This window comes from Rattus norvegicus, chromosome 14 (assembly GCF_021556685.1).
Source record: "Rattus norvegicus strain SHRSP/BbbUtx chromosome 14, alternate assembly SHRSP_T2T, whole genome shotgun sequence".
Taxonomy (NCBI): domain Eukaryota; kingdom Metazoa; phylum Chordata; class Mammalia; order Rodentia; family Muridae; genus Rattus; species Rattus norvegicus.
This window is the reverse complement of record NC_141547.1, coordinates 91773263-91909717: the sequence shown is the minus strand read 5'-3', so window position 1 is coordinate 91909717 and position 136455 is coordinate 91773263. Positions and strand designations below refer to the sequence as shown.

Here is a 136455-nt window from a genome sequence, read left to right as displayed (position 1 = left end):
TTTGCTTCACCACTGACTTAATGGCTATGAAGAGATATCATGGCCAAGGCAACTCTTAGAAAGGTAAACATGTAATTGGGGCTGGCTTACAGTTTCAGAGGTTTAGCCCATTATCATCGATGGAAGCATGGTTGTATGCAGGCAAACACGGTGCTGAAGAAGGAGCTGAGAATTCTGCATCTTGATCTGAAAGCAACCAGGAGAGACTGGCATCCTCATGGAGTTAGAAGGAAGATCTCTTCTACAATGGCTGGATTGTGAGCATATCAGAAGACCTCCAAAGCCCATCCCCATAATGATACACTTCCTTCAACAAGGCCATACCTCATAATAGTATGACTCATTATAAGGCAAGCATATTCAAACCACCACAACCACAGACTCCTGTCACTTTCTCCTCTTGTATGTTGATGGTCAATCATGAAGTAGATTGCTATGTCTTCAAAGAGGATTAAATCTTTTCTCAGTGTGCAATGTATGTATCCCTAATTATTTCCCCTGTTATCTATGCTGGCTAAAACCAATATTTCCATGTTCTTTATTTCATTAGTTCTAACTCTCCCTACCCTTCTACATTCAGTTTAATCAAGCCATTATAGTGGGTTTCTTCTAGATAAGAAATATAGATTACTCTTTCGTTTATTTGTTTCCTTGTTTAATAAATTCTTAAGCAGGTATATTTGAATTATTGACATTTAGTCTGCTTATTGATACAGTTAAACTGAAGCACCTGAAGTTTTCTGTAGAGGGAGGTGTCGATTCCCTAACAGGTTCTTGATTATGTTGATAAAGGAGGCAGAAGCCAATTTTTGGGAAAAGGGAAAAAGATAGAACTTCCAGGTCCCAGGAGGAAGATAAGGGACACAAAAAAAGAAAAATTTGAATGAGGTTTTGAGGTGAGGAGGAAGCTACAAATGTGTAGGTCTTGGGGCCCCTAGAGTTTGTAGCCTGTGCCTCGAGCAAGCAAGGGTTGAGGAGAATGGAGGGAGCTAGTTAATATATTAGGGCAGGAAATTCTTCGACCAGCCATTGAGTTATCTGGCTAGTTTTAAAATAATGAAACTGTCTGGTGTTTTTCATCTGTAGGCAGAAGGAGAAAGACGGCAGCTGGGGTGGTTACTGGCGGCTTGGTGAAGCTAGCCCTGAATTGCTGGGGGAGTGACAGCAACAGCTCCCAGGGGAAAATGGTCAACTGGCCATTTGCAGAGCTGAGTAAGACTAGTCTCAACTGATCTCAGAGCTTACCAGAATGCAGGCTGAGTACCTAAGAAGGCAGAAGCATGTTTTCTAAAATCACAGGAAACAGTTTTAGATAATTTTAGTTTTAGATATAACCTTCCTGCTGTTTTTGTCTTCTTTCTTTTCATCTTTTAAAAATATACTTGTATTTATTCTTTGAAAATTTCACCTAAGTGTGAAATGTACCTTGATCATTATCCTCCTTTCAATTCCCTTAAGAGGACCAACCAGGTTCAACTAGTGTTGCCCGTATTTGCACAAGTATGGGACCATCCACTGAGGTAACTCCTCAAACCAAAGTGACTCTGTTTCCACTGGTAGACATCAACTGTCAATAGTTTCTCAGCTAGCAACTGGGACCACATGACTCACTATACCCTCCATGCTAAAATTGTTATCTGGCTTGATCCTGGACAGAGACTGGGTAGGTAACCACAGCTGTTATGGAGTCCTGTATGTGTTAGTCATGTCATATTCAGAAGACATGCTTTGACAGCTCTCCTCGACATCCTACAACTATTACATTATGTCTAACCTGTCTTGCACTGTAGTCTCTGAGCCTTGGATGTCTGTGGCAGGAACTAGTTAATACACATAACATGTCTGTGGCTATACTCTCACAGTTGCATATTCTCAGTACATTGAGCAGTTATGAAGCTCTGCATGAATTATTGACCATTGAGATAAGAAGGCTCACCAACCAACCAAAGCAGAGAACAACACAAATGTACCAACCAAAAACATTGAAATTTGGGCAGCAGTTTGCTAACTTGATTCTTTAGAAAGCGCTATGAATAGGCTCTCCCGGATGGCCTATGATATTCCTAACTATGGTGTTGACTATGTTTAGTGTCAGGTATGAATCCCCACCATGGAAGATTTGTCAAATGTCTCAAATCATGAAAACAGTTAGTGACCTCATACAGAATTTCACCAATAAGCCTGATTAAAGTACTCCTAAATCTCTGTGAACCAAATTAATCTGTTTTTATCAGATAAGAATCACATGAATATTGGCTGGTAACAGAGGCTTGGAATTCAAGAAATTCTAAGCAACTGTTGGCATCTGTGTTTCTACAGAAAATTCATTAGGGAAAGGGAAATTAGGAGTAAATCGATGGAGCCATAAATTGCCATTATAGCAGTCACTGGACGTCCAAGAAACCCCAAGCAGATTTTTCAGTAGAGTAGAAAAGGTGCTGGTTGATATTTCTAGTGTACAGAGTTGGGGAAGAATGAAATGAATGACTCCCAGGGCTAACATACATCTGCTGGTCAGTATGAACTGGAGCAAATAAACACAGTAGCTACAGTCCATTCTGAGAGTCCTTACTCACCTCCAACCACAGGATCCGTGGTGCTGTTTATGGATGATCTTCAGAGTAATCTTGATTCCCCAGATTGTTTTTGTAGATGAAGCTATGTAAGAAGTATCACGGTTTTCATTAACTGCTAAGATGGTTATATAATATGAAAAAGATGAAAGGAATGGGTAAATGACCCAAGAATTTGTCTCCATTTGCAGAAATTCCTACTCTTTTCAGTAAACAGATAACAGATATACTGTCTGAGAGATCCAACCCAAACATTAGTACAAGAGTGTTACTTAAATTATTTAAGGCTTCACTTTTCTCTTTATTTAACAAAACCATGATTGATCTTTGAATTTTTCTTTTTCTTTTATTGGATATTTTCTTTACTTACATTTCAAATGCCCCCTCCCCCTACTTCTATGAGAGTGCTCCCCTACCCACTCGCCTACTCCATCCCACCTCCCCACCCTGGCATTCCCCTAAACTGAGGCATCAAGCCTTCACAAAACCAAGGACCTTTCCTCCCATTGATTCCCTACAAGGCCATCCTCTGCTACATATGTGGCTGGAGCCATGGGTCACTCCCTGTGCACTCTTGGGATGGTGGTTTAGTCCCTGGGAGCTGAGGAGGAGGGGGGTCTGGTTGGTTGATATTGTTGTTCTTCTTATGGGGTTGCAAACCCCTTCAGCTCCTTCAGCCCTTTCTCTAACTCCTCAATTGGGGACCCAGTTCTCAATCCAATGGATGGCTGTCTCTATATTTGTCAGGCTCTGGCAGAGACTCTCAGGAGATAGCTATATCAGGCTCCTGTCAACATGAACTTCTTGGCATCCACAATAGTGTCTGGGCTTGGTATCTGTATATGGGATGGATCCCCAGGTGGGGCAGTCTATAAGGTATTTATCTGTTTCATTTAATCAACCAATATGCCAATTGCCAAGGTCTGGCCTTGCTCCTCAATTCAGAGGATACTCGCAGGACCCCAAGAGTATCCTGCCTCCCCCTGGAAATCTTCAGGGATCCCAAAACTAACCACCTTGAAACCCTGCCTGACCACCCATCCTAGTTATATCTGCCTGATAGCCCAGCCAGTCTGCCTGGGACTGGCTACAAAGGGCAGTGGAATTGTAGGAGGTCTCCTGAATTCTATTCTCTAGATATGGCCTTGCTCTTCAGTTTAGTAACTTGAAGGATCACCCACCAAGAGCATCCTGCCCTGCTGTGGAAACCTTCAGGAGCCCCTAAACTAACCAGCATGTTACCCTGCCTAGTCAGATCTGCCTACTACCCAGCTGAGTCTGAGTTGGACACAGCCTGAGTTGCAGAGTGGGGTCTGCCTGAGGAACAGCCAACAGAATGGGATACCCTGGCCACCATTATCTGGCCCATGGCTCACAATATCCTCTCAAGAAGTCCTGCTGCATCAAGATCATCCAGAATACACCAAGGAAAGCCAGATGCCTAAAGGACAGTGTATGTATAAAATCAACAACATCGAGGCCAATATGACACTACCAGAGCCCAGCCCTCCTGCTACACAACAAATCCTGGGTATCATAATGAACCTGAAACACAAGAAGAAGATCTTAAATCCAATCTTATAAAGATGATAGAGACTGTAAAGAGAATATGAATAAATCCCTTAAGGAAATACTGGAACATACATTCAAACAGGTAGAGGCATTAAAAGAGGAAGCAAATAAATGTGAAGAAATATAAGAAAACACAAAAAGATGAAGAATATGAATAAAGCGGTCCAAGATCTGAAAAGAGAAATGGAAGAAAACACAAACTGAGGAAACCCTGGAGATGGAAACCTAGGAAAGGGAACAGGACCAACAGAACACAGGGGATGGACAAGAGCATATCAGGTTCAGAAGATAATGTGGATCTTTAAGGGCTGCCAGAGACTGAGTCACCACCCAAAGATTGAGTACCGGCTTGGCCTAAGGCTCCTGCCCATATGTAAGAGATGAGCGGCTAGCTCTTCATGAGGGTCTTATGAATAATGGAGCAGGGGCTGGCTCTGAGCCTGTTGTCTACCCGACTGTCTGTGGATCACATACTCCTAAATGAACAGTCTTGTATGGTCTCAGTGGGAGAGGGTGCTCCCAGTCATGGAGCAACTTGACATCTATGGTGGAGGGATGGGTGTTTGAGGGTGGGGTGGGATGGAGGACTAGGGGGATTGACACCAAGAGCTTGGCTTCCCCTTCTATGTGGAATAGAGGGAGGACTTATGTAAGGGCATACTAGGAGTACAGGGAAGACTGATATTGGGTTATAAAGTGAATTAATAAATGTAATAAAAATAAAAGATACTATTTGAACTGGAAAGTGCTCATTAACAAAGGCTTACATTAAACATGAATTCAATTCTGTGAGATAGATTTGAGTGTTTGTACCTGTACTGGTTAGTTTTGCTGTTGTTGTTTTATTTTGTTTTTGTTTTGCTCTCTGGAACATTTTTTTCAATTAATGATAACTGTTAGAGGACCCAGTCTACTTTAGGCAGTACCACTCCTGGCAGGTGATCCTGGGCATATAAGAAAGCAAGCAGGCTGAACAAATTATGGTCATCTTCTGAGGGTCAGTGTTTGTCTTGACTCTAAATCCTTTTCTTCATAAAAAAAAAATCAACCAATGCATAGCCTTCATTGTTAAATAGAATGCATTCTGAATCTCACATATTTATATTGGCTCACAGTAGAGTTGGGAGCTCCTCCACAGTCTGATGTATTGGCATTTTAAGTAACATTTTCTAGAGCCCAATATCTCCTGCTCTCCAATTTTTGACAGTAAACTCCCTCTTTTACCATCTTTAACTAATGGGGGAAAAAGTAAAAGGTCAAAAATCACTTGACCTCTTTCACCTAGCACATGATAAAACCATAAAGACTTAGACACAACAAACTACCTGTACAGTACATGGAACCTGGTGAGAGTGAGTTATTGTGAAATAATAAGGAAGTGGGAAATCATCAAGAAGGAAAGGTTAGAGGCATCCCTCGCTGGCAGCCAAAGCTTACTTGCTAATTAGACCATTTACTCTCCAGAACAAAGGCGTTTCTGTGACAAGGGGCTGCTCATCACAGTTCTCAGACCTTTAAACATTTCATCTGATCTGATAAGGTGGGTTAAAAAATGAAAGTCTACTAATTACCACTAATTGATTCCACCTGACATGACTTTGAGCAGTCTCAAGGGTACCTTATGGGGTAGTTGGGGAAGGTTGCTTATGTAGCAGATAAGGAAAAAAATTACACAATTTTACGAGATAAAAGTGGTGGCCCTATACTACTGGGTGAGGCTCTGACCCCTTAAATTGTAGGTGGTGGAAGAGTTTCCTTCATCAAGATCCTGAGTTCCTGAGAGAATGCAATGTGAAGCCAGGTCTTCTTTCTAAAAGGATCTACTAAGCTCCTGAGAAACTTGTGATTGCATGGTCCTTAATTATTAAACAATGCTGCTTCATGTGAAAACAAGAGGCACATGCTATCTTTATATCACGGGATATTTTATATTACATACCTAGAATTCAATACTTTTAAATTAATAATAGCGTTTGCATGAAACTCAAACTAAGTATGATTTTTGATTTCTCCTTCACATACAATTGAAGCACAAATTCCACATCTTGATACCCTTATTCTCAATCACACATTCTTAAGCAGTAGTTCTGCCCCAGCATGATATCACATGACAGGATGAATTTTCCATAGGTATATATTTCTCCCTCTACTCCCTTTTCTTGTGGCTACATGAAAAACCAGGAGCGAAGAACACCTTCACAATCATCCTAGAGAAAACCAATCTGGAGACAGTTTCTGTACTTATATTTAAAGACTTAAAGCTCATCAAGGAACCTACAAACTTATTGTTTGCCTATTATCAAATCCATGCAGACTTAATTTCATTCCTAGAATCCTATGTCCCGTAGTAATGCTCTGATTAAACATCCCTCAAAGGTCCATGTCTTAAAGGTTTAGTCTCCAGCTCAAGGCACTTTTTCCTCCTCCACACTTCCTCCTATCATTGCGAGTCACACTAGTTAGAAGCCCAAAAGCATGCCATCTTAGAGAAAGACTTAGAGTTATTATAAAGGTTACTATCAGCTTCGACTCTTCATTGTAATGTGGCACTCCCATCTCTTGGGTCCCACAGACTGGAAGAAGCCTGGTCTGCAACTACTTGCACACTCACTTGCCAGGATGCAATGTGACTAAAAGTGCTACTCTCTGACTCCAAGACCTCATTTGTGCATCTAGGTCGAGTGACGCAGAGTTAACCTTGGGCCAGATCTACTGCCTAATATTAATTTCCAAACTTCCAGAACTGTGAGCCTAGACAAAGATTTTCTCCTTAAAATGAATGCCTTGAGTATTTTTACAGGGATGAAAAGTTAAATAACAGACGTGTCAAATGAAATAGAATAAGCTTAGGTGTAGAAAGAAATTTATTAATTAAGTTATATTATGATTGTCAGTAATTGATGGCACTGTCTATCAATAAAATGAATTAAGAAAATAAATAGATGACAGAAAATCCAATTAAATGAATGTTTTATCTGTCAGAGATTTTGACCAAAGATCAGCCTCACCTTGGAGAGGGGTTTTGAGGAAGAGGTGTTCAGGAGTGGTGGCAAAAAGGATGACTTGAAGTCAAATCATGGGTACAAGCTGACTGCCTGGGTTCTTCCCAAGACAGTTTTCTGAAGTTCACCCGATAGCTCAGCTCTCACAGACCAAATCCCAGACTTTTATTTATATATCATTTCAATCATCTGCTCCAGATTCCCTTTTGACTTATCCACCAATCAGCGTTTTTGTTTTGTACTTTCACACCTTTGCTCTTAGGAAAAGACAGCAAAAAAACATTTTTCTCTAACATTGCAAATGAATTCAGAAATCCACCTGCCTTTTTAAGCACAGAAAACAAGCTAATTGGGTTTGATCTGGCTCTAAGAATACCCCTCCCACCATGTGTGGGCCTAAATTTGCTCTTTCCCAGGTTGATCTTGAACTCAGGAATCTGCCTGTGTCTGTATCTTTCTGAAAAGCTGGCTCATTAATGCAGCTGCCTCTGTTCTTTTAGGTCTGTGAAGCCCCTCATGCAATTCATATTTTGCATAGTTGAGAAATTATATTTTTTTCAACTCACGTTATCAGAGTTCTTTCCCACAGTATTAAGGGATGTCCTGAAGGTATTGTACCATTTTGCTGAAACATTAGACACACCCTTACCTCCTGGACTCATGTTGTCTCTGATTATCATGGAGTCATGAACCTTGACAGGAAGAACCTTCCCAATAACCTAGACAAAGAGACAAAGAGAATATTTCCTGAAGGAGGAATATATATATATATATATATATATATATATATATATATATATATATATATATATATCAGATCCAGCAACCTTCAACACTCATTTCAACACTCATGGAGGCCTACACCATAATGGCTGTGTTCCAGGGGTAGGAATCATGTCATGCTGCCCCTTCCATGAACACACAGGACTTGGCAATACTTGTTTCTCACAGGAAGAAAATCATTATCTATAGTAATATATGTGGTATATATATCAACAGAGCATAAGAATCTGAAAGGGACATTATGCATAAGCCACCGGATACAGATTTGCTTCTAAAGTTCCACATACTTAACTCCTACTTCTAAATTTAAGTACGTTTCCAAATCTATTCCTGTTCTTCAGAAGCACAAGCAACATGCAAAAAGGAGGCACCACTCGAAACGGTCTAATTGTCGCGCCCAACCTCGACCAGCAAGGAAGACACCACCAGTGAAGATCTTCTTCAAGCAGTTTTACTCAGGAACCTTGATACAATCTTCTGACACCGGGAAACCCCCGCACCACACTTAAATAGCTAGCGCTGGGCAATCCTAGCAAGCCACGTGGGGAGAGCGAATAGGTTGTACTATGCGGAAGCAACCAGGCCAAGCAGGAACAGCCAAATAAGGACTTGTTTTTGACAAGGAGCAGAAGGCAGAAACCAGACTTGTTTTTCTCAAGGAGCGGAAGTCAGAAACAGGCGCCATCCCTGGGGTACGGGACCTCGCAGCTCCCTACAGTATAATAAAGGGGGACATGACTCCCCCAAAGACTGGAAAGGCTATCTCGGTCATACAAAATAGTAGCAAGGCCAGCAGTATCTAACATTCCTTCCTGTCTTGGTCATTTCAACTATGTCTAATAACTCTCATTCACCCACATGGGTTCTCTATTACTATTCTTAGAAATTTATAAACCCAAATAAATACATGGGCCATGATAAAAAAATATATTCCCAGATTAGACAGCCATAATTCTATTTCCTACTCTCTAGTATAGCTGTCATGTTATATATGTATATGTATATATATATATATATATATATCTCACATAGTCCTCCTTAAACAACAGAAAGACATTGTGTGAGTAAACCTAGTGATACCTGCTGCAAATGGCATGAAGCAATAGCTGACAGAGGCAAATAAAAATAATAAAAATAAAAATAAAATGCTTTCCTAGAGAAGGGAATAGAACAGACTCAGTAGATGACAACTAGTAGAGCTACAGGTAAGGATTACGCAACATCTTTGATGCATAGGGATTCTGATGGTAGTCTTTTGGGACTCAGAGGTGTAGGCCTGGAGCTGGCAGCCACACTTCAGATCGCAATTTATTCTGACAACTTAGGTGGAAACGGTTAGGCAGCATGCTTCTCCCACTCCTTGGGACTGTACTCAAGACACAGAAGACAGCCACTAAAATGAAGAGTTAAGACAGGAAATAACATTTACATTAAATCTAAGCCTTCCCCTATCAAAAACCAATCTGGAGTAGAATCCTTTGGGTTTAATTTTCGAAAATATAGACTTTCTTTTCCAGAAATATGCATTTAAAATGGCTAGGAGTGAAATAAAAGAACATGTAGGAAAAATCAGTAGAGAATTCTATATAGATTTTCCTTAAAGGAAAAAAAGGAAACATGACAAATTCCCAACCGCAGGCTCTGCACCTTCCTGTAGAGTATCATACGCTTGAGCATCAAATAATCATGAAGAGGAAGCGATTTGAGGGAGAGATAGATCAAACAGATAGAAGAAGGTACAGTTGGCAAAATTTAAAGCTGCACTACGGACAAGGAATATGACATCAGATTCTCAGGAGCTGAATTAAGAAAGCAGAGCACACATGAAAGAAATTACCCTAAAGCATCTAGGAGGGGATAAAAATGTTTGGCTTCTGAAGGAGAGCATACAGAACTTCACCACAGAAAAAGAAGGAGCAAGCCACAGAAGCCATCCATCCATACAACTAAGACAGAGAGAAAGGGACAGAAGATGATAATTGCAGAACAACAGTCTGGATTTCATAATCCAAGGCCATTCAGTAGATCTTCTTGCAAGGAAAGGACTTCCCCCTCATGAGCCCAGCTTCAAGGACATCAAGTTCCCAGGGCACTGTGGAGAATTTTCTTTGACTAGCACTGGGCCATCCTGTGATGACACTTTTACTGGCATAGCCACCAACACTCTGGCTTCTCATTTTGTGCCATGTCGGCCTCCAGACTCAAGAATGCTTACTTCTGCACCCAAGAATCCCTATTCCTCCATTCTTATCTATCTCCTTAGGGAGCATCAGAGATCAAACCCTGTTTTATTGGCTCCTTAATTCATGTTTCCAATGTATGGACAAAGCAACTTGTTTTGTTCTGTAATACTACCTCTGCAGTGAGCATAATGTTGTCTTCAAAGCAGCATTAGAGTATGTCTGGAAAGTAGCAGAATTCAACAGAGAAGAGAGAAGAGTAAACTACTGTTCAGGGTACAGGGGAAAAAATTTCTGAACCTTTATCACAATGAGAAGCATTCTGGTCATATCACTGAGTGGAATCACAAGCAACCAAGTTGCCAGTGTGTGTGTGTGTGTGTGTGTGTGTGTGTGTGTGTGTGTGCCCCTTAGATCAGGGAACAGTATTTGAGAAGGCCTAGAGGGAAGAAATAGAAAAGAAAATGTTTTAACTATAATCTCAAAAAGAAAAAAAGTAAATTAGAAAAATCCAAGCATTCAGAAGAAAGCTGCATAAAGAAAAAGATTGAACATATAAATTTGCAAGTGGCCAATAAATATTCTTAGAGTGTTCAATACCTACCAGTAATAATTCTGCTAGTCCCCTATGCTATTTTCCCACACCTGTAAAAGCTTTTCTAACAATTGGAATAACAATTATTCTCAGTTTTATAGACTACAAGGAACAAGAAAATGGGCACTCTCAAATTCTTTCAATGAGAGTATAACTTAGTGCAAACTGCCTGGAGGGCAATTAGGCAGCACAGGAGAACACTTCGAAAATAGCACATACTTTGATGAAGGAGTTTTATTTCTAGCAATTTGTCCTAAGGAATCAATCACAGATGATTAAAAAGATGCATGTGCAATGCTTTTCTTTGCAGCATAATTTATAATAGTGAAAAATTGGAAACAATCTAAATAGCTGCCAATAAGAAATTGGTTTTTTAAAATATGAAACACATAAGCTATGATGAAATTCAAGAGAGTGATTAGCAGACTTGCAAGAACACAAAATGGAATTGGGAAATGGATCAGGGAGAAAAAAAGACTCTAGGTAATATGGAGAATTACCTAAATCTGTTTGAAACATGAAAATATAACTCTAATTTTACAGAGAGGAAATAAATACAGAGAAAATGTCTAAAATTAAAATAAAATTGTATTAATGCAGAAATACTAAAGCAATACTGAAAATCAATGCCAACATAAAAAGACAGTCCCTACCAGGTGTTAAGCATTACAGTCTCAGTAAAATAATGGGTTAATTGGCCCTCAAGAGTAATCTTAAAGCCCAATGAAACTGGATGTAGTTATACTTGAATGTATATAGCATCTTCACACTGGGTACATATGCTTCCATATTTTAATAAAGAAATGATGGGTGATTTCAAGTACAAACCAACCACACAAGGCTTTTACATGTGCTTCAGGGAATCAAATTCAGTCCCTCTTGCTAATGCAGGAAGTTCATTACAGACTAAGCCCTTTCCCCAACCATAAGAAAATACATTTCTTCAGCATAGAAAAATAAAATGATCTTACCTAATATTACCTTTAAAAGTGAACTCTAGCTAAATTAAAGACTTGATTTTTAAACTGTATTTCAAGAAAAATAGAGACTATTTTTTTAGAGGAAAGCCATCATTTTATTTTTACTATTTTGGACTCACCAGATTTGCCTTTCAAGGTTGGGCTGAGGAACCTTCACTTAATTAAACAATGCTGCAGATATGAATCATCAACAAAATGTTCAGCACCTGTTTCCAGTTTTCCCCAGGGAGCCAGAGGGTGCTAGAGGGCAGATTGAGATTTTCAATTGGGCAGTTGAACTCAGAAAGGAGAGGTAACCTGATGCTAGACTTTCCTTAGTCTTTAAATAAGTCTGCTAGAACATGCAGAATATGTGACTTACGTTTCCTTTGTCAAAAAACCCACTTAAAATTTTATATACTTCAGTTATGTCTATTAATAATGATAAAACTGTGAAAAACAATGAAGTCTAGCCTCAAAAGTATCTAATTGCCCAAATATTGTCTAAGAGACAGTCAGGACTGATTAACATTTATTTTTAGACCATTAAGCCCAACCTCTGACACTGCTTCTCTTTTGATTCCTTGCAGTTAATTGCACAGAGGGTAAGGCCACACCCTGTCTTTGCCCTGGCCATTTCCAGCCTACAAACTGACTCTTCTCTCACTTGTTAGAACTAAAAAAAAAAAAAATAGCTAAAGAATAACTAAAGTTTCACAGGGGTATTTCAATTGTTGTATGTAGAATCTTAACCTGATCTCAATTTCAAGAGTAAGACAAAGAGAGAGAAGAAGAGAAAGAAGGAGTCAGAGACAGACAGACAGAGCATGAGAGACCCAGCTACAGATAGACAGAGACAGAGCAAGCGAGAGAGACAGAGACAGAGAGAGACAGACAGAACAAGTGGGAGATACACACAGAGATATTTAACTGCAGTAATATGCTTTTTCTTAAAAATGGAAAGTAAGAAACACTCTTTCCTAAGAGCTCAGTGATCTATATGGTCAGACGATCTAGATGGTTCAACATAGTTATGGCAAGGAAATCAACAGCTGATATTTGAGGGCCCAGTACAGAATTAGCAGTTTAAAGGCTCTTTGCCTCTACTACTCATAGTTTATATTTTCTACATTTTCTTAAGAGTTTAATTACCCCAAAATAACTGTTCTCCCTTGTAAGTTTTGAAAAGAAATTTTATTAATTCTTTCAGCATTTCATAGAACATATTTTGCATATATTCATACCCAACTCCTTCCAGATCCAATCCCACCAATAAAGACTATTTTTACCGAAAGCTTTTCTGAATAGACCAGAAAATATAAATGTTCAGAAGTGTGTCACGTGATCACAGCTATGATAGAATTAACTATGTAAAATTTCACATTTACTATTCACTCTTTAACAACTTTATAGGAAAATATGTGCGATATATATATATATAATTTAGTCTTATACGTAGAACACATGAGATTTGTTGTTATACAAAAATTCTAAAAACCAGGGCTTCAGAACATTCACATAACATTATTAAATTTTCTCACCATTCAACAAGCTTTATACAAAAAAAATTCAGTTTGGTATGGGGATATTTATATTATCCCAAATACAAGGGATTGATATCTAGAATAGACAATAAAATATGTAAATAATGAAACAAAAATTACTTAATTTAAAAATAGATAAAGAATGTGAACATCACTCATAGACAACAAAATGGGTCCAAATTCTCCAGTTGAACACATCAGACAGCAAATTTAACCACTCCAGAGATCAAAATAATTTTTAACAGCAGTTTTCACCCATGTTGACTAAATAAAGACGCTGGGTTGATATTATCCATCCCTTATAAACATAGTATAGCCATTGTTTATACAGCAAGCACGTAGTATTATAAAGGATTGTAGAAAAGCCTTACAGCAAACAGGATGAAGAACAATGTGCATAATAAATGCCACGACAATTTATCCAGATGCTTTTGTCTACAGGTGGGAGGAGAGAGACCTGTTCAGGAGCAAGGCCCCTAAGGCTGCCAAGACAGTAATCAGAAAAACAGAAGTACAGCAATCTGTATGTAACAACATTATAATTATAACTATAATTACAAAGTATAGACAGGGGGTTGGGGATTTAGCTCAGTGGTATAGCGCTTGCCTAGCAAGCACAAGGCCCTGGGTTCGGTCCCCAGCTCCGGAAAAAAAAAAAGTATAGACAGCTGGACATTGTTCATGGTATATGGCATGAAGACACGGAGAAGCAAATGTATTTGCACTGCTGTGACAACATCAGTAGGCACAAACACCTCATGGATCACTTTGGAAGTATTGACTATAAAATAGTTGTGATGAAACTTTCAAAACTTTTCATCATTGTGTAAATTTCCTGAAGAAAGTCGCATAGATAGATAAAGAAATATTCAAACAAAACCAAACAAAGGAGTTATCAAACTGCCAGATACAGCTGCAAAAGGGGTACCCCCAAAAATATATATTCTAAGGTAAAATGATGGAGTATTTAAATGAAGACAATCAAAAGAATGCACCTGCAATAACAGTCATACAAAACAAAAGGTAATTTAAGACAAAGTACACTTCAAGACGTAAGTGTCAATATGTAATGAAAAAGGATTTGCAGAGCGCTTAGAGAAATGTCTGTGCACATTTGTTCACAGGGTAATATGTCATCAAAATATACAACAAAAATGACAGAGCTACAAGAAGAAATTGACAAACTGACCTATGAGGAAAGATTTCAAAACACTTTCTTTTTTAGTATTTCATAAATCAAGCAAGCAAACTAACGGAAAAGAAACGGTGCTATGAAAGATTAGAAAACATTAACAATTCTCTCTAACACATATATTTATGACAGTGTACCCAGAAGTTAAAGAAAACATCATCTTCAAACACTCATGCAACAGTTATTTAAATATGGACATCATCAGAATGTAAATCAAAAAGCCTTAGAGTATTAAGTATAAGGAAAAATTAGACTCAAATGGGAAGAAAAATTTAAATATAAAAATATTATATATTAGAATAGGATCTCTCTAAGACTTAACATAAAACATGAACAACATACAAATCTGATAATAATGTAAAATACATAAATTATGCTACATAAATTCACATCTTATAGCATGGTTTTGATGGCATGGAATAAGTTTGTTAATATTATAGAATATACGTAAGAATATAATCTTATTTTTGTGAAAGCAAATATTTTTGTGGTTTCAGTACTATAATTATTAAGCAGAATTTGACAGCACAAACAGAATTAGGAATGCAACAAACAACTAAGGCTACAGTTCTGAAGGTATGAAAAAGCGGGAAGCAACATGTCTGCTTTTCTGAATTTTTGCTTATCTCTACAGACACCTGGAATCCCGACACAAGCTTGGTGAAATTTTGAGAACTTAAATCTTGCCATGTGGAGAATGTCAGCAGCTAAGACGCTATTGGGAATCCCAAATCCAGTGGGTCAGGTTGCATTTGGCTGCTCATAGCATTAAAAAAAAACAAAAAGACAAAAAAAAAAAAACACTCACAAATATCCATGATTAACTGTCTAGGGTCAACATCATAACTAGTCATGTGGGTGCTCCAGACTGCTTAGTGACCAAGCTGACAGATTCCACAGGGTTCCAGTGAAGATGTCTCATACTATGTCTGTAATTTGTGGTTGGAGGCGCCTTACAAGTCTGATGGGGAAGGCATGCCTAGAAGCCCGCACCTGACCTTCCTCTCTCGGTCTCTTTGTGTATTCTGATATTCGGCCTATATTTTGTGTTTTGCTGGACTAGAAGTTATGCTTGTGAACAGGACTATAAGGGAAGGTTTGGGACAGAGCTGCGGCACCCACGTTGTTCTGGGCAGTAAGTAGCTTGCCAGCCCATCCTGGAACCGGTTTCCTTTGCGAAACTTGTCTCGTTGCCACATCACCGAATATATCCTGCATGCATTTCACAGTGTCACTATAAGAAATATGATTCCCAGAGAAAAATAAATCCTTAAAGGTGTACAGATCTCCCATAGGGGAGGGCCCAGGAGCTGCAGGACCCCTGCGCCTGAGACACCGCCGGAACCTGAAGGAAACAGACCGGATAAACAGTTCTCTGCACCCAAATCCCGTGGGAGGGAGAGCTAAACCTTCAGAGAGGCAGACACTCCGGGGAAACCAGAAGAGACTGCACTCTGCACACATCCAGACGCCAGAGGAAAACACCAAACGCCATCTGGAACCCTGGTGCACGGAGGCTCCCAGAAAGAGCGATGCAGATCTTCCTGGTTGCTGCCGCCGCGGAGAGGACTTAGGCAGTACCCCACGAGCAAACTTGAGCCTCGGAACCACAGGTAGGACCAACTTTTCCACTGCAAGAAACCTGTCTGTTGAACTCAGGACACACAGACGCAAAATTCCTCTAGGACCGGGCACTTCCTGTGTTTACCAGAAGTCCCACACCCACGGATCCCGGCCCACAGCAGCTCTCTGCTCCCAAACCCTGTGGGAGAGAAACCTCACCGCCTGGTCAGGTGGGCTCTCCCGAGGCTGCAGAGCGGAGGAGACCACCAACACTGCCCACCCCTGCCCACATCCCTGGCCCAAGAGGAAACTGTATAAGGCCTCTGGGTTCCCGTAGAGGAGGGCCCAGGAGCGGCAGGACCCCTGCACCTGAGACACCGCCAGAACCTGAAGGAAACAAACTGGATAAACAGTTCTCTGCACCCAAATCCAGTGGGAGGGAGAGCTAAACCTTCAGAGAGGCAGACACGCCTGGGAAACCAGAAGAGACTGCACTCTGCACACACATCTCGGACGCCAGAGGAAAACACAAAACGCCATCTGGAACCCTAGTGCACGGAAGCTCCCGGAAAGGGCAGCGCAGATCTTCCTGGTTGCTGCCACCACAGAGAGCTCGTGGGAAGCACCCCGGGAGCAAACTTGAGCCTCGGGACCACAGGTAAGACCAAATTTTCTGCTGCAAGTGACCTGCCTGGTGAACTCAAGACACAGGCCCACAGGAAGAGCTGAAGACCTGTAGAGAGGAAAAACTACACGCCCGAAGGCAGAACACTCTGTCCCCATAACTGGCTGAAAGAAAACAGGAAAACAGGTCTACAGCACTCCTGACACACAGGCTTATAGGACAGTCTAGCCACTGTCAGAAATAGCAGAACAAAGTAACACTAGAGATAATCTGATGGCGAGAGGCAAGCGCAGGAACCCAAGCAACAGAAACCAAGACTACATGGCATCATCGGAGCCCAATTCTCCCACCAAAATGAACATGGAATATCCAAACACACCAGAAAAGCAAGATCTAGTTTCAAAATCATATTTGATCATGATGCTAGAGGACTTCGAGAAAGACATGAAGAACTCCCTTAGAGAAACTCAGGAAAACATTAATAAACAAGTAGAAGCCTACAGAGAGGAATCGCAAAAATGCCTGAAAGAGTTCCAGGAAAACACAATCAAACAGTTGAAGGAATTAAAAATGGAAATAGAAGCAATCAAGAAAGAACACATGGAAACAACCCTGGATATAGAAAACAAAAAGAAGAGACAAGGAGCTGTAGATACAAGCTTCACCAACAGAATACAAGAGATGGAAGAGAGAATCTCGGGAGCAGAATATTCCATAGAAATCATTGACTCAACTGTCAAAGATTATGTAAAGCAGAAAAAGCTACTGGTCCAAAACATACAGGAAATCCAGGACTCAATGAGAAGATCAAACCTAAGGATAATAGGTATAGAAGAGAGTGAAGACTCCCAGCTCAAAGGACCAGTAAATATCTTCAACAAAATCATAGAAGAAAACTTTCCTAACCTAAAAAAGGAGATACCCATAGGCATACAAGAAGCCTACAGAACTCCAAATAGATTGGACCACAAAAGAAACACCTCCCGTCACAAGAGTCAAAACACCAAACACACAAAATAAAGAAAGAATATTAAAAGCAGTAAGGGAAAAAGGTTAAGTAACATATAAAGGCAGACCTATCAGAATTACACCAGACTTTTCGCCAGAAACTATGAAGGCCAGGAGATCCTGGACAGATGTCATACAGAGCCTAAAAGAACACAAATGCCAGCCCAGGTTACTGTATCCTGCAAAACTCTCAATTAACATAGATGGAGAAACCAAGATATTCCATGACAAAAACAAATTTACACAATATCTTTCTACAAATCCAACACTACAAAGGATAATAAATGATAAAGCCCAACATAAGGAGGCAAGCTATACCCTAGAAGAAGCAAGAAACTAATCATCTTGGCAACAAAGCAAAGAGAAGAAAAGTACACAAACATAACCTCACATCCAAATATGAATATAACAGGAAGCAATAATCACTATTCCTTAATATCTCTCAACATCAATGGCCTCAACTCCCCAATAAAAAGACATAGATTAACAAACTGGATACACAACGAGGACCCTGCATTCTGCTGCCTACAGGAAACACATCTCGAGACAAAGACAGACACTTTCACTCAAAGTGAAAGGCTGGAAAACAACTTTCCAAGCAAATGGTCAAGAAGCAAGCTGGAGTAGCCATTCTAATATCAAATAAAATCAATTTTCAACTAAAAGTCATCAAAAAAGATAAGGAAGGACACTTCATATTCATCAAAGGAAAAATCCACCAAGATGAACTCTCAATCCTAAATATCTATGCCCCAAATACAAGGGCACCTACATACGTAAAAGAAACCTTACTAAACCACAAAACACACATTGCATCTCACACAATAATAGTGGGAGATTTCAACACCCCACTCTCATCAATGGACAGATCATGGAAAAAGAAATTAAACAGAGACGTAGACAGACTAAGAGAAGTCATGAGCCAAATGGACTTAACGGATATTTATAGAACATTCTATCCTAAAGCAAAAGGATATACCTTCTTCTCAGCTCCTCATGGTACTTTCTCCAAAATTGACCATATTGTTGGTCAAAAAACGGGCCTCAACAGGTACAGAAAGATAGAAATAATCCCATGTGTGCTATCGGACCACCACGGCCTAAAACTGGTCTTCAATAACAATAAGGGAAGAATGCCCACATATACGTGGAAATTGAACAATCCTCTACTCAATGATAACCTAGTCAAGGAAGAAACAAAGAAAGAAATTAAAAACTTTTTAGAATTTAATGAAAATGAAGGTACAACATACCCAAACTTATGGGACACAATGAAAGCTGTGCTAAGAGGAAAACTCATAGAGCTGAGTGCCTGCAGAAAGAAACAGGAAAGAGCATATGTCAGCAGCTTGACAGCACACATAAAAGCTCTAGAACAAAAAGAAGCAAATACACCCAGGAGGAGTAGAAGGCAGGAAATAATCAAACTCAGAGCTGAAATCAACCAAGTAGAAACAAAAAGGACCATAGAAAGAATCAACAGAACCAAAAGTTGGTTCTTTGAGAAAATCAACAAGATAGATAAACCCTTAGCCAGACTAACAGGAGGAACCAGAGAGTGTGTCCATATTAACAAAATCAGAAATGAAAAGGGAGACATAACTACAGATTCAGAGGAAATTCAAAAAATCATCAGATCTTACTATAAAAGCCTATATTCAACAAAACTTGAAAATCTTCAGGAAATGGACAATTTCCTAGACAGATACCAGGTACTGAAGTTAAATCAGGAACAGATAAACCAGTTAAACAACCCCATATCTCCTAAGGAAATAGAAGCAGTCAATAAAGGTCTCCAAACCAAAAAGAGCCCAGGTCCAGACAAGTTAATGCAGAATTCTATCAGACCTTCATAGAAGGCCTCATACCAATATTATGCAAACTATTCCACAAAATTGAAACAGATGGATCACTCCCGAATTCCTTCTATGAAGCCACAATTACTCTTATACCTAAACCACACAAAGACCCAACAAAGAAAGAGAACTTCAGACCAATTTCCCTTATGAATATCTATGCAAATATACTCAATAAAATTCTGGCAAACCGAATCCAAGAGCACATCAAAACAATCATCCACCATGATCAAGTAGGCTTCATCCCAGGCATACAGGGATGGTTTAATATATGGAAAACCATCAATGTGATCCATTATATAAATAAACTGAAAGAACAAAACCACATGATAATTTCATTAGATGCTGAGAGAGCATTTGACAAAATTCAACACCCCTTCATGATAAAAGTCCTGGAAAGAATAGGAATTCAAGGCCCATACCTAAACCTAGTAAAAGCCATATACAGCAAACCAGTTGCTAACATTAAACTAAATGGAGAGAAACTTGAAGCAATCCCACTAAAATCAGGGACTAGACAAGGCTGCCCACTCACTCCCTGCTTATTCAATATAGTTCTTGAAATTCTAGCCAGAGCAATCAGACAACAAAAGGAGGTCAAGGGGATACAGATTGGAAAAGAAGAAGTCAAAATATCACTATTTGCAGATGATATGATAGTTTATTTAAGTGATCCCAAAAGTTCCACCAGAGAACTACTAAAGCTGATAAACAACTTCAGCAAAGTGGCTGGGTATAAAATTAACTCAAATAAATCAGTAGCCTTCCTCTACACAAAAGAGAAACCAGCCGAGAAAGAAATTAGGGAAACGACACCCTTCATAATAGACCCAAATAATATAAAGTACCTCGCTGTGACTTTAACCAAGCAAGTAAAAGATCTGTACAATAAGAACTTCAAGACACTGAAGAAAGAAATTGAAGACGACCTCAGAAGATGGAAAGATCTCCCATGCTCATGGATTGGCAGGATTAATATAGTAAAAATGGCCATTTTACCAAAAGCGATCTACAGATTCAATGCAATCCCCATCAAAATACCAGTTCAAATCTTCATAGAGTTAGACAGAACAATTTGCAAATTCATCTGGAATAACAAAAAACCCAGGATAGCTAACTATCCTCAACAATAAAAGGACTTCAGGGGGAATCACTATCCCTGAACTCAAGCAGTATTATAGAGCAATCGTGATAAAAACTGCATGGTATTGGTACAGAGACAGACAGATAGACCAATGGAATAGAATTGAAGACCCAGAAATGAACCAACACACCTATGGTCACTTGATTTTTGACAAAGGAGCCAAAACCATCCAATGGAAAAAAGATAGCATTTTCAGCAAATGGTGCTGGTTCAACTGGAGGTCAACATGTAGAAGAATGCAGATTGAACCATGCTTATCACCCTGTACAAAGCTTAAGTCCAAGTGGATCAAGGACCTCCACATCAAACCTGATACACTCAAACTAATAGAAGAAAAACTAGAGAAGCATCTGGAACACATGGGCACTGGAAAAAATTTCCTGAACAAAACACCAATGGCTTATGCTCTAAGATCAAGAATCGACAAATGGGATCTCATAAAACTGCAAAGCTTCTGTAAGGCAAAGGACACTGTGGTTAGGACAAAACAGCAACCAACAGATTGGGAAAAGATCTTTACCAATCCTACAACAGATAGAGGCCTTATATCCAAAATATACAAACAACTCAAGAAGTTAGACCGCAGGGAGACAAATAACACTATTAAAAAATGGGGTTCAGAGCTAAACAAAGAATTCACAGCTGAGGAATGCCAAATGGCTGAGAAACACCTAAAGAAATGTTCAACATCTTTAGTCATAAGGGAAATGCAAATCAAAACAACCCTGAGATTTCACCTCACACCAGTGAGAATGGCTAAGATCAAAAACTCAGGTGATAGCAGATGCTGGCGAGGATGCGGAGAAAGAGGAACACTCCTCCATTGTTGGTGGGATTGCAGACTTGTACAACCATTCTGGAAATCAGTCTGGAGGTTCCTCAGAAAATTGGACATTGAACTGCCTGAGGATCCAGCTATACCTCTCTTGGGCATATACCCAAAAGATGCCCCAACATATAAAAAAGACACGTGCTCCACTATGTTCATCTCAGCCTTATTTATAATAGCCAGAAGCTGGAAAGAACCCAGATGCCCTTCAACAGAGAAATGGATACAGAAAAAGTGGTACATCTACACAATGGAATATTACACAGCTATCAAAAACAATGACTTTATGAAATTCGTAGGCAAATGGTTGGAACTGGAAAACATCATCCTGAGTGAGGTAACCCAATCACAGAAAAACACACATGGTATGCACTCATTGATAAGTGGCTATTAGCCCAAATGCTTGAATTACCCTAGGTGCCTAGAACAAATGAAACTCAAGACAGATGATCAAAATGTGAATGCTTCACTCCTTCTTTAAAACGGGAACAAGAATACCCTTGGCAGGGAAGAGAGAGGCAAAGATTAAAACAGAGACTGAAGGAACACCCATTCAGAGCCTGCCCCACATGTGGCCCATACATATATAGCCATCCAATTAGACAAGATGGATGAAGCAAAGAAGTGCAGACCGACAGGAGCCGGATGTAGATCGCTCCTGAGAGACACAGCCAGAATACAGCAAACACTGAGGCGAATGCCAGCAGCAAACCACTGAACTGAGAATAGGACCCCCGTTGAAGGAATCAGAGAAAGAACTGGAAGAGCTTGAAGGGGCTCAAGACCCCATATGTACAACAATGCCAAGCAACCAGAGCTTCCAGGGACTAAACTACTACCTAAAGACTATACATGGACTGACCCTGGACTCTGACCTCATAGGTAGCAATGAATATCCTAGTAAGAGCACCAGTGGAAGGGGAAGCCCTGGGTCCTGCTAAGACTGAACCCCCAGTGAACTAGAGTGTTGGGGGGAGGGCGGCAATGGGGGGAGGGTTGGCAGGGGAACACCCATAAGGAAGGGGAGGGGGGAGGGGGATGTTTGTCCGGAAACCAAAGAATTATTATTAAGTATTAAATAAATTTAAAAAAGGGAAGGTTTGCTATTCTCACTTTCAGTGACCCACTGCTCAAAAGCGGCAATCTTGGCACCTGTGGGTTGATTATAAACCATTTCCTGACAAGAAATGAGAAACCTCAGATGAAGCAAATTCTTAGACTTCATAATGTAGAAAAACTAAGTTATAAAGAACAAAACAGATAACCTGAATAATTATACAACTACATGAAATGTTAAAAGTTTACATATCCTACTAACTAAAATATTAAGGCAAATAGTTTTGTGAGTGAATTTGCCAAAACTTCCAATGAAGGATGAATTCAGAACCTAGTAAAAGAAGAATGCTCCACATTATTGTATTTCACCTGGATATATACATTATGTGAGAGATCCAGGCTGTGTTTCCAAATCCACTAATAAGTTGAGTTTCCAGAGTAATCTGCCTAACTTGCATAGTTTCTTCATCATCTATGCAACCAATTATTTATTTGATCCTTCTCTATAATGTTCCTCCATTTCGGTCAGAGGGGTGTAGGAACAATGTAGATAATCCCCTGTATCTTAGATATGGAGAATGGGAGTTATGACTGGAATTTAGGCAGTGGTTACCTGTGGACTAGCTATAGAGAGCTCAAAAAAAAAAAAAAAACTGCTCCAGATGCAGGAGAATTATGAAACAGGAGGCATGGGACCAACAAAAAAACATTAGGAGAGGAGAAATCTAAGATGTGGTCTTCCATTTGTTTTCTAAATAAAATAAATATTTATTAGAGGTGTTCAAGCTTGTGGATATCATGACCCAGCCTGCCTCACAGCATAATTCTACAGGAAGGTGATTGTTTTGGAACTTTGTTGGGGGAATAATGATAGAGATAAAGAAACCAGGAATCCAGACAGATGACAGCAGTTATGTGGAGCAGGTGGGAGCAGAATAGCCTGTAGACAGGTGTCAGTTCTGAATGTATTTTCACAGTGAGGCTGACTCAATTTGCTGAGGACTCATGTTTAGAGGAGTTATAGTAAAAAAAAATGTTTGCTGACTCCAGGGTCCTTAAGATGAGAGCACATGTAGTTGGTTTGAAGAAACATGGCACTGAGTGGAGCAGTTTAGGGAAAGTGGTATGAAATTGGTTGGAACTGTTTGAGATGCTTACGAAATACCCAAGTGGAAATCTGAGTTAGATGTTAGGTGCAGAATGCTTAGAAGTTAAGACATAAACAGAAACTGGCTAATTTAATCCTGATTTAAAAAAGACAGAAAAAGAAAGTGATTTCAAGTGTACATGTAAACAGTATGCTAATGAACTTTAAAACTTTGTCTTCCTCCTTTTGTGCCTCCTCATACAGATAGAGATCTACAGAAAAATGAAATAAACACAGAACGAGTTACACATAATGAGATGGAAGATAGATACTGTTTTAAATTGATTAAAATTGCTATGATTCACTGTCAGCTTATATCTAGAAAACAAAATTATTCATACCTTTGAATAATTCATTTCACCTCTCAGAAGAGCCTTGTATTATGTAGAACAATTACACAGACAATATCCTCATTTAAGTATTGTATATATTAGTCAAAATCTACAAATGTCAAAAAATAAAAGAGTGGTTAAGCAAATCAATGATATTTGCTCGGTAGAACTAAAAAAGATTATTCTAAATACTGTGCCATATAAAGGAAAATATGTTTAATATAATATTATCAAAAGTTTGATACACTAGAAATTTATTGACCTGATTATTACCACTACAAAAAAAATATACAGGTAAGGGGTCTAAGTAAGAAGCTGTTATTTAGTGAAATGGCAGGACACCATTGATGTGAAGTGCAAAGCCAGCTCAAGCTCAGGGTTCCTTTTCCAAATTACACAACTGAGACAATCTATGATTTTCAAAAATTAAAATATATTTTGTTTAGAAATTGTCATACTCAATAAATATGAGGAGTAGCAAAGTGAGACGTGGTCATAGCTCATGGCACAGCAGTGCAGTGGTCAATGAGCCCAAGAAGAATCACACCTCTGTACGTCTAAAGCAGTAGCTCTCAACCTGTGGCTCAAGCCTCCTTTGGGAATCACCTCAAAGCATCCTGTATATCCTACAGTTTCCTTACAATTCATAACAAGAGTAAAATTGTACTTATGAAATAGCAATGGAAATAATTCTACAGTTGGGAGGTGACGTGGCACCACACGAAGAACTATATTAAAAGGTTGCAGTGTTAGGGAGGATGAAAACCACTGGTCTAAAGGCTTGACTCCAGCTTTGTAATTGCATAAAGAATGTCCCAACAGTGCTGAAGCCTGAACACAATAGTGTGCACTGTGTATACCTGTCTCTGAGCCAGGCTGCTGCGATTGCTCAGAGACATACGCAGAGAAAACGAATGAACTTAGTACCTAATGTCCTCAAAGCTTTTACAATCTCCAAAATGAATCTTTATTGACAGCATGCCTACCTCTCTTACAACTGAAAATCCTAGCACTAAGTGTATGAGACACATTTACGCAAAAATACAAGAGCTCGTGTACGGCCTGAAATCTGTCAGTGGGGAAATTATTAGTTCTTATAAAACCCACATTGTCAACTGTTGCTGAGTGAAGAGTCACTTATGCAGTTAAGAGTTTGAGTAAGAAACAAGAAAAAAAGAGATAATAATGAATCCCTTTCCTACAAGCAAGTTTGCCAGAATCAATTTTTCTAGATTGGCAAGTGATCACCACAGTGAATTCCCCTAGAATGCTTGCTTAGCAAAACTATCTATCCCTGACACTCCTTCTCTTTCAATGACAAGTCAAAACACGAAGGGATTTAGCCAAGAAGACATGTTGGATATTTAAATATATGAGAGGTAAACAGTTCATTGTCCTGGAAAAAACACTGGTATTAAGCATGATGTCCAACTCTAAGATAGAAAAGTATGATATAATTAAAAGTTATTACCAAAACTAAAGTAGCTAGTGGCACTACAAAGCCATCACACCCTACAGTGACTTGTTTCCTCTCAGTGGAGATCAGCTCCAGTCAACCCTTGTATTTTAGGTGAAAAGTATCAAGAAACACTGGAGACCAAACCAAAGGATTTTTCTCCCCCAAGAGAACTGGATTCTTACTGTCTTTCTCAACCGTCTCCTTATATCACATGCATTTTGTCTGCTAAGCAAAAGGCACTGTGCCTGACAGACATCTGCCTTCTGTTTCAGAAAAGCTCCAGGCAGAACAGATGCTAGCTCCTGCTCATAGCAGAGAATAGCATTGGTAAAAAGAACTGCCTAGGAGGACAAAGCCCATTGAAGAACACAGCCAGAATTCCAGGTGACGTCCATTTTCCAGCCCTTAACTGGATTCTTCTGTGAAATCAAGAATTGGGTGCCTCAAACTACAGGAAGTCTTGGGTAATCGACTTCCAGACGGTCTGAAGTTCCATATCTGAATATTGTCTTGATCGTATCTAAAGTGGGAGGAACTGGAAAAACTGTCACATAGGATCACTGCAGTGACTAACTTAAATTGGCCCTAAAAGAACCAGTGTAACTGGTGAGCGAACAAGTCAGATCCATCTCTGTCAAAGGCACACACAACTGTACAAATTCCAACCTGCCAGATCTCCTCCCTGTGCCAAACATTTGCTTTATAGCTGTGCTTACCTTCATTCGGAGACTTGTGGCTTACATTTTAAATTCATTCCTCTGTTCTATAGGTGCCATTGCTTTTAGATTGCTCAGAGTTGACTTACACTCAAGTTCAAGACCAAAAAAATCCAAACGAAAAAGGAAAAAAATACATATGCGAAAGTTTCTTTTTTTTTTATTAACTTGAGTATTTCTTATTTACATTTCGAGTGTTATTCCCTTTCCCAGTTTCCCAGCAAATATTCCCCTAATCCCTCCCCCTCCCCTTCTTTATGGGTATTCCCCTCCCCATCCTCCCCCCCTTGCCGCCCTCCCCCCAACAATCTAGTTCACTGGGGGTTCAGTCTTAGCAGGACCCAGGGCTTCCCCTTCCACTGGTGCTCTTACTAGGATATTCACTGCTACCTATGAGGTCAGAGTCCAGGGTCAGTCCAGTCCAGGTATAGTCTTTAGGTAGTGGCTTAGTCCCTGGAAGCTCTGGTTGCTTGGCATTGTTGTACATATGGGGTCTTGAGCCCCTTCAAGCTCTTCCAGTTCTTTCTCTGATTCCTTCAACGGGGGTCCTATTCTCAGTTCAGTGGTTTGCTGCTGGCATTCGCCTCAGTGTTTGCTGTATTCTGGCTGTGTCTCTCAGGAGCGATCTACATCCGGCTCCTGTCGGTCTGCACTTCTTTGCTTCATCCATCTTGTCTAATTGGATGGCTATATATGTATGGGCCACATGTGGGGCAGGCTCTGAATGGGTGTTCCTTCAGTCTCTGTTTTAATCTTTGCCTCTCTCTTCCCTGCCAAGGGTATTCTTGTTCCCGTTTTAAAGAAGGAGTGAAGCATTCACATTTTGATCATCTGTCTTGAGTTTCATTTGTTCTAGGCACCTAGGGTAATTCAAGCATTTGGGCTAATAGCCACTTATCAATGAGTGCATACCATGTGTGTTTTTCTGTGATTGGGTTACCTCACTCAGGATGATGTTTTCCAGTTCCAACCATTTGCCTACGAATTTCATAAAGTCATTGTTTTTGATAGCTGTGTAATATTCCATTGTGTAGATGTACCACTTTTTCTGTATCCATTTCTCTGTTGAAGGGCATCTGGGTTCTTTCCAGCTTCTGGCTATTATAAATAAGGCTGAGATGAACATAGTGGAGCACGTGTCTTTTTTATATGTTGGGGCATCTTTTGGGTATATGCCCAAGAGAGGTATAGCTGGATCCTCAGGCAGTTCAATGTCCAATTTTCTGAGGAACCTCCAGACTGATTTCCAGAATGGTTGTACAAGTCTGCAATCCCACCAACAATGGAGGAGTGTTCCTCTTTCTCCGCATCCTCGCCAGCATCTGCTGTCACCTGAGTTTTGATCTTAGCCATTCTCACTGGTGTGAGGTGAAATCTCAGGGTTGTTTTGATTTGCATTTCCCTTATGACTAAAGATGTTGAACATTTCTTTAGGTGTTTCTCAGCCATTCGGCATTCCTCAGCTGTGAATTCTTTGTTTAGCTCTGAACCCCATTTTTTAATAGGGTTATTTGTCTCCCTGCGGTCTAACTTCTTGAGTTCTTTGTATATTTTGGATATAAGGCTCCTATCTGTTGTAGGATTGGTAAAGATCTTTTCCCAATCTGTTGGTTACCATTTTGTCCTAACCACAGTGTCCTTTGCCTTACAGAAGCTTTGCAGTTTTATGAGATCCCATTTGTCGATTCTTGATCTTAGAGCATAAGCCATTGGTGTTTTGTTCAGGACATTTTTTCCAGTGCCCATGTGTTCCAGATGCTTCCCAAGTTTTTCTTCTATTAGTTTGAGTGTATCTGGTTTGATGTGGAGGTCCTTGATCCACTTGGACTTAAGCTTTGTACAGGGTGATAAGCATGGTTCAATCTGCATTCTTCTACATGTTGACCTCCAGTTGAACCAGCACCATTTGCTGAAAATGCTATCTTTTTTCCATTGGATGGTTTTGGCTCCTTTGTCAAAAATCAAGTGACCATAGGTGTGTGGGTTCATTTCTGGGTCTTCAATTCTGTTCCATTGGTCTATCTGTCTGTCTCTGTACCAATATCATGCAGTTTTTATCACTATTGCTCTGTAATACTGCTTGAGGTCAGGGATAGTTATTCCCCCTGAAGTCCTTTTATTGTTGAGGATAGTTTTAGCTATCCTGGGTTTTTTGTTATTCCAGATGAATTTGCAAATTGTTCTGTCTAACTCTTTGAAGAATTGGATTGGTATTTTGATGGGGATTGCATGGAATCTGTAGATTGCTTTGGTAAAATGGCCATTTTTACTATATTAATTTTGCCAATCCATGAGCATGGGAGATCTTTCCATCTTCTGAGGTCTTCTTCAATTTCTTTCTTCAGAGTCTTGAAGTTCTTATTGTACAAATCTTTTACTTGCTTGGTTAAAGTCACACCGAGGTACTTTATATTATTTGGGTCTATTATGAAGGGTGTCGTTTCCCTAATTTCTTTCTCGGCTTGTTTCTCTTTTGTGTAGAGGAAGGCTACTGATTTATTTGAGTTAATTTTATACCCAGCCACTTTGCTGAAGTTGTTTATCAGCTTTAGTAGTTCTCTGGTGGAACTTTTGGGATCACTTAAATATACTATCATATCATCTGCAAATAGTGATATTTTGACTTCTTCTTTTCCAATCTGTATTCCCTTGACCTCCTTTTGTTGTCTGATTGCTCTGGCTAGAACTTCAAGAACTATATTGAATAAGTAGGGAGAGAGTGGGCAGCCTTGCCTAGTCCCTGATTTTAGTGGGATTGCTTCAAGTTTCTCTCCATTTAGTTTAATGTTAGCAACTGGTTTGCTGTATATGGCTTTTACTAGGTTTAGGTATGGGCCTTGAATTCCTGTTCTTTCCAGGACTTTTATCATGAAGGGGTGTTGAATTTTGTCAAATGCTTTCTTAGCGTCTAATGCAATGATCATGTGGTTTTGTTCTTTCAGTTTGTTTATATAATGGATCATGTTGATGGTTTTCTGTATATTAAACCATCCCTGCATGCCTGGGATGAAGCCTACTTGATCATGGTGGATGATTGTTTTGATGTGCTCTTGGATTCGGTTTGCCAGAATTTTATTGAGTATTTTTGCGTCGATAGTCATAAGGGAAATTGGTCTGAAGTTCTCTTTCTTTTCGAAAGTTTCTATACAAAGATTCCAGGGAGATGTGCAGTGAAGGATCACACCTTCTCAAGGCACAATCAGCTAAGAGCAAAGCAGAGAAGTGGGCAGGGACAGATCGCAGAGGAAGACACTAAATGGATCTGTATATGCTTAAGCAATAAAAGCAAACATTTCCACGTATCTACATCTGAGAGGCTATGAGGACTCAAAGCTGGAGGTGGAAACAGAGGGGCCATAAAAAGCATTCAGCCACAGGGGTGAACATTCAAACTGAGCTTATAACGCAAACTGCATTAGGTGCAAAGTGCATTCCTCCCTCTCTTCTGGCTCCCTCTGGCCTTTCTCTTGGGTCTTTAAATTTTAACTCTAATTAGATATCTTCACTACATTTTTTATAATCTAATTTTTTCTACCGTTCTTTGGAGCTCCTATGCTTCTAACAACAGAGAATGATTTCCTGTGTTGTGTTAAACAGACAAGCACAACGCAGCCTCACCCCACATATGGATGCAAAGTTCAAAGAGGGGAAGAACGTGCTGATACAGTATGATTCTCAGTTACGTTGGGGAAATGAGAATTTCCATAGGAAAGTTCCCTAGAATTGCAGTATATTGGCCATGACTGTCCATGTGCTGTGAGTGGTGGCATCCCAGGTATGGCTTTTCTATGCATCTTAATGTATTCTCATCAATGTCAAATGTTCCCATGCTTTGGCCACGTATGGTGGCTTATATTAGTAATCAAAGTTTTTGGTAACTGAAGCAGAAGAATTTCCATGACTTCAAAGTCCAGCTGGGCTATACAGTCCACCGTATCCTACCCATTAAGGTTTGAGGAACCTTGCCCATTCCCAAGGTGAACCTGACCTAGCCAACAGAGGACTCTCCAGAAATAGATATTTACACCCCAGGGCAAACTTCACACTCAGCTAACTCCAACTTTTTTGAGAGAAAGCAAAGTGCCATTCATGTACAACAGTGCCTACTCCAACCATGTCAGTAAAATTACAGTTGTTTCTTCTTGCCTGTGGAGGATGTCTCCAAGACTACAAGGAGAGCAGGGTACCAAGCCATTTAAGTCTGCCCATGCCTTTCGTGGATTGAAGTACAATAGCAAGACTGTAGTCTCTCACCTAGAGATGGATTTGTAGGAAAGTCGTTGATTTATTTCTCACTGCTAGGTGAGATAGCTTCAATGAATAGCTCCAAACCAAGGATTACACAGAATGACCTTGGTTAAAATGAAACTGAAAACAAGATAAAAAGCCATGAACTTGGAAAAGTGATTTCTGATGACAATGAGGAGGTTGACAGAGGGAGCCGTCTCTGTTAGCTGCTTATGAAAAACAAACAAATCACATGATCACCTTTATAAGAAATGAAGGCTAAGAGAGTAGAAAGTAAGAGAATTGAGAATGAATTATATATGTGTATGAAAATAGAAAGCAAGAGTAATCAGTGTCCATTACATACATATATGAAATTCTTCAAAGGACAAACTTTCAAAAAAATAGCTATTTACTAGTAAATAGCTATTTTTTCTTTCTTTACAAGATTTTTTTTCTCAAATTCAGGATTAGTTCCAACCCTAGTTCCTGTTGCTTCTCTCTGGTACATCATGTTTACTAGCATTTCTATTCCCAGTTTAGGATGATGGAATTTATTAAAACTAGGGTTGTTTAGGAACCATACTACCATGGCATGGGTAACCACGTAGGTCAATAGTTGACTAACAGGTAGGTAGTGTGTACTATTCATATTCACTGAGCAGAGCGACAAGTGACCTCCTACATCATGAAGTGGAATGGTGAAATATTCCCTCACATTACTAAAAATTTTGTGCAATATTATTATTAGAAGTTTTGATTTAATATTTCCAAATTATGATTAGTCTGGGGACTTGAAACCACGGATAACAGGAAACTACCATATTTGTTAACTACCTCCTCCCGAGTCTCTTCTTTATCACCACCTTCACTTTCCTGTTGACTAAAAAATGTTGTCCTCTCAGGAGCCAAATATAGATGTCTCTTGAGAGGCAAAGCCAAAGCATGTCAAATATAGAAGCGAATGCTAGCAGCAAACCGTTGAACTAAGAACAGGATCCCCATTGGAGGAATTAGAGAAAGGATTGAAAGAGCTGAAGGGGCTTGTAGCACCATAAGAACAACAATACCAACCAACCAGAGCTCCCAGGGACTAAACCAGTACCCAAAGACTGTACATGGACTGACACATGGCTCCAGCTGCATGTGTAGCAGAAGATGGCCTTGTTGGACACCAGTGGAAGGAGAAAGAAGCCCTTGGTCCTGCCAAGGTTGGACTCCCCAGTGTAGTGGAATGTCAGGGAGGTGGGAAAGGGGGGTAATGGATGGGGTGGGGAACACCCTTATAGAAGAAGAGGAGGGACCGGGGATAGGGGGAATATGTCTGGGAAACCGAGAAAGGGAATAAATATAAATTAAAAAAATCTAATAAAAGAAAAAATTTTTTAAAAATTTAAATAAGAATGTTGTACTCATCCAAATTGATTAGCCAGGTCTGCTTGGGTTTATTTCTAGCTGACTATTCTGTTCTGTTGTTCTTGTCTGTCTTGGTGCCAAGGCTATGTCATTAAAACTGTGATAGTTTTGTACTATAATCTTAGACAGAGTGTTTAAGTTGTCTCTGTACAGGGTCCTAGCATCTGCAAGCAGATAGTTCACTGTGCTTCATTTCCAGTTTGGATGATTTTTTTTAATCAGTTGCTCTTGCTGGTACTTTTAATATTAGATTAAGTAGAATTAGAAGGAGAATGAAATCCTTCCCTTATGCAAGACCTTAGAAAGAAAGCTTTATCACCCCTCCCCATTGGTTATATTAGCTGTGGACTTTCCACAAATGACTTTCATTTTATTGAAGAAATACTTCTATAATTTCTGAAATATAAAAATCTGTATTTCAACATCTATGAATGAGTGTTGACCTTTACTAAATTTTCTTTTTTCATCTGTCAAGGTGATCATGTGATTTGCTTATTTTTCCACATATAAAAATCAGCAAGTAAATTCCTTGGATAAACCAACTAATCCATGGTGTGCATGGTGTACTACTTGGTCCAGGGTGTTTCCCTGAAGACTTCTGATATGCCTGTATAAGCAGAGATTGAAGCCAACGGTGCTAGTCTTATAATATTTATATTATATTAAAGAATTTTAAAAGCCCACGTTAAATTTCTGTGAGCATTTGTTAGAATTTAACCATGAAGCCATCTGGTCTCAGCCTTGTTGAAAGGTTTCTAGTTAGTACTCTAGTCTCCTTGATCCTTATCAGTCTCTTCATGTTTTCTGTTTCTTGTTGATTTCTTCTCAGCAGGCTTTAAATTCCATAGAATTGATCCATTTCACATTTATTTGCATGTAATTGTACATATTGGTCCTTTTTGGTCCTTCATGTTTCTGAGGCATCTCACATTTTAATACATGAGGTATATTTATAAGTTTAAGGAAACTTTCTCATTTTAACGATTATATAGAATGCTAACAACCAGAGGAACTTTTCTCCAACCTTTGGTGTACGTTCCACACCACTTACCAATGTGGTTTTCCTTGTATTTTCAAGAAAGTCCCTACTAAGAATCTAGATCACAGTTGGTATCTGATGAATAATTCTGGTATGAATTGTCAATCTAACAAATAAGAAATTAAATATGTTTAATCAAAATCTTTTGTATTTCCTGCAAAACACTAAACAACAAGGAGTTTTGTACAAATTTACCTGGGAATTTTTCTTTTAATATTACCTTAAGAGAATTTGCATTGACAAATCTGACAGAGTATGTGATTCTGTGTCTCTAAGATTCCAACTAGTAATCTACCAGGACTACAAGCTAAGAACACTGTAGTGTCTTAATTAGCTGATGTAATTTGTGGACGAGATAGTAAGTAGTTGCAACTGGTATATTCAGAGGGAAATCTGCTATTAGGACATGTAGATAAATCATGGTCTGTGCCTTCCCCAAAGCAGTTAGAAAATTTAAGCAACCTCCAAGTGGGCTTCAAAGCTTCTGTTATTTAACCAATCTCTGTAGTGAGGCTCTAGGCAAGAAAGAACTGCTCTGCCCCTAAGATTTCCCCAGTTCTATGGCTAACTCAGTGCATAGATAGCTAAAGGGAGAATAACATTTGTGTTTGGACAGTCATTGTCTGAAAGCTTTCATTTGCTATCTGATTTACAGAAATAAAATCTATATGCAGAGTGAAAATATCATATAGTGTGTATGATAAGATATATGATGCATGTATGTATACATAAACATGCATATGTGTATGTATACTATACACACATTTATATCTATACATATACATATCATAAACAAGATCAACAGATTTGCCAAAATATCATTCCCTGTCTGTTCCTGTTTATAAGTTAGCCAATCCTTTTGACTAGCAGATGTCATAACATAATTTTTAAAGTGGCTGAAAATAGTTAATCTTTCCCATAGAAAGAAGTTGTATTGATTTCTGTCTATGTAGGGAACTACACAATTCTAATACTCAGTAAATAGTTAAAGTAGAGAAGTATACGACAAACGTGTAAGAAGTTGGACCAATTCAAGACAAAAGCTATTTGAAGCTGCTACAAATATTTAGGTTATAACTTTCTTTTCCTTGGTGAGATAGGTCATGCAAGGGAAGTATCTATGTTTTCTTTTAGGAATTCAGTCTATAATATAACATATAAGTATTGTTCTTCGCTATACTTGATGATGATCCAAAACAACAATATGATTGACATCAGTTTTGAGGGAGCTAGAGGAAGCAATCTAAGAAGAAACATAGAGACAGGCTGAGACAGAGAAGGAGATAGAAGGAAGGATGGGAGTAGCACGAAGAATTCACATTTTTCAGTCTCAAAAAAAAAAACCACTGGGAAATAAAAGAATGATGATACCATCAAGACAAGAGATTTTAAACAAAGTCATGTGTCTTTGTATTAGAATGCAGCTCAATATGATACTGGTTCACGTGAAAATGGGGGAACAACATTGATGCATTTTTATCTTTAATATGTACTTTAATTCTTTCAATTAATTGGCATGAATGATAGCTGAGGATAGCTAATGAGCTGCAAATGTCCTGCTCCAGAATGGCAGGCAGGCAAACATGGCTTATCGTACTACCCAGAGAAGATAGAAGTTTATCTTCCTGGCTTTTCTCATAAACTCTGCTGTCTTTTTGAAATATCTCTGGCTCCATCTTCAGAGAAATAATGTATGTGCAGCCTTGAGAGAGAGGCAATCTGAGAAGGGAAAAGCCTGTTTATCAAAGCACTTTGCTCCCAGCCTTCCTCTTCAGTGCAGGCCAGAGCCCACACTGTCTGATTCCCAGGGAAACTTTATTTTGTAACCATGGCTTTAAAGGCCATAATAATTATTGTAAGCTAAGAATAAATTTTTATCTTAGATAAATGTATAATTTCTTTAGGAAAAAAACTTCTGGGGTTGGGGATTTAGCTCAGTGGTAGAGCGCTTGCCTAGGAAGCGCAAGGCCCTGGGTTCGGTCCCCAGCTCCGAAAAAAAGAACCAAAAAAAAAAAAAAAAACCAAAAAACAAAAAACTTCTACAGTGAGGGATATTGTTGAACACTGTACATTCTATCGGAGATTATCAAAATGCTTTAGAAGTGGTGGAAAACAAGCAAAGAGAGGTAGAATGGCTATATAGAAAGTTGAGGTATCTTATGGTAGCCATTAATCATCTTTGAAAGCCAAATCTGAAAGTATAGGAGTCTACTCCAATTTAGAACTACAAAACATTCTTCCCGGATCCTACACAAGACATTGGGTCCTGAAGATAGATTAGCCTGCTGGACAGCTGCAGCAATTCAGATAGAGAGCAGCAGCAAGGATGATGGCCAGGCTGGCTCGTACAGAAGTTTTGGCTGTCAGTCAGTATTTTGTACAGGTGTCACCTCTGTGAGAGTCTGGCTGACATCATGACAGGTTGCTGCATCCAACCAGTCCTGCAAATTGTATAGACTTCTGTCTCGAAGATTCTTGGGTTTTGAAACAAGGAGTAGGGCATTGTTCAAGGTCAAAGAATCAAGGAGAACACAAGTCTTGATTTTCTCTTCCCTTCATGAGGCCCACATTGAAAGAGATTTAAACTGTTTTACTCACAATTACAGGATAGCATGGCTTTTAGTGCTACCTCGTATAACAGTGCTGGAAATTTTTTATAGGATATCTTTAAAAAGCCATCTCATGATGATTCAGCAGCCACTCAGAAGCAAAATTGAAAGTGCCTGGATGTCTTACTATTTCCAATAACCAAAATTTAAATCTAAGTGAGTCAATACTTATATTATTCAGGTTTTCCTATAAAAAATAATTGAAACTCCTTAAGTGTTTAGCAATGGTCCAGGAAATGTAATGGAGCAAGTTCAGATTTAGAAAGCTATTAATTGAGCTCTTGATAAGGATTCAAATAAAAAAATGAATCAATTGCTTCTGGATATCAGCTCTCACATATATCTCCCTACTTACCAGCAGGCAGCAAGGAAAACCTAAAGGTCTCTCTCTGTCATCTTATCTCTCAGTTTATGGGGGAAATCTTTTAAGGGATAGTCATGAGTTCTTAGAGATAGCATGAGAGGATAGCTTTGCTTTTAATTCTTCCTCTGGATCATTAACTCCTGAGAATGTCACCACCGCAAAATGCCAATCACTGAACATAAAAAGAAAGAATTATTCACAAGATGTTTAGGTCACTTTTAGCTCTGATTTTTTTTCCCTGTAAAGCTGCCTTGAAAACATTCTCGTTCTATTTTAAAAATGTCTTTGCAGCCACAAAAGACTGTAGCACATGCCTACTGCTGGCTGCTGTGAAGGGAAATTCAAATTCTGGCAAACTGCTGCTTTCATCTGGTCCTTGAACAATGAGGCTACTTGGAAATTCTCATAACATCTTCGGGAAAAATAAGACATGTCCCCAAGTTTAGAAAATAAATTTAGCTTATTGCCTAAGCAAGTCTTGATATAGCCACTTACATCCCCAGAGAAAAGACAGATCCAGTGTCAACCCAACCTTCCTGAATTAAGATGACAGATCAAATGCCATGCCTCTCTGATGAAGCCAAGCCACAGTTCACATCTGCTTTCTCTGCATTTCCCTGTGATAAACAATAATGGAGCCTGACAATTTAAGACCACAACTAGGGTCAGAAGGAAAAATCAATTAAATTTCACAGTAGCATACTTCAGATTTATTTCATGGGATTCAGTTTTCCTGAAGTAACTTACTTTCTTTTGCAGTTGGATTCTCACTGAAATTATTGCCAGTTGACATAGCAAATCAAATGAGGAAAATTTCACAAAGCCCTGTCTCCATATGAATAGCTACAGGCAATCAACAGCTGCTAAGAAAGGAATCTACCTTCTCCAGGGATGAGATCCTTGATAGGTTTTCCAATTCCCAACTGTCAGCCCTAAAAGCATGCATGTAACTACAATAGCACATGTACTCAGCGGGATACATATGTGTATATATGTAAATATGTGTATCAAAAATAATTGGACAGTGAGTAGGGAAACATGAAAAGATGGAATTGGGGGCAAAATATGATGTAAATATAGTACTTGTGTATAAAATTCTTTAAAATGAAATTTAAAAATTATTCTCCTCCACTCAGTTTTACTCACTGTACACAAACATGTCCCACTGTAACCATATATTACTTTGATAATAGCCTAGCCTTCCTTGGATGGTAATAATAGCCGTGCTCCTCTCAGTCCACTCAGTCTGCATCTTTCATGTGGGAGAACCAAGTAATAGTTTAGGATACCCCTCTTCCACGCTCTCACAGAGAGCCTCCCACTGAGCTCATCTCACACTTGCAATTGCAGTCGCCACATCAGGATGCCCTGCTGGGATGGAAACTGGACAGGAAGGAGCAGGAAACAATGAAGGCTGAATGTGAGGTGAGCTCATTCCAGGAAAAAAAACAATACATTTAGTTCACCAAGTACTCAGTCTCCTTGTTGGGCCCTTTAAAGATTTGTTTTATATTTAATTTATACACATGAGGATATAGGCAGAGCTGAGTCAGAAGTCAGAAGTCAGAAGCATTCGATCACCGTAGAGTATTGTTATAAGTGGTTATGAACTGCCTAACCTGGGTACTGGGATTTGAACTCATGTCTTCTGCATGAGTATGTACACCTAAATGCTGAGTCATCTACCAATTGCCTTGTTTTAGTTTTGTTTATATCCTTGAAATTGATCATTGTATAAAATAGCCTATATGGTTTTAAAGATCCATACAAACCAGTATGTAATGGCTGGCTTTTTAATCCAATTGATTTCTCCTAAGAGATTTTGCAGTTTTTCAAATTCTCTTCAAGGGTTGTTCTAACACAACAGTTTCTTGTGTGATACACACACACACACACACACACACACACACACACATATATATATATATATATATATATATATATATATATATATATATATATATATATATATATATATTGAAGGCACCAACCAACACTGTCACCAGCTACTCTCTGGGCCTAGCAGTCTTGGTCTCCCACCTCCTTGACTAGCCCCATGCAGTGGTCACCCATCTTGTGGTTCTCTTGCTGCAGATTCCGCTCACATTCGCAGGCATCCCCCCACTGCGCTTAGCTGTCTCAAATCTCCATAACTGGTAAAATCAAAACTCTAGATGTTTGTAATTTATCAGTCAGATTTATAACAGTAAATTCTCACCCCACAAAATGTCCAAACAATAAACTCAAAGCCAATTGATACTGATATAAATTGCCCACCTAGATAAGACACATTATACTGAAATTATCCATCCCTTACAAGATATTCATAGCTACCTGTGACTACCTAAAGCCTTGTGGAATCTGGATCATCTTTCTCGTCCTCTATCTTCCTTCCTTCGTCTCTCTGTAACTCTCAATACTCATCTCTAAAATTCTCAGCCTGCCTTCCTTTTCCACGGCCCAACACAAGCTCTTGCCTTATCTTGTGCCTTCCTCCATCACCTTATAAACAGAAATTCACAGTTTCTAGTGTTAAAAATTCTGTCTTCTTGGAAATCACTCCATGTATCTATGATATTTTACAAGGTACTAATTTGATCCCAGTATCTGGGAGAAGCTACCAACACAATGCCCAGGTCCTAGAAGGGCCATATTTCCTACTTTATGCAAGTTCTCATGCAACTATCTCAACAAATGCAGAGTATAAAGGAAGCAGTGTCTTAGGTTGTTTTGAAGGTCTGATCAGTTCTTCATGCATAACTAGAAGCAAATTCTTCTCATTCTAATTCTAAATGGTTTAAAATTTGCCACTTCTTTGGGAAAGCAGGGCACTGGGAAGAACTGCCTTGATTGGAGTTCTAAAATACAGGGCATTAGCCCACTGCACACACATAAGATGGTATCTTGTGTTCCAAAAGGGGTTAGGCTCTCTGCTCTAGGGATGATGGTCCTTAAAGATTTAGACTGCCCAAAATTCCTCAATCAAACACTCACTCGGATAACACTGATGGGTATTGAAGCACCTCCAATGAAGTGGGTGAGGTCGGTTGGTTTTCTGATGTGGGAAATAATACCTTAATTTAAAAACAGCAACAAAAACAAGAACCCCTCTCAAGACAGGTCTTTGTAACCATCATTGTTGCTGGGGATGTCAAAAAAAAAAAAAAAGCCTACAAAGCTACTGTTATCAGCCTTAGATTTAGAAATTCCCAACATACAAAATCTGCTTTTTCCTCACAGGTATCAGAGTGACAAGACATGACATTAGGCACTTACCTAGAATCCTAAACTTGGCTCTATAGTTAAGGTAGCCAGGATGCTTACAAACTATAATACTTTATAATATGTTGAAGACTATTGACCTGGGTCTAATAATCCTAGACAGTGTACAAAAACCACCCTGTGATCTTCTTAAGCCCCTAAGTCAGCCTTCCAGACATACCTTATAGTATATATATATATATATATATATATATATATATATATATATATATCATTTGCTTTTACCTCTTTTACAAGTCCATACCTGCTTTCTTAGGAGGTTCTTCTCTCCTGAATGTTCCTTTCTATTTATCCCTGTGTTTAAGATCTACATGTTAGATATCTATTAGTAAGTGTCACTCTGTTAAAAATGAATTTAATCTATCCATTATTTTGTATGCAGCTGATAAAAGTCCTTTGTTATATAATATATATTTGATTATTTTACTCATGGTATAGTAACAGGGTTACATGTAGACTAAAAAGTTCCAGATCCTTGGAAACTGTAAATGAAAAGAAATCTTGCCTCTCTAAATTTACTTTTTGGCACGTATTGGATCATACAAAAAGAAAGTAATTATCTGAGCTATGCATTTATGTGCATTTAGCTTTCATAGTCACCTACTGGATGGCAGCAGCACCACTCCATTTGTGCCGTACTATCAGCAGCTGTTTTCAGAGATTGCCACATGTGGTCTAAGGAGAGATGCTGGGCTACCTTGCCTGATAATCATTACCTTAGTGCTAGTGTGGAAAAAAGCTACATGAACAGAGGTGCTAAAAACCTAGACCCTATAGGCTCTGCCACGATCCTATCCTGGATTCCTCTTTTAACAGTCATCAGAGAACTCTAAACATCATCAACTTCTGCTATATTATGGGGGTCATGACGGTACTTTACCGTCATGGATTTCCAATAGGGACCCTGTAGTTGATAGCAACAAGAACACTACAGAGAAATGGAGCTGAGGTCCTGCTCATAGTTCCTCAAGCCAGCAGTCAGAATCACCACTGAGTTTGCGACCCCAGAGCCAAGGCTGTACCTTTCGGTCTTACTGAGTTCTTTAGTTTTCATAGACTAAAATTCAGTCTCCATTTTCAGTGACACTGAAGCAGGCATTTTTCCTCTGCTCCCTGATGAAGAAGACACGATCATCATAGCGTGGGGCCAATTCTGATTGTTACATCCTGGAACACAGCAGGAAGAGAGGGCTTGCTTCTGTTGACTTGTAGCCCTTGATAGCCTGAACTGTCCGCAACTCATCAAGATGAACTAACCACACTAATTAGAAACAGCAGCCCAGTCTGCTACCATCTGTGTGGCTCATGATGTCATGGGACAAAGAACTCAGGCCATGAGTGGGCTTATTAGTGATCATTAGCATATGTGCCTGCAGCTGTGTACCTGCTTTGGCTGGACATGCCATTGGCCAGTATTTCTCTCTATATAGCTAGGATATCAAAGGCCTCACAGAATCTTCTCTGCCCTAAACCTGAGCAGGCACATGAGCTATCACAGATTTTTTTCCCTGCCATTATACTTCAAATAACTCTCACAAATCTTTCCCCCATTTCATACATGTTATTTGTGGGGCAGTGGACCATGCCACCTGACAGAAAACTGGTAAAGTCAAGCAGATTCAGGAACCCCAGAAATTCTCATAATTAAGAATGTCAGGTGTTTAAATCTACTCTAGAGCAGGTTCCTGTCCTGGAACAGATGACCACTATACCCCATTGAGAGGACTGTGACAATCAGTATGTAGGGACAGCACCTCAAGTCCTTCCACATGCAGATGAAGCATCCCTAACATCTCTGACTGAGCCAATAGAAAGTATCTGCCTCTAGATCCCACCCCATCCCTAAATGTTTATAATGTGCTATCCACAAGCAAAAAAGTACAGTTATTTCATCAAAGATTGTCTGAGAGTGCCTGTCTTCTTGAGCTGTAACCTTTCAGGGAAGAGTTTTCTCTCCTGAAGCTGTCATCTTTGGACCTTAACCTGGCTGAACCAGCCGGGTACATGTCCTTAACTGTAGTCACTTTCTACTCAGTAGCTCTGACTTTGGCACACAGCTGGCTGCTGTGTCTGGCCTCTGTTCACCAACTCCGAGGCAGCAGTGGCAGCAGAAGAGGCCTGGCAGCCTGCCTTGCTCCTGAGTTCCTTTAGAGTGCTGTAACACTTTGGTAGTGCTGGCCATCCCCGAGCCCCTCAAAACTATTCGCTCCAGCTGGGAAAAGGATTCTCCTCCAGCTGCCTGCCACCCAGTACACAGAGCTATGTAGACCAGCAGTTATTCAGAGACTATAAACCTTTCTTGCTCAGAGTGCTTCCTAGACCAACCATCTTGGTCTTTCCCTGGAGCTTATTAGCAGTAGACACCCAGGGTCCAGTCAGAGTATTGGGGCAGAATCTACATTGTAAGGAAAACACCAGTTGATTCATGCTTATGCCAGAAACATGCCAATTTCTCTAAGACACAAACATTGTATCATTTTTTCTTTATATCTAATGGTCTTAATATAATTCCCAGTGTAAGTAACTGTTACAGGTTAAATGGCTATCCTCCCACCTAAAAAGTCATAAAACAAATTTTTAATACCTCATATCTCAGCCATTACCTCATTTGAAAGCATGGTCAATGTAGACGTAATTCATTAAGGTACAATCCCACTGTACCAGGGTGTATCCCTAATGCATGATGCTCAAGAAATGTGCTCATAGAATGGGACACAGTGGAGGGACATCATGTGAACATGTAGGTAGGGTTTTGGAGGATTAGGGAGCTGCTGCTGTAGGGCAGGGAGCACTATTAATTCCCAGCAAGTCCCTCAAGACTTGGAGAGCCAGGAAACAAGCTCTTGAAAGCCTCCGGAGGAACATATCCTGGCCATGCCTTGACTTTAGATTCTCAGACTTCAGAACTGTGATAGACAAATGGATGGATGGGTCAATGATTGATAGATAGATAGATAGATAGATAGATAGATAGATAGATAGATAGATAGATAGATAGATAGATGTCTCTGTTCTACCAGCCTATGTTATTTTGTTAAAGCAGTCAGCCTGTGGGTATTGACTCCACGGGTCTGAAAAAGTCATCACTTACATTTATCTTCTTAGAAGTACTGTTGCTTTATAAATTTATAGAAGAGAATATGAAAATCTACTTACCAACTAAAAGCATAGAAGAGGGGAAGGAGGATTCAGGAGATTTCTTTCTGTTGTGTGTTCTCACAGATGTTTTCTTCAACGTGGAGTGTCAGGTGGCTTCTTTTTGGGACACTTTGTGGCTGTAATCTAACCTTTTGAGAACTGTTTTTGTGTTCTGTCTACATTTTCCAGATTCTCATAATGGTACATTTTCTCTAATAGAGTCATACCTATAAGAAGAATGAAACAGAAAGTTGTCATTTCAGTGATGGGTAAAGTGGAGAACCAAGTTATTCTGACATGGAAGAACATGTAAACACTTACATACCCCGCTTAGAGCAGGCGTCCTTGATTGCTCTTTCATGGTGGCTCTAGACCTAATCTGTTATTTATGTCCTTTTAAAAATGAGTGTAGTTTTCCATTTAAAATGTGTCTGTGACACTTTGGCATTGGACTGGAAACTTTGAAATCATAAAAATGAATTCATACAGCAAATCTCAAACAGGTAACTTACACCCACTGTGGCATGAAGTATTAAAGTTTGGCAAAGATAAGCCAATTGACTAGGGTCTCTGAGCAAATATCAACACTTCTTTGCTCAGTTTTTATTTCTGTCCCCTATGCCTAACAACTATCTTAACATTTGTCCACTCAAGTTCTAACACCAATTTTGTACAGAGAAAATATCCAATAAAAAAGAGATTGGTGAAAATCGGAGGTAATAGAAGAGAAAGGCACCCAGGGGGTAAGATGATAGCCACCAGCAGTTGTAGCTTTCAGAGTATTGTTTCGAGCACTTTAGCCAGGGGCAGTGGAACTTCAACAGGATGGTCAGAGAAGGTGTTGCAGAATCTGTGGCTGCCAGGCATCAAAGAGGAAGCTGCCCTCTACTAGCCAGAGGTACAAGAGTACTATAGGTAAAAGGGAAAAAAGAAAACAATGCTTGAAAGTGCCCAAGCCTGCCAGTATTTTAACTCTTCTGCACCTGTTTCCTCCAGCATGAAAGCTGGACCCTGTGATTTTTAAGAGGCTCCAATGATATGCAGGCTCTTAAATTAGTAGATAAGGCAGGCCCATGATGTCTTTCTCAGAGGCGTTCAGAGGCCCTCCAGAACAGCTAGCTGTTCCTGTTTCTTTAGAGTTCTACCAGGGAAGCCTGCCTAAAGGACCAGACTCTAGGAAAATAGTAGGTCCTGCAAAATCACTACTCAACAGCTGGCCTTACAGGGCCACACCAGCACATGTCAACAGCCCCTACTCTAGCTATCCCCTCTATGAAAAGGACCTTAATCAAGCCTTGTCTATATAACCTAACCTTAGACTGACTCATGTATATTATAATCTTGTACTCAAAGATCTCAAGGATACAACTCCCTAAACACTCAGTTCATTGAATTGTGTTGCCTGGCTTCATTAAGCTTAGCCACAGGCTATATTTACATGGTTCCATTATCTGCCTGTTGTTTCAAATGACCTAACAGTTGCCTTAAGATTTGATATGTTCCATAACCTAAATGAGCAAAAGAAAGCAGGACTTATTACCATGAATATAAATTATCGTCTGTTCAATTTCCTGCCAACAGACTCGACTGTAATAGTAAAAGGTCTAAAACACCATTATGCTTTCTTTCCTCATTCATAGTCTAAAATATGTTCTGGGAGGGGACATGTGCTGGCTTAGGGATCCTTAGGTATGATGCTTAATAGGTATAAACTGACCCCAAAGCCTTAATAATGAAGAAACAGTAGACATTTCACTCTAAAGGAAAAAATGCAATTGGTGATAAATTTAAATCAAACCAACTTGAGAACAGAGTTAAATCCAATAAAAACAATGGACCTCTGTGAACAGTAGAATATGAAGTATTTTATGTACCTAGATCTATGAGGAGCTGGACACATTGACCCTAAAAGCATTGTCCTTGGGCTCCCACCTTTTACAGCAGAACTCAACATTTTAAAATTTTCTCCCCTTTAAAACGCATTTCGTTCTCTGTGTAAGATTGTCCTATTTATATATTCAGTTACATTTTTTACGAAACTTGTTTTCCTGGCACAAAGACATAAACTATTGAGGCAGAAAGATACTTTCAAGCAAAACGGCAAAAAGTAGCATGAATCAAAATCGTGTTGAATGTTTGAGGTCTTTTGTCTATGGCACTTCAAACAGTATTTTTCTTCATGGGCTATATTTAAGTTTGTCAGCAGGGAAACTCTCATAATACTAGGTATCATTGGGTTTGCTGGGTAATCAACAACTTCGGCAGTGCCAAAATTGATGTCCTCAGGCACTTCCTCATGTGACCAGATGCTCCAAGCAACCTTTCTCCAAGTCAGTGGAGTCTGTTTGGCTTGTCATATTTAGACTCCCTCTCCAGGGAATATGCTGCTTGTCTGGTATATTGGATCTCCCCTTCTGAGCCACAGTGTCCTAAACTGACACAGGGAGGTGTCTCTGTGAACAAATGCCTGGTTCCCCTTCATGCTTTCCTTGGGTACACATTGCTACTCCTTTCACATATCAGGTGAGAATTCACTGCCTTCTGTATATGCTTGCTCGATCATAAACAGGTGTAAGGCCTTTCTTCACCTACATTTCCCTTCCTTACAGATTTTCTTCCATTTCCCTCATCTTCATTCTCAGAATGCGGAATGCTTTCTGGTACTTTCTATAGTTGCCATCTTTTACTGTTTTTCTCTTCATTGTAAAACTCAAATTGTTATTAAAAACTACAAGTACGGTAAAGCCTATAAGATAGTTCCTCATTTTCTAACTTGCCAGATAAACCTAAACAATGCTACTAAATAGCTACAATATGGAGGCCTGAGACTGTCTGCAGAGTAGGAGCTCTAGATGGGACACCCCAATTTGATCTCAACTCTGAAGTTCTCTAGACCAAGGCATTTGCATAGAGACTTGAGCCAACATTCATCTCAGTGATCTCTGGAACCCATGAAATGATACAAAGCAAACTTCGGTCTTGTAGATCATACAAATTGCTATTATATTCTACACACTACACAAATGGATACCCTCAAAATTACATACACCAAAGGAATAGCTATACTATAAAGTTCTGTGTATCAGCTTCAACATTCTATGGCTTAAATGGTATAAGAGTGAATTACTTCTACAGGGAGTGAAGTAGGGCACATGGAAGGTGTTAAAATATGGAATAAGAAGAGTGTAGATAATGTAATTATGCTGTGCCCACATATAAAATGTTCATAAAAGTTAAAAAGTTAAGTGTAAAAAGCACTTAAGAAATTCTATATTAACCTAGTTTCTAAATATTCATGTGAAAATCACTTGTAGTCATAAAACTAGAGTTTTATGATGAGTTTGAATCTTACAATTTTATACAATTCCATTCCCCTCCAAGAAAACACCTTATAAACACAGTACACATTCTGTTACCTGAGCTCCCAACCAAGACATGTAATTAAGACTTAAACTTATATTTCTACACTGTTGTTTACAAGTCTAGAGACTGAGACCAGTGATTAATGTTTTGAGTTAATAGCTTGGAGGACAGAGACAGCTGTCAACTTTTAACAATTGCTTTCTAGAATAAAATGCCTTACCTGGGGACAATAACTAATGAATGTCACATTCATTCCTGTGCCTTTCTCCACCTGAACTGTGTAGCTGCCTATGGGTATATGACATTTTAAGTCAGCTTTGCCTCTCTAAACTAGAAAGAAAGGAAGAAAGAGAGAGAGAAAGGAAGATGGAAAACCTCCAGGAAATAGATATAAATCTGATCATAAATTTGATACTTAACTATTGTTTTGTTTATTTCCAAAATAATTAATTCATATAGAATTCAATATATCAATATCAAGTAACCCATTAATAAATTCACCAAGTGCCTAAAAATGTATACACATAACCTCAACCTGCTGTAAGATAGCACACAACCCTGAAAATGTGGTGGTCAGATGTCTGATCTCTAAGGGATACAATCCAATCCTGCATAAAATGCACCCTCAACCTACCCCATGCTCCCCCCATTAGACCCTTACAGTAGTTTTGAGAAAATATCACAGTTGCTTTTTAGACAGAAAGTCCTGACGGTAAAAAGTAATGGCATGTGTATCAGGGCCTGGGGTGTGACCAAACGGTTGTAATTTAGGTATCTTCAATGAGGCATATCCAAGTCCAAAATGCTTCACAGCCAGCTGGGATGTCCTGAATGAATGACATTCTGGATACATTTTTAGTTGCATTTGCCTCATCAGTGAAATGGGGGTGGGGAGGCAATATAAAATACGAGACTTTTGGAAGAACTAAATCAAGAAGCGCCGAATGTAAAACTTTTCAGAAGAGTGTGTGTGTGTGTGTGTGTGTGTGTGTGTGTGTGTGTGTGTGTGTGTGTGTGTGTGTGTGTGTGAGAGAGAGAGAGAGAGAGAGAGAGAGAGAGCCTGTCTGTCTGTCTACCTGTGTCTGCATCTGTGTCTGCATCTGCCTGTGTCTGTGTCTGTCTCTGTCTCTGTCTCTCTGTATGTGCATTGGTACATGTGCCCATGTCCATATACGCATACAGTGCATGGTGATCATTATCTGTGATGCTTGGGTCCTCTGGGAAGACATATAACAAGTCATAGGCCATATGCTCTAGTGGTCTCTGTCCAGACTCCTCTCTAAATGCCTTTTCTCGCCTCTGTGGAATTTTTCATACTCACACTCACTGTCATCTCGTTCCTTCCCTAGGGCCTCTAATCACCAGCTATTCTTCATTTGACACCAGTCTTGTATTTGGGCTTCCCAACGGAATAGGAGCACACTGCTGAGGAAAAGTTCCATTTTACATATACACAATAAAGTCACAGGTTCTCAAAATCCAGACCAAGGGGGCATGCATCTCAGATGTGTCCATCACCTGTGGGAAACAACCATGGTCTAGCCCATCATCTTCTCCCAGAGACATTATGCAATTTGAATTTTGGAGAGTGAATAGCAACATAGCATGACTTGGGTGTATCTCAAGGAAGAACGCTTGCCTATATAACGCAGGTCCTATGTAGATCTGGTCATCAGCACTGAAATAGAAATGCAAATATATTAAACTATCCCCACCTTACTGTATAACTATAATTGACATAGTAGGAGTTGAATTACAATTGACCAGAAGACCAGCTGTTATACTTCGTGGGTAGTTTAATGATTAATTTTGATTCTGAAATTTATTTGCACCTTTCTGAACAATTTCTGAAGACTTTGAAATAGTCCTGGACTATTTACCCATTGTCCAGAGCTAAATAGAGGGCCAATTCTCGTGATAAATAACTTACACCAAATGAAAGTCGGCATCCTATTCTCTCATAGTAAAGTTTTGATAATATTTTTTAAGTTAAGTTCAATGAAGCAATGATTTAATTGAAGAAACCAGATTATATTCTGGCCTAAGTTCCTTGTGGCCTTGTACACAGGTATATTCAGTCGCCAGAGCTCACACTACATGTCAGTACCTTACAGATGATGTCTTCCTCACCAATTATCCCAGAAATACTCCATGATGACCCATAACACTGGTGCTGTCATGACCTTTGTTTTCTTCTTGCCCTATATTTCCATATAAATATGTACACTGAAACCTCAATAAACATTTCCAACAATCTATAGCCCCATGGAGCATTCAGGAATTTACTGAGCAAAGGACTCTAAGACCTCAGCCACTTATATTCAGTAAGGTTGTATTGGGGTCCAGCAATTTGTATCTTTAACAAGGACATCAAATAATCTTCAAGCTAGTAATCTTGATAAACACTGCCTATCAGGTTATGCTACAAGAGCAAAGGGACCACTTATGATTTGTCTAAAGAGGTGTTTTCTCTGTTACATACAGAACAGCAGAAAGAATTCTTACTGAGAAATAAAGAGGCCAGTCCTCAGGTCAAGGACAAGGTAAATATTATCAGCTTCTGCAGAATTCTAGAAAGAAAAATAGAGTATATATTATATTATTTTCCTTTTATTGTTCAACACAATTCTCACTTAGGTAAGTCGTTACAACTCATTTTCTTCATGAGATTCTGTAATGTTGAGTCATCCTGATTAATTTTTCTATGACTAATGATTTCACTTTTAGTTTTACAAAATATTGTTTTTGTATCATTCTGTCTATACTTTTCTGTTCTATGCATAGCAAAATTTCCTAGCCAGTAATATGGGATTTATTTATTTTTTTTGAGTCTATAATTATATCACCTCATCCTTTTCTTTCCTTCCTTCTAGCTCTCCCATTTCCCATACACCTCTCCTTTCTTTCAAATTCATAGCCTATTTTTCATTAATTGATGTTACAGTCATATTTTTTCAATGTAACCTACTCAGTCTGTATAATGTCATTTGTATGTATGTTTTTCATGCTGACCACTTGATACTACATAATCAACTGCTATGTTCTTCCTGGAGAACACGATTTCTCCTACTCTCAGCATTCTTTAGTTTCTGTGATTCTTTGTGTATAACTGAGTCCTCACTGACTTCCTTCCATCTACTCTGGTGACTCTATTGCTATTATCTTTGTTCCTGTCCTGTTTAGGCAGCCATATCAGTGAGACTTGATGAGTATGACTTCTGACATTACTAGGAGACACAGTCCCACAGCAAACTCCCTGATGCTCTGACTCTAAAGATACGGCTACTCCCTCTTCCTCAATATTCCCTGAGCCCTCAGTTCAGGAGAACTGCAGATATATACCTTGGAACTACACTCTGCATTTTGGTTAAAGCTATGGTTTTCTGTGATCGTCTCCACCTGTTTCAAAAAGAAAGTTCCTTGATAAAGGATGAGGACTACACTTATCTGTGGGTATGGTGACAAATGTTTGGAATATAGTCACAGATTGTGCTGGTGATTGTGGCCTTGGTGATTCTTAAAGAATTTTTGCATTTCCATTAACACTGTGATTGCTGAGTTTTGTCATGTTAACACTGGGTTGGTGATCTAGTTCAAAACACTTACCTCTGTTTATTCTGTGTGACCTTATTTTGGGACTGGAAAACCATTTTTGGAAAGTTGGAATACCTTCAATTCCTTCTGCTATTATAAGGCACCTGCATATTCAGGATCTGTGGATGTGGCATATGCCCTTCCTCATGGTCTTTACCTCCCAATCCCTACTCATCTTACACATTTTAGTATGACAATATCCTACTCTCAAATTAGATACCCTGTTTTGTCATTTCCAGAGGATACTGAAACCAAAGTGCCTACTTGACATACTGGTACAGTTTTCTTCTTATCCACTAACCTATGTGGAGGGAACGTGCATTATATGGATGTGTTGACAGACCTGGCACAGAATAGTCAGTCACCACTGAATGGTTGTCAATAAAACAGAAAAAAAAATTAATGATGGATTCAGGTTTCACAACTCTGGCTATGACTCTGACAATGACAATTTTCTGTCATCCTCTGGATTTCTTCTACCCTTCAGAGGTTACATCACTGAGGCTTCAACATACATTTCAGCAGAAATAAGTTTCTGAGAAAATATCCGCTGATCTGTGTAGAGATGCTGGGGAATAAGATCCATGGAAGAAATCACCTTTAACACAAGAGAACTCTCGACTTTTACAGGCATCAGATCAGTGTTTGGAAGATTCAGAAATACTGGAATAACGTCAATGGAAGCAATCTTCACTATTAATGGAACATAGAAAAATGTCAATGAAAAAGCATCAATAAAACCTTATTTTTGCTGTTTTAAGCACATGTAGAAAACATCCTTTTTGATGTTTAAATTGTTAATTTGTGTTCACATGACATTCTCACATTGATCTTTTGCTACAAATATTCATAAGAGAATAAAAATGAAAAGATATGGGGAAGATACACATGCCAGAGGAAGACCAGAAAGCAATATAGACTACCAGAGCGGAACAATGGCAGGGGTTGAGTTACATGAGTTTCTAGAGAATCTTTATTCCTCAGTCCACTGTCTCAAGTATTCTCCATTGCAAGCAAAAATGCACATGCTAAGTGAGGATGGGCAGAGGTGGAGGATTTTAAAAGATCTCTAAGACTCTTTCCTAGTCTCATATCTCAGCCCTTTTGAGTGAAAAAACTGAAACAATTCATATTCATCTTATGCACTAGATTCGGGGAAGGGTAGCCTGAAATGTGGCAAAGGGAAGAATAATTGTGGACATTATAAATAATCTTCAAGATTTACAATTGTAAATACCTTGAGTTTTGTCCATGTCAATTCCCTTGGAAAGACACAGTCTTGTGAATACATATCAATGACTCTGGGAAACGTCTTTAATTTTGAGGGTGACATCCTAAGACAAAACTAAAACTACTTCGAGCATAATATTTAAAACATCACAGCTATCAATGAGCAACGGAATAAAAAAGTAAATATCTCATGTCATTATACTATAAACATTCCTCACACTATAATTTATATTTGAAGTTGAAAATATTTGAAGACTTTCTTATCATGATTAAAGAAGTCAAGCAATAAAAAAGCACTGTATGAAAACTTGCCTTGTTTCATAAGGAAGATATTTTCTTATAATGACTTCTGACAAAATTAACTAATGTCTCGGCTAGTGCATTAAGGAATAATGTGGTTCTCACCATGATCCTTTCTAACCAGGATAAAACTCTTCATGTGACTTTCCCTGCAGGGAGATAATTTACTGGCTAAAAGATGTGTGCAGCTCTATTTTTCTTCTTTTCCTAATAATTAATTTTTCTATTCCCTCACCAAAAAAAAAATCAATGGTATCTTACTACATTTAATCTTAAATAGGAAAAAAAGAACAAATTTCTTTACTGCTAGGCCCCAGTACAACAGGTCTCAGGACTTCCTCCAGTCTTATAGCACCCCATGGCCAACTGTGAAGAGTAATAAATGTCACAATATCCACCTGGTACTTCTGGATCCTAAGTAGGATGATAGAAGCAGAAGCTACAAAACAAGACCCAAGACTATGTTCCCTATAACACTCAGTGAGCAATCTATCAAACATATATCAAAATAGAAAATATTGAGAGTTCAAGAAATGGAATTAGAAAATATCATCCTGAGTGAAGGAACCTAGAAAGACATGTATAGTATATACCCACTTACTTATGGATATTGACCATAATATTTAGGATAAACTTGCTGTAATCCACAGCCCCAAAGAAGCTATGTAACAAGGAGGAAGGGTGGGAGGGCTAATCTCACTGAGAGAAGGGAATAAATTAGATATGAGGGTGGATGGAGGGAAGGGATTAGGTTGGGAAGGGTTGGAAATGAGAATAGAAGTGGGAGAGAGGATGTTGTCCTGCCTACAAGATGTGCAGGGATAAAGAGGGAGCAGAAATTGAGAGAATGGCCAACCAATGACTGCCCCAACTTGAGACCATCCCATGAGAGAAAGCTAACCCCTGCCACCTTTAATGATATTCTTCTATACTTTCTGTGGTGGTTTGAATATGCTTGGTTCATAGGAAGTGGTACTATTAGAAAGTATGGCCTTGTTGAAGGAAGTATGTCATTGTGGGAATGGGCTTTTTCCATACCCTGTACGGAAGAGAAAGTCTTCCAGAGGCCTTCAGATCTTGATTTAGAACTCTCAGTTCCTCCAGCATCATGCCTGCCCTGGATGCTGCCATGCCCCTGCCTTGATGATAATGGAGTGAACCTCTGAATCTGTAAAACAGCCCCAATTAAATTTTGTCCTTTATAAGAGTTGCCTTGGTCCTGGTTTCTCTTCACAGTAATGGAAACCCTAAGATACTAAGACACTTGTCAAAAGAAACCTAGCATAGCTATCCTCTTTGAAGCTTCATCCAGCAACTGATGAAAAGACATGCAGAGACCCACAAACAAACATTAGACAGAGTTTGGGAAAAGAAGGAAGGATGGAAGGACCCAGAGAGGTCAAGGACACCACAGAAAAACCTAAAGAATCAACAAAGTTGGACACATAGAGACTCACAAAAACTGAACCACCAAAGAGCATTCATGTGCTAGACCTAGGCACCTGACACACATTTTACAGATGTTCTTCATGTAGGACCCCTAATTCATGGGGGTCCTCCAACAACTAGAACACAGGCTGTGTCTGAGTCTGCTCCCTGCCTTTGGCTATTTTTTCCTTACTGAACTTCCTTGTCTAGCCTCAATAGAAGATGTGCCTAGTCCTACTACAACTTGATATGCCATATTGGGTTGATACCCATAGAAGGGCTCCCCTTCTCAGAGGAAAAAGGGATGGGGATGGGGGAGTGAAATGAGAGGGAGGGGAAGCTGGAATTAGGGTGTAAAGTGGATAAGTTAATTAATTAATGAAGAAAATTCATTCAGGGAAACTGATTTAATAACAAGAAACCCTACCTGCTTCATTTTAATGTAACTAACGTGCTGTTGCTTTTCATAATAACTAAGAAATTATTTTAAAGATGGGCATCTTAAGGATGTGGAAGGTTGGTTTTTCACCTGTTAATTAGTAATTATGCCTAAGTTTAATTCTGGGTTCTTCTCTTCTGAACTTTTCCAAGTTTGCTGGTGTTCCCTCTGCAATCCTAAAATGAAGCAATTAAACTAAGCCTCCTTGGTAGAAAAGGAGCAGGAGCAGTCTACGGAAAGAGCAGAGAGAGCCACACAATGGGTGTTTACTGGACACAAGATTGCACAGCCAACTTCCAACAAGGGCTGATTGGCTGCTACAAAGGGGTCTCAGAGACCTCCTCCAAGTCAGTCAGGAGGTTGGTACAAGTGCAGGGATAGCTTGGAATAGGTTGAAGTCCAGAAAGGGTGGCTTTATCATGCAATATGTATATCAGATCGTAAAAAGAGAAATAGTCAGGCACTACTGTAATCTAGTGAGCATAGAATCAGGGATCATGAACCCTCACAGGAGATAGTTAGTTTAAAAGGAAGATAGAAAGATCCCACAGGTCTAAACACTAATCAGTTATTGAAACGGGTTTTACAATTGTCAAGCCCTTCATCTCTCTGAGTGGGGAAGTCTCTCCTTTCCTGAAGTCAGGAGCAATTACTAACTATACAGTCATGATTCTGTTCCAGGACTGTGTCAAGTTTCACATATGAAAAGTCCATTTTAAAATCTTTTATCAGGCCTCCTGCCAGATTACTCTCCTCGAACATTAAAAGAAAGAAGGTTCGATGTGGAATGCTTTGAAGCAGGAAAAAGCAGCAGTGAACAGCCTGGTAAGAGACAATCCCTGGCTTAGGTTCCCTCGAAACAAGAACTCTTTTACATGAGTCCTTTTTAAACTAAAGATCATACTTCCCTTTTCTTTCCTCCTTGCAATAAAGGCAATACATATTCATAAAGAATGAGAAAGGCTGAGGTATATGAAACCAACAGCAGTTCACATATGTACCATTTTGATCTGTAAGAGATATTCTGTATTACTGATTCTCTGGAACTCTTGTCTTTTAAAAAGGCATGTGTACATATGCATCTATGTGGTGTTCACAGGAGTGGAGACAAAGAAGGTTCTTTTATAGGAAAGAAACGAAGACAGGGTTTGAAAGAGAAAACACAGCTAGGAAGAATTGTCAGAAGCAAGGAGCTGGCAGGCCTCTGACAGTAGCCTGTCTCTAGCATTGTGTTTTGTCAGTTTATGATAATAGAACTCCTGCACCACTTCCAGTACAGGAAGTCTCTTCAGCAGGAGATGGTAGACACACCTTACTCCATGATAATCTTTTAGCTGAGTTCAAGAAGAGAGAACTGACCCATCATGGGAGCCAAGTTCCAGAAAGGGGGTGAGAAAGTCAGTAAAAAGGAATCAAGGGAAAACCAGAAGTCCATTTTGAGAAACAAGCTCTGGAATCTATTGATTTGGGGAAGAATGGACACTCCTGTCTCTCTGCAAGAAGATGTTCAGCCTAGTTTTCTAAAATAGGAGGATGTCATTGAAACGCTGTCGAATCTAGGAACAAAAATAGTTCCGAGATGACCCAAACATTTTAAATTTCTCAGTGTCTTCTCCTGCAACCTACTTCAAAAAGCCCAGCAATCAAACATAACTTTGTGGAGCCTTTCCAAGCTGCAAAGGTTTGTACCATCTTCATAAGTTTTCCAATACTAAGTTTCATTCCTCACACCCCCAAAGAAATTGTTTCATAACAACATAGTATGAATGTCAACTCTAATGTTAGGAAAATCCATTCTCTCCTCTAAACTTCTCTTTTTCCTGGCAAAATGAGATATCCAGAGCCCACTAATACTGTGGGTTAAGTAAGTCTGTAAACCAAAGGCACCAGGGACTAAGTTCCAAGATTGAGCCACAGTTGGGAACTGACAAACCTGAATTCCTATAGTCCTATCAGTACAGAATGTGCAGGGCTCTTCTGACACCCATTTGCCTCCCACCATGCTCTCAAAACCACCATTTCTCACATCATAGATTCCTGTTGTACAATTTCTCAGTTTGTGTCTTTCCTTCTTTATAGTCGATGTGAAGTGTTAGGTGGTAATATCATAATTTACTGCTTTACTGAAATGACATACCAGTGAAAGACAGTTTACATGAAACTGCAAGACATATCAGGCACTCCCTGGGCTATCTTTCTGTTCACTTTGATATTCCACATTTCCATGGTGATACATGGACAAGCTGAGACAAGTTCAGGGAAATCATAATGGTAAGTGAAGCTCCATCTGTGCTACCTATGAAGAGTCACAGAATTTGTGCTGAGAAATAGAAAAAAAAAATCGGTGTTGCAGGAACACCACCCTGGCTGTCTGGAAGGAGCTAATTCCACAATATCCACTGTTTATTGATCATCTTTGAGGTCACAATAACTGTGTCCTTTAAAAGTGCACTATGGTTTTGCAGAAAGACTCTGAAAGTCACTCTCTAACCCATGGGCCCAAAGAGCTACAGTCAGTGTGTTCCTGACTCTAAAACACAGTGTTGTATGAGTCAGGAAGATTTGGAATTAGAAGTTCATGCCTAGAAATCCATAGGAGTTTCATCAAGAAACTTGAGTTGTCTGAACCATTGCCTACCTGTGACAGAAATCACAAATGAGATTAAAAAAATTTAGCTGGTTGCTTTTCAGCCACATTTTCTCTCATTTTTGCATGACCTCCAAAAGAAGAGGAAGGGCAATGATGTAAAAAAAATGGCGTTGGAGTCTTAAGAAGAAATTATACAAACTTAGAATATAGATAATTGTAAAATGAGGATTTTTTAGATTATGTACCATGGCTAAAACCTAGATTATCCCACAATAGCACTGCACATGCTGAAGAACTAGCAAAATAGTCAATGTTCAGTCCAAGGAACTGGAAGTCTCAGAAGAAAAGGAACTGATAATCCAAACAGCCCTAGTTCAGTTCGAAGACTAAGAATCTAGGGTCTGATATCCAAGGGCAAGGACAAAAAATATATTTTAAAGACTACCAAAGAAATGTCTACTATGTACATAAGACCTTTCTTTCAGGTTTTTTTCCATCCTATTGATAGTCCCAACAATATTGGGGGAGGTCTTCCCCATCCAGTTAAATAACCCATGCCTCGTTTCTGGACCCATCATGTTGCATGTAGCAGTGTCCTTTACGGGTTACATGGTCAGTTCCTTTTCTACTCAGACTTCCAGTTTTGTAGACTGAACCTTGACTATTCCCCCAGCTCTCCAACCTGTAGAATGGAGAACCCAGACTTTAGCTGTGTGAGGCAAACTGATTGGCAGGATGGCAGTTCATATTCGTGACTTTCCAACTGTGGACCAATCGCTGAGTCTAGACCCTGGTGCCCTTGGTTTACAGACTTACTTAATCACATTGTAAGATGGTCGTGGCTATCATATTTTACCGGAAAAAGGGAGGGTTAGAGAAGACAACAAATTTCCCTAAAGTTGTAGCCCATATTCATCCAGTCAATTTGGCAAACATGATTACTGTTCCATCTCATTCTGAGGTGTATGATCCTCTGAACTAGTCACAGGATAACTAGAGGACATATTTAAACTCAGGACAAAAGGGGACTCAGAGATGGCCAAGGATAGGACATGTTCTATGAATAGGTACCAAGAACATTATATATACATGGAAATAGGCAAACTTAGTGGAGTACAGGTAGCACACAATGACCTCACAGTTCCTGAGACTGTTTTTTTTTTTAATATCAGTAGTTGCATAATTCTGAACACTGTGTCACGAGGGAAGGACCTCAGCAGCAAAGGTTTTAACTGGGTGGCAAGAAAAAAATGGAGTTGAAAGGAAACTCCACATATTCTGATATTAGGGCATTCTCGACCATATAGACAAGGTAATATGAAATATTTAACTATTACTGTCATGTATCACTGAAGTTTGGGGACAGGTTCTAGGAATGCATTGTTAGGTAACTTCCTCTTTGTAAAAATCTAATAAAGTATACATACACAAAGCTGTGTGACTAGCCTATAAATATGTAAGCAAGATGATAGAGACACAGCATTGTCAACAAAATGGTGCTGGTTCAACTGGCAGACAGCATGTAGAAGAATGCAAACTGATCCATTCTTATCTCCTTGTACAAAGCTCAAGTCCAAGTGGATCAAGAACCTCCATATATACAAAGAACTCAAGAAGGTAGACTCCAGAGAACCAAGTAATCCTATTTAAAAATGGGGTACAGAGCTAAATAACAAATTTTCAACTGAAGAATATTGAATAGTTAAGAAGCACCTAAAGAAATGTTCAACATCCTTAGTCATCAAAGAAAATGCAAACCAAAACAACCCTGAGTTTCTACCTCACACCAGTCAGTATGGCTAAGATCAAAAACTCAGGCAACAGCAGATGCTAGCGAGGATGTGGAGAAAGAGGAACACTCCTCCATTGTTGGTGGGATTGCAGACTGGTACAACCATTCTGGAAATCAGTCTGGAGGTTCCTCAGAAAATTGGATATTGAACTGCCTGAGGATCCAGCTATACCACTCCTGGGCATATACCCAAAAGGTGCTCCAACATATAACAAGGAAACATGCTCTACTATGTTCATAACAGCCTCATTTATAATAATCAAAAACTGGAAACAATCTAGACACCCTTCAACAGAGGAATGGATACAGAAAATGTGATACATTTACACAGTGGACTACTACTCAGCTATTAAAAACAGTGACTTTATGAAGTTCTTAGGCAAATAGATGGAACTAGAAAATATCTTCCTGAATTAGGTAACCCAGTCAGAAAAGAACACACATGGTATGTATTCACTTATAAGTGGAAATTAGCCCAAAAGCTTGGAATATTCAAGATACAATTACACACCACGTGAAGCTCAAGAAGAAGGAAGACTGAAATGTGGATACATCAGTTCTTCTTAGAAGGGGAAACAAAATACTCACAAGAGGAAATACAGGGACAATGAGTGGAGCAGAGACTGAAGGAGTGGTCACCCAGACTTCCCCACCTGGGGATTCTTCCCATATGCAGCCACCAAACCCAGTCATGATTGCTGATGCCAAGAAGTGCTTGCTGAAAGGAGCCTGATACGGATGTCTTCTGAGAGTCTCTGCCAGAGCCCTACTGATACAGATGAGGATGGTTGCAGTTAAGCATCAGACTGAGCACAGACTGAGCTCCTCCTAGGGAAGAGTTAGAAAGAGAATTGAAGGAGCTGAAGATGTTTGCAACCCCATGGGAAGAACAACAGACCCCCAAGAACTCCCAGGTACTAAACCACCAACCAATGAGTACACATGGGAAGACCCATGGTTCCAGCTTCATATCTAGTAGAAGATGGCATTGTCTGGCACCAATAGGAGTAGAAGTCCTGGGTCCTGTGAAATCTTGTTTCCCCAGTGTAGGGAAATGCCAGGGTGCTGAGGTGGGAATGGGTGAGTGAGAGGGGAGCATCCTTATAGAAGCAGGGGGAAGGGAGATGGGAAAGGGGGAAACCAGGATAGGGGACAACATTTAAAATATAATTACATAAAATATCCAATAAATAAGGGCAAACTAGTTCAACTAAAATATCATATGCAGCATACCACTGTATTTCTACCTCACTGTCAATCGGAAATCATATAGCAGAAAGTCATGTTGATAATCAATGCTGAAGATGCCTTAGTCTTAGATATTAGGGCCAGAAGGATCATTTTAACATGCACGTGCCTATCCCTCAGAAATACATCTCCAACTCTGGGGTGAGGGTGTGGGAATTTCCCCAAGATCCAACAGTGTTCTCATAACCAACCCCATCTTACACACAAGGACAGTCCATCGTGCAAACAAGGTTACAGACGGCATGTGACAGGTCCAGTTACACAGTTATAAGTGAAAAGATAAATGATGTGTTTCCTTTCCTTTTAGGATAAAGTTCTTTGACAAAAGTTCCTTAAAGGAAGACTTCAGCTCACAGTTTTAGGTATAGTACACTAATACAGGAAAATCAAAAGAGTGGTCACATCATGTGCACTATAAGAAACAAAGGAATAATGCACATCATTGCTCACCTTGCTCCCCCCATTCATCTAAATAGTTAAGGACCCCAGGTCTACAGAATAGTTCTACCCACTGTCAATATTGGCCTTCCCAAACCAATGGATCAAAATAATCCCTCTGCAGACATACCCAGAAGCCCATTTCCCCAGTGATTATAGATTCTGACAAGGTGACAATTAATGCTAATTATCTCAATCAGTAATTCATTTTCTTTTAATTACCAAGGCTTGATTGAGCTCTTTCCTATCAGTCAGTCCCATGCATTCTGGATTGTTCTTTGTATATAGTCCTCTGACCATTCTACAATGTCCACCAAGTCCATCCAAAGAAAATATTAGAAAGCTTTCCTTCTATACCCGACTGAAATACTTTTTAAATTATCAATACTTAATGAGTTTTTAAAATAGCTCTACACATCCCACACTGAGGAAGATAACACAGGCCTGTGAATCTCCTCCAGCCTAGTGTTCCTAGAATTATTGCTCCAGTGGACAAACTTGGACATCTCCAACATTGCCTCTTGTCCCCCAAACTTTCCTCTGAATTCTATGGGTATTCTGTACTCCAAATACAAGACTGTACGAAGAAAATTGGAAGAAGGCAGAGTCCAAGACCACTGTACCACAGGCGGCTGTCCTCCTGCCTCTACATGATGGCACCAAACCCCACCACCCTGATAAGCCTCTTAGAAGAAGGCCGAAGCCATTTCCTACATCATGCAGTGTTTGCATAATACCAATTGCCCATGCTCCATAACCTGTGTCCAGTTCTTTGTCCTGGTTCTCACTCAGCACAATGAATACATCACCCCATCATTCCAACTTAAAGCCTATTTCACTGTCATCATCCATTTGGGACTTAATGGTGTTTACTGAGACTTTCACAGAGTTCTTTGTGACACAAGGCTGGAGTCAGCCTAGCAACTGTAGCTAACACACTGAGAGCCTAACGGTGCCAAGGCAGAAATCACTGACTTACAATCTCTCCGGACATCAGAGAGGTGTGTGCTCTGAAAAAAATCCAAAAGGTCTAAGAAAAGAAAATAAATGGTTAGCTACAGAGATAGACAAAGAAAATAACAAGCAGCAGGCGGCGAGCCTCGTACTTCTTAGCAGCCTTTGGTGAGAGGGAGGGAAAGAGAAGGTGATGTGGCCATTTGTCAGCTCATGCTGTGGGAGTTGATGTCAGGACAGATGCATTAGCACTTGGTAATAGCCTCCCACAAGGACTTAGTATGACTCAAAGATGCCTAGGCAGGGCTGGCTATAACATGCTCAACTTAACCATTTCAGAGATCACAGAAACCACCCAGACCTTTCAGCCACCGAGAACTGACCACTCCCCGGTTGTCCTCGGCAAACATACGTGCGCAAGAGGTTCCTGGAATATTTACTTTTTCTTAAGTAGGAGTTTACATTGGTTGCTCTTCTTGTCTAACAGTTGCTTTCCGCTTTCTGGTAACCTTTCTAAAGGCAGAACGGAAGGACACCTTCGCTACAGGTGGTAATCTCAAAGAGAAGACCGCATCTGGGAACAAACGCTACAACATAACCGTGTGTGCAAATGTTAGGAAAATGTCGCATGAATCGTCTGCATGCCGGGATCCCACACGAGGTCAGTAGGAGCCTTCTGTTAAACCACACATCATGAACGTTTTCAGGTTCCTCGTGTTTCAATTCAGTCATCCATCTGTTCTTTCCCTTGCCCTGCCCAATTTCAAGAAAAATACTGTGCCTTTAAAGTCTAGGTAAGTGTAGTTCTCACTAGGTCAAGATTATGTTTGGTTTTCAAAGTCCTTATGGGAAAGTTATTGCCCAGAAAAGAAGTACACTGTCAAGAGCAAAGTCTGTGTACACAAAGACTAGCTAGATATTGAAGTGAACTGTCAATCCCTTAGAACACTTACCCAAACCCCACCCCTATCCCGGAACAGAGGGACGCTCCCCCTGAGAGGAGGAGGCCGATGTGGTCCCTGATTCCTTGGAGTCACCATCATGCTACAGAAGATGGTTTGCATTCCCCTAGCTGGACCTTCTGATCTCCCTGTCTGGTTCCTTTGTTGGGCTGTAATTGTTAAAGTTGGATCTACTGTGCCGACTACTGACTAAGCTTTCCGTATTCTGAAAGCGGAGCCAGGCAGTTGAGAGTGAGCTTGGGTACACTGACTCCATCCTGGCTTTTGTTTCTTTTCCTTGCTGAAGCACAGACTGGGAAAGTAACAGCCCCTCGACCATCCCAACCCATGTTCATCTCTCTTATTCTGCATCCCATTCCGCATCACCATCAAATACTAGAAGCACAATTCTTTTTTCTGCTCTTGCTCATACAGGCTGTGCCTACTTCTCTCGCACCCAGAACCCCTGTTGTGTCTGGAAGAGCTCTAATCCCGAGAGATCAGAATCAGCCCTGACTCTGGGAAGGTGGGAAAACCATAAAGATTTCAGGGAGGAAAATGTATCTGATCCCTGTTTGGGTCCAAGCTGGAGTTACCAGCCAGGAGCAGGACAGGGCCGCACTGCCACCTACAGGCGAAACTCCCTAAAGACAGGCTCTCAGGTGACAAGACCCTGCTTTGTTTCTTTCAAGCCTGCTTGTTCTGTGAGAAGCACCAACCTGGCAGTAGTGACCTGGAGAGTGGCCAGGAGTAGACTCCTACTCTTAATATTCTGAACTACCATGAAAAGTAAAAAAAAAACGTGTGTGCAAAATGCAAGTCATTACATAGGACAGGAGAGAGGGAAGCCTGAGAGGGAAGACTAGGAAGCCTTAGCTGGTCTAGAAAGTGTTCTTGGAGTGCATACTGTGTAAGTGCTTGAGGATGATTAAGGGCTAGGGATCATACTCTATAGCCTGACTTACTGCAAGTAAACAAAGACAATTAAAATTATCTATGGCTTTATATTCTTCTGCAGTGCTTAAAAGTGCTGCAATTGAGGCCTTCTATAAAGTATGGGCACTGAATACTTTATATGATGAATGAAGCCACTTAGCTGCCTTAAACCCAGAGACACTCACCATACATCAGTGGAACTGCTCCCACCCCCTGTGCACAACAGGGGTTTGTGGTTTCCCCAGTGCTCCAGAAGTAGAAAGGCGGTTGAACAGTGCCTCTCTAGATCCTACTACTATGCCCTAGGCCCGCTCCATCCCCTATCCTACAGATTGCAGCCAGTTTTCGGTGGCTCAGTCAAATCAGCAACATTGGTTTTGTCTAGGAATCAGCATCCTGAGCTTTGCTGATCCATGTGGTGACCCTAGGATGGCTGAAGGGTCCAATGGACCATCTCCTCATCCATATCCCAGCGGTTATTATGACTGTTGCTAATCAAGTCAGCCAAGGCTGTTGCTAGAAACACCTATCCATGATCTCTCCTGTGGCCTGAAGCTCCTCAAATAAATCACAACAGGGCTTCCCAGGTTGAATAGTCAAAGAGAACCAGAGAATCAGAAGTAGACTTTCGTAAAAAACATCAAAAGAGAGGGAAATCCCACGTGTGCATGGGCACATGTGCAAGCACACATACAGAGTGGGGGAGGGGAACTGACACAAGATGGAGAGAAAGACAGAGAAAGCAAGAATAATACAAACCAGGTGAAACCCAGACCCTCTCATGACCCAACCTCAGAGGACATTTCTGGGTCTCAAGCCTACTACATCAGTTCTTTGTCTTAAGGAGTGAAAGGAAAGTTTTTGGAAGAATATATGACTCCCACTTACTGCCTTAGCCACTTTAAGAAAGCACTGTTTGCATAGTCCGCCATCTGATTGATTGATTTCCATTACAAGTGCTAAGTGGACTTTGGACGTATCCAGTAGAAAGAGAATAAAAAGTAGTTTGCTCTGCTAGAAAGAACTAGAACTCTGCTAGAATGAAAGATAAAAACTATTTTGTAAAGAAAAAAAAATCCACAGTTCTATTTCAATGCTTTTTCAAAAACAACCCTGTGTCTATCAACTGATTCTACACTGTGCTTAATTCATACTGAATCTTTCATTCGACTTCTGAGTTATTCCAAATCTATGTCATTTCCTCCTATCACTAATATCTTATGAGAATAGTTGCAATGAACTGTCTTAAAAGATTTCTGGGAAATCTTTATGTGCAAATCAGGCTCTTTAAAATCTCTTAAGTATACCAGATTCACTGTTTTAAAACAGTGTTCAAATTTTCCAAGCTAATTCGGGACATGATTATTCTCAATTATACCTGTAGCCTCAGAGAGACAGTGGCGACTTTACAACGCAAGCTACATTTTATGGCTCTAGCACCAATTCCTCCCAGGCCTCTGCCTCCCCTACCTCCTACTTTGCAACATCCAGCTAACCACCAAGTTAACAGAAAATTAGAATGTTCTCACTTTCCTTTTGCATTGGTGTCACATGGTCCAAAATTAAAAATAGTCATGGAAATAAGCAGTGGACTTTCAAACTCATGTCTGCCCTTTAGCCCCAACTGTAGGGTTAGGTGGGGTCCTACTTCTTATCCGCCGCAGGGCTCGGCCGCTCAAGGAAGCAGGGCATGGGAAGTTTAACTGCACTTCGCAGGGGCAGGTGTCAGACCATAGGGCAGCCCAGGGACACATCTTCAGGGGTGGGGAAGTACAGTTTGAGTGACCGACCGTGAAAGGCATGCTGGTTCCTGGTTGAGCAAAGGTTTGAAACTCCAGTGACCCTGAAAGGGACGGTAGGCATTTCACCTGACACCCGGGGAACCAGGCCCCATCACAAGGCACAGCCCTCCATAGATTTGTGGCCATCAGTCATGTAAGGACAATGCCCCAAGCCCTCGTTGTATAATGGGTCCATGCTCCAATAGCTGCCCTGGACAGAAGGAATAAAGGAACAAACATCATGACTGTGATTGGAAAGTACACTCTGATTTTCAGGGTTGTGAAAAACCTGTCAGAGATTCCTGGCTATCTGTGATCCATTTGCAAGAAGCCTTGATACAGGTACCAAGTCAGTTCTCACAGTATGTTCTGAGTGCCACACCCTGTTGTCTGCCATGAGGAATAGTCTGGATTCACTAAGAACTACAGGCTCCATAGGATTCCTGTACTAGAAAGGCACAGGAAGGTAAGAATGATATTATCTTCCCGCTATGGCTCTGAATAAACTGAAAACTTAAAGTAAACAGAGCCCCTGGGTTAGAATGAAGGCTGGGATAGAAAGAAACTAGCTTTTCACTGCACCTTCTCTGGTACAAATTACATCTTACTTGTCCTAAGTTCTAAATGAGATGAGGTAGGCGATTCATGAAGAAATGTATGTGCGCTGCATCTTCCTGAGGTAGGCATTGTCAAGAGTATGCCCTCTTTGCCATCCTCAGTGACAGTTGACTCTGTCAGCTATCTATTAGGTACAGATTCCAAGATATTGTCTACGGCCACCCAATTATATGTTGCTTCGAGGACTTTAAAGCTCACAAAAGGCGTTGGTTTGTTGAACACAGGTTTTAAAAGCATGTATTCGAATCTGTGGCCTAACTAGCAGTATCCAGTTCACATGAGGGAATCCAAACAGGTATACAACACAGGGAAGCCATAAAGGATGAGCAGTCTGTCTCCTCCTCCTCTGTGCTTCCGAGAACTCAGTCAGCTGGAGCCTTCAGATGTCTCTGAGAATGAACTGAACTATATGAGCCTTCAATACAAATGCGTGGCCTCGGCCGAGCGATGAGCCTTTGATGCAAATGAGTGGCCTTGGCAAGCTGGATACATGAAGAACACGGTGATCCCAGTTTCTCACAGAGAGACACCTGCACTTACCCGTCAAAGCTGCTGTAGGGTTCGAGATGATGGAAGCGAACGGCCTGGTTCCACGACTACCATAACAACTGCTGGAAATCTATCACAGCTCTTTCATACTCATCCCAAACCACGGCCAGCATGCCTCACATCTCTCCTTAGTCTCAGAAATGCCTACCTGCTACCAAGTGGAGCTGTCCGGTGGCCTGAGAAGACTGTGCTCACCACAAAGAACTATGTCTGAAGTGGAGAAAAACTGCAGAAGCTGAGCTGTCTGCCTTGAGTGGCTCACAGCCCCGCTTCCTAGGCAGAAAGCTTCCTACCACATTCTTGCTCACACTGTAGGAAGCACGGGAGGGCCTACTGACATTTGAAAGGTCCAGTAAACAGTTTTCCTAAGCTGCCTGGCCAAGCAGAAACTATGTTTTATTATTTGACAGAAAGCCCTGACATTCTGCTTCATTTTAGGGAAAACACTGGCCGCACCACACACATTAATTCAGACCAGTTTCTCAAAACACAGCTAGGTAAGGGGATTACTGTAGGACCTGCAGTGGGCAAGTTAATTATGCCTCTATTTATGCCCAGGTTGAACCCAATTTCTTCCCCCTGCTGGAAAGCTTGCTTTCTGAGTAAGGGCTTCCCCTTTTTCTAGAGAATTAATCAAAAAGTATGCTATAGCATCAGAAGCTGCATTGGCTTGAGAGCTAGGGGAGAGGATTAGAAGGGAAACCTAAGGTGCCTGTAGCCTCTGCGGCCTGGTATGTGTCATGTTGAGAGTTCGAGGTACACACTGGTTACCTGTGACTCCGTTAATCAGTGCCTGGTTTCCTGTGACTCACGAGGTCCTAAGCACACAGAAACAGAGAAAGATGGATTCCCAGCTGCCATGCTGATGCCATACATTCTACTCATATCTGCCTTCCCTTTCCTCACCTACGTGATACGTTTCTTAGCCGCAGTAATCTTCAATTTTTAACTCAAATTATCAAGGAAGCATCTCAGACAAATGGGCCCGCGATTTGAAGATGCTCTCCCACTCAGTGGATTTCTCTTATGCTATTTCCAACCTAACTCTTCTAGAGGTTTCAACTCCTAACCTGACCTTTGAGTGGCTTTGGGTTTGAACTCCCCTAGAGAGAATGGCAGCAATGTAGAATAGGTACAGGATGTTTCCTGCAGCCCAACAAAACTGTGATTATCCCTGCTCTACAGGTATTTCCAAGTGGCTAAGGGGGCCATGTGTCTCTCCTGCCCACTCATTCCACCACCTGTCCATTAAAGGTGTTCAGGCAATGTCACTGCAGACAATGAAAATGTCACACACCACGTTTCTATGTGAAGCGAACAGGGAATGTTAGTAACAAAAGTTAAGTTTTCCTCTGATTGGAGAGATGGCTCAGCACTAAAGAGCGTTGTCTGCTCTTCCAGAAGTCCGAAATTTGATCCCCAGCACCTGCATGGTGGCCCACAACAGTCTGTACCACAAGTCCCAGGGAATCTGGAACCTTCCATCCTCTGGCTTCTGCGGAAACAGGCACATGCAGGCAAGACCCCCATACACATAAAATGAGTAGTTATTTTAATTAAATAAGTTATTCTTTATTGGAGGGCTCTTGTGTGTCTCCTTGGGCTTCGGGTTGTTCTCTTTCCACCAGGCCTTTCATTCGTCTACAGCAGTCATTCTCAAAATCCCACAGCAGAATCACGTGACGACTTTGAGAAACGGGGAGGGGGGGGGAGGATAGCTCTGCATCCGAGATTTTGATTTTGGTGGGTACAGGTATTTTATATTTATTAACTTCCCAAGTGATTACATAGGCTGCTGGTCCAGAGGCCAGGTTTAAAGAATCGGTCAAAGCTTTCAGCTCTAGTAGGAATCATCTGTGTAGCTAAAACCCATTAAAAAAAAAAAAGGACCATGCCAACTGCAAACAATTACATTAGAATCTCTGAGGAGGGAAATAGAGGCCTCACTAATGTCTTTTAAGTTACTTAGGGGATTCTGTTGTGAAACCAATGGGGAAGCAATAAAAAAAACTATCAGTAGCACAACATACAGCTGGACCTGACCCACTGACTCCCACCAAAGGTCATCATCCTCAAAAGACATTGGCTTTTCTATCATTTTGCTACAGTAAGACAGAAGCCCTGAAAAGACGTAATGGCTCAGGAAAGAAAATTAGGTGACTTTTACCACTGATTTATAGCAGGACTAGCTCAGACCCAACAGTAATATAAATATATATAATATAATAACAATGGCGGTTTTATGCATAAACCTTGGCTGGGCTCTGATACTCTTGATCCCACTAATCCTGGTACTACATACTTTCACATGGGCAGATCTACCCCTCTGCTCTGCTCTGGTCCATCACTTTACCTCCATGGCCTTGCATCTTATTTCTTCTCCCTCTCTGTGTCCAGAAGTTCCACCCTCTACTTCTTGCCCAGATATTGGGCATCAGATCTATATTACAGCCAATCAGATACAATTATAGATTGCCTTAAGCAGGTAAGAAGGAACGAATACTTACAACATATCAGACTAATGATGGGCCATGGAAATAGCAAAACCAAGATCCTGGCAATGTTTAGGTCTCTGCCTGTACAGAATTAATAAATGATAGAGACACAACTTCACACAGTGGACCCCGCCATTGGCTCTACCTTCCTCACAGTCAGACAGTATAACGATGAACCACCACTCCTCTACCTCTGTTTCAGATATAGCAGGCACAAGCACATGCACTTGTTTGCATGTGTGCATGAGTGTGTGTGTGTGTGTGTGTGTGTGTGTGTGTGTGTGTGTGTGTACATGTGTGTGTGTGACACTTCTGCTCCAATGAGCAGCTCAGAGAACAGAGGAAAAGAATTGAGCCCTATAAGATGTGAAGGAGAGCCTCAGACAGACCCCAAGCCACAGACCACAGAAGGAGATGAAGCAGGAGGCCGAGAAGTCCTGAAGAGAGGATTACCTCAAAGGGCTGAGTATCCAGAACTATTCATCAGACTTCTGTTCTCCTGACTTAGAAAAGCAATATGAGGGTCTATCACTCATCTCTCTGCCTTAGCCCAGGGAAAGCTGGGGAAGGTTATACTTTGTACTTTTTAAACTTTCTTGTCTGCCTTTTATATCTCATGTAAGTACTTTGCATTGGGTTCTCAAACAAATTTATTTCCAAGAGTAGACATGGCTATATGCTTTGTAGTCTGCATTCCTTTGAGTCTGAAATGTAATACAATGTGGAAATAGAACATGATTAAAATAATAGCGTTGCATTATGATTAATATCAAGCCCATTTTTGGAACAAATGTTTGTGGTCTACCACAATGAATTTCATGGACTATGAACAGATATTTTTCCAGAGAGAAAATATGTGGAAAATAGAACAGTCTCTGTCCATGCGAGACAGGAACCTCATGGAAAAGATAATTACCAATAGCATGAGAAGAGACCTCAGGCCTTATTACAAATGCAGACATTTGGGTCCCTCTGAAGTCGACCCAATCAAGAATTTAAGACAGAGACTGCCATGCATTATGCTTCTGTACTTAGTAGTAAGTGCCTCTGGTACCCACTCCTTCTTCTCATGACCCAGCACTATCAGTCCTATGGTTTTGTTAATTCTCAGTCTTCCTGGTTGTCCCCTAGACGTTCTGGCTCTGATTGCACCCAGCTGGTGCAATCTTAGCAGAATTTTTTTTCTGTTGCCATGGCAGCACACATCACATGGAAGTCCTATGCTCCCCATTTTCTTTTATGCTCCGTTTCTTACCATAATCTTCACGTTGCCTTAGAGGGTATCAGTAAAGATGTTAAAGTGGTTTCTATTCCCTAACAGATAAAATTAATTTTTCTATGCACACAAAACTAAATTTTGATTCAATCTTATCTAGGAGAAAACTATTTAGGTAGAATATCTTTAGAAACTGAGCAATGATTTTTAACATACAGGTTAAATATGGGTTACCTAAAATCTGATGAACCAGGAGTATTTGGGGTTTCAGATATTCTCCAGATATTTTGCATGTTTTACATATACATAACGCTATACCTTGGAGATATAATCTACACAAAAACAAAATATAGTTTATACCAACTTTATACAGAAAGCTGGAAAGTAATTTCACAGAATAGTTTCAATTTTAGCATGCATGAAATCAATTTAAATGAAAATTTCTGTTTATGGTATTATTTTGGTATCAGAACTTTCTGGGGATTATTTGAGGGAATAATGATATTCATGTTATAATAAAAGGAATAACTATAAGAGAATGAAGTGTCATATATTTTATAACAATAATGTGCATACACATGTGATATATATACATATATAGATATATATAGTGTGTATTCTATTCTTTATATTTAGCTGACATTATTTTCATCTTTTAATGTTTCCTAAGATTTCTAGGATGAAGTTGAAGATGTTCCTGTCTAAGACTGTGTTCTATGATCTGTAACTGTCCCAAGGAGCCTTATTTATACACTTACAGGGTCATATAAGGAGGAAAGTTACAGAGAAAAGTATGATTGAAAACCTGTGTACCTTCTGATATGTCAAATCACATTTATCGAAAGTCTATGTGACTGTGGTAGAATTTAGAAAAGAACAAAACAATAGCCTTATTAGCTGAGCAAACTAGCCTAGCAGAGATCATCAGACAGGACTAGAATAAGGCTAAGGCATCTGGAAAGAACTGAATGCATTCAAGGTCAAACTGTCATCCACTCAGTGTGTAAAGTTGACGGTAGACTGGCAGTGCCAATGAGAGGGTAGAGCCACTGGGGTGACTGAGACAGTACCTGACCTGATAGCCTGATAGTCCAGTGGATCTTAGAACTGAGGGTCACTGAACACATATCTTCTCTCCCAGTGCAGAAGAGACATGTGATAATGCCTCTCTGTGTTGTATGTGTATGTCTGAGTGTCATGTGAACCATGAACTTCTCTTGGAGAATAAATTCGTCATAAAGCCACTATATCTATTTATCATTGTACTTGTTTGATAGTTGAAAACAATGAATGTTTATTTAATAAAGATGAGGTTAGAGTTTGGCAGAAATACACTGGGGAACATTGTATTAGATGTTACCATTACTTGTCGTTCATTGTTTTCCAGACACACAAACAGCTCTATCTGCAAAAGAAACAGAATCCTGAAGAAGATATGACCAAGAGCCACAGTACTGGTTAGGTTCTGTTTTTCATTGCGTTGTTATTGCTGTTAGCTTCATGCTATCTGAAGTTACCGGACAAGAAGAAACTCAGTTAAGAGAATGTCTGTATTAAATTAGCCTGAAAGCAGGCATGTGGAACATTTTCTTAATGGCTGATTGATATGGAAGGGTCCAGCCCACTGGCGTTAGTCCTATCCCTGGTAAAGTGATCCTAAAGTCTGTAAGAAATCATACTGAGCAATTGATGGAAAGGAAGCCAGTAAGCAGCATTCTCCCATGGCCTCCGCTTCATTTTCTGCCTTCAATTATCTACTCTGCTTGAGCTCCTGTCCTGATATTCCCCAGTGATTGTTGTTACCTGAAGATGAAGATGAAATATCCTTTCTCCTCAAGTTGCTTTTGGTCATGTTTTTGAAGTTTTGTTTGTTTGTTTTTTGTTTGTTGTTTTTTTTCCCACAGAAATAGAAACCAAACTGGGACAATCAATAATAGAAAGTTTCACGTTTAAGGGTCCAGAATCAATGGGGAGAAGGAGCTAATCCTGAAGTGAATGTTATGTGAGCAACAGTAGCTGTATGTCAGATCAGAATGACTGTGTACAAAAGGTTGCTCTAAAGCTGCAAAGCAGGGTCATGTGACCTTCAATGGCCAAGTAATGATCAGACAACTATGAGACTTTTGTTATTGGTGATTATTTTCTTAACAAAAGATGAAGTTAAGTTCAATGTCTTTAGCTACATGAGAAACGCAAAGCAAAATTACACTGAGATTGCAACTTATCTGGTTGAAATGGTTGTTTAGAAAACAAGTGCCAGCAAGTTGTAGCAAAAGATGTAGCGATAAGGGTGTAGTTGCTGAGAAGATAGGCTAGTGCCAATTACTGAAATTAGCGTGATGGTTCCTCAAAACTAGAGATGCAAAACTTTGCAACTATCTCCATCAAAGTATGTTAAATTAGAGTCCTTGATGTAAATATCCAGGAATGAATCTTAAGTTACACACACACACACACACACAGACAATACACACACACACACACACATACACACACACACACACACACACACACACACACACACAATCATTAGATCTGTCAATGCTTTCCCCCAAGAATTATAGATTGACAAGTACCAGGCTTGAGGAATATCCTTTAGAATTGTTGGTCAGGGTAGCCCATGTAACTACCAAAACAATATAGACTATGGCTGTTGTCCTTGGTTGACTCTCACAGGTTGAAGATATTTCCATATTGCTGTAGACACCAGATACTAATGACACAGAACTTGTATTATTTTAGCTGCATCTAACCTGAAAGCCTGCTACCTGCGACTAGTTTGAATGGTACCAGAAAATATCCAGCTATGACACCCATGAACCACAGCAATGACAAGTATAGCAAAATATTCATAAAAGTGCAGTAAATGGCGCTTACATATCAGTGATAAGCATCAGCTATCTAATTAAACATAAAGCCCACTCGATAGAAAGTAAACCATGTCTGGTATTAGAAATCTAGCCAACTGCCTGGGTTCAGGAAGTCATGAATATTATAAATCATTGAGGAGAATCTACTCCTCAAGAGCAGCATAATTCTAATACATTTTAAAATCTCATTTTTACACTCTAAGACAAGCTACCCAAAGTAGCTACTACCCTTTATCAAAGAAGCTTCTCATGAGAGCAACTTAATATCAATACAAAAATAAAAATAAAAAAATAAAAAATCCAACCAGATAGCACAACTGGAAACAAAGCAGACATAATGATGAATTTTTCTGGGATTTTGGCCAGATTCTTTAGGTACTTAATTTAAAAGTTACTTAAAGGTTTCAAGTATGTGTACCTAACTATTTTTCAGTTTTTCTCAGGATACATATAAAAGATTCATTTTCAATGTTGCATTCTTAAGATATATCCATGGATCACTCACCCTGTGTGTCATTTTCAAGGAAATCATGAACATGAACATTTGGTGAAGAAAGTTTGTGTGCTTATACAATAATCTTCTCTACAATGTGGAAAAGCAGTATTAAAAGGGCAAGATGGCTTCAGAGTGCTGTAGTTTATATCTAGATACTTTCCAAAATCTGGTACATTAAAAGCTTTGTCTCATTTTGGAGCTATTAGTGGTGATAGGATCTCTAAGAGATGATCTCTAGGGTCTTAGATCATTGTATGTGTTCCTTGAAAATGAGAATAAGGATCCAGTCCCTTCATCTCTCTTTTTTGCATCCTGAAAAGAATAAGCATTTTCTTGATCTGCATTGTTACAAGTCCAAAGCAGCAAAGCCGATAGGTCATAAGCTACAAATTCCCCACTCTACATCAGAATAAACCCTCCTTTATAAATTAACTGTCTTCGATTTTTTTATAATAACAGAAATCTGATTAACAATTCTGGTGGCACTGGTGCCCAGTAAAAGATACCCATGAACAGTGTCATTAATGTCTCTGTGGTTCTAATATTCGGTCAAAATAGATGGGAGCATATAGCCTTACATGGGAACAGGAAGAAGAGAACTTCTTCCAAGGTAAAGATCTCACTTCTTTACAGATATCTTCAAAGAGAAGAAAAGAAGGATCTATTTCCATGGCTACTCTGTCTTCATTCTATTAGACATGAAGATGATTCTTTGTGCCATTGCCTTTAAAACAAGCACGTGGCTTACATAATCTTTCTAGTAATGTTGCTGAGCTAATTTAGACAAATATATCCTGTCACTCAATGCTCACCTCTCACCCCAGACCCAAAGTTCTTTGGCTCTGAACAAAAGTGACTCTAAGTTATACTGAAAGTAATTGTATTAGTCAGCTATTCTAACTTCCATTAACATAACAAAATAACAGAGATAAATACCTTGAAAGGAGGTGTTTCTTTGGGTTCATTTTTGTTGTCCTGTAGGAAGACAGGGACAACATGGTGGTAATGGAGAGGGGAGCAAATCTTTGCTTGTTGTGGGTGGAAAGCAAAAGGAGAAGAAAAAGGGATGAGGGTTCTCTCGGACAATAGTGATATATACTGTCAACTGAGCTTTCAGTGCATGGGCTTTGAGGGACACCCATCCAAACTTCAGCACCAATGAAATACAAAAACTTATCCCTCCAGTTGTTCTTTTGTGGAGAGTCAGAGAAAGGTAAATTATGAGCAGGTTCAAGGATATTGTAATGTTGAAGGACTGATAACACTTACAAGGTATCCACCATGCCCATAAATATTCTCACTTTCTCTCCTAGTGCCTGTGTATAGAGAGCCTTTTGGGGCTACTTGCTTCTAGACACTTGGCAGGGATTTAACATTATCAAGACAAAAAAGTAAACCCAGGGCAGAAATCTGGCTTTGGGCCTGGACTCAGGAATTGGGCCCTGATTAAGAACATTTACATTTGAGTTAATGCAAAGCTGAGAGCAGGCTCAGCAGAAACATGTGTGGCAGTCCTTTTGTCTTGGTCATCCTGATTAGCCCCCAGAAAGGTGTTTACAGGATTTTGCTTATTGCCTTGTTCCTTTACTCAGAACTGATCTTACTATTCTGCACATAATTAAAGTGGTATAAAAGCAGATTGGAGAACTGGTTGGAGTCATGTTATAATATTGTCTAATTGTCTTTTTTCTTTTCAATCCTCACTCCTACCCTGGAGAACCTGTTGGCTGACTGAGCTGGTTTGGTCACTAGAGACTGGCAGCTATTAGCTTTTCTTGGTGAGTGGAAGAACAAATTGTGTCACCCCACGTGCATGGGGTTTGAATGGAGTGTAGCCCAGTGTACAACGTGGGAACATTAGGATACAACATGTTTGAGTCTTATCTATGATATGAAATAGATATGAAAACTTCTGGACTCATATTTAAATGTATATTCTTTTATTTACCTTGAGGTTATATTCCAATAAAGTTGAAAAAAAAGGTGTCATAAATTTGGGACTATATTTATTATGAGCTTCAAGTTTTCCCTTTTAGATTAATATACATTAACATTAATATATAGTATATGGATTTTAATATAATAAAATTTACATAGGCATATGAACATTTTAAAAAACCCTTCCTTATCTTACATATGTTCAGAGATATACTAGGTTCTAGCTTAACATGTCAAGCTCCAAATCACTGGATTGTCATTGGTCCAAGATTGTGGACTATAAGAGGGCAATCTGCATAGAACTTACCAGCCATGAGCTGTAACTCATCATCTTCGGCCTTCCAGAACTACATACCATCATTGAAAATGAAGAACAAGCATGTTGGTACTCTGTCTAAGCTCCACCCCCACAGTTGCTCGGCGACAGCCAGCTGTGCCTGACACTATAAAAGGGGCCCACTTGCCCCCTCTTCTCCCTCTTGCTCTCTCTTTGTTCTCTTCTCTTCCCCTCTTCCCTGTCCCTTCTCTCTACCCCTCCCCACTTCCCTCCACATGCTCATGACCAGCCTTTCCTCTCCTCTCCTTCTCTTCTCTCATTAAACCTCTCCACATGGAACCATGTTGGCTTGCTGTGCTTTGTCCAGGCACAGGCCGATATTTAAACCCTAACATTGGTGGCTTGTATGCGGGTTTTGATCTCCCCGTGCCTACATACATGGCCTGGCTCCCTGCCACCAACCATGAGGAGGAGGAAAGGCCTTTCCCACCACACGCCTGTGCTACCTCCTGCCACCTGACATGGTCCCCAGCCAACCCTGGGCCTGGGGCCTGGGGCAAGGTCTCAGTAGCTCTCAGAGCCTCGATGGGAAGGGATGGAGCTATATGCACCTGCCACTCCCACTACAGAGCCCACCAGCCCCCAGCCAGAGGTCACACACTCAGCTTGGGATGTGCACTCCCCTGGGCTGTGGTGAGGACTAATGAAGACATGCACAGCTGCTGCCCTGAGCTATGCTGCCTGTCCTGCTGTTTCATCCGTTTCATCTACCATGTCCACTGCACCACTGGACACCACCACCTGCTGGTGACACTCAGGAATTCCACCACATGAGTTACTGCTTCCGTTACTGCTTCAGCTGGCTCGCAAGCAGACTTCTCCGTGAACTGCTGCCCTCTGTGGTTCACAGCTCCTGCCTCTTAGACAGGCCCTCATGAACCACATGGTTTTGCTTTCCCTGCTACCAGACTGCAGCTTCAATTTCAGCACAAACACTGACGAATTGATAGGAATGTTCCAGTTGCAAGGAAGACCCTGATTTCCTAGATAAAGCCTGGCCAGTTTTTCTGAGATTATGGGAATTTTCTTAGCTAACATATGTGATACCTTTTGATCATTGGGCAGAGTTTCCCTCAAAGCAGATCCTTACTCCTCTCCAGTTCTGGGCTCTCGCAGCAGAGATTAAACCCTAACAATGCATACTGCAGAACTGGCATTGTCTGCTGGGTTTGTGGTTTTATATCTAACAGTCGGTTGGACAGACAGACATGTGGTTATACACACACACACACACACACACACACACACACACACACTTTAACAAGGATAACACATTGGTGTGTGTAATGTTTTAACTTATCTAGTCCATATGCTATTGATACACAATTCAAACACAATGTTAAAGTATTTCAGAAGCTCCATAAGTTAACCTTTGTAAGTTATGGTGGCAGTGCAAGTGCTGAGAGGTTGACGGAAAAGATTGTATGAAAATTCCTAAATTCAGTGCCTCCTTACCCCAGCCACTATGCTACTGCCTTATTTCCCCCTCCAGCTCTCCCTACCCCTTTTTTCTTCCTTCCTGTTTTCTCACACATCCCTTCATTCTTTTCCTTCTGTATTATTCTTCTCTCTTTTCTTTTTCTTAACTTCTCTTTTCTTTCTCTCAGCCTCCCTCCATCCCTCCATTCTGCCTTCTAAATTAACCTGAATTGCACTGCCTTGCCATGTTAGGTGCTACCTGACTCACACTCTCAGCTCTGTCATTAAGGCTCATCATTAGGCATCTCTTTATTTGTTCATGCTCATTATGTACGTGGTAGAGTAAAAAACCTGTCAATCATATACAACACAATCAAAAAGAAGAAACACTTATTGTACAGCAAGCTATCACAGGCAAAATTTAACTCAAAAACAAAAGCAGATGGACACTCTAATTGGTAAAGCTGACAGCCCACCTTTAGTTAAGTTCACTTTATGGCAAGTAATTATCTGACTGTAGAATGGGCTGAGCATTGTATGTATCCCCCATATCTTTAAACAGACTACAGTGGTGCTTCTTCATGCCTTGTCATTATGATAAAATTTGTTATATAAATGCTTATGATGTGCTTTTCTCCAAAACCAATTGGTCCTATAAGAATTAAGGGACATAAGAATAGAGATTCTTATTTGTTCTGAAGGAAGTTGGAAGAAATATTCCTCTGACTTGGTAGGTTAAATTTGCAACAATTAACTGATTTGAGGACAGAAAGGGTGGACTCTCTCTCTCCAAAATATTTCCCCACCTACTCAAACCCACATTTAACCGTCTTATGTGACCCACCTAGATCAACAAGTCAACGCCTTCCTCCATCTACAGAGTTACTGCTGAGTAGTTCTGGAGAGAGTTTGGGACATTCTCAAGCATTCTTATTTTCTGAAACTTTGCAGGGACTCTGTGACAACTCCCACAGTCTCTCTGCATTTGCCACATATCACATACTTTATTTAACATTACATGGTTTCGTGATTTGATATAAAGTTAGAGAATCACACCTAGTCATCATCTCCTTACTAGTATTTTCCCCAAGGTGGAATGAGAAATAACGTGGCAAGAAAGAGTGGGCCTGAGGAACCTAGCCAAACAGGCATTATGGAGTATTTACTCTTGAAATATTAACTCTTTATGAATTAGTCTATTAGTCAAACATTTTCAAGAATGAACTAATCTCCTCAAGGAAAGAGCACTAACTGCCTCTTAAAGGTCTCAGTCCACTCCCCCCCATCAACCTTCAACCCACCCCTGCTACCTCCCCCTCCATCCCCTATACATACCACCATGAGCATGTAAGGAAAGTCAGGCAAATACTCTATGCAGCCCTACCTTTAGAACTCATCCTTAAAGTGATGGTTATGCCAAGGCAACCTCTTTATAGCATTGGCTGGAAATTTTCTAAAGTACCTTCCTTCAGTGAATTTAGCACCAATTAAGGAGATAGACAAGCAGTAAGAGGTTTATTATAAGATAGTTTTTGAGTTCCTGAAACTTCAGTTTGCCTCAGAATAGATCATTTTAATCCAGATGCAGAAAGAAAAGTAGGATGATCTCTCTCATACCAGAATTTTTTATTTTATTGAAATAGGCTTTTACACATACATATATGCTGGTTACATTTTTCTCTCCCTCTACTCCTCCCAGTTCTTCCCTTCCATTTGGATCCAACCCATTTCTGTCTCCTCTTTGAAAACAAATGAGAATTTAAGGGATAATAATAAAATATAATACTATTAAACGAAAACAAACAAGTCATAATATAGTAAAACTAATAATAGATAAAAAGAAGAGACACAAGAAACAATATAGACAAACATAATCAAGGAAGTTCACACATTCAAAAATGGCACAAAAGTGGCACATTCCACATAAGTGGATAATATACATATATATATATATGATTTTTGCATTTATATGTAATTTTTGCATATGTGCAAAATACTCTTTGGGGCTTCTACACCACAGGATCCCATGATCCCTAAGGGAAGAGATTTGCTGGAGATACCATATATAGGACTGAATGTTTTCTTTATCCATTTTTCTGTTGGAGGACTGTAGCGGTAAATATTAAAAAATGAATGTATTATCACGCTAGTGTTGGCTCTAGTGGGCCACATGGTATTTGCGGGGTATTTTCATCTCAATCAGCAAAATGTCCCCACCTGACTCGTTAAGCTCCCAGTCTTCATCCCATGCTGCTGCCAGCTACTCTCTGTGCCATGCAGTGATCTCAGCACCATGGTTAGCTGCACTTTATCGTCGGCTAGTCTCTGGGCCCAGCGGCAGCTGCCCCCTCTTGCAACTCTCTGATGTGAACCGGGTTCGCAGTCCCAGCATCTGCACCCTGTGGTTATAGTCACAATTCCTAATAACCCATTAAGATCAAAAGTCAATAAGCTTGTAATTTGTCAATCAGATTTATATCAGTAAATCTTTACCCCACTAAGCATCCACACAATAAACTCTGAACCAATTAATAATAATATAAACTGCCCACTCAGATAAGACAAATTGTCCTATAAAAATCCATCCCTTAGGAAATATTCGTAACTACCTGTGGCCATTTAAGGCCACACAGATCTGGGTCGTCTTCCTTCTCCATCTTGTCCGTCTTTCTCCTCTCTCTCTCTCTCTCTCTCTCTCTCTCTCTCTCTCTCTCTCTCTCTCTCTCTCTCTCTCTCTCCTTTCTTCAAAACTCTGTGCCCACCTAACTTTTTCACTGCCCAATCACAGGTCTTGCTTTATCTTGAGCCTGCCTTCCCCTGCCTATAGACAACAATCCACAGGGGACATCTATGTTGTTACCAATATCTAGCTGTTATTAATAGACCAGAAATGAACATGGTTGAACAAGTTTCTTTACTGTCGAATGAAGAAACTTTTGGATATATGCCCAACAGTGGTCTTGCTGAAATTTGAGGTAGATTGATCTTCATGAGAAATTGCCACACTGATTTACATAATGTCAGTATGAATTTGCACTCCCACCAGAAATGCTTTGTCTTATTCTACACCTTTGCCAGCATACGCTGTCACTTATTTTATTGACCCTGGCCATTCTGGTGAGTGTAAGGTGAAATCTCAAAGTGCTTTTGATTTTCATTTTCCTGATGACTCAGGATGATGAACATTCCTTTAAGTACTCCTTAACAATTTGAGTTTTATTTTTGAAAATTCTGTTTAGATCTGTACCCAAGATTTTAACTGGGTTATTTTTCTTGATTCCCAGCTTTTCTGAGTTGTTTGTATAGTTTGTCTATTAGCCCTCTACTGGATGTGTAGGTGGTAAAAATATTTCCTGTTCTGTAAGATACTACATTGTCCAAATTACAGCGCCCTTTTATCGTGCAGAATCTATTAAGCCCCATGAGGTTCATTTTGTCACTCAGGGTTCTTAGTGGCTCTACAGATGATATTCTATTCAGAAAATTTTTTCTTATGCCATTGAGGTCAAAGCTATTCTCCCCTTTTCCATCTATCACATTCATTGTATCAGGACTTATGTTGAGGTCTTTGATCCATTTGGACGTTTTTGTGCACGGTATTAAGTATGTTGATTCTTCTACATGCAACTATGCAGTGTGACCGGTACCATTTATTGAGGGAGTTTGTCTTTTCTTAGTGAGTATTTCTGACTTCTTTGCAAAACTCAAATGTCCATATGTGCATAGATTTATGATCATGACTTCAGTTTGATTTCATTGATCAATGTGCCTGTTTGTGTACCAATACCCTGCTCTTTTTATTACTATAGCAGTGTAGTACAACTTGAATTTGGAGATGGTGATCCTCCCACATTTATTTTATTACACAAGATTGTCTTAATGATCCTGGACATTTTGGGTTTTCATATAAAGCTGAAAAATTTCCTTTCAAGACCTGTGAGGAGATCTTTCTCCTGGTTTCCTTCAGAACAAGCACTATGCATGCCTTGATGCTAATGGACTGAACTTCTGAACCTATAATCTAGTCCCAATTAAATATTGTCCTTATAGTTGCCTTGGTCATTGTGACTTTTCACAGAAATGGAAAGCCTAAGACATAACTTGGTACCAGGGACAAGGGTAATAGGCCAGATCATAGTTCAGAATAGAAGGATGTAGATTTCGGAAATTTGGATATGAAAAGCAGTGGAATGTTTTTTATTAAATATTTTATGTATTTACATTTCAAATGTTATTGCCTTTCCCAGTTTCCCCTCTGAAAACCTCATATCCCCTACTTCTATGAGGGTGCTCACTCTCCCTCCTATCCACTCACCCCCAACTCACTGCCCTGCCATTCCATTGCACTGGAAAATGAAGTCTTCATAGGACCAGGGTCCTCTCCTCCTATTGATGCCAGACAATTCCATCCTCTGCTACTTATACTTCTGGAGACATAGGTCAGTCCATGTGCACTTTTTGGTTAGTGGTTTAGCCCCTAGAGCTATGAGACTTCTGGTTGATTGATAATGTTGTTTTTCATATGGGGTTGCAAACCCCTTCGACTCCTTCAGTCCTTTCTCTACCTCCTCCATTGGAGACCCCATACTCAGTCCAATGATTGGCTGCAAGCATCCACACCTGTATTTGTCAGACTCTGGCAAAGCCTTTCTGAAGCTATATAAGCCTCTTGTCAGCAAGCACATTTTGGCATCTGCAATAGTATCTAGGTTTGTTATCTGGAGATGGGATGGAACCCAGATGGGGCAGTCTCTGAATGGCCTTCCTCTCAGGCTCTGCTCCATAATTTGCTCATGTATTTCCTTTAAAGAGAAGCAATTCTGGGTTAAAATTTTGGAGTGGGTATACCTCACCTAAGCCTTACCAAACCCACTGGATATGTTCGCTATATATTCTCCCTCCTTTGTTGTGCATTTCAGTTAAACACATTCCTGTTGGATCCTGGGAGTCTCTTGCTTTCCTGGCATCTGGATCTTTCTGGTGGCTACCCCTAGTTCACCATTTCTCATTGCGAAACACATTTATTCAATTTCCTAACTGTCTGTATATCATCGCTGTCTCCTCCCATACTGATCCTGTCCCCTCTTTCCCCCTCCCCCTCCTCTTTTCCTCTCAGGTCCCTGCCACCCTCTAACTCCTGAGAATAGTTTGTTCCCACTTTGAAGAAGGACTAAAGCATCCACACTTCAGTCTTCTTTCTTCTTGAGCTTCTTATGGTCTGTTAGTTGTATCCTGGGGATTCCAAACTTTTTGACTAATATTCACTTACCAGTGAGTACATACCATGTGTGTTCTTTTGTTACTGGGTTACCTCACTCAAGATCATATTTCCTAGTTCCATTCATTTGCCTGTGAATTTCATGAAAACATTGATTTTAATAGTTGAGTAGTACTCCATTGTGTAAGTGTACCACATTTCCTGTATCCATTCCTCTGTTGAGGGACATCTGACTTCTTTCCAACTTCTGGCTACTATACATAAGGCTGCTATGAGTGTAATAGAGCATAGTAGAGCATCTTTTGGGTAGATGCCCAGGAGTGGTATAGCTGGGTCCTCAGGTAGTACTATGTCAGTTTTCTGAGCCAGAGGAGTTGCCAGACTGATTTCCAGAGTGGTTGTACCAGCATGAAATCCCACCAAGAATGGAGGAGTGTTCCTCTTGCTCCACATCCTTGGCAGCATCGGCTGTCACCTAAGGTTTGGATCTTCGACAGCCATTCTGACTCATGTGAAATAGAATCTCAGGGTTGTTTTGATTTGCATTTCCCTGATATCCAAGGATGTCGAACACTTCTTTAGGTGCTTCTTAGCAATTCTATATTCCTCAGTTGAGAATTCTCTGTTTAGCTCTGTACCCCATTTTTAACAGGGTTATTTGGTTCTCTGGAGTTTAACTTGTTGAGTTCTTCCTATATATTGTATATTAACCCTGTATCAGATGTAAGATTGGTAAAAATCTTTTCCCAATCTGTTGGTTGCTGTTTTGTTCTAATGACAGTGCCCTTTGCCTTACAGAAGTTTTGCAATTTTATGAGTTCCCATTTGTCGATTCTTGATCTTAGCGCATAAGTCATTGGTGTTCTGTTCAGGATTTTCCCCAGTACCCATGTGTTTGAGTCTCATCCTCACTTTCTCCTCTATTAGTTTCTTCTTCTTTTTTAAAATGTTAATTTATCTTTTATTTTTATACTTTATTAGATTTTTAATTTACATTTCAAATGTTATCCAGTGTCTTGGTTTCCCATACATGAAACTCCAATCTAATACCCCCTCCCCCTTCTTCTATGAGGGTGTTCCCCCATCACACAAAGCTTCTATGAGGGTGACTCCTAGCTGACCTCCCTATGAAAGTCCTGAATAGTACAGAGTCTATCTGAAAGTTGTTTTTCTCCACCAAATGTGGATAGTACCCTGCCTATTTACCATGGTGTGAATTGTGCCCCAATTTTTTGAATTATGCCCCAATTATTTGCAAGGTATATAATCCCCTGTTAAAATCCTCTCAGAGTCATCTCCCCCTTGAAGTGGTATGTCTCCAACATGTTGGAATGATTAAACTCCTCTTGCTTTTGTGTCAAACACCACCTCTGTGAGTCTCATTTCAGGAGGTTCCAGAAGAGGTTCAATTCAGACCTCACATTTGGTGCATTGACCAGGATGCTCACCTCCTATGGGGGACCCACAGGGGAATGGTGGATCAGAGGAACAGCTGTAGCAAGATGCCATGGTTGTCTGTGTTTCTCCTACTTTGCTTTTCTGTTTGTGTTTTGCTTTTGGTTTGGTTTGTGCTTGCAAGATCAAGAAGACTTGGAGAACCTCAGTAACTAAAGAGAGGCTTGTAGGACACCCCAGCCTTTCCAACTCTGGTTTCAGCATGAGTTGATGGGGTCACCATAGTAACTAAGGAGGGGCTTGCAAGGTTCTCACCAGCTTCAGTTCCAGCCTGAGCCAACAAGGTCACTAGGACTTTGGTTCTGGCTTAAGCTGGCAAAGTCACCAGAACCTGTGTGTATTTTGCCAGTGGCATGGGGCAGAGTCTGTGTGTACTTTTCCTGTGGCAGTGGCAGAGTCTGTGTGTAATCTGTGTAAGTTTTGCATGTGACAGGGCAGGTTGTCTGAGTTATTTTATCTGGGGGGGGGGGTGAACTGGTCTTTGTATTCTGCACACAGAGAGGATAATTGGTCTGCATACTAGTTGTTTTTTTTTTTTGCATTCTTGTTTTTCATTGTGTCATTGGACTTGGACTGACATTATTTTTGGACATGGGACAGACTGTTTCTCACCTTAATCTTATTCTGACTCATTTTAAAGAAGTTAGGATTAAGGACCACTTATTGTAACTTGGAATGAACTGCTTTTGGTGTTAAATGGCCACCAGAGGGAGATCTTTTATCTCCCAGGGTGTCAGCAGTAGAGGATAAAATGTTTCAGAAGTTTTCCCTCCTCCCCCTTGCGAACACTTCTTTGTCAACAGGAACAACAAAAGCAGTCTCCAGCCCCTGCACCCCTTTGTCCACGACCCTTAGAGGAGGACACAGGTCCTGCCATGGGAACATTAAGCAGTAGAGTTGTATCTCCTGATACTACAGTGGCCCTCCCCATCAGGCCTTTGGGCCTGCAGATGCAACTCGAATCAGGCCAGTTCTGATTGTCTTATACAATGCTCAAGTCCAAGTGGATCAAACTCCACATAACACCAGATATTCTGAAACTACTAGAAGATAAAGTGGAAAAGAGCCTTGAACATATAGGCATAGAAAAAATTTTCCTGAGCAGATCAACAATAGCTTATGCTATAAGATCAAGAATTGAGAAATGGGACCTCATAAAAGTACAAAGCTTCTGTAAGGCAAAGGATACTGTCATTAGGACAAAATGGCATCCAATAGATTGGGAAAAGATCTTTACCAATCCTACATCTGAAAGAAGGCTAATATCTAATATACACAAAATAATGTAAGAAGCTAGACTCCAGAAAACCAAGTAACCCTATGAAGAAATGAGATCCCAATTCTTCAGGTTTCAGTCTGTACATGGAGCTGACCCTGTGCCACAGATCTCTGTACCCAGATCCTGCTGAGAGAAAGCAGGTCACCCAGGAGTATTGACAAACCTAAGAACACAGGTAAGACCACCACTTCTGCTCAGAGGGAACTGCCTGGATTCCTCAGGACACTGGATCCAAGGAACAAGTCTTAGACAGTATCCTTCTGGTTTCTGTCTAGCCTGGAGCTGATCATATGTCACAGTTCTCTGTACCTAGATCATGCCAGGAGAGAGCTGGCCTCCCAGGAGTACTGACAGGCAGGCTTACAGGGGGGACAAGCCACTGTAAGAGATAGCAAAACAAGCTAATATCAGAAATAGACAGATGAGAAGAGGTAAGTGCAAGAACCTATGAAACAGAAAGCAAGGCTACTTGGCATCATCAGAACTCAGTTCGTCCACCACAGCAGGTCCTGGATATCCCAAAACAGCAGAAAGGCAAGATTTTGCATATCTCATGATGATGTTAGAGGACTTTTAGAAGGACACAAATAACTTCCTTAAAGAAATACAGGACAATATAGGTAAATAAGTAGAAACCCTTAAAGAAAAGACTGTTATATCATTTTCTAATGTTTTCATTGTTATCTTCTGACCCTGAGATTTTCTCTTCTTTCTCTTGTATTCTGTTAGTGATGCTTGTGTCTGGATTCCTGATCTCTTTCCTATGTTTTCTATCTCCAGGTTTGTCTCCATTTGTGATTTCTTCATTGTTTCTATTTCCATTTTTTAAATCCTTTGTGATTTTATTCAATTCCTTCACCTGTTTGGTTGTGTTTCCCTGTAATTCTTTAAGGGATTTTTGTGTTTCCTCTTTAAGGGCTTCTACCTGTTTGCCTGTGTTATCCTGTATTTCTTTAACAGAATTATGCATGTCCTTCTTAAAGTCCTCTATCATCATAATGAAATGTGAATTTTTAAATCAGAATCTTTCTTTTCCAGTGTGTTGGGCTATCCAGTGTTTGCTGTGGTGGGGGAACTTGGTTCTGATGATGCCAAGTAGCCTAAGTTTTTGTTGCTTAGGTCCTTGCCCTTGCCTCTTGCCATCTGCTTATCTCTGGTGTTAGCAGGACTTGCTCTCTCTGATAGTGGTTTGACCCTCCTGTAAGCCTGTGTCAGCACTCCTGAAGACTGTCTTTCTCCTACCGGGATCTGGGTACAGAGAGTTGTGGCATAGGGTCAGCTCCAAGCCCAGGTGAAAACCAGAAGTATTTTGTCCTAGACTGTTCCTCTGTTCCTGTGTCCAGAGGGCTTCAGGTAGATTCTTCTTGAGTCAGGAATATAAACAGAAGTGTTGGTCTCACCTGTGCTCTTAGCATTGTCCACACTTTTGAGAATCCAGCTCTCTCCCCATTGAGCCTAAGTAAAGAGAACTGTGGCACAGCTCTTTTTTGAGTTTTATGGAGCTTATAAATGTGGAATTACGAAATTATTTTGGCAATTTTCCTAATTTTTCTATTTTGTGGAATACTTTGAGGAATATTGTCATTAACTCTTCTTTGAAAGTGTGGTAGAATTCTGCACTAAACCATCTGGCCTTGTTGGTTTTTTGCTGGTTTGTAGACTTTTAATACTGCTGCAATTTCACTAAGAGTAATAGTTGTATTTAAATTGCTTATCTGATCTTGATTTAACTTTGGAAGCTACTAGGTATCAATAAAATTATCCTTTTTTGTCTTTCTACAATATACTAATTTGTTATTTAGCACCAAATTTCCAAGCCAAGGAAGTTTCAATAGACACAGTTCCAAGCAGTGTAAATCATCACTGCTATCTTAATTAGGGTCCCTATTGCTGTGTGACAAAACAGCAAACCTGACTGCAAATTTTTTTTAAGATTTTCCAATTTGGTGAAAAATAGGTTTTTAAATATTGTCCTTACAAATCTCTGGATTTTGTCAGTATCTATTGATATGTTTACATCTATGTATCATATTGTGGATTTTGATAGCTTCTCTCTGCCTCTTGGTTAATGTGGACAAGATTTGTTTCAATTTTACTGATTTTCTTGAATAACCAACTCTTTGTTTCATTGGTTCTTTGTATTGCTGTATTGTTTTTGTTTTTTTTTGTTTCTTCAACCCTGGGTTTTCTTATTTCTTGTGGTCTACTTCTTTTGAGTTTTATTTCCTCTTTTTGTTCTGGAGCTTTCAGGAGTGCTGTTATGCTACTACCATGAGATCTTTCTCTATTTAGATAAGTGGTATTATGAGTTTGGCTCTTAGAACTATCTTCATTTTGTTCCATAAGTTTTGATATGCTGAGTGTTTTCATTCACTTCCAAAGTGTTTAATTTCTTTCTTCTGTCTTGACCTATTTTTCATTAATTGTTCAATTTTCATGAATTTGTAAGCTTTCTATTGTTCGTGCTTTTGATATCTGTCTTTATTCCATTTAAACCAAGTCCAATAAGCTACTAAGTGTTGTTTCCATTTTCTTGAAATCTGTTGAGACTTGCTTTGTGTCTGAGAATGTGGTCAATTTTGAAGAAATATGATCTACTAAGAAGGTATATTCTTTTCTGTTTTGGTGAAATGTTCTGTAAATGCCTATTATGCCTATTTGGTTTATGAATCATTTAGCCTCATCATTCCTCTGTTCAGTTTTCTCTGGGCGACATGTCTAATGGTGAGATTTTGGCATTGAACTTACTTATTATCATTAGGTGATGGTTGATATGTGACAAGCTATAGTATTATTGCTTTCATGAACTTGGGTGTATTTGTGTTTGTTACATTGTTGCTAAGAATCATATTGTCCTCCTAGTGAATGTTTTGATGAGTATGAATTTTCCCTTCCTAACTTTTCTGATTAGTTTTGGTTTGTAGTATATTTTTCAGATATTAAAATGCCTGTGCTGCTTAGCATGTTATGGCCACTTGCTTGGAGATTCTTTTTTACATTTTTACCCTGAGTTAATATCTGTCCTTAATATTAAGGTGTGTTTCTTGTGTATTTCTTGACTATAAGAAGAATGGATCCTGTTTCTGTTAAACTCCATTAGTCTTTTTATTTGGGAAACTGAGATTTATATCATCAACAATCAGTGTTTATTTTTCTTGTTTCTTATTTTGTTGTTTAGATGCATTTGTTTGCCTATTTCTGATTTCTGTTTGTTTCCCATTTCTGATTTGCTGAACTGGTATTATTTATTTATTCACACTGTATTGAGGGTGTTGTTAATCTCTTTAGGTTAAAGGGTTTTGTGTTTTGTTCTGATTTGTTTTGTTCTCTTCACTATAATCTAGTGTATGGTTGAATTTGTAGATAGATTCTCGGATTATCTTTTTTCTCTATCAATTGTGACCAAAAGTTTTCCTCATTATAGTATTCCTGGGCTGGCATTTGCGGTCTCATGATTTGTAGGAAATCTATTTATGACTTTCTGACTTTTTGAGTCATTATTGAGAAATCATGTGTAATTTTAATACATCTGCCTATTTACGCTACTTTGGTCTTCTTCTCTTGTTTTTAATATTCTTTGTTCTGTACATTTAGTTTGGATTATATGTGTCCCATTCTATTTGGTGAATATGCTTCTTGCACCTTTATAAGCACCTCTTTCTTTAGGTTAGGGAAATGTTCTTCTATGATACTCTCTGTGCCTTTGATTTGGGTTTCTTTTTTTCCTCTATTCTTAATATTCATAGATTTGGTCTTTTGTACTATCACATATTTTCTTAATGTTTTATACCTGGATTGATTTTTAGATTTAACATTTTTGACAAGGGAATGTATTTTTCGATCTTGTCTGCAATGCCTGATATTCTTTCTTCTATCCTTTGTATTCTGTTAATGTGGCACGCCTCTAAGGTTCCTTTTTAAGTTCTTAAATTTTTCACATGTAGATTTCCTTTGGGTTTTCTCTCTTGTGGTAGTTTGAATATGCTTGGCCCATGGAGCAACATTATTAGGAGGTGTTGCCTTATTGAAGTAGGTGTGACCTTATTGGAAGAAGTGTGTCACTTTCAGAGTAGGCTTTAAGAGACTTCTCCTAGCCGGCTTAGAAGCCAGTCTTTTTCTGTTTGTCTTTGGAACAAGATGAAGAACTCTCAGCTCCTCCCGAATCATGCCTGCCTAGATGTTGCCATGCTCCCACCTTGATGGTATTGGACTGAACTGAACCTCTGAACCTATAAGCCATCCACAATTAAATGTTGTCCTTTATAAGAGTTGTCTTGGTCATGGTGTCTATGACCAAGCAGTAAAACATCTGTTGATTCTATTCTCAATTTAAAGTCTTAATCTATTTTATCCATTCTTTCTCTGTTCCTTCTTTGTTTTCATAGATTTCTTCAAGAGATTTATGAAGTTCTTCTTTAAAAACTCCATGATAACAACTTCTTCAGGATTCCAAGATCCTCTCCAGGAATCTTCCTAGACCAGCACCCAATTGGAACTACTGAGACATCCAGCCTTGTGGACTGAAGAACTTCTGCACTCTCTTCCTGTCCTTCATCTATCATTTCACTACATGGATCACATATTGTGAGCCAATCCAATAAATCCCCTCTTAGTAGGAAAAACCTCCACTATATTCATAAACACTCTAAAGCATTCTTGGGTTTCAGTCATGTTTTGTTTCTCATAGCCTACTGTAGGGTGCCATGGTTCTAGTGGAAACATGCTGTCTTAGCCTTTGTGTATGTGGGGGTAGAGGCATCTGTTTGGAATGATTATAAATCCAGTTGCTAATATCTGTCTGGTCTTTATTGCATGGGTATTTTGTCCCTTGGTTTCTCTTGGCCTTCTCTGGTTCTTAGGAGAGTGTGGTAGCTATGTGTTACAAATTGCTTCTGGGATTCGACTGGGTGTGGCTATTAGAGGTTTCAAATGTAATGTGACTGCACTTATTAGGAGCTGATATTTAGTAATAGGGATGATTTAGAAGGATTTCCACAGGAGAAAAAAATAAGCAAGGCATTCCATTAGGACCCACTTAGCTCTCAGGGTCAGAAAGTGAGTATAGGGCTGATCAATTAATTTTTACCGAGCTGGGATGATACTGGTGGGAGGGTTGGATTTAAAGGAAAGGATGGGGACTAAATATCTGCAGCTTGCCTACCTGTTTTGTTTGCCTACTTGCTTCTTGGCAGGCTCAAACATGTTAGTTTATGGCGTACCTGTGAACCATTATTTTAATAAGATTATGGGAAGTGAGAAGACCTACCTTAAAAATGGGCTGCACTATTTCCCAGGCTTGGGTCCTTGAGTACATAAAAAAGAGAACATTAAGCCAGAATCATCAGATTCATTGATCTTCCCTTCCTGATTATAGATAAGGTGTAACCAGCTGCTATGAGCGCTTGCCAGTCAATGTCCCAACCAGGAAGGATTGTACCGCCAAACTGTAAGCCAAAATAAACCCTGACACTCCAGTTAGGGTGAGTCTCTGTCATTTCAGTAATCCTTTCTGGACATGCCTTCACAGACACCAATAGACAAAGCTCACCAACTTAACTGATTCTAAAGCCAAACAAGTTGGTGATAAATATCAACTGTCATAGCACGTATCAAAATATTCATCATAAAAGTAAAATCATAAATTATTACTGAAAATGGTTTAGAAATTTGGGGGTGTTCTTGAATGCACACTGTATCTCATGTATTTCATTACACACATTAGTAGACAATGGAAAAGACAGGAATCACATCCTCGTGTCAGAGGAAATACTAACAGATTAATTTCTTAGCACCTCATAAGTTGAGATGATTAGTGGACTTGGGTCATTTTGCATGCTCACAGTGGACTTGCAGTGAATACAGAGAAAATGATATGAGTCACACATCTCTTCTTCTTATTGAAGAGACATAAAGAGAAATAGAAAGACAGAGGAAGAAAGGGGGTGGTGATAGGAAGAAGAAGAGGGAGAGGAAAAGTGAGTGAGTTTTATATAACACTAAGAAGAGTTTTGTGAAAAAGTTTCTCAATGTAAAGGAAAGAGCTTTTGTATTGAATTTTCCTTTTCTAGAAGAAATCAATTGTTTTGCTTCCCAAGGATAAACAAGAAGGAAAAGAGTACCAAATGAGTTTACTTAAAACAAAACATTTGTTAGAGGTTATTTAAGTAAACGAGCAATTGTACCTGATCAGTGGGCCTTCAAAAGGTTGCCACTAACATGGGCCACAGTTGGTGAAATGTGGCTGATGGTTGGGAAAGCATTTGACAGCCAAAGTCAGCTAGGTCAAATTAAAGACAGTCATTTAAAATTCAAGTCACATAATGGCATCGGCAGCCAGCAATGGAATTAGCAGGAACATCTTTCTGTATAGGAACCAGCGACTCCATTATGGTGGGAATAATTGCCACTTTCCAGGGAAGACCTGGCAGTGGAACTTCCCTATTTATCTAGGATACCAGAATGCCACTGATATATCAGTGTTGCCCCCACTCCCCAAGACTTCCAAAAATAGGTTGCAAAAGACAAGAGGCAATGCAGAAAACTGATAACCTGTTTCTCCCCCCCTCATCCCCCTTATTAGCATCACAGAATAGTGTTTTAACAAAATGACAGGCGATTTATAACCTTTTCTTGCAACAAACACCTTTCTGCAGGTATAAGTGCAGAATATAAATATTTGGTGGGGAAAATAAAATGGTGATCTCTGATTCTTGTCTTGCCTGCCTGGCAACCTCACCACCATACCCTGATGTTTTTCTCCATGCTAATGTGTCTATCATCTGAAATGCATTAAGAAAGCATCCTCGGAGAGAGAGACCCAACCGCCTGGTCAGGTGGGCACTCCTGAGGCTGCAGAGCGGAAGAGACCACCAACACTGCTCACCCCTGCCCACATCCCTGGCCCAAGAGGAAACTGTATAAGGCCTCTGGGCTCCCGTGGGGGAGGGCCCAGGAGCGGCAGGACACCTGCATGAGACACCGCCGGAACCTGAAAGAACAGACCAGATAAACAGTTCTCTGCACCCAAATCCCGTGGGAGGGAGAGCTAAACCTTCAGAGAGGCAGACAAGCCTGGGAAACCAGAAGAGACTGCTCCCTGCACACACATCTCGGACGCCAGAGGAAAAAGCCAAAGACCATCTGGAACCCTGGTGCACTGAAGCTCCCGGAAGGGGCAGCACAGGTCTTCCTGGTTGCTGCCACTGCAGAGAGCCCCTGGGCAGCACCCCACGAGCGAACCTGAGCCTCGGGACCACAGGTAAGACCAAATTTTCTGCTGCAAGAAAGCTGCCTGGTGAGCTTGGGACACACGGAAGCAGAATTTCTCTAGGACCGGGCACGTTCTGTGTTTACCGGAAGTCCCACACCTGCGGATCCCGGCCCGCAGCAGCTCTCTTCTCCCAGACACGGTGAGAGAGAGACCCAACCGCCTGGTCAGGTGGGCACTCCTGAGGCTGCAGAGCGGAAGAGACCAACAACACTGCTCACCCCTGCCCACATCCCTGGCCCAAGAGGAAACTGTATAAGGCCTCTGGGCTCCCGTGGGGGAGGGCCCAGGAGCGGCAGGACACCTGCCTGAGACACCGCCGGAACCTGAAGGAAACAGACCAGATAAACAGTTCTCTGCACCCAAATCCCGTGGGAGGGAGAGCTGAACCTTCAGAGAGGCAGACAAGCCTGAGAAACCAGAAGAGACTGCTCCCTGCACACACATCTCGGACACCAGAGGAAAAAGCCAAAGACCATCTGGAACCCTGGTGCACTAAAGCTCCCGGAAGGGGCGGCACAGGTCTTCCTGGTTGCTGCCACTGCAGAGAGCCCCTGGGCAGCACCCCACGAGCGAACTTGAGCCTCGGGACCACAGGTAAGACCAAATTTTCTGCTGCAAGAAAGCTGCCTGGTGAACTCAAGACACAGGCCCACAGGAACAGCTGAAGACCTGTAGAGAGGAAAAACTACACGCCCGAAAGCAGAACACTCTGGCCCCATAACTGACTGAAAGAGAGGAAAACAGGTCTACAGCACTCCTGACACACAGGCTTATAGGAGAGTCTAGCCACTGTCAGAAATAGCAGAACAAAGTAACACTAGAGATAATCTGATGGCGAGAGGCAATCGCAGGAACCCAAGCAACAGAAACCAAGACTACATGCCATCATCGGAGCCCAATTCTCCCACCAAAACAAACATGGAATATCCAAACACACCAGAAAAGCAAGATCTAGTTTCAAAATCATATTTGATCATGATGCTGGAGGACTTCAAGAAAGACATGAACACACTTAGGGAAACACAGGAAAACATTAATAAACAAGTAGAAGCCTACAGAGAGGAATCGCAAAAATCCCTGAAAGAATTCCAGGAAAACACAATCAAACAGTTGAAGGAATTAAAAATGGAAATAGAAGCAATCAAGAAAGAACACAGGGAAACAACCCTGGATATAGAAAACCAAAAGAAGAGACAAGGAGCTGTAGATACAAGCTTCACCAACAGAATACAAGAGATGGAAGAGAGAATCTCAGGAGCAGAAGATTCCATAGAAATCATTGACTCAACTGTCAAAGATAATGTAAAGCGGAAAAAGCTACTGGTCCAAAACATACAGGAAATCCAGGACTCAATGAGAAGATCAAACCTAAGGATAATAGGTATAGAAGAGAGTGAAGACTCCCAGCTCAAAGGACCAGTAAATATCTTCAACAAAATCATAGAAGAAAACTTCCCTAATCTAAAAAAAGAGATACCCATAGACATACAAGAAGCCTACAGAACTCCAAATAGATTGGACCAGAAAAGAAACACCTCCCGTCACATAATTGTCAAAACACCAAACGCACAAAATAAAGAAAGAATATTAAAAGCAGTAAGGGAAAAAGGTCAAGTAACATATAAAGGGAGACCTATCAGAATCACACCAGACTTCTCGCCAGAAGCTATGAAGGCCAGAAGATCCTGTACTGATGTCATACAGACCCTAAGAGAACACAAATGCCAGCCCAGGTTACTGTATCCAGCAAAACTCTCAATTAACATTGGTGGAGAACCAAGATATTCCATGACAAAACCAAATTTACACAATATCTTTCTACAAATCCAGCACTACAAAGGATAATAAATGGTAAAGCCCAACATAAGGAGGCAAGCTATACCCTAGAAGAAGCAAGAAACTAATCGTCTTGGCAACAAAACAAAGAGAATGAAAGCACACAAACATAACCTCACATCCAAATATGAATATAAAGGGAAACAATAACCACTATTCCTTAATATCTCTCAATATCAATGGCCTCAACTCCCCAATAAAAAGACATAGATTAACAAACTGGTTACGCAACGAGGACCCTGCATTCTGCTGCCTACAGGAAACACACCTCAGAGACAAAGACAGACACTACCTCAGAGTGAAAGGCTGGAAAACAACTTTCCAAGCAAATGGTCAGAAGAAGCAAGCTGGAGTAGCCATTCTAATATCAAATAAAATCAACTTCCAACTAAAAGTCATCAAAAAAGATAAGGAAGGACACTTCATATTCATCAAAGGAAAAATCCACCAAGATGAACTCTCAATCCTAAATATCTATGCCCCAAATACAAGGGCACCTACATACGTAAAAGAAACCTTACTAAAGCTCAAAACACACATTGCACCTCACACAATAATAGTGGGAGATTTCAACACCCCACTCTCATCAATGGACAGATCATGGAAACAGAAATTAAACAGTGATGTCGACAGACTAAGAGAAGTCATGAGCCAAATGGACTTAACGGATATTTATAGAACATTCTATCCTAAAGCAAAAGGATATACCTTCTTCTCAGCTCCTCATGGTACTTTCTCCAAAATTGACCATATTGTTGGTCAAAAAACGGGCCTCAACAGGTACAGAAAGATAGAAATAATCCCATGCGTGCTATCGGACCACCACGGCCTAAAACTGGTCTTCAATAACAATAAGGGAAGAATGCCCACATATACGGGGAAATTGAACAATGCTCTACTCAATGATAACCTGGTCAAGGAAGAAATAAAGAAAGAAATTAAAAACTTTTTAGAATTTAATGAAAATGAAGATACAACATACTCAAACTTATGGGACACAATGAAAGCTGTGCTAAGAGGAAAACTCATAGCGCTGAGTGCCTGCAGAAAGAAACAGGAAAGAGCATATGTCAGCAGCTTGACAGCACACCTAAAAGCTATAGAACAAAAAGAAGCAAATACACCGAGGAGGAGTAGAAGGCAGGAAATAATCAAACTCAGAGCTGAAATCAACCAAGTAGAAACAAAAAGGACCATAGAAAGAATCAACAGAAGGTTCTTTGAGAAAATCAACAAGATAGATAAACCCTTAGCCAGACTAACGAGAGGACACAGAGAGTGCGTCCAAATTAACAAAATCAGAAATGAAAAGGGAGACATAACTACAGATTCAGAGGAAATTCAAAAAATCATCAGATCTTACTATAAAAACCTATATTCAACAAAATTTGAAAATCTTCAGGAAATGGACAATTTCCTAGACAGATACCAGGTATCGAAGTTAAATCAGGAACAGATAAACCAGTTAAACAACCCCATAACTCCTAAGGAAATAAAAGCAGTCATTAAAGGTCTCCCAACCAAAAAGAGCCCAGGTCCAGACGGGTTTAGTGCAGAATTCTATCAAACCTTCATAGAAGACCTCATACCAATATTATCCAAACTATTCCACAAAATTGAAACAGATGGAGCCCTACCGAATTCCTTCTATGAAGCCACAATTACTCTTATACCTAAACCACACAAAGACACAACAAAGAAAGAGAACTTCAGACCAATTTCCCTTATGAATATCGACGCAAAAATACTCAATAAAATTCTGGCAAACCGAATTCAAGAGCACATCAAAACAATCATCCACCATGATCAAGTAGGCTTCATCCCAGGCATGCAGGGATGGTTTAATATACGGAAAACCATCAACGTGATCCATTATATAAACAAACTGAAAGAACAGAACCACATGATCATTTCATTAGATGCTGAGAAAGCATTTGACAAAATTCAACACCCCTTCATGATAAAAGTCCTGGAAAGAATAGGAATTCAAGGCCCATACCTAAACATAGTAAAAGCCATATACAGCAAACAAGTTGCTAACATTAAACTAAATGGAGAGAAACTTGAAGCAATCCCACTAAAATCAGGGACTAGACAAGGCTGCCCACTCTCTCCCTACTTATTCAATATAGTTCTTGAAGTTCTAGCCAGAGCAATCAGACAACAAAAGGAGATCAAAGGGATACAGATCGGAAAAGAAGAGGTCAAAATATCACTATTTGCAGATGACATGATAGTATATTTAAGTGATCCCAAAAGTTCCACCAGAGAACTACTAAAGCTGATAAACAACTTCAGCAAAGTGGCTGGGTATAAAATTAACTCAAATAAATCAGCTGCCTTCCTCTATACAAAAGAGAAACAAGCCGAGAAAGAAATTAGGGAAACGACACCCTTCATAATAGACCCAAATAATATAAAGTACCTCGGTGTGACTTTAACCAAGCAAGTAAAAGATCTGTACAATAAGAACTTCAAGACACTGAGGAAAGAAATTGAAGAAGACCTCAGAAGATGGAAAGATCTCCCTTGCTCATGGATTGGCAGGATTAATTTAGTGAAAATGGCCATTTTACCAAAAGCAATCTACAGATTCAATGCAATCCCCATCAAAATACCAATCCAATTCTTCAAAGAGTTAGACAGAACAATTTTCAAATTCATCTGGAATAACAAAAAACCCAGGATAGCTAAAGCTATCCTCAACAATAAAAGGACTTCAGGGGGAATCACTATCCCTGAACTCAAGCAGTATTACAGAGCAATAGTGATAAAAACTGCATGGTATTGGTACAGAGACAGACAGATAGACCAATGGAATAGAATTGAAGACCCAGAAATGAACCCACACACCTATGGTCACTTGATTTTTGACAAAGGAGCCAAAACCATCCAATGGAAAAAAGATAGCATTTTCAGCAAATGGTGCTGGTTCAACTGGAGGTCAACATGTAGAAGAATGCAGATCGATCCATGCTTATCACCCTGTACAAAGCTTAAGTCCAAGTGGATCAAGGACCTCCACATCAAACCAGACACACTCAAACTAATAGAAGAAAAACTAGGGAAACATCTGGAACACATGGGCACTGGAGAAATTTTCCTGAACAAAACACCAATGGCTTATGCTCTAAGATCAAGAATCGACAAATGGGATCTCATAAAACTGCAAAGCTTCTGTAAGGCAAAGGACACTGTGGTTAGGACAAAACGGCAACCAACAGATTGGGAAAAGATCTTTACCAATCCTACAACAGATAGAGGCCTTATATCCAAAATATACAAAGAACTCAAGAAGTTAGACCGTAGGGAAACAAATAACCCTATTAAAAAATGGGGTTCAGAGCTAAACAAAGAATTCACAGCTGAGGAATGCCGAATGGCTGAGAAACACCTAAAGAAATGTTCAACATCTTTAGTCATAAGGGAAATGCAAATCAAAACAACCCTGAGATTTCACCTCACACCAGTGCGATTGGCTAAGATCAAAAACTCAGGTGACAGCAGATGCTGGTGAGGATGTGGAGAAAGAGGAACACTCCTCCATTGTTTGTGGGATTGCAGCCTGGTAAAACCATTCTGGAAATCAGTCTGGAGTTTCCTCAGAAAATTGGACATTGAACTGCCTGAGGATCCAGCTATACCTCTCTTGGGCATATACCCAAAAGATGCCTCAACATATAAAAGAGACACGTGCTCCACTATGTTCATCGCAGCCTTATTTATAATAGCCAGAAACTGGAAAGAACCCAGATGCCCTTCAACAGAGGAATGGATACAGAAAATGTGGTACATCTACACAATGGAATATTACTCAGCTATCAAAAACAACGATTTTATGAAATTCGTAGGCAAATGGTTGGAACTGGAAAATATCATCCTGAGTGAGCTAACCCAATCACAGAAAGACATACATGGTATGCACTCATTGATAAGTGGCTATTAGCCCAAATGCTTGAATTACCCTAGATCCCTAGAACAAACGAAACTCAAGACGGATGATCAAAATGTGAACGCTTCACTCCTTCTTTAAATGAGGAAAAAGAATACCCTTGGCAGGGAAGGGAGAGGCAAAGATTAAAACAGAGACTGAAGGAACACCCATTCAGAGCCTGCCCCACATGTGGCCCATACATATACAGCCACCCAATTAGACAAGATGGATGGAGCAAAGAAGTGCAGACCGACAGGAGCCGGATGTAGATCGCTCCTGAGAGACACAGCCAGAATACAGCAAATACAGAGGCGAATGCCAGCAGCAAACCACTGAACTGAGAATAGGTCCCCTATTGAAGGAATCAGAGAAAGAACTGGAAGAGCTTGAAGGGGCTCGAGACCCCAAAAGTACAACAATGCCAAGCAACCAGAGCTTCCAGGGACTAAGCCACTACCTAAAGACTATACATGGACTGACCCTGGACTCTGACCCCATAGGTAGCAATGAATATACTAGTAAGAGCACCAGTGGAAGGGGAAGCCCTGGGTCCTGCTAAGACTGAACCCCCAGTGAACTAGTCTATGGGGGGAGGGCGGCAATGGGGGGAGGGTTGGGAGGGGGACACCCATAAGGAAGGGGAGGGGGGAGGGGGATGTTTGCCCGGAAACCGGGAAAGGGAATAACACTCGAAATGTATATTAGAAATACTCAAGTTAATAAAAAAAAAAAAAAAGAAAGCATCCTCCCCTTGTTGTTGCTAGATGTTCTCGGGACTAAAGATGCCACTCAATGTTTGAGCTCATGCATGGTAGAACTCACGCAATTGTCCCTTGAGTCAATTCTAAATAGCAAATGATAAGGAAAAGGGGGAAGGAAGGAGGAAGAGAAGAGAACATGTTACAAAAGTTCCAACGTTTTATTTGCCAAAGAATGGATTCTTCTTATTTCCCTTATGCATTTTAAAAGCAATAAATAATTGGAAAAAAAACAGCTTTTCCAGTTGCTTCACACTTTTCTGATCTGAATGAATGCATTTCAAGCACCTCAGAGGACATTTTGTACAATTTCTTTTGGTGTTTCCTTGTGAAATCAGAGGTCCTTGGCAGCACCTCACTAGTATGGTTAACTACAGGAACTCGAACAACTCAGGACAGTTTATTTACAACTGGAAATAACTAAGGTAGTGTAGCTTCAGAATAAGAGAATCATCAGCCAGCAGCCCCAAAGTGTTATGCCCTGGGACAGGGAAGAAAAACTACCAAGAGTCAGGACACAGAATCTTATCCTAGAGATGGGCAGTGACTTTGGAAGAACTGGTCAAGTCACTGAAGCCTGTTTGGCTTTCCTCCATCCTCCTGGTTTCCAGAGTATCTTGGAGGTCAGTTTTGCTTGTTTCTTTGATTTTGTTTAACATTTAATTGACAAATAAGAAGCACACATGATTGCCATGTGTATGCTCACATTGTCAGATAATGAAAGCAGTGTAATCAACATATTCATTAGCTTCATACTTACCAGTCACATACTTGCCATTTCTTTATGGGGAAAATATTCAAAATTAACTTTCTCAGCAATTCTAAAGCTTTGGATGCATTAGTACAAGTTGTCCTATGCAGTAGTGCACTTTGAACTTCCTTTCCTACTCTTTGACCCTGTTGCCCTTCATTCCCCTTTTCTCTCTGAACTCTCCTTATGCTATACTGCCAGTCTCTAGTAACCACTATTCTCTTTGTATTTTATACTTCAATTTTTGAGATTTTGACATATAAATGAAAACATGTGGAGGTTTTTACTTTGTTTGTCTTTTTATATATGATTTGATTGTATCCTGAAAGATAAAACTGAGTGATTAGGTCACCCAATATAGAAAAGTCAACTCCAAATGGATTTATATACTGAAAGAGAACTGAAATGTAAAGCCCCTCAGATAAAACAATGAACATTAGTATGGACACTGACTTCTTGGCTAAGGCCCCAAAAGCAACAACAAGAACAAATGTATACAAATGGGATCAAAACAAACTGAGGAATATGTAGAAAACAAAGGATACAATTACAAACTGAAAGGACAACCTATATAGAACAAGAGGAATATTTCCAAGTCATACATTTGATAAAGATCTGCTGTTTCCAAGGAAACAAAGAATTAAAATTACAATAAAATTGGACAAAAGAACCAAATAAATATCTCTCAAATCATAAAACACAAATGGCTAGTACATATATGTGAAATTGTCAAGCATAAATAAAAATCAGAGAAACTCAAAGCCACAAGGAGATATCAGCTCACCCCTGCTAAAATGGGTATTATCAAAAAGGCAAAAGATAAGCATAAGTGAAAGTGTAAGAAAATTATGCATATGGAGGGGCAAGAACTCTTTCTCACTATTGGTAAGAATGTAAATTAGTTTTAGAATTCCTCCAAAACTACAATAGCAGTGCAATATGATCCAATGACATATTTTCTCATATTTCCTCAAAGTTCCAGTGTTGACTGAAGTTGTTTTTCGCTGTACCCAAGGCCCATTAACAGGTAAATGGATGATGAAATTTGACATGTATACACAGTGTGACACTTTGCAGCACAAGAAGAAATCCTAGCATTTACAGTGTAATGGATAAATCCACAGTAAAGTTTCATTTGAAATCACACACAAGGTTGGCTCATAATCATATAAGGCAGGGACTGGAAGGTGAATGTTCAACTTAACACTGAACTCAGAGGTACCTGTCCTTGGCATGTGTCCTTGTGCTTCCCACACAGCTGCACAACAGCAACACTACAGCCCCCAAGTCTAATGTCACTTTGAAACCATGTCTAATTATTCTAGAAGTTTGAGAATTATATCTTCTTGCTAGCTTAGTCACTTATCTCTCACCAATAATGATCAGAATCATACGTTTGCATGTTCCTTGAGTTTCTGTCATTGTTGTGTCACTAAATGGCACCAAAGTGAGTCTGAGACTCCCACATCAGAGAGACAGACTACCCTTCCTAGAAGCACATAGGTCTGAATTCAGTTAGAGACAGACTTTTCTCCAAAAGCAGAAAGTATGACAAGGCTTGGAGAAAAGACGACTGTCAGCATTGGAACCACCTCTGAAGACCTTTGTAGACTGTGATGGAGCCAGAGATGACAAGGAAGAGCAGGGGGGAGGTCAGCTACGGGTTCAGAGATGAATACCTGAGAAATCATCTGTGTAGTGAGGGGGCAAATTAGAGAAAGACCATTATTCATAGTTGGGTACACACTAACAGTGCTGTTAAAACCACACTAATTTATAAACTTGTCAGATGTCCACTGTAAACTGAAGAGCACACTTTCAATCAGACTGAGATTTTTGTTGTGTTTTACTTTTGTTTATTTATTAAATATAATAAATACAGAGTTACATAAGGCTATTTTTATTCTGGCATATAAAGTAATTTGAATGTGAGTCCCTCTATGCTCTGGTACTTTTCACTTCTTCCCTCCTCCACTCTCATTTTCATATACAGTTTGCTTTCATATACAGTTTCATGTCAGATGTACATATGTGATTTCATGTATCTATAAAGGCTATGGCCTAAAAAATAAGAGAAAATATGGAACATTTATTTTGTTGTCTGACACTGACTTAATTTATTAAATATGACTGTCATCAGTAGTATCTCTTTTCCAACAAACAACATAATTGCATCATTTCTTCATGACAGGAAACTATTCTATTGTACATATGCACCATATTTTGTTTATCCAGTCCCTTATTAATGGACACCTAGGTTTGTTCAACAACAATTGTGAGCTTAGTTTACTGCTGCAGTAAACACTGTCACAAAATTATCTCTGTAACATGTTGACCTTACATCTTCGGGACAAATACACAAGAGTGGAATAGCTTGGCTTTATGGTAGGTCTATTTGTAGTTGCTTGCTAAACCGACATACTGATTCCCATCAGCAGCAAATATGAGTTCACCAGAGCCAGGAGTGCCTACATACCTGAGAACAAAGGTAAGACCAACATTTCTGCTCCAAGCAACCTGCCTGGTGGTTTCAGGACCCGAAAAGGCAGAAGTCCTCTGAGACAGTGCACTTCTGGTTTCTCGTTGTGCCCAGAACTGAACTGAAATGATCCAACAGCTCCCTGAACCCAAGTCCGGTGAGAGCTGAACACCCAGAAGTTTGGACAATCCTGAGACCGCAGAAAAATTTACCACTTCTGCCCTCCTCTCCAATATCCCTGGCCCAAGAGGAAACTTCATAGTGCATCTGGACATAGGAATATAGGAGCAGTCAGTGGCAGGAACCTACTGAGTCTGGCCTGCCCCTTAAACAGAACTGAACTGATCACACAGCTCCCAGCACCCAAATCCCTTGGGGGAGAGAGCTGGACTCTCAGAAGTATGGACATTCCTCAGAACTCAGAGGAGACTACTCTCTGCCCATATTCCCGACCCAAGGGGAAGTCGCCTAGTGCCATTTGTGCCCCTTGGGCACAGGGACCTAGAAGCAGTCAGGGGCAGGAGCTTTTAGGTTTCTACCTGTGCAAAGAGCTGAAAGCCGGTCTCCAGGAGCACCTACACACCTGAGAGCAGAGTTCTCTGTTCCTAGATCTGACTGAAAGAAAAAGGTCTGCAGGAGTGCTGCCACACAGGTCTACAGGCGGGTCAAGCCACTGTCAGAGACTGCAAGACAAGCTAACACCAGAGACAACCTGATGGCAAGAGACAAGCACAGGCACCTAAGCAACAGAAACCAAGACTACTTGGCATCATCAGAGCCCAGTTCTCCCACCAAAGGAAACACTGGATATCCAAACACACCAGAAAAGCAAGATTTAGATATAAAATCACACTTTATAATGATGATGGAGGACTTTAAGAAGGTCATTAATAACTTCCTTAAAGAAATACAGGACAACACAAGTAAATAGGTAGAAACCCTTAAAGAGGAAACCCAAAAATCCCTGAAAGAATTACAGGAAAACACAACCAAACAGGTGAAGGAATTGAACAGAACTATCCAGAATTTAAAAATGGAAAAAGAAACAATAAAGAAAAAACAAAGGGAGACAACCCTGGAGATAGAAAACTTAGGGAAGAGATCAGGAGTCATAGATGCAAGCATCACCAACAGAATGCAAGAGATAGAAGAGAGAATCTCAGGGGAAGAAGATACCATAGAATACATTACACAACCATCAAAGAAATTGCAAAATGCAAAAAGCTCCTAACCCAAAACATTCAGGAAATCCAGGACACAGTGAGAAGAGCAAACCTAAGGATAATAGGTATAAAATAGAACAAAGGTTCCCAAATTCAAGACCTAGTAAATATCTTCAACAAAATTATAGAAGAAAATTTCCCTAACCTAAAGAAAGACATGACCATAAACATACAAGAAGCATACAGAACTCCAAGTAGATTGGACCAAAAAAAAGTTTCTCCTGTCAATTAATAGTCAAAACACCAAATGCATAAAACAAAGAAAGAAAATTAAACACAGTAAGGGAGAAAGGTCAAGTAACATAGAAAAGCACACCTATCAGAATTACAGCAGACTTCTCTCGAGTGACTATGAAAGCCAGAAGATCTTGGGCAGATGTCATACAGATCCTAAGAAAACACAAATGCTAGCCCAGGCTACTATATCCAGCAAAACTCTCAATTAACAAAGATGGAAAAAACATCATATTCCAAAACCAAATTTACACAATATCTTTCCACATATCCAGCCCTAGAAAGGATAATAGGTGGAAAATTACATCAGAAGAAGGGATAGTACACACTAGAAAAAGCAAGAAAGTAATCTTCCTTCAACTAAGCCAAAAGAAGAGAGATAGCCACACAAACATAATTTCAAATTTAACAACAAATATAACAAGAACCAACAATCATTGCTTCCTAATATCTTTCAACATCAGTGGACTCAATACCCCAATTAAAAGACATAGACTAACAGACTGGATATGTAAAGAGGACCCAGCATTTTGCTGCTGACAGGAAACACACCTCAGGGACAAGACAGACACTACAAGAAAACAATATTCCAACCAAATGGTCCAAAGAAACAAGCTGGAGTAGCCATTCTAATATCAAATAAAATGGACATTCAACCAAAAGATATCAAAAAAGATAAAGAAGAATACTTTATATTCATCAAAGAAAAAATCCACCAAAATGAACTCTCAATCCTGAATATCTATGCTCCAAATGCAAGCTTACCCACATTCATAAAAGAGACCTTACTAAAGCTCAAACCATACATTATACCTTACACAATAATAATGGGAGACTTCAACAACTCACTCTCAGTAATGGATAGAACATGGAAACAGAAACTAAACAGAGAGAAAGTGAAAGTAACAGAAGTTATGAAACATATGGGATTAACAAATATCTGTAGATGATTTCATCTAAAAAAGTTAATATACCTTTTTCTCAGTACCCTCTCCAAGATTGACTACATAATCTATCACAAAACAGGCTTCAACAGAGACAGGAAGACCAAAATAATCCCATGCACCCTATCAGATCACCACAGACTAAGGCTGGTCTTCAGTAGCAACTAAACAAAGAAAGCTCACATACACATGGAAGTTGAAGAGTGCTCTACTCATTGATAACTTGGTCAAGGAAGAAATAAAGAAATTAAAGACTTCTTAGAATTTAATGAAAATGAAGGCACAACCTACCCAAACTTATGGGACACAATCAAAGCAGTGCTAAGAAGAAAACTTATAGCTCTGAGTGCCTCCAAAAAGAAACTAGAGAGAACATACATTAGCAGCTTGATAGCATGCCTAAAAACGCAATAGCGAAAGAAGCAAATACAATCAAGAGGAGTAGATGGAATGAAGTAATCAAACTCAGGGTCAAAATCAACCAAGTAGAAACAAAAAGAACTATACAAAGAATCAACAAAACCAGGAGCTGATTCTTTGAGAAAATCAACAAGATAGATATACGCATATCCAAACTAACAAAGTCAGAAATGAAAAGGGAGACATAACAGAAATTGAGGAAATTCAAAAAAAATCAGATACTACTACAAAAGCCTATATTCAACAAAACTGGAAAATCTGGATGAAATGGACTTTTTTCTAGACAGATACCAGGTACCAAATTAAATCAGGATCAGATAAACCATCTAAATGGTGCCATTACTCCTAAAGAAATAAAAAGTCATTAAAACTCTCCCAGGAAAAAAAAGCCCAGGACCAGATGAGTTTAGTGCAGAATTCTGTCAGATCTTCATAGAAGACCTCATATGAATAATGTCCAAATTATTCCACAAAATATAAACAGAAGGAACACTACTCAATTTCTTCTATGAAGCCACAATTACACTTATAACTAAACCACACAAAGACCCAACAAAGAAAGAGAACCTCAGACCAGTTTCCCTTATGAATATTGATGAAAAAATACTCAATAAAAACCTCACAAACCAAATCCAAGAACACACCAAAGTGATCATCCATCATGATCAAGTAGGCTTCATCCCAGGGATGCAGGAATGGTTCCATATATGAAAAATCCATCGACTATGTAAACAAACTCAAAGAAAAAAAACACACGGTCATCTCATTAGATACTGAGAAATCATTTGAGAAAATTCAATGCCCCTTCATAGTAAAAGTCTTGGAGAGATCAGGATTCAAGACCCATACCTAAACATAGTAAAAGCAATATACAGTAATCCAGAAGCCAACATCAAAGTAAATGGAGAGAAACTTGAAGCAATCCCACTAAAATCAGGAACTAGACAAGGCTGACCACTCACTACCTACTTATTCAATATAGTACTCGAAGTCCTAGACAAATCAACCAAATATGGAAAGGAGTTTAAGGTATACACATTGCAACAGAAGTCAAAATATCACTATTTGCAGATGATATGATAGTGTACTTAAGTGACCCCAAAGGGTCCACCAGAGAACTACTAAGACTGATTTTAAAAAACTTCAACAAAGTGGCTGGTTATAAAATTAATTTAAAAAATATCAGTAGCCTTCCTCAACTCAAAGGATAAACAGGCTGAGAAAAAAATTGGTGTAATGACACCCTTCACAATAGTCACAAATAACATAAAATACCTCAGTGTGACTAACCAAACAAGTGAAAGATCTGTATGACAAGAACTTCAAGTCTCAGAAGAAAGAAATTGAAGATCTCAGAAGATAGAAAGGGTTCCGATGCTTATGGATTGGCAGGATTAATATAGTAAAAATGACCGTTTGCCAAAAGCAATGTATAGATTGAATGCAATACCCATCAAAATTCCAACTCAACTCTCCATAGATGTAGAAAAAGCAATTTGCAAATTCATTTGGAATAACAAAAAAGAGGATAGCAAAAACTATCCTCAACAATAAAAAACCTTCTGGGGGAGTCACCAACCCTAACCTCAAGCTGCATTACAGAGCAATAGTGATAAAAGAACTGTATGGTATTCGTACAGAGACAGGCAGATAGATCAGTGGAATAGAATTGAAAACTGAGAAATGAACCCACACACCTATGGTCACTTGATCTTTCACAAAGGAGCTAGAACCATCCAATGGAACAAAAGATAGCATTTACAACAAATGGTGCTGGTTTAACTGGAGGTCAGCATGAATAAAAGTGCAAAGCGATATATTCTTATTGCCCTTTACAAAGCTTTAAGTCCAAGTGGATCAAGGACCTCCACATGAAACCAGATACACTCAAATTAATAGAAGAAAAAAGACGCTGTCATTAGGACAAAACGGCAACCAACAGATTGGGAAAAATCTTTACCAATCCTACACCGAGGGCTAGTATCCAAAATATACAAATAACCCAAGAAGTTAGACTCCAGAGAGCCAAATAACCCTATTAAAAATGGGGTAGAGAGCTAAACAAAACATTCTCAGCTGAGGAATATTGAATGGCCGAAAAGCACCTAAAGACATGTGAAGCTGAATGGAGCTAAAGGGGTTTGCAACCCCATAAGATCAACAATACCAACCAACCAGAGTTTCCAGGGACTAAACCACTACCTAAAGAGTACTGATGGACAGACCCATGGCTCCAAGTGCACATGTAACAGAGGATGGCCTTGTTGGACACCAATGGAAGAAGAAGCCCTTGGTCCTGCCAAGGTTGGACCCCCCAGTGTAGGGGAATGTTGGGGGAATGGGAAGGGGGCTAGATGGGGAAGGGAATACCCTTATACAAGAAGGCAAGAGGGATTGGATAGGGGCCTTATGTCTGGGAAACCAAGAAAAGGAATAACATTTGAAATGTACATAAAAAAATATCCAATTAAAAAAATGGTTAAAAAAAAGAGTTCACCAGAATTTGCTGTCATTTGTTTTGAAGATTTCTTTAATTTTTATTTTTCATGTGATGTGTATGTGTATATATTTGGGTGTGAGTGTGTTTACAAATGTTCACACAGGTTACAAGCCAAGCACCATATTCCACGAAGCCCAAGTTACATATATGCAAGGAGCTACCTTATTGATACGTGCTCAAATCTTCACTCTGGTCCTCTGATTAGAGAAGTAAGTGTTCTTAACTTCTTAGTTATCTCTCAGGTCTCGCCATTTGTTTTCTTAACAACTACCATTCTGACTGAAGTAAGATATAATTTCAAATACTTGTTATTTGCATTTCTTTGATAGCTAAGGATATTGAACATTTTCAAGATGCTCACTGGCCATTTCTACACCATCTTTTGAAATCTTCTCATTTCACTAGCTCAATTCCTGATTATGTTTTTTGACTATTGATAGTATTTTGTTTCTGCATTCTAGATATTAATCCATTATCAGCTAGTAAACGTTTTTCTCCCAATTCACTTTATTGTTACATAAACTTTGTAATGTCATGAAATCCCATTATGAACTCTTAGTGCAACTTCCTGAGTAATTGAAGTCATATTTGGAAAGAGCACACACTGATAGTTTCAAATTATTTGACTATCAGCTTTATTGTTTCAGGTCTAATATTAAGGTTTTATACTTATTTGGAATTGATTTTCATACAGTATGAGAAATGGGGATCTAGCTTCATTTTTCTACATGTTAGTAACCAGTTTCACAGCATCATTTGTTGAAGAGGCTTTCTATTCTACAATGTGTATTTTTGGCAGTTTTGTTTTAACTGTGTTATTTTATATCTGAGTCCTCTATTCTGAGCGATTTTTCTACATGCTTGTTTTTATACCAATGTCATGTAGCTATTATTATGATTCTCTATTACAACTTAAAATGAGGTGTAGTGATAACTCCAGCATCATTTTGCTTAGGCTTTCTTTCTTTATCTGGGGTCTTTTGTGCTTGCATGTGAATTTTAAGATTTCTTTCTCCGATTTCTGTGAAAATGGCAGTGGAATTTTGATGGGAATTGAACTGAATCTGTAGCTTGCTTTCAGTGTGTCCTTCACAGTACTGCACAGTACTTCTAATCCACAAAGCTTATGGTTTTGTCTTCTAGTGCCTTCTATTTCTTCAGTGTTTTAAATTTTCATTGTTAGAGTTCTATTACTTCCTTGTTTTTTTGATCCTCAGAATATAATCTTTATTTTAATGAATGTGAGTACATTGTTGCTCTCTTCAAACACACAAGAGGCCATTGAATGCCATTACAGATGGTCGTACTACACTATGTGGTGGTATGAGTTGAACTTGGAGCCTTTGGATGAGTAGTCAGTGCTCTTAACCACCATCTCTCCAGCCCAGAATACATTCTTTTAGGACATAAAATCAAACTATAATATCTAGAAATTATTTGAAATAATCCTTTCTGTGGCTATACTTTTTATATTTAAAAACACATCCTTTTGTTACAATTAACTGAAATATTAAGGATAAAATATCAACAGGACAGCAAATATTTTTAATAACACAAATCAGTGTACAAAAATAACATGTAATATAGGAGATGGGGCTCTGCTGGTAGAATATTTGCCTAACATACACTGAGTTCTCGATTTGATCCGCTCAAGATATAAACCAGGTGTGGTGGCTGATACCCCTCAAACAGAGGGAGGAGGATCACACCAGAGTTACTTCCAAAATACAGTTCAGTGTCAGTGTGGGCAACACCACACACAGCCCCCTCAGGAAACGAAACAACACTGAACACCATCAACATGTATAGCTGGATATGGTGGCTCATACACATGAGTTCAACACTTGGGAGGCTAAGGTGGAAAAATTGCCATAAATTTGAGGCCTGCCTCGAGCAACAAAACACATTAAACAGAACAAAAACACATTAAAACAGAACAAAAAGCAATACATAAATATGCTTTATCCAATAGGGCCGTTATTAATCACATGCATACATTTAAAATTGAGTAATTATAAGTCAAGTCACTAATATTTCAAGTGTTTGACTTAATAATTGTGGCAATGTCCTTGTTGAAAATACCACTCAACAGTCCCCTGGCCGAAATGGCTGCCATTGTACATCCACACTGAGAGGCTGTTAATGCTGTCAGAGGATGATTGGCAGCTTGGGGGCAAGTGCTATCTTTTTCAAGTCTTCCTGAGAAATGATACAGGCATGTGATCATGGGAATCAGTGCAGCCATGACCAATTGGATATTTTCCGAGATGCATGCATTTGACCATTTTCAAGGAACTTTATTAAGTGAAATTTAACTGACTTATAAAATGTTCATTTAAACTAGCCACTCAAAAGTTAATGCCAAGTGATCCTAATTACATATTATATCATTTCTCACACATTTTCATCAAAACAGCCCTAGTTTAAAAAAAAAAAAAGTTCTGTGCTTTTGCCATACTGTTTAAAACCATGGAAGAGTTCAAAATAAACACACTGCTCTCTATTTCCTAATTCACTGTGTTGTATGGCCTGTAGCCCCACTGTGCTTAGAGAACAGATAGCAGGCAGAGAGGGAACAGAGAGGAGGAACAGTACTCACTGGTGCTGAGGACACCAATGTCTAGACAATGCAAAGTCTTTCAACATGAGACCTTACGTCAGAATACCAGAAGGTCAAGTGTGGATCCCAGACATTGGAATAAGAAACTGTAACACTGAAGTCACCTTGGAGACTCCAAAATGTTCAAGATGCCAGAGTCATTGGTTATCTGCTGAGGAAAGCTGCTAACAGAGAGTAGAACCAGACCATGAGAACGAAGTTTGTTGCAGTCGAAACAGATGAAAAAGGAGCTGGAGCTCTGAAGACTGCTTTGACATCAGCCTTGCAGATGCAGAGTTTGGAGTTTGTCCAGGGGGTTTCCTGTCTTGCTTTGGGCATTAAAGTTTAAGTGATTGGATGGATCTCAGAAGAAACTTTAAACTTTGGACTTCTAACATTGTTGAGACTGCTATAGACTATGGGGACTTTGGAAATTAGACCAAATGTTCTGTTTGTTATACTATGGCTAGCTATGACCCCCATAGACTCATGTTTGAACAAGTCTATTGGAGCTAGGGAGTGGAATGTGCTGGTTTTTTATGTACTTGGCTGATGGGGTGACACTATTAGGAGGTGTGGCCTTGTTGGAGTAGGTATGTCACTGTGGGCTTTGGTTTAAGACCCTCACCCTAGCTGCCTGGAAGTGAGCCTTCCACTAGCAGCCTTCGGATGAAGATGGAGAACTCTCAGCTCCTCCTGCACCATGCCTGCCTGGATGCTGCCATCTTCCTTTCCCTTGATGATACTGAACTGAACCTCTGAATCTGCTAGCCCCAATTAAATGTTGTCTTTATAATACTTGCCTTGCTCGTTGTGAAAAGTCACAGCATTAAAACTCTAACTAAGACAGTCCCCCATTGTTGGAGACCCACATGAAGACCATGCTGCACATCGGCTACACATGTGCAGGGAGGTCTAGGTCTGCCAGTGTATGCTCTTTGATTTGTGGTTCAGACTCTAAGAACCTGATGGAGGAAGGAAATTGCGAGGAATAGGGAACGTGGAAGGGAAGGCAGGCTCAGGATCAGGTGTGGGAGGGGACAGGAGTGATGGCCAGATGCCCAAGAGAATGAATGGAAATCTGTAACTGTTGGGGGTGAGGAGTTGGGGCAAATCTCCAGGACAAGAGAGAGACCTGGAATAAGGGAGTCACCCAAGAATGAATGGGAATAACCGTAGTGGTGACTCACAACATTAGGCAGGAACCTGAAGAGCCTACCTCATACAGACAGGCAGTGGAGTGATAGACACAGCCCACCCACAAAACTTTTACCCAAGAGTTTATCTTGTCTACAAGAAATGTAGGCATGGGGGATGAACCAGAGATGGAGGGAATGGCAACCAATAACTGGCCCATCTTGAGACCCAGCTCTTGGGCAAGTTTCAATCCCTAACACTATTAATAATGCTCTGCTATGCTTGCAGACAGGAGCATGTTGCCCTCCAAGAGGCTCCGCCCAGCAGCTGATTCAGACAGATACCGATATCCACAGCCAAACAGTGCATGAAGCTTGGGGACTTTTATTAAAAAATAGGAGGAAGGATTGGAGCCCCCCTAAGGGGTAGGAACTCCACAGGAAGATCAACAGAGACAACTAACCTGAACCCTTGAGGCTCACATATTTTAACACTTGATTCTTAGTTGGTGAAACTCATTGAGAAGCATGGAACTTGATGTAGGATATATGTCACTATGGTGGGCTTGGAGACTTCAGATCACAATTTCACAGCCGTAATAATTTGCTCTCTCCCTTAAGACACCGGAAAGCTTTCAACACTTCCATTGATTATACCTATGCTACCCTGAAACCTTTTCCAAAGAAAAGACATAGAAATTTGACAAGGGAAGAGTAGAAATAGTAAATGGATGTATCTAATTTATTTCCTTGTAAAAATAATTTTATTACAAATTTTCAGAAGGCGTTACTCTCAAAGTTCCAGGCCAGGCTCTCTCTGACCTTCCTTTCTGCCATGATTCTCCTCTTTTGAAACTCGCTTTGGGAACATGTCTCTGCTGGGATGAGAAGAAGATGAAAATGTGAGGGAGGGAGAGGCAAGCAAGGAAAGAAGAGCACACCTGAAAGGGGTGTAGACTGTCTGTTTCTCTTGTTCCCAAGTTTAATGAAAACCACTTGATGCTCGCATGTCTGTTGAGGCCTCAGAAAAAATACAAATGTGGCTGAGCCTGAATGACTGCAGCAAAGGAGGTGAAGCATGATCCCTCTGGGACATTCATAGATTTGCCTATTAAGAGCCCATTAACTCCAGAGGACAAGCTTCATCAATTGTGCTCCAAACTGAATTTGTAAAAGAATAGATATCTGCTCTGTGGTGGCATCCAGCCTTAGCTTTTTTCTCTGTTACATGTACACATTTCCATGTCCCTGCTTCATATTTACTGACTTCCACTATTTTTTGCTTAAGTGTAGAAAACATAACATTTTCCTTTTGGTTAGAGATCCCCCATGGCCACATAGCAAGTGCTTTAATCTCTGTCTTTGCTCTATTACTGGCATTTGATTCAAGGCTTTTCTGAGACCTTTTGACATTTCTCCCTCAAGTTTGCCTCATAGCATACAAGGTAACAGCCTGTTGAAAGCATTATGGAGTGTGAAACACAGTTACTGAGACAGTCCTTTGGTGTTTATATGCTTTGATACAATAGCAATCCCTGACCAGTAGCCAGTCTTTCCAAGTTTGGCATTTATGATCCAGTTGTGGAACCATTAAATACACTTTTATGCTTTTAAAAGTCTACCTATTCTGTCTGTAATAGTTAATGGTGGCTGAAAGCTCTTTTCCTGCTAACATCCTGATTAGTGTACAAGAGACAATAGGCTGGTCTCTGTTGCTTATGACAGTTTGCTTTGTCAGTAGAACACAGAACCTGGCTCTAGCCCCCTGTCCTGTATCCCTTTGCTGTGCATGATCCTGTTTGCCAGTCCTCAGGAAGGCCAGAAGCAGGGGTAGCTTTTGTGTGCCCATCCCATAAAGATAAGACAGACAGCTGAATATTGTGGGGAAAATCTTCAGAGCTCACCTGAAGCACAACTTACCAAAAAGAGGAACTTTCTGGAAAGATTAAAGACAGAAACAAATAGTTCCCTCCACATTTCATCACTTTCACTTACTGCATTCTAGATAAGCTTGGGTATCATCACAAGTGGCACTGCAATTTAGAAGCAAGAATCACACAAACCACAGGCTGTAATGTTGCTTCTCTGAGCTTTGTTTTAGCTGTCTACTTCTGTTACCCAGAAACAGCAGAACAAGCCACTATGAACCAAAACTCTCTTCTATAAAGAATTAGCCAAGACTGTCATTTGTCATATTTAAGAAAGCCAAACCTAAACTACATGGATCTTTTGTGCCTTAATTATCTTGGTAAGTGGACAAACCCTGGTTTCACTTCAACTGGCTCAAGGAAGCTTGGCTGGCAACATTTTTCCACTCTCCCAGAAGCTCATAAACAAACCTAGAACGATCTGTCTTCCTTGGCATAAGCTTTGCTCTGTTAGTGGTTCCCTGGAAACAGAGAGCACAGTTATCTGCCAGGCTTTAACAACAACCCATAGCTATGTGCCACTTGGCTTAACCTAACTGGCAAACATGTGCTTAGACAACCACGGACTTCATCATAAGAGAGGCAGCCTTAGCATGGAAGAATGGTAGTAATGGCTGAGACCATAGATTCTCTATCATTCTACTACTATAGAAACCTCTGAGCTAGATACAGCATACATGAAATATTTAATGCCAAATCCTTCTAACTCATTCATATCCATCTATAGAACTCTATATGCATGAAAAACCTTGGACCAAGTCTTCTCAGCTGTGGTACAGGTGGACCTGTCACATAGCTTGCCAGTCTAGCCTCTCCCACAGGTCTTCCTGGTAGCTCTTGTCTTATGATTTTACTAGAGTAGAGTCGATGACACAATGCTAGACCCCTCAGCCACCACTAGGGTAGTGCACAGGACAGGCTACAGATGAAGACTTAAAGACACGAGCTCTAGGGAGACACATTAGATAACTCCTGTGGTTTACACCTGGCTCATAAATGAAAGGCAGTAGTGTGACCCGATGTGAATTGAGATGATACATCCTGGCCACTTCTACAATACTCTCCCAGGGATATATGAAGGAATAGTGAAGAAGCATGGACCTTCCAATTCGATTTCTTGAAGCATTTTTCTATGGTCTTCCAAGTTTGTTTCTCAGAATCTTTAAGCTAAATATTGTCAGGAGGTATAAGTTCATATCTCTGGCTCTCACTAATCTATAAGTAACAGAGGCCGACGGTTACCTTAGAACCATGCCTGAGATGCACTATATTTGACAGGGAAAGGGATGACCAACTCCAAAATTATCCAGAGTGACTACTTTAGGAGATAAGGGAAGAGACATTGTGTGATGTAGCCCTTGTGCAACCCAACTGATGGGTCACCTGCTAGTGGCTAAAGGTTTTCCTGCTAGCATCACGAATCCCTAGTCCCTGTGTGTTCTGCAATCAAACTTTCAAAAATGAATGCTTGAACAAGACTATGCATTAAAACCTAAAGGTGGGTTTTAAAAAACGTGTGTGTTTGAGTCTGAGCACATAGGGAAGTGTAAAAGAAAGGGAAGACAAAGCAAGTCTATCTAAAAGGAATGGGCTGAACATCAGCCCTTGCAGGGTATGATTCTCTTGCTGTGCCATATGCAGAGTGTGAATTAGAAGGAAGCTGTGGGAGTCACGGGCAGGGAAGAAACGGGAAAAGCAAGTAACTCTGCTACTTGAACAGTTTATGTAATTTTTCTGTATTTAAAATCATTTGTGCTTCTGTAAAAACTTTCTAGCACTGAAGCTGCAAAGGCAAGAGAAAGATTTCATATGCTGAGGCCCAGAAGATTTCTGAACTCCAACTTTAAGGAGTGCTTTAAAGTTCCAGGGCATATATGAAAAGGGCATCATCATCAATAATAACCACCATCTACCCAATAGTAACAACTCACAGGGCCCCATTTGACATTGGACAGATCTTCGTCCAAATTCTGACTGAATCACCTTCTGATACAGCTGCCCAACCCCACCAGCCAGCAAGAAGATAGAGACTGCCTGGAGGCACGTTCCAGTGCTTATGGATTTATAACCTGGGCAAATTGCTTAACTATGTTGCATCCATTTTGTTGACAATAAAATGGAGATAATGGTTCATTCCTCATAGCACTTTACGAGGATTGAGTCAATACCCATAAAGTGGCATGTGGCACATAGAAAACATCCAGTAGCAGTGAGCACTTGTTAGCTAGCAGCTGTGTGACCTAAAGCTTCTGAGCTATGGATTCCTCCTTTGCAGAGTTGCAAAATGGAGCTTCAGCTCTGATAGATCCGCCAAGATCTATTTCCACTTACTCAGCCTCACTTAGTTCTACCAAGAATACCAGGCATCTTCATGACACTCTCTGCCTTATTTAGGAACAGTGTTCCAGTGCGGGCACCATGTCTTTAACTAACACGATAATGCATTCAATGTTATAATTTCTTCCCACAGAGCACATGTTAGCATTTCAGTGGGAACCTTGGGTGCTCTCTCATCCCATATCAGAACGTGTGCATGTTAAAACAATTTTTAAGTCAAACCTGAACTCTTTTGTTTTACTTAGGTTCAGTTTTTCCATTTTGTAAAAATACAAGTAATAATCATGGAGTTTCCCCATAGTGTCTATATAAATGAGGAAGAAAATGCATGTGGTAACAAGGTGACATGGCAGCCAGCACACTGCCCACAGTGACAGAATGGATTTCCATTGCCATCTTGATAATGCAGGGTAATTTGAATACCTGTCCAATCACATGACACTAAGCTATGATCCTCTTGCAGACAAAACCTCTGTCTTTTCATTTTTCCATGCATTATATAGCCTAGCTCCCTGTAGTATCTGCATAGAATTGTTACAACCCCACAAAATTGCACTGTGTATTAAGATTATCTATCCGACAGATTCTGAGGTCTGATAATACATTAGGATCGTTTTGGCCAGCTTAGAAAAGTAGTATTTATGATCTTCATCTCAAAAAGTAATAATAAATTAGACCCTCCATGGGAAGTTTTCAAATGCCATGTCATGTCAAATTCCCTAAAACAATCTAAAGAAGAGTTAGAGTCTGTGGCTCACTCCCTGCTTATTCATTTCTGACCATCTTCTATGTACCTAGTCATTGTTTACAATAAAGCTAGGTGAATAGGGTTATTCCTTTATAATCCATTATTAAATACTAATAAGTCATTCCCCAGTATGAGCACTGAAACAGTCAAGTGCACAGGAATCACACCAGATAAATGAACAATAAAAGAAAACAAGAAATATTTCCAGTTGATAGAGATGGGGAAAAAAACTGCACCCCATGAGGTAAATTCAACTGTTATGCCTTCAGGGCTTAATATCATCATTATAAGACATAGGTATGGATTCTGTTTATGAAATAAACATTATCTATTGCACTATATGCATATGTCACTGCACCACATATCCTTGTGTATTCTATTAGAGTCATATTGAATGACTCTTCCAATATGGAGACTTGAGTCTATCTTAGTTAGTCTATCTTGACAGGTTTAAAGAAAGAAATAAAAAGAGTCACAAAGTTAGGTGGATATTGAGGGGGAGAAGTCTAAGAGTGAGAAAGGAAAGGAATATGATCAAATTGCATTTCATAAAATTTTCAAATAACTAATAAAAGTTTAAATGATAATAACAAATCTTTAGGAAAAGAGAAACTTCGAACCATTTTCTCCACTTGACAGAACAAAAAGTTCTGGATTCCCCTTGCTTGTGGTGTGAATCATTTACCTAAGGCTTCCTGAACTGAACTTGAATCCCAGAACTCTTACATGCAGGGTTCTACCCAGTACTTAGTTTGGTGACTGCAAGCAAAGTAACCCAGGATCATTATTTTATTTTTCTTTGCAACAATATTCTGTTAATTTCTTCGTTTTCTTTTAACCTCTACAGACTTAAAGCTATTCCTCAAAATCTCTAGAGGTACTCTTAGTGTTAAAATTGCTTCAAATTTTCTTTTCAGGGAAGCTTGGTGCAGAGAATAATTACAGGGTACTGACACTGTTCTACAATTGCCTCACAGCAAAGTAACTAAGGTCTCTGTGCCTTTTGTTCAACATAAGGAAAAAAAGTGAAGTTCTGTAGAGATGCTTGTCAAACAGTTCTGTTGGTGCTTTGCACACTATTGAAATTTTACTTGTTAATCCCATGGTGTTGGTGTTCACCTCCTAGTTTACCAAAGTAGAAAAATAACATCCTCTTGCCATGAGGTCGAAAAACCTCATGGAAGCAGTCTTAGAAAAGATCGAATACAATTTGACTTTATATAAGACCTGTTGGGGTTTTTTGGTAGAATCTTTGTCCTTTCTCAATATTTACAATGTGATTGTTAAGGATCCCAGAACCAGAGCCCAGCAACCAATCAAATGAAAGCCCCAATTTCAGATGTTTCATATCATATTCATGCATTCATCAGTTTAATATCTAAATCTACAAAGAAAAGGGATATACCTGGAACATTCAAAAACAAAGAAATGTATCAGAAATGGATTGTGCCCATTAGGAAATTAATAAACTGTTAAAGGAAAGAAACTTTACAGTTAATTAAGATTAGTGTACCAGTGTCTCTAGACAAGAAGAGGAGCAGATGAGACTGATATTGCACAGCTAATATACTTGGTGGTTTGTGTCAAAGGAGGGGATGGAAAACCTAATTTGAGTGAAGAAATAGATTTAAGTGTTCATAAAGTGGACTGGGGAAATGGCTCATTTAAATGTCCTCATTTGCCATGAGTCTGGTTAAGTTGTTGACTTCCTGGTTTAATTCTGCTACTTTAGCTGACTTAGAAATTTATCCATATCTTTAATGCTTTCCAAACGAATGTAAAATACATATTTAAATTATTCTCTTTAGATATTCTTAAGGTCTTTGGTGTCTATTTTAATCATCCCCTGTTCATTTCTGATTCTGTTGATTTGGAATACACATGAGTGTGTGTGTGTGTGTGTGTGTGTGTGTGTGTGTGTGTGTATGTGTGTGTGTTCATAATATATGAAGTATCTAGAGAAAGGAGGGGGTATAGTCAAAGATTTTGAGGGGAGAAATGGAAGGTCAAAATGATTTGATTATGCTATAATCTCAAAAAGTAAAAGAAAAAATGCTTTAAGAAGACTGTGTAATCTTTTAATCCCTACATTAGGAAGGCAGAGATAGGCTCATCTTTGCAACTTAGGATGTTTGTATTTGGTGAGATTTTTTAAGAGAGTGTATCCCCCAAAAAAGTGGAAGAAGGAGGAAAAAGAGGGGGAGGAGATTCACGACATGATTCAATGGGTAAGTGGACTTTCCACATAGGCCTGGTAGCCTGATTTCAATCCCCAGAACATACATAAAGTTATAAGAAGATACTTGATTCCACACAATTATCCTCTAACCTCTATAATTGCTCCATGACACACAAACACAAGACAGCATGTGTGTCCATATAAATACCATTCACTCATACATACAATAATAACAGTAAAACCAACAATCAATTTCTTAAACGTGTGGTTCCTGAGGCCTGATACTCAGAGCTGTACTATAACCTACATATATATGCAGGTTCATATCCTCACACATGTGCATGCACATATCCCCATATGCACATGCAACACCTACACATGCACATGTATAAATAAAACCTGAACATTTTCAGAACATAACCTAAGAAATTAAGAGTACCCCTTACTTGCAAAACAATAATTTGCTTTGGGAAGCATCATCTTAGTTTAATACCAAAAGCACCATTATTTATTAGCATTATTACAAACAGGACAAAGTTCTGCTTTGCAACCAACCATTTGGTTTATACTATAGTGTCTGCTGACTGACTTTTTCAGAAGGAATCTGATTGTTCAGATCTGAATTATAATGAAATTGGTAGCCAGAATAATTTGGAAAAGAATTCTTCACACAGACTTATCACATTATAGTCTAAGATGCCCAAAGCTCAAGCATTTCCCCCAGAGAACTTTGAAAGATAAAATACCAAAGGCATACTCATTAAAAAGTGAAACCCTGCCTGTATTAGGTCAATCTTGACTACTTGGAGAAGGCCAAGAATATAAAATCCACCATTGTTGATATTTTATTAATCTGGGAGTACAAATTTCATTATGAGCTTCAATTCTTTACATATCAGCAAAAATAATAAAATAAAAATCAGGATGCCAAACAAAAAAGAATGGCTACCTTGTTTAAAGGAAAGAACTATTTGAATCCCTGGTAAAATTACATCAAGCTCACCTTTAAAGTTGATCCCAGAACATATCCCAAAATCTGAATATAGGTCATGCAATTAATGACCTCTTTAGGGTCTTGTCAACTTGGTCATGTGAGTAAGAAGTTTGGACTTCTAAGCCAGTACACTCCTCCTGCATTATGTAACGGAGTGATAAATTAGGGGAGAGAGTTGAGACCAGGAAGAAAATTGGTAGGAACAAGAGAACTATCATCTATCATCACAGTAATAATCCACATGTGTGTAAGATCTGCCACCTGCAAAGAGACTGTGGCCTCACGTGTGGCTAACTACAAATGATACTTATGTAGTTCCTGTTCCATCATGCCTATGGCAAGAGCAGGACAAGGAACAAGGAAAAGTGGCTATTTTTAGTCCCAGTTCTCAGTTCGACCAGGGACTATCCCTCTCCAGACTCGGCAGATGGTGGATCAGACAGCTTTGTCTGATGACATAATTAGTTTTCAGCACCTCATTATCACCTCACAATGGAATCTAGAATAAAGGCTTAAAGTGCAGGATTTTCAAGGGCTTATTTGAATTCGGTAAAGTGAGTTCCTTAGGTTAATTCTCTCATCAGAATTTGGGTTTGTCTACTCAGGAGGCATTGGGATAGAATGGAGGCTAAAGAGAAAACTGTGACTAAAGCCTCATGTCTCTCACATCAAAACATTGTACAAACCATGATTTGCATTCCTGATGAAACACAGGAAAGCCAGACATTTTGAAATACAAAGAAACTAGGAGGGGAGAGAAGAGACCAAATTCTAGTTTCATGTCTTAAGTGAATTATAGGGGTAGAGGCAAGGTGAAAGTACTATTCCGTCATCAACAAAATGAAAAAATATGGGGACATGGTGATGAACACTACACTCTCCTTCTAAACCTAAAACTCTTTAATTTTAGTAACATTTAGATGAGGTCAACTCTGCAGCCTCTGTGAGATATTTAGAAAAAAATACTTTTTCAGATCAAGTTATTTAGAAAATTGCTAAGCATTAGGAAGCATTATTTTTAAACAGAGCATAAATTCTGTGACAGGGCCATCTGTCTCCAGCAACAGTATGCCACCCACCCTGTGCCCAAATGCACTGGCTGAGATGCTAAGTGCCTGGGCCAGATCAACAGGAAGTTGGGGCCAATCGAAGCTAAGTGACAAGACAGCCAAGCTTAAGATCTGCAGGACAGTCTCAGCAAGGAGGAGTGTGGGTGTCGAGATTCCTAGGACAGTGTGTTGAGCCTGCTTAAGTCTGTGAGAAGCTGGCACAGATGCCCTTTTCTCTGCCTTCAATATGTGACTCTCATAGAATGCTTGACAAATGTGCCATAAAAACGTATAATACAGAGGACTGTTGTACAACGGTGAAAATGAATCCAAGAATCTTTCCCTGCTGGCATCAAAATGTTTTCTGATATGGTAGAAAAATCTAATAACACTTTTGAATAGCTAATGTCTCTTGCCTCCTCACTCTGTTAATATTCTGGCATGCTTTAACCCAGTAAGGTGTCCTCATGTTTCTATCTAAACTTACACTACCTAATGCTAGATGAAAGTCAAAAGTCAGTTATCCCATGCCATCAACCACATCACAAATGTCCAATATGTGTCTAATGAGCACAGTGCAGAATGAAGCAGATCTCATTCCTCCACAGAGATCTACATTGGCTATCCTCAACTCCATGAAATTCCCTTTTGCTGTGATTTATAGTATATAACATGTATGCAGTCACTTTTTTTTACACTTTATTTTTTTTATTAACTTGAGTATTTCTTATTTACATTTCAAATGTTATTCCCTTTCCCGGTTTCTGGGCCAACATCCCCCTAATGCCTCCCCCTCCCCTTCTATATGGGTGTTCCCCTCCCCATCCTCCTCCCATTACTACCCTCCCCCCAACAATGTATGCAGTCACTTTTAATTCATTGGTATTATAAAACAAGGAGTAGGTCATTGAGACTAGGAAGAAATGATTCATCATATGTCATAGCTTAACAATTTCTTTCAATTATCCTTGCAGGATACCAAAGAGAATTTTACCAGCAAATCTCCAAGATGAACTAACATTGAAAATCTCAGTTTAGATTTCAGCATAATTTAAAAAGGATATCTCATAAATTTAATGAACTTTTGTTATTCAACATTATTTCATGAATGGTTTTATTTGTGAGTTAACTAAAATAATGTGATATTATTAAAATATATAAAACAATTAAAATACCAAATTTACTCACATATTTTATGTGCTAATCATTCTATCTTAATTATAGATAAACTTACAATCTTATCATTTTATGATATTAAAACAATGGCACATATCAGTGTCAGTTTAAAAATTGTGATTTCTTATGGGGCTGAAAAACCTCTTCAGCTTCTTCAATCCTTTCTCTAACTCCTCCAATGGGGACCCCATTCTCAGTTCAATGGTTGACTGTGAGCATCCACCTCTGTATTTGTCAGGCTCTGGCAAACCCTCTTAGAAGACAGCTCTATCAGGCTCCTGTCAACATGAACTTCTTGGCATCAGCAATGTTGTCTGGGTTTGGTGGCTGTAAGTATATGGGCTGGATTCCCAGATGGGGAAGTCTCTGGATGGCCTTTCTTTCAGACTCTGCTCCAAACTTTGTCTCCATATTTCCCCCTATGAATATTTTTGATTCCCCTTCTGAGAAGGACTGAAGCATTCACAAAGCTTCATGTGGGTAATTTAGGCTTTTGGACTAATATCCACTTATCAGTGAGTACATACATACAATGTGTGTTTTGTGATTGGGTTACCTCACTCAGGATGATATTTTCTAGTTCCATCCATTTGCCTATAAATTTCATGAAGTCATTGTTTTTAATAGCTGAGTAGACCTCCATTGTGTAAATGTACTATATTTTCTACATCCATTCCTCTGCTAAAGGACATCTTGGTTCTTTCCAGCTTCTGGCTATTATAAGTAAGTCTGCTATAAACATAGTGGAGCATGTGTCCTTGATACATGTTGGAGCATCTTTTGGGTATATGCCCAGGAGTACTATAGCTGGTTCCTCAGTAGTACTATGTCCAATTTTCTGAGGAACCTCCCTCCACACTGATTTCCAGAGCAGATGTACCAGCTTGCAATAGAGAAGTGTTCCTCTTTCTCCACATTCTCTTCAGCATCTGTTGTCACCTGAATTTTTTTTCTTAGTCACTCTGACTGATGTGAGGTGAAATCTCAGGGTTGTTTTGATTTCCATTTCACTGATGACTAAGGATGTTGAACATTTCTTTAGGTGCTTCTCACCCATTGGATATTCCTCAGCTGAGAATTTTTTGTTTAGCTTTCTACCCCATTTTTAAATAGTTTTTGATTCTCTGGAGTCTAACTTCTTGAATTCTTTGTATATATTCGATATTAGGCAACCAACCAGTGCTCCCAGGGACTAAACCACCATCCAAAGATTACACATGGACTGACCTATGGCTCCAGCTGCATACGTAGCTGAGGATGGCCTTGTTGGGCACCAATGGGAGGAGAAGTCCTTGGTCCTACCAGTGATTGAACCCCCCCCAGTGTAGGGGAATGTCAGAGTGGGGAGGCAGGAAGGGGTTGGTGAATGGGTGAGTGAACACCCTCATAGAAGGAGGGGGAGGGGCATGTGATAGGGGATTTATGAATAGGAAACCAAGAAAGGGGATAACAATTGAAATGTAAATAAATAAAAAATATCCAACAAAAAATTATTGAGTAATCACTGGGTGACTTACATGGTCACCTGTATTTGTCTGACTCTTAGCATTCCTTAGTTTCCTGTAGTTCGTTGTGGAGGTTTCAACCATCCATATTAAAGTGTCTATTGTTTTTGTCCTTAAAAATATTTTGACTTCAATCTTCAACCTTTCCCAGGTCAATATAGCAGAATGTTGTCTTTGATCAGGTGGAATCTGGGAGCTGAATCTCTGCTGTATGGTATAATGTAAAAATAGGGGTGAGCAGAAGATCTCCTCCTTCCCATTAATAAGGGTGGTAGCCAGTACCCTTATTTCAAAAGACAACATAAAAAGGGCATAAAAATTTTTATGTTTAGAGTTATTCTGTAGATTGAATCCCTCAGAGTGATGATTTCAAAGCACAAGAGAGAACTCCCTATGCTAATGCTTTGCTGTAGCACGGACAGTCGTGTGAAACAGGGCTGAACCGCAACCTGGTAAGCCATGCAGGAAGCCAGTGGACTCTCCACTCTGTCGTTTCTTCTTGGGTTTCTGCGGGGCTTTGTAGTATAAGATTCTAATTTTCTTTACGGCCCATTATCACACAGAAAGCTGGGAAAAATAAGAATTATTCTTTAGATTTTCTTGTTATTTCTGTAGGAAAGAGGCTTTAATATTTATTGTCTGATTGGGGAGCAAGAATTCAAGCTTCTATGGCTTGTGTGGACAATGGGGTTTGAAGAAAAAGTAAAAAAAATATTGCATCTGAGACTTTCACTTCCTGGTGTCACTTCAGAGCTCAACAATACACACACACACACACACACACACACACACACACACACACACACACATGTCTTTAGTATAAAACACTTTCAACTTGCAGTGTTTTCATGAGGATGTGTTCATAGAAGTCAGAAAACAGTTGCATGCACATATAATTACATGTGCACACACATATCCTTAGATATACACATATGCACAAATACACAGAAACACTCAAACAAAGGTTTGAAATTGTGCCAAAATATCTCAGATGAAGAATACTGGTAATCTATGGAATTTTCACTTTTTACATATTCACTTTTTTCTTTATTTAAAGTATGTATATATTTAAGCAACTTTCAATTTTAAATTGTTTAAAAACCTTGACAACCCATGTCTACCAGAAAACCAAGACTGACTCCCTCTCTCTCTCCTCCTCTCTCTCTTCCTCTCCCTCTCTCTCCCCGTCCCTCTCTCTCTTAGACATGATCCCTCATTCTCATCCCTACTCCTGCAACATGACACTAGCTACAGCCTTCCCTCCCTATTGGCTACATCTCCTGTAAAGTCCACAGACTTTCTCCTCTTAACCTCCCACCCCACTGACACATTTCTGTATCATAGCCCTCAATTTTAGCAGATACCCCCTTCTAAACCACACGCCTAGCCTACTATAAAAGTAGATAGGTTGACTACAGATCTTCTGTTCCTTCTTGTTCCCCCAAACTTGATCCCTTAGTCTTATTCCTAGGTATTCAACTGAACTCCAGCTTCAGCTTTCTCTCATCTATCCCCACATCTCCTGTAGATCCTATACAGCATCCTCTCCTAATCTGTCCCCACTTTGTTGTTTTGTTCCAAACTTCAACTCCATCAGGTAACCCCTGCTAACCCAGGGGCCACTCCTTCCAGGACAGCAGGTAGATTGCACACAGATCCACACCTCTCCTACTATTCATGACACACACACAAACACACACACAAACACACACACACACACACACACACACACACACACACACACCCTAGTCGTATTCCCAGCTCTGTAGTAGGAAATCTGTTGTGGTATCCTTTTCATATCTCACCCTATCTCCAAAGGATCATGCAAAGACCTTCTCCTCAAAACTTTCTTCTTCCAAGTCATCCGAGGACCCTCACCTCCAACACTAGTGGGTGTTTCCTGTAAATACACCACTGTGCAGACCAGGAAAACAGGCAACACAAAGTTATCGCACTCTCCAAATATCAAGAGAAGAAACAGAAACCACAGAACAACATGCAACAAAATCATAGAAAAAAAAATCCTAACCTAAAAAAAGGTGGTGCCAACAAAGGTACAAGAAACATACAGAACACCAAATAGACTAAGACAGAAAAGAAAGTCCCCTTACCATATCAAAATCAAAACACTAAACATAGAGAACAAAGGAAGATCATTAGAAAAAACTGCAAAGGAAAATAATCAAGTAACATATATAGGCAGACCTATTTGCATGACTTATGACTTCTCAAATAAGACTCCAAAATCTGGAAGAGCTAGAAAGGATATGCTGCAGAATCTAAAACACAAATGCTAGCCAAGACTGCTGCACCCAGCAAAACTGTCAATCACCACATATGGAGAAGATTACAAATTCCATAATAAAGCCAAATTTGAACAATATCTATCTACAAATTGAGACCTACAGAAAGTGCTAGAAGGAAAACTCCAATTTAAGAAAGTTAACTACCCACAAGAAAACAGGAATTTAATAATCTGACAGCAGAAAAAACAAAGGAAATACAGCATGTATGTACACCCATCCCCAAGACACACACACACACACACACACACACACACACACACACACACACACACACAAATGCCATAACCACTGCCACAAATAACAACAGCATAAAAGTAATTAACAAATCAACAATCATTGGTGATTGATGTCGCTCAATAGAAATGGTCTCAATTTCCCAATAATAAGACACAACTGGATGGGAAAACAGGATCTATCTTTATCTTGCATCCAAGAAATATACCTTAAGATCAAGAATAAATATTAACTTTGGGTAAATGATTAGAAGAAGATATTCCAAGTACATGGGCCTAAGAAGCAAGCTGGTGTAGCCTTTTTAAGAGAAGGAGAAAAGCACTTTATACTCACCAAAAGAAAATCCACCAACATGACATTTCAATTACTAACATCTATGCCCCAAACATAAAGGTACCCAAGTTTATAAAAGAAACACTACTACAGCTTAAACCACATGTCAACCCTCACACAGAAAGAGTAGGAAACATCAATACCACACTATCACCAATGGACAGGTCATCCAGACAAACACTAAACAGGGAAATCCTAGAGCCAACAGACGTGATAAACCAAATGAACCTAATAGGCATTACAGAAAATTCCACCCAAACACAAAAGAATATATCTTCTTCTTCTTGGCACTTCATGGAATTTTTAACCAATATTTACCACACGCATACCAAGCAAGGCTTATTAGATAAAAGAAAATTGAAATAACTCCCCAAAACCTATCAAACCACCGTGGGTTAAAGCTGGATATCAACAGCAACAGAAATAAGATAAAGGTTACAAACTCATAGAAACTGAACAGCTTTCTATAAAATGAAAAATGAGTCAAGAAAAAAATGAGGAAGAAACTAAAAACTTTTGAGAACTCAATGAAAATGAGTACACAGCATATTCAAACTAATGGAAGACTATGAAAGCCTTATTAAAAGAAAAGTTCATAGCACTAAGTGCCTACATTTTTTTAAAAAAGGAGAGATTCCATACTATCAACTTAGTAGCACACCTTGAAGCTCTAGTATAAAAAGTAGTCAGCACACACAAAGGAGGAGATAGCAAGAAATAATCAAAGTGAGTGCCCAAATCAATAAAGTAGAAAGAAAGAGAACAATATAAAGAATCAATGAAACAAAGAGTTGCTTCTTCAAAAAATCAATAAGATAAGACAAATCTGTATCCAAACCAACTAAAGGGCGGAAAGAGAATATGCAATTTAACAAAACAGAAATAAAAATGGGGACATAACAACAGACACCTAGAAAATCTAGAGAATCATAAGAATATACTTAAAAACCTGGGAGCAGTAGGGGTGATGGATGGGGGAATATGGGGGAGAGGGAGGGGATGGGGGCTTATGGACAGGAAACCCAGAAAGCATACATTTGAAATGTAAGTAAAGAAATATATCTAATAAAAATTAAAAAAAGAAACCTGAACTCCTCCAGAAAGGAAAATCTAATAATTTTCTCACTAGGTACCACTTATCAAAGTTAAATCATCAAGATCAGGTAAATATACCTATAATACCTACTATAATAGAAGCAGTCATTAAACTTCTTTCTGAAGCAAAACGCCCGGGAGCCAGATGGTTTTAGAGCAGAATTCTACCAAATTTTCAAAGAAGAGTTAATTCCAATCTCAATCTATTCCACAAAAAGAAACAGAAGGTACATTGACCAATTCATTTTATGAGGCCACAATTACCCTGATACCTAAAATACATAAAGACAAAAAAGTACATACTAATTTCCCTTATGAGAATAGAATCAACCAGCACACATGAGTTCAGACAGGGAAAGCAGCAAGCACAGGCCCTACATGAATCTACATCACGTCCTATGTATTATACATTACAAATATTATCTTAGTATTTTCATGGGACTTCTGACTATGAGACTGATTGGGTGTCTGACTCTTTCGCTACTCTATGGAGTCTTCTTTTGGTTGGATTGCCATGTCCAACTTCAATATGATAGCTTTTGCTTCATCTCATTATAATTTATTTTGTCATATTTGGTTATTATCTCTTAGAAACCTATTCTTTTCTAATGAGAGACAAAAAGTAAGTGGATCCAGAGAAGGAGGAAGGTGGGAAGAAGATGGGAGGAATTGGCAGAGGGGAGATAATATTGGGATATATTATTTAAGTGAAGAACCTCTTCTCAATATAAGAAAAAAAAAAGAAAATGACAATGTAAGAGGAAAACATTCTCATAGAAGCATACAATGCAGTAATACAGGGTTTCTCAACATGTCAGTCATGACTCTTTGACAGGTTTAATGATCTTTTACTGGGGTTTCTTAAGACAATCACAAAACGGACATTTACATTGTGATACACAGCTGTGGCAAAATTACAGTTACAAAGTAGCAACAAAAATAATTTTATGGTTGGGGTCACCAAAACAGGAGGAACTGTGTTAATGTGTTGCAGCACTGGAAAGGTTGAGAACCACTATTATAATGTGTTTTGGTCAAACTCACACGCATTCTCTCCCCTGTAATTCTTTTACTATTTCTATTACCACCACTTTTCCTTCCCAACTTTATGTGCCTGCTTATTTTTTAAACCCATGATGTCTACTTAATATTACCTGTTCTGGGGTGAGAGGTGGGTAGAAGCATCAACTGGGACATGGACACCCTTCTAGAGACCACATACCTGAAGAAAACTTACTCCTCCTCCCCCCATAGCTATCAATTTCCAAAAGTTTCTTTGATAGAAATGGGATTTTTGATCCCTTCTTGTTCATGATGAGATTTTGGCTGGCATGTTACTGTCTTGGTTTTATATATGCACTCAAGGCTATACATGTGTATAACATTCCTGTTATGTGAGATATAATGAGTTCTTGTCAACTTGTGATGAATCTCCACAAATCTGGAAAGAAGAAATAGCAATTAATGAATTGCATCCTTCAGATTGGTCTAAAGGCCTGTCTGTGGGCCATTTTCTTGCTTTCTAATCAATGTCTATTGTGGTAGTACCATTTCTGGGCAGGTGCAATGGTATAAAAATAGCTACCTGAGCAAGCCAGGGTAGGTAGCCAGCAGGCAACGTTTCTCCTGAGACTCTGCTTCAGTTTCTGTTTCCAGGTTTCTGCTTGAAGCCCTGCCCTGAGTGTCCTCAATGATGGACTGTGGAATGAAAATGTAAATAGAATAAACCCTTTTTCTTCCAAGATGCTTGTGGTCATGGTGCTCATCCTAGCAACAAAAACTATACAAGGCCATATGACAAATTCTATTTCCCTGAGGACAACCACTAATCCTGGCCCTTACAATCTTTCTGCCCCTTCTTCTGCTATGACCCTTCATATTGCAATATATTGAGGAAGTATAAAATTTCTGTCTCATTTAGAGCTGAGCACCCCACAATTCCTTATGCTCTGCATGTTGACCCAGTCATTAGTGTCTGTATCTATTGTGAAAAGAAGTGTCTTTGATGACAGTTATGCACTTCATAGCACCTCTGCTATGTACAGAGATTATTGAACGTGTTTATTATTTTCTGTGTCTGTGTTTTGTGCAATACAAACATACTTTTTGAAGATTCTTAAACTGGAGTTTCTTTTAAACCTTGGACATGCCACAGGCTGACAGAAAGGGCTGAATGACACACATGTGCTTTCTTTATTCAGCTTCAATTCTTCCTCCTAATGCTAGTGCTTCTGCAATTTTCTCCTTAATAGAAGATCTCATGGTCCCCAGCAAAGAGTAGGTGGAAAATAACTACACAGAGATTGGAACCCATAAGAGGCAAGCTCTGTTTTACCTGTACAACTTAACCCAGGAAAGAATAAGGTCAGAGCTGCTCTGACAAGCACACAGGCAAGACATGGAACCAAAGCAACTGGAGTCAGACTTACAGAGGTGACAGAAAACTGCAAAATGCAGCTTCCAGACCGTGAATTCATGTAGAGTGGCAGTAGTTGCCTCTCTGCTCCAGATTCTTTTCTACCCAGAAATTAAAAATATCTGAAGCATTCTATTAAATTTTATTAAATCCTCTTGGACTAATCTTAATTTGGTAATTGTTTCATTCAAATATTTTTTAAACTGGTAAATATTTTAATTCCAGCAAACTTGCCTCAAACTGTCCAATTTGCAATATTACAGGAAGGCAGTTGTGAGCTCCTACTAAAATTAATAGCCTCATTGTTGAGTGAATTATACAATATTAAAATATCACCAAGGGGACAGCATTGGAGATAAATGCCTTCATCTTAGTTGGACAAGGCCTTCTGAGAGAACCACATTATAAAGTCCTTTCATTAAAAAATTACATTTCCAAGACCTAATATTGTCAGAAAGACAAATAATCTGCCTTGTGTAAGAAATATAGATTTGGAGGATTGTATTTAAGGGCCCAGCACATTGGCTGTATATCATTGTCAAGCAGAAAGAAGAAGTCAGGCCTTAGAATTTGCATACCTGGATCAACTGTGAGTGTGTTAACAGATGAGGCATCCTTGAACATTGCTAAATTGGAGATACTGGGAGCTACCAGCCTGATATATGACCTCACGATGGTTCCAGGTAAAGGTGTTATTTTTAAGAGAACAAGAAATCAGAATTTTACACCATAAAGAGGTAGATGGCTATATTCATATCAAAAAAGAAATTATATATGCTGCACCTGGAAACACAAGGAAATAGCTGTGTGTTTGAGAGTAGATGAACCGGGAAGAAAACATAGACAAGAGCCTTCATTTTGCTTAAAAGCAAATAAATGAATGAGGAAGAGTAACCAAACTTAGAGTAACCTTGTTTAAATAACTCCAATGGGTTCTGCAACATCTTTAGCTGTCTGGGGCCTAAACCTGAGTATCTAGAAGAGGCAGATAACAATGTGAGTGGATGAGCCCATGGCAGAATGAGGGACATGGACTCCAGTTTGATTAGTGTCTTCATTCATTCGGTATGCTATAATACATGTACCATAAGCTGGTAATTTAAACAACAAACATTTGTTTTTCACAGATCTGGAAACTGAAGTTCAAGATGCTTACAGGAGAGAGGGCTTGTAAGAACTCACATTGTGAGGATCATAAACTTGTGAGTGTTCTTAAAGGCACTAATAACATCATCAGGCTCCATCCTCACATCCAACTCACCTCCTACATGTTCCATTTTTTAACACCATCTCATTGGAGATTAGACCTTCGGGACACACATTTGAGATCATAATAGTTGGCATTCACTTGTAAAGCATTCTCATGAGAAAGTTATCTACTAATACTAGGAAGTGACTAATCTTGGGAAAGCTAATCCTTCCTGGTCATCAAGGCCTTGGATGACAATACTTCCTAATACATAAAATAAGACATTAGTAATATAGTCTCAGTTAATGGAATATTCCTAGTGCTTTGTATAAACGGATTCTGGGTTTCACTAGGGACTTCCTATTTGTTGGTGTCACATCTGGCTTTGATTGTTAACTTGATGGGAGTGAGAGACATTCAAAACACTTCTGGGTATGTCTATGATTATGTTTCCAGTGAAAGTAAGCTAAGAAGAGTTCTTATCTAATCAATGATCTAATGCACTGATGAGTTCAAAATCTGGATCAACTATTGAAGGATGGTAGAATTGTAGATGAAAGGGGTGATGGCTAGAGGAAATTAAGACTCTGCAATACTGCTTTGAAGACTGCATCTTGACCCTGGACAATTTTTGTTTCCTTTTGGCTGCTTCTTGGGAGCCATGAAGTGAATTGACTCTTCCTGCACAAAGGACTCTGCCTAACCACAAAAATATTTTATCTTATCACAGTCATGGAGTAAACTAACTGTGAACTGAAATCATGCACCACTGTATACTCTTCCTTCCTTTTTTTTTTGTTCTTTTGGGTGTTTGGCAACAAAAAGGTTGAGACACCAACAAGGGTGAGATAAGGGCCCCATCCTTCATAGAGACCAGGTATCACAGAGTACACTGAAACCTCATACACAAGCTCTTGTGAGAGTTTTTTAATTATATTTATTCTTTTACAATCCAGTTGTTACCCCAGAGTCCCAAATCCCATTCCTCCTCCCCCTGTCTATAATCACTTATCTTTGGCCATCACTTAACTTCACTCTCTAATCCATAGTATCTGAACTCTATCAAGAGTACTCTTTTTGTGTGAATTCTGGAAATCTGTAAGTAGAAACAAATCTCTCTAACCCTTTCTTCAAAAGCATTCTCAAGATTCTAATAACAAAGACTGCAAAAATAGCTCAGTGGTTAAAAGTGTTTACTGGACTCTGACCTCATAGGTAGCAATGAATATTCTAGTAAGATCACCGGTGGAAGGGGAAGCCCTTGGTCCTGCTAAGACTGAACCCCCAGTGAACGTGATTGTTGGGGGGAGGGCGGCAATGAGGGGAGGATGGGGAGGGGAACACCCATAAAGAAGGGGAGGGGGAGGGGTTAGGGGTATGTTGGCCCGGAAACAGGGAAGGGGAATAACACTCGAAATGTAAATAAGAAATACTCAAGTTAATAAAAAAAGTGTTTACTGCCCTAATAGAGGACCCAGGGGAGGTTCCAGCTCCCATAAGGTGGCTCACAACTATCTGCCCCTCTAGTTCCAAAAGATCCAATGACCTCTCCTGTTCTGGCCTCCAAAGTCTCACCTAGATACACACATATAAACAGAAATAAATCTTTTCTAAAATTTAAAGAAATCTCATAACATAGTAAACACTTGACATAGCTAAATTCCTTCACAATATATGCAACCCTGAGGAATCCCTACCATTTTAAAAGACCGGAGTCATTGTGAAGAATTGTAGGTCAGGAAACAGATGTTGTTCCTAATCATTCCCAAAGTTGGAGAAAGACCAATGATGCAGCTTGAGAGAGACAATGCTTCTCAGGCAGAGCTAGTCAGAGACTCTAGCTCCACTTGCCTGGACATCTCAGTCACAGAGACTGGACCCTTTCAAATGTCCAGTAAGAACCTGTGCTGCACATGGGCAGAGGAGGTTCAGCGATCCTGCCGACAGCGCTCACCCTGCATGGCACCGACATTCAGAAACAGAGCTCTTCCTTGCCCTACAGAGTTTTACAAAACAACTGAACGTCTTTATGAATATCCCAGGAGAATCTCATGAAGACCAGTTATGGAGAATACCTCTTGCCTTGAAACATACACTCTCTAGGCCCTTCTCCAACCTAAGAGAAAAATTACAAACAAAAGAGCCGTCTTTTAATTCTGAACCCACTGCTTCTTAGAGGCTGCGCCATAATCAGAAGGTACCAGCACATCAAAATCATGCAAAAGCTCACTCACCTGGAGGAAAAGCAGAATATTGAAGATCAAAGAACATGATATTCTGAGGTCAGAGACTGTTTTCTGCAGGGCCAGTCTAGATAGGTGCTGAGAATATTTGAGGGAATATTACATATTCTATTTACATTGTGTGGGCTGAAGCTTGGATATTTGGAGATTGTAGAGAAGCCTTGGGAGACTCGGGTCTTGCAAATCAAATTGGCCTACCTGTGGAAATTAATGGAAGTCCGAGGTGTGAGGCAATGCACAGGTCATCTCCCAACACAAACCTTCCAAACACCTCCTGTGTGTACTCCTTGGCAGTGACTCACAGACATCATAAAGGAGCAGGACTGTTATCCCATTCAGCACCAGGAACTGGACAGCGACAGCAAACACTGCCACTGCCCAGAATGTCACTCTTTCCAGCAAGCCTTGGAAAAACAGTTGTTTGGTGGTAGAAAAGGGATTCCTTGAAACTGCCAAAGCCGTAAAACTGAGTATTTTTTGTGTTATTTCAGTGTACATTGGATTACAGGTAGATACAATGCTTTGTCTTTTGCAGAACAGAATTTACTGTATAGTGTTTTGCAATAGTAGCAGCTTCAATCCCAGTCTTTACCAAATTCATTCATAGTATTGTTCCTTTGACCCAGTGAAGAGACAAATTGAGTATGTTAAATCCACTATATCATAAAAAAAATTCAGAAATGTGAGATTTTAATGGCCCAGGATTATGGATAAAGGGTCTAGGGAGCTTCAACCCTGGATAAATACCTCAGATGAGAATGGCAGAAGTTGGCTACCTGACCCCTCCCAACCTAAAGTACCATAAAGTTGGCTGCCCGACCAACAACCCTAGTAAGAATGCATTATTCTGACAATTATAAGGTTTCACTGCTTTCTAAAATAAGATTTTTCCTCCTCAGACCCAAAAGTCCCTGAGTATGCAAACGAAGCATCTACCAACTCCCCTGTCCTGACCAATTGTACACAGCCACACAAACCTTGCCCCAGAAACTGTAGTCACCTCCCCAGGGGCATAAATATCCCTTCCATTCCCCCAATAAATGAACCAGTTCTCCAAAGCTGTTCCCAGGTGTGTTCTTACCTGACCTCTCATGGCTTGCATTGCACCCACTTGTGCCCTGTTAAACTTCTCTCTATCCAGTCCAGTTTTGCATGCAACAACTTCCCCCAGGGGGGAATTAGACATGGGGCAGCAAAGAAACATTATCTAATCAGGTTCAGTGGATTGCTTTAAAAATGTTGCCACCTGCAATGAATCTAAGCTACCTGAGGACCACTCATCATGGCGTCACTGCCAAGACTACTACCTGATGTTCAGACATTGTGCTCCCGCAATGAACATCAAAAGCTTAAAAAGAGCTCAGCGCCACTCTACCCAAGATATGACATCATAAGCTTGAATGTTGTCTAGCTTTCTGTGACAGATACCAAGGTAATCAATTTATAAAGAAAGGGGGTGTATTCCTGCTCACAGATTTGGAGATTTCCAGTACATAATTGACTCCTACCACTATATGGGATGTATTGTGAGTTAGCATCTCATAGCAGGACATGGAAGAGCAGCTTAGGAAGATGAGGAAAATGGGGGAAGAACTTTCAGGATACCAAAAATCTCTTAAAGGGCACAACCCTAATGGCCCAAAAAACTCCCATCAGGCCCTAACCCCCAATAGTAATCTCCAAGGAACCAAGCCTATGAAACATGGATTGTGGAAGACATTGATGACCCAAGTGAAAAACACTTGGACAAGCCAGACTCAAAAGTCAAAATCTCTGCCAAATGAAGAACTTGATGACTGGCCCATGCATGAGCTGACCACAGCCTGAATTCCTTCTGTTCACTGGGGTATCATACTCCTACAAATCTGCAGTGTAATTGCATTAAAACTAAAAGCATGAGCCTCAAGATTAGCAAGAAGATAGGCAGAGCAAGGGGTTAGCCCAGAGGACCTCACCAACTACCTCATCTCCATTCTTCTCAAGGCTTAGTGAGTATCAAATAAACTATAATAAACACAATGGTACAGGTGTCAATATTTGCTCATTCGTTATTGGCTTCAATGTACATATTATTCTAATAGTTTTTAAATATTAAAGTGTAACTTTAATGTTTATTATCCACTAACATACAGTAATTATGGAAAAGTTAAATGGTATAGGCAGAGAAATAAATTTGAAAGTTCTTCCTTTATGTAAGATAAGACATGATCAGAGACAAACACCTGAGCAAGTTTCTTCTAGGCCCAGTGGAAATGAGGAAAAGTCCTAATGAGTGACATACATTGGGCAAGATGACAAGAAAGAAAGGAGGACCCAAGAGTCTTATATAATGCTAAACCTAGAGTTATACTATGGATTCCCAATTCTGAGTTTCTCCTCCCATACATGTGGGATAGGTCTCTTTGTTTAGTAGGGACTTTGTTTTAAGACTAGAGAGAAGGTTCAATGGCTTAGAGCACTGGTTGCTCTTCCAGAGGACTCAGGTTTTATTCCCAGTACCCACACAATGCCCCACAATCATCTGTAACTCCAATTTCAGGGACTGTGATATACATGGGTACACTGGCATACCTGAAAGCCAACACCCAAAATAAAATTTAACTTTAAAATTTAAAAACAATTCTAAATATGGTTCCTTGCTTCTATCTTTGTCTTTTTTTTTCTTGTGTTTCAGTCTTTGCTGGACAGCTGAATCTTTCCCTCTGCTATGACATAAACTCAGCTAACATCAGAATCACCATTACGTTGGGAATTAGATAAAAGATCACCTGCTAAAATAGAGAGCCATGGGCTGCATTGTTTGGGAGAGGGAGGGATAAGATAACCTAAGGATAACCTCTGTTAGAGGGGAAGAATATGATCCTGTATGCTCTAAGGGAAACCTGAGGCAGTCTAACAATCTGTATTTGGGCTTTACATGCCTAAACTAATATTATCCTTACTAAATACAAGCTTAACTACCAGTCATCATGTGAGAACAAAATGTTTCAAAACAAAAACTCAGAGAAAAAGGAAATGCTCAAAGAAAATATGAGAAACATTTTATGCCTCCAAACATAGGCTCAGGCTCCTATGGGTAGGCCTTGGACTTTGCAACCGTCATGGAGCTGGGTTCATGTCTGTTATTATGCTGCACAAACAGAGCCAAAAACAGAAGCCCAAGTGATTCTGTTCTCTTTGGGGTCTTTTGGTTTTCTTTTTCTGCCCAATGTTAAATACTGTTTCTGCCTGAAGCTCTCTCCAGGACACTCTCCTCTCCTTTAGATACCTCACTGGCTAATCTTATTGCTTCTCTGACTCTATCTAGCTCTAATTTGTATGGTAATACATTCTAAATAAATATGCGACTCCAGACTTATTTCCTGGACTCTCTAACTGGAAGCATGACACCTTCATGACTACTTCCATTTAAATGCATTTTCATGTTCTCTACCAAAGAATGGTACTCCTCTTCAAGCACCATCATATGGATATTTATGTAACTAAAGATGCAAGCTGGTTTTTTGTTCTTTTCCCCTCCTCAGTCTCCCACACAAAATAAATTATCAAAATCCTTGGGAGCAATTTGCATTGTTGAACTTCTTAAAATGTACAAGTTTGGTCTTTCATAATTTCTCCCATTGAGTGCAACAATATACTTGAAACTCTTTCCTCTTTTCTCAAGTTTAACCCAAATGACTCTATTTTCTGTTAAAGAGACAAAAGGCCTGTCCATGTTAATCACTGACTTATTCACAATAGCTAGGACATGAAAACAGCCTGGATGTCCATCAGCTGAGGAATAGATAATAAAAATGTGATACCTCTACTCAAAGGAATACTATTCAGCTATAAGAAAAAATGAAATTATGAAATTTTCAGGTAAAAGGACTGAACTGGAAGACATTAATAGGCTGTAAGGTAGCAATGAGAGGGGCAATGGAGAAAAAGGAACCAAGAAAGGGGGTAATATTTCAAATATAAATACATAAAATGTCCAAATATTCTGAAATATTGGAAAATCTGGATGAAATGAATAATTTTCTACACAGATACCAGGTACCCAAGTTAAATCAGGATCAGATAAACCATATAAACAGCCCTATAACTTCTAAAGTAAGAGAAGGCACTAAAAGTCTCCCAACCAAAAAAAGCCCAGGACCAGATGGGTTTAATGCAGAATACTATCATACCTTCAAAGAAGACCAATACTCTCCAAACTATTCCACAAAATAGAAAGAGAAGGAACAGTACCAATCCCTTCTATAGCCACATTTACGCTTATACCTAAACCACACAAAGACCCAACAAAGAACTTCAGACCAATTTCCATTATGAATATCGGCATAAAAATGCTCAATAAAATTCTCACAAACCAAATCCAAGAACTAATCAAAACAATGATTCATCGTAATGAATTAGACTTCATCCCAGGGGTACAGGGATGGTTCAATATACAGAAATCCATCAACATAATCCACTATGTAAACAAACTCAAAGAAATAGATCATATGATCATCTCAATAGATGCTGAGAAAACATTTGGCAAAATTCAACACCACTTCATGTTAAAAGTTTTGGAAACATCAAGAATTCAAAGACCATACCTAAACATAGTAAAAGCAAAATACAGCAAACCTGTAGCCAACATCAAACTAAATGGAGAGAAACGTGAAGCAATCACACTAAAATCAGGGACTAGACAAGACTGTCCACTCTCTCCCTATCTATTGAATATAGTACTCATACTCCTAGCCAGAACAATCAAACAACAAAAGGAGGTCAAATGTATACAAATTGGAAAGTAAGAAGTCAAAACATCACTATTTTCAGATGATATTATAGTATACATAAGTGACCCCTACCAGAGAACTCCTAAACCTGATAAACAATTTCAGTGAAGTAGATGGATATAAAATTACCTCGACCAAGTCAGTAGCCTTCCTCTACTCAAAGGATAAACAGGCTGAGAAAAAATTAGGGAAGCGACACCCTTCACAATAGATACAAATAAAATAAAATACCTTGGTGTGACTCTAACCAAACAAGGGAAATAACTGTATGACATGAACTTCAAGTCTCTGAAGAAAGAAAGAAATAAAGAATAAAGAATAAAGAAATAAATAATTAATTAATAATAAATAAATAAATAAATAAATAAAAAACATCCAATAAAACAAAAAATAAGATAAATGCTCAGGATCACCTAGATTTTAAAAAATCCAATAAAGATTTTTAAAAAATGATAATGTGTTTTCCCCTTTGAGTTTGTCTATATAGTGTATTACATTGAGGATTTCCATATATTGAACGATCCCTGCATACTTGGTATGAAACATACTTGGTCATGATAGATGATCATTTTGATGTATTCTTTGATTCAGTTGTTTGAAAACTTTATTGAGTATTTTTGCACTTGTATTCATAACATTACTGCTCTGGAGTTCTCTTTCTTTGTTGGGTCTTTGTGTAGTTTAGGTAATTATGGCTTCATAGAAGGAATTGGGTAGTATTCCTATGTTTCTA

At 39.6% G+C, this 136455-nt stretch overlaps 1 protein-coding gene across 13 annotated transcripts; it reads left to right on the top strand.

Moving 5' to 3' along the window:
• Positions 1–31278: 31278 nt before the first annotated feature.
• On the top strand, positions 31279–91974 carry LOC148001455 (uncharacterized). Of its 13 annotated transcripts, none has more exons than XR_015637141.1 (6): positions 31317–31573; positions 53297–53389; positions 60106–60247; positions 63521–63710; positions 65813–65928; positions 69510–71265. XR_015637141.1 is itself a non-coding variant. In XM_087584583.1 (6 exons), exons 3-6 carry the CDS (start codon positions 53345–53347, stop codon positions 69582–69584), a joined length of 378 nt encoding a protein of 125 aa, XP_087440709.1. In that variant the 5' UTR covers positions 31383–31573; positions 48058–48116; positions 53297–53344; the 3' UTR covers positions 69585–71265. The 13 variants fall into 13 exon arrangements, 9 of the variants coding, with proteins under 9 accessions (XP_087440714.1, XP_087440708.1, XP_087440710.1 ...); XM_087584583.1 differs by lacking the exon at positions 63521–63710 and adding an exon at positions 48058–48116 and having other exon boundaries at positions 31383–31573; XM_087584585.1 differs by lacking the exon at positions 63521–63710 and adding an exon at positions 48058–48116 and having other exon boundaries at positions 31383–31573; positions 68793–69957.
• The last annotated feature ends 44481 nt before the right edge of the window (positions 91975–136455 follow it).

Excerpts from the sequence above, each read along its gene's own strand:
- LOC148001455 (XM_087584582.1), top strand. The coding sequence starts at position 53,345 with ATGTGGAATGCTTTGAAGCAGGAAAAAGCAGCAGTGAACAGCCTG. Across the intron at positions 53,390-60,105 it reads AAGCAGCAGTGAACAGCCTG|GCAGAACGGAAGGACACCTT; the intron begins GTAAGAGACAAT and ends ACCTTTCTAAAG. Across the intron at positions 60,248-65,812 it reads ATGCCGGGATCCCACACGAG|AAGTCCGAAATTTGATCCCC; the intron begins GTCAGTAGGAGC and ends CTGCTCTTCCAG.